The following is a 144,179-nucleotide window of genomic DNA, read 5'->3' as shown; positions in this document are numbered from 1 at the left end:
TCCAGACCTATTTTTTGTGATTAAATGCACATAAACATTTTTATGCTTTGCTCCAGTTCACAATTGTTATTTGTAAAGCAACGCTACAGGAATCATTTGGTTTGCTATAAAACAGTTTAAAAGAAATAGCATGGCTCTTAGTTGTTCCCTCAGCATTTAAGCAGTAGTCCCCAAATAAGATTCACACTAACATCTATCACTAATTTCATGATAATTTCTATCTCCTGGATATAGGCTCAGCTAAATCATCGGTTAAAGCAGCTACCTGCACAGATACAAAACTCTCCCGAACTACAGCACTTTGCACATTGGATTTTGGTCTCTATAGATGGGAAATAAAGACTTGGAAAAGAAATAGAAAAACTGTATATTGCTTCAACTCCCATTATGTTTCTTACAGGCACACTAAGAGAAGCTGAAAAAGATGCAGATGGAAGTGCATTCAGACCTGCGAATTTATATCCGTTTTGTACAATTGGAAACACATTCAGCAACATCGACAGCGCTCAAAATTGCTACACAACTACATCAAAACATCCAGTATGTAATCAAAAACCACACAAAAGTAAATCAGAACCTATGGCCTCTTTCCTTGCTCTTTGTGAAAATGTACACTTCACTGCAAAACTCAACAACCAAATATTATCCATTTTTTCCATCAGGCTTATCCTGCAGCCGCTTGATTAACAGAACAGCTGAAGTCAGCAAGTCCCTCAAGACGATGCTGTTCTACAAACAGAACACTGCAGTGCTCTGCATAAGACAGTTCTGTGGTGGTTTTTAATAAGGAAGGCATATTTTTTGGAATAATAAGATTAAATAAAATGTTGGATTCAGTGGATTCTTTTGCATCAGTTGCATACAGCCATGCAACTGAAGAATGAGGGAAAAGCACATTGGTTTACCTTTCTTCAGCAGTTGCACTAACACCACAAGCAGTTACTGTATGAGCTGGACAATAACGTAGTATTTACAGATGCTGAATATCACCAAAGATTAATTATAATGTATTTTCTAATATTAGAATACAAAGTGTTATTTTCTCTTGTATCCAATGAATTATTTTTCTTGATTGATTTGACACATAACACAAAATCACCTGAAAATTTTATCATCAGTTATTTCCAACTTTATTTTGTTGCTGAATGGAAAGATTTGTCTCTTCTCTTGGAAGGAGAATTAACGCTTGCTGCCCAAATCACTGATTTGCCTTCAGTTACCATCTTGCACCTTCTCAAATGACCCACTCTCAAACTGCAGGAGTTTCCAGCTTGTCCCATTAGCATGTAATAGTTTGAATTCAGCTTCCAGTTGTGCTCAAGACTAAGGAACCAAGACTAAGGATCCTTTTTCTTGTCAGTGAATTACAGGCTTTGATTCAGACAGTATACAACAGGAGTAGGGAAAACCTCTCTGTGAATAAGTATAATCATCTATTTCTCTGCTATCAGAGATAGTAGATGATTATACACTCTTGTATTGAGGCATTACAAAGACTCCAGTGAAGGAGTGTCATCCAGAAAAATGCAGTTGCAATCTTCTGTCACATACTTCTTCAACATCCCCATTCCTAATGAAGAAAATAAGAGCATCTAAAAATCATTTATAAACACTAACAGGATAATAGCTCAAGTGATGCATTAAAGCACAGAAAAAATGGCATCATCTTTTATGATTCAGAGATGCAAACTCTGCAACTGCAGTGTATCCCCGCCCCTTGGCACTTCTTCCTCCAGCTATTTCCACTTCACTAAATACTGTAATTCTCTTTAGTTTCTATTGCTTCAAACTAGGAACAAGTCTGGTCACTTCCATCCATCTAATATGATTTCAGTGGTAACGTGAACTTTCTCTTAAGCTTCGTGGATAACCCAAAGATATGGCCTTTTCTTGCTGTGTATTTTCATCTTGACTCAAGGTATGTCTTTCTTAGTCACCTCAAGATCTGTCTAAGTCACCTCCTGACCAAGAGGAGATAAAAATCATTTCAAGTGACTTAAGAGTTTGTAGCTTATTTCTGATTATTCCAAAGTTTTCTTTTTTTGCCACTATTAAAAAAAAAAAAGAACCTCAAACGGAGCATTGAAATTTGAGGTGTCAAAAAATGTAAGCCAAGATTTCTACTCTGCTTTGAATAGTATCACAGAATATGACCTTTACTGCTCATTATATCACTTTCTTCTACAAACTGTAACAAAATGCCTACTCAAGCATTTCTCCCCAGGGCAGGGAGAAACTACAGATCAAACATCCAGCAAAGGTCTGCAAAATAAGAGGTGCCTAATAAGGGAATCGTGTTCCTGGCAAACATCCACTGGTTTTATCCTTCCCTTCCTATGATCAAAAATAATTAGTTCAATAGGCAAAACCGTAACACATGCAAGGTTTCATTCTGAGATGCATATAATAAAGTAAAATGTATCAGAAAATATATCAAAACTTCTTCCAACACACAGCTTCCACTTACTGTGAATATACCACCAAAATACCTCAATCTTTTTCATGTAGATATTTCATCAGTGAGTCCTGACACTGCGACCTTTGAAGCAGGCAGCAGCATTGCTGCTACGTGCTATTAAACACCCACAGCAAAAGAAGAGAGGGTGAACTCTATGCTTGGTTGTAACTTGAGGGGAATGCAGGAGCATTGCTGCTTTCCAAACATGCCACAGGCAAGCAGTGCTTTCCAGGATAAGAACCTGAAGATACGTGTTGAAGCTGCAGACTGCAGAGTGCTCTTATCTTTGTAAACAAGCTAACACATTTCATTTAGGTGCCAAAATAAAATGCAGAGGTATCTTGACGATATCTTGAGCACCTTGCTTAGCTGGCATGAAAGAGTAGGACTCGCTGACCTCAAAACTGTCCAACTGATTTACATCTGAAAGAAAGCAGAGGATTTTTTTGTTGTATTTACTTCTCATAGGCTTTTCTAAGATGATTCATGAACACAGATGTCTTCAAAAAGTATTTTTCTTACTGAAGTGATGCTCTATCTCAGGAAATATCTACTGTGATACTTGACTATAAGGAGAATTTCAGAAATAGGACATTCATCTTTTATTAACCTCATTAAAATTAAAAAAACATTTTCATCGCTATTTTGGCTCTATATGCTGGCATTTTTATATTTAATAATAATAATAATAATTCCACATTCACCACAATGATTTATAGAAGAATTCATATCAATAAAATGACACCTTGTAAAATCTAGCCAAAGCTGAGGTGGGCAGATGCAGCCTAATGAGTAGCAGTTTCAATTCATCATTAAGCATTCTAGAAGAGTTTCAGTATTTCAATTCATTTTATAGCAATGGGTACTTTCTTCGCTTATGCAACAGAGTTCATTTTTAATGTGTTTTAGTTAAATATATGGCTTAACTAACAAGATGTAAATACAAGTACTACAGAGCACACACACCATGTCAGGACTGTAACTGGTTTTACCGTCCCAGTACAGATGTAAGAATTCAGATATGCAGTTAGATATGTCTTTCTAGAGTTTTAGGATTTAAGCAAGGCAAAGTAGCACACACAACCAACATTCAGTTCAGCACTTTTCCTGTGTATTGAGGAAACAATAACTAACCCTAAAAACCCCATTGTTCCTGGCTACCAAGTGACTTTATTACCCATGATAATACTAACACATGTTCCTCATCAGAGCCTTTAGGAAAAATTTACACATGCTCCCTAGTAACAAAGGTAGCATATGCAAAGTCCTTCAGACACAATAATTATATATTTTTCTTTTCCTCCCTCCGTGCAGTAACAACCCATCCTTTTCTTTTTCCTCCCCTTCCCCTGAAAAATCACTGTTGCAGCATTTGGGAGGCATCACAGTTTTTAAAGTATGAAGCTTTACCATTAGATGGATCTCCAGCTGATCAGGAGCCTGAGAAAAAAAGGAAAAGCTCACTGCAACAATAGTCTCAGCTTTGGTTAAAATATATAAATATATAGTCTTATTCCTTCAGCAAGATTTCAAAACACCCAATACAAATCCATTAAGCAGCAGCCCCAGGTCTATTATGAAAACCATCACCTCCCACTTGCACTCTCTGAGTTGGGAGAAGAGTGCACTTCAGGGTTTTCATCTGGATTTCACAGAATCACAGAATCACAAAATTATCAAGGTTGGAAAAGACCTAGAAGATCATCTAGTCCAACCATTACCAATACTTCCCGGATAAATCATATTCATCAACACAACATCCAGACATTTCTTGAACACTCCCATGGTCGTTGACTCCACCACCTTCCTGGGCAGTGCATTCCAATGCCTTATTTAATGTTTTTTTATTTAACAGTGCCTTATTTGACAGTTAAATCATGCTGGCTGAGTTTTCGTACCTTTATAATGTGAGTGGTAAGTGAACATAAGTCATTCTAATAAAAAAAAAAAGAAAATAGGGCTACTCACTTCTCTATTCACACTCAAACTGGCCTGTATGATATACAGGGAAGGAGCTGGTAATTATCTTGCCAAGGCCTAAACAAAGCAGCAGTCAAAAAAAAGCCACACATTAGCTGGTAAATGACTTCACAGAAACAGCTATTAATCAGTATTTCCTAACTGTTTTGGCAAAAGCAAAAGACAAAGAAAACAAATCTTACCTTTCCACCACCACCAAGTGGACCTTTTGCTGACATCAGTGGATTTAGACAGAATTCAGATATTTCTTATAAAATGTTCTCACTTTGGTATTTGCAACTGTTAAACTAAGTTTATGTGGAGATTTACATCAAGTATAGCAAACATCTCTTACTTTTGAGAAGATGCTACTTTAAGTGTTTCAGAATAAACACATGATGATGAACCATCTAATTGAACAGCAATGTCATTCCTTCCATTCAGACCATTTGGAGTGAAGCAATCTACAAACTTGCTATGGGACAATAAAGTATGTTCTACTCTGCATGAAAATATACTCGTTATTCCTGGTTGTTATACCAACCAAATGTTTTGCTTGTTTGTTTGCTTTTTGTGGTGTATTTTCTTACCTTTATTTGCAACACTGGATGAAGTTGAACAGATTAGATGTTATAAACATGCTCTCTCGCATATTGCAGTAGTGTACCTGCTAGCTGCAGATCCTTAGCTAGCAGCCTTGTTATTTAATGAAGGCTATAGTACCGTGCTCTTAAACTGTGGCAGTTTCAATTAGCTGAGTGGAGTGAGAGCCAGACAAGGAGCAAATATGTGAAAGATATGCTGTGGTTATTAAACTGAACAGACTGTCTGCAAACTCACGTCTTTTCTACAAAGACCTTGAAAGCAGCAAGAAACTCTTTGATGTTCTCCATCATAGGTGCAATTCTGCTTCACTGAACGGCTACAGCTATCTATTGTGATATTATCACACACAGCTCCTTTCAAAGGTCTTTTTATGAAAAAGCATTAAATAATTTAAGCCTTCGTGTCTGCCTTTCTGAGCATATTTTGAGACAGGTCTTCACTTAGGAATTGCCTTGCCCATAAACAGGAGGGGAGTCAACTGTTTGAAAGGGTGGGTGACAGCAGGACAAGGGGAAATGGTTTTAAGTTGAAGATGGGAAAATTTAGGCTGGACGTCAGAGGGAAATTCTTTACCTAGGGAGAGGTGAGGTGCTGGAACAGCCTACACAGAGAGACTATGGGTGCCACATCCTTGGAGGTGTTCAAGGCCAGGTTGGATGAGGCCCTGGGCAGTCTGGTCTGGTATTCAATGTGGAGGTTGTTAGCCCTGCCTGTGAAGGTAGGGTTGGATCCTTGAGGTCCCTTCCAACTCAGGCCATTCTGTGACCTCTACATTATGTCCCTGCCAGGTGCTCTATCAGGGGCCACTGTTAAAATATTTGCTTGTTCTGACTCAAGTTGTCATTAAAGTCAGCTCAGGGTATTCCTCATGTTGGCTACAGCCTGCAACCTGTGCTTTTTACAAGAGCTGTACTTAAATAGAGGGCTAAAACATCCATGTAGTGCATGGAATACTGCCTTCCTCACAATGCTTTAATTCGCCACAGTTACAGCTAATAAATACACTCTTGTTTTAAAATTATAACATAAGATGTTTGAAGTATCTACTTCCTTAGTGGGAAACAAAAGTAAGAACACACTCTGCTTCCCTTTTCCAGAGAGCTCACGCAGTAGTTCTTGTAATCTCTCCTTGAACTGTCAGTTGAATTTCTTCAGCATTGCTGACAAAGAAAAAAGAAAATTCTAGTTTGAAACACATGGAAAGAAGTGAAAAGCCTATAATCACTCTTTTGTAGATATACTTCTGAGAATAGAATAGGCTACCCAGTATAAGAGCAGAAGAGACAAAACACTTTAATTCAGCCATTCTGCTAATAAGTAATACATGTGAAGAACAGGGAAGTCATATGTTTCTCATCTAGAAGAGGAGTGAGCTGTAACTAAGGCAATCAGGCTTTACTTAAAGCTATAAAAGTAGCTCTTTCTACCCTTCAAGGGAAGGGTAGAAAGAGAACCTTCAAGAACCTTCAAGAGAAGCAGTAAGCCATTTAACTAGGATTGCTTTACACAGTTGTTGGCTCTCAGAGGTTTTACTTATAGTCCATAGCAGTAGGTATTATTATTTTAATTATTTCTTCAGCTGTTGGATTACACTGTGTCAGTTTCTTCTCTGTTCCTCAGAAGTTCTAAATTTAGGTGCAAATACCTCATAAATACAATTTTTTTTTGATGCAAGCAAGCCTCAAGGTATATGTAGCTTGCATAGCATGCTGACTGAAAAAGAAAACCAACACTTTTACTTCATTTTTCTGCTGCAGTAAAGAACAGTGATCTGTACTGCAGTGAGCTTGCAGACAGAACCAGCAGGTTTTTCAATAGAGAGGGACAGAGCCAACTGGAACTCCAGACACAGGCTGCATTGCCTCTCAAAATGATGCTTGCTAGCACAGAAACAGTACCACAGTAATGACTGTAGCAAAATACACTATTATTTGCTTGACCAAATATTTCTCACACTGTAAGACTTAAAGCTACCCAGCTTACCTGACATAACAACATAGACAAAACTTGTAGCATGATTTTTAAAGCATGCATTTGTGTTTACAATAAAGACATCCTCAGGGGATGCAGATGGCATAAAGAGAGTTCCTTAATCTTAGATGGATCTACATTAGTATTACAAATTGGCACCGATCAACTGTCTGCTAGCTATAGCAATGGTCTACTTCCTAGGTGATACTCTTAAATGAGGAATGCCATAAGCACTTTGTATCTTGGTTGTGGTAAATTGGCAACAGTTACTATGGTGGACTATTTTCCTCCACTTCAACCCATGCATGGCAGGTAATTATTTGTAGACACCTAAAGAGTTACATAAACTTGCTCAAATATACTGGAGTGAAATAAGCTAGTGATATGCCTAAGTTCAGTGTGGGGTGAGATTTCCCATCCCCAGTCTCTGCATGGGTTTCACAGCTCTAAAACAGGAGAGGCCAAAGAGATGCAGCTTATATCACAACTTCCCTGCACTCAGCTAAGTACTGCTTCTCTTGTGGACAGACAGTCTCCCTCTTTAAGGAGCAATGGGATCTACATTAATTATCTCCACAATGATAGTGTAAGGATAAGGTAGGTTAATTATTATTATTATTTTTAAATTAAAGTATATTCCCACAAATCTGTCTCTTATTCATTCTGGTTAAAGCCTAAAAGCTCAGCTTAACCCAGGTAGAACCTAATGCATGGGAAAGGATAATACACGGGGCAGTTTTGAGTTTGCTTAGAGATACCAAGAAGAGCTTAGGTCTTGAGACATCATTGAAGGTACTAACGATATTAACACTGATACTTTCATAATTCATTATTTACCATAAGGATATATGCATTGATAGGCTAAGCTAGACCTGTGCTCTCTGGGGGAGAAAGGTCACTCACCACTATTGCATATACACCAGAAACACTTCAGTCAGTAGATATACAGGTATCTATTACCAAGCTGGTACAAACAATAACATCTTCACTTGCAGAAAGCAAAGAAGATCTCAGACATATAATGGAGATTCACTAGCATCTATCAGAGGAAAAGTTACTTCTAAGTCAAAACCTTTACATTATTGGGAACAAATTTCATCCTGCTGTAGGTCACAAAGGTTTGTTAAAATAAACTGTTTTCAAGATTTTCGTTTTTGTAGGGAAAATAGTTTTGGCACAAACATGTTTTCTGTTGAAATGAATAGCAAAAACACCTTTAAATTCAGCAATGCCTGAATCTGAGCCAACAGAACTCATAAATATGTTTGCTGATAAACATACAGTTGCTTTAAAATAATCAGATATACTTGGTGACACCATAACTTCAATGAACAATGATATTTTTTCCTTACTTTTTTTCTTTCTCAACCATAAATAGAGTGATATCACCTTGAGTTGAAAAACCACCACTGCAGAGTTTCTGGAATACGATTTCTGATCAAGTGCTGCAACTACTGCTTCAATAACTAAGCCAGACAGAATCAATGCGTGATAAGGTCAGCTCTCAGTCCCATGACATTTAAAAGCCAAGGCTAAGATCCACAAAAGAATTTACGGACCTAAAGTGACATTTTGGTAGTACTCCCAAGGGTCAAAACAAGACACGGTGAGCTTATATCTCTAAAGTACATGAAGGAAATGTTAATGGAGAAAAAGAAGCTCCTCAAAAGTACTTAGGATAGGATGTCAGGAATAGCAACATTGGCACAAAAAGATATCCCACTTACTACAAAGATACAATCTAAGTCTTCTCACCTCACAAACTAGCCTTGGGCCTGTTCTTACCTTTTTGTGCTGGTAGATGGTAGAAAACAGGTATGTTTGGGTGCTGAGCACATCCTCAACCTCAGCAATTTGCTTTGCTGGCATAGGCAGTGGTGGGACTTTGTTTCAAGATAGATACAAGCACAGGCACTTTACCAGCAAGTAATGAAGGTCTGGATCTCACTGTCTTGGGGGTTGCCATGATTACCTAAAACAAATCACTAATTATTGTGAACATTCCAGGAGGGATAGTAAAGCCAAATAGCAGCTAGATTACTGTAAGTATGGATTCAAAGATGTGTGATATTTTCTTATAGACCTATATGCTGAAATTCAGAGTAATACCTTCAGTATCCCACTCCTCATAACACTGCACTTCCATACTCACAATAACTACTTACATTCATCACCCTTTTCTTTTCCCATCCTTCCTTCTTTCTTTGAAATAAATAACATGCTAAAATAACAAAATAAATGAAGAGTTCACAATTGTTCTCTTATTCATAGGCTACAGACTCACAGTAAACTTCATACCAAAATTCATATACCTTGCAGCATAATACAGCAGAGAAATATACTTTCACTGAGTCAAGGCTTATGAATTCCTCATTCAAGAAGAGGTTTGCTCATGCTCAATTGCCTTGAACTGCTGCCTTTTTCCTTTTTTAAGAACATACTCTGCTTTTCAAAAGCAAGCAATGATTCTCGTTATTAAAAATGCCAGGCACATAATCCAGTGATCACTGAGGTCAGATAATGGAAGCTCTATTGATTTCTATAGGATTTATATTTCCATTACTCCATTAAGAATGAATTTAGCAGGGAATCAACACTGTTTATACCATGACTTTTAAGATGGCAGATGAAACTCAGAGAAAAGAGATTAAGTTCTATAAGATTTGATGTCCATTTCTCTGCTAAGCAAAGGATTACTTGTTCTCTCTGTCCGCTTTGTATTACTCAAATAAGACAAAATGAATGAACTCCAACCACAGAGCATCTCTCTTTCTCTGGGGACTTTGCCAAAAACTGGACTGATGCTGGAGATATCATGCCAACTGATTTCTTTAATAAGCAAATTTGTCAGGAAACAGAGAACTGGTATGCTTTAATTTATGGAATGTATGTTTTATCCTATATTAGTAAATAAAGGTATCCTATCAAAACTCAGTTCTTGCCAAATCCATCAGAAATCATCTGCACTCGTCATAGAAATTATCTGACTTACCTGAAACTGGATGTTACCATTAAAATTAAATGATGGTATCATTAAAAGATTGCCTACAATCATAGAATCATAGAATTACTCAGGTTGGAAAAGACCTCAAAAATCATCAGGTCCAACCGCAGCCTAACCATAGTAATCACCTGGCTGATTTAATTTCGATAGAGAAAAAACATTCTTTTTTACAGCTATGGACACAGGTGGCCAGAGACATCTTACTTAATAATAAATAAGAATGGCTGTTATGAAATGCAAACAATAATTCTTACTAATTTTCACATGTGTGAAGTCTTGTCATTGAACAGAGTGAAACAAAACAATTATAAAAACGCTGCAGAGATTCTGGTAAGATCTCTACTCCTTTAAGAAAAATATTACAAATACTGAATTCTCTGTTGCTGTGTCACAGTGCTGCTGTCTTTGACCTGACCTACACAGCTCAAAGAGAGAAGTGGTTTGGTGAAGTGTCCATTGCTGGACGACAAAAGCCGTCGAATAACAAACCTGGGCTGGAAGGGACCTCAATGGTCATACAGTTACAAGCTCCTACTCCCCTGAAAAGAAGCGCAGCATTTTTCTATTAACGAGACATGTTAACTTTTGTCTTATCTCTTATTACAATTAAGTTTTAAAGTTGAGAGGGGAAATAATCTGTTTTTGCCAAATCATCTCAGTTCAGGAGGTTCCGTTTTCTCTGATGTTGATATATAAACAAGAGGGAGAAGGGGGTGGGGGGGAAAGCAGTTCTTTGTATATTTTTACTTGAAGTGTAATGAGTAAATGTAGATTTGCCCCAGAGCATACATTTTCTCTGCAGGAGCTGACTATTAGTCAAACAGCTGGGAATAAATCTGTTTGATGCTTTAAAGACTGTTGGGAGACAGACAGCTATGATGCCACAGAACATTGTTTTTACATTGCTTTCATTTGCTAAAACTGAAAGATTTATTTGCCATGTCAACTTCCAGCATTTCTAACGACAGATAATTGATGTCAAACAGTGAGATTAGCTCCATTTAGAAGTTATTATAATGGAACAGGCCAATCTTTAACTGACCAAAGCATTTTATGGGTGAAAAACATTTAATTTTCTGATGAACTTTTAGGAAAGGCGTCCAAAGAGAACAGCAAGAAATGATACTATGGCATAAAAACAGCAATCATAAATAAGAACTGAAAATGGAATTGAAGCGTAAAAGCTGATACTTTTCTTTGATAGTAGTGCATTGATGAATAATTTGATCAGCTAAGGATCAAGTATTAAGAATATCATGAGCTTTCTCCATGTGCTCCGTAACAGTCCTCCTTTTATAAGCAGCAACTTTACACATTGGTGTAATTGGTTCAAACCAAAAGCACTATATTAAATGCTGTTGAAATAGGATGAATTCCTAGAATACAAAGCCATGTACCAGTTGTTTTATCTCTAGACTGATGAAAGCAAAAACTGCACTGGAGGCATTCAGCAGTCAGTCTCAGGTTGAAATTCACTATGTGGATAGCCAGAAACAAGAAAGTAAGAACATGGTTGTCCAAACCATTATTTCCTCATTACAGCAAAATTCCAAGGTTTTTTATCCCATGCAGAATTGGGAGGAAAAGTCTGTTTTGTTTATTGATTTTAGAATTGTCAATAGAGAGATAGATACAAGTCCGGCTTGATCTGATGAGTGTACCTTTTATATTACAACACATTACTTTTATCTGAACATACATTTTAAATTTGCTATGTGGGCTGATGCCTTCCTCAACAACAATTTCAGCATCTTCATTATCTTATGATGCTTTCATCTGCCTGGAACAAACTATCAAGATCACAAAAAAACAACCAGACTATTCTGATTAGTGTGTGTTTTAAGATACACAGATGATAGGATTCATTGAGTTAGTACTATGGGCCTATTTATCCTATTATCACCATATCTTGCTGTATGTTGTCCTGCTTTAAGGACTAAAACTGGCCTAAATTTAGGTTTTTAATTTGAAAAATTCACAATACAACAGCAGCTTTTATATGCTTAAAAGATCCAATTAGGCTTTTTGTCTTCTTGCTGTCATTCCACCCACAAAAGAGTTAAAGCAAGATTAAAAGGAAGACTCGTACTTGTAAGTACTTGTTCTGGAATTATAGCCAGTATCACTTACAGAGTTTGGCATTGATCTCACTGATCCCTCAGTGCACCCCAAAGATTCAAAACAAGTTCTGATCCTTGACAGTTGAACAAAGGCTGGTGGAGATGCCTGGAGCAGAGGGAGAAAAAGCTTAGTGTATACAAAGCCATCTCTATTTCCTCCTGGATTCCTGAACTCACAGACAGCTTTGCAATGAGTGCTCCAGCCACCTGCAATACCTAGCACGGAGATGTCAGCAGACTGAAAGTTGCACATGGCTCATTTGAGACTTCTACATACTCTTCTGAAGTGGTGCATTCACACTAATATTTCAGCTCTATAGTGCACTTCTGGAGCACCTCTTTTAGTTTCACTTACAAGGAATTCATCTGCTACACAGCCATCTTGAATCACACTCAGGAAGGAACTCAAGTGGAGAATGTACCACAAAATCCATGCACACCATCAGCAGAGCCTCTGATGGACGCAGAACAAAACAAGAGCCATTGTGCAGAATGCAGAGAAATCAAGCTGATTTTAAGAGCTAGGCACCAACTGTCTTGGTCCACAGCTTGTACTTTTCATATCTAATCAACAAAGCCCAAGGAGGGACCATTACTACTTATCTCAAGGGTTTCTGACCCTAGTTTTGGTACTTTAACAGACTCAGTAAAGTTCTAGTGCTTTGGGCTATTCCATCGTCATTTAAGGAACATTCTTGAAAAAGAAAATGAAAATAGCCAAGAAATTAGCTCCAGAAATTAATTTTCACACTGTGGCTTACTGCACTCTTTAGAAATCCTTCACACTTAACTCTCAGCTCCTCCATTCTTATAAGAATCCAATACAAGGCCATAAAAGTCAGTCCAAGATGGGGAAAACCACTTGGACCTTCTTTACTTGAGACCTCTGAGATGTAAGCAAGAAATACATGGCACAAAATCCACAATAGTCAAACTGTCCATCAGCAAACACTGACCACATCTCCCAAGAGTAGCAGCAGCAAGCACTGCCTCTTGAGGGAAGTATCTCTTGGCAGCTTACTCAGGAAACAGATGCTAATTTAACAGTTGATTTCAGTGAACTCGACAACACTTCTGAATGGATTTGTCCACAAATTGTTTTACAGTTGTTTCAGTAACGCTCTCTTCATCGTGAACGTCAGCATTCAGATCAGCCCAAGGCATGAAAACACTCAGGCACTGAGGAGAGAACATTGTAATGGAGGTAGTCAGTATCATTAAAAAATACTTCAGAAAGAAAGCTTTGAGCCAAAAGGGTTCAGGCAACATCTCCTGGGGCACCTGCAGCCCTCCTGCCCTCACTCCTTCAGTGAGCAGGCCAAGCCATGCGAGTCCTTTGAAGAGAACAGTTAGGATAGCAGCCAGCCTGAACCATGTCTCCAATTGTCAAGAATAAGCATCTGTGAAATACACCAATATTAGATTAGCTGCAAGTGCAAGACTGTGAAGAAGAAAAACACCCAAAACTAACCTCTCTGAGAAGGTTAAAGAACAGAATACAAAAAGGTAAAGATAACATATTAGGGTGCAATGTTCAAATCAATCTTTAATTAAAGGCTAATACTCAAAAAATGAGTTCTAAGACTATCATTCTCATGCATGTAGAGATGAAAAGCTTCGTCCTGAGTGTACTCAAAACTTACATGAGAAGAAATAAAGCAGTGAAATTCATCTGAAAGTATTTAACTTACAGCATATTGAGTATATCCCAGGTCTCCCAGCAATGACCACACATGTATTCAAGACTAACAAGATGAGCTATTTTTTATCTTAACCTCCAATCACGTTTGCTCAGTGCTTTCTGCATTTGGACACATGATGTATAAAAGATGCTTACAGGAAGTCTAATGCATGAAGAAATCAGGGCAGAGAAAAATCTCTCAGACTGAAAGAGCTTTGTATGAGGAACAATAAGCTGTGCCCCACATTGTCACCACTAACAATTAGGGTGTTAGAGAGGACATCATGTTTATGAATAAAAATGAGAAGCACTTTGCATGCAGAAGAATTTCCCTTTAGTCTGGACCCTTTTCAAAGATATATGACAGCTATTATTCAGATACCATTCTTACCTTCTAGCTTTTTAATCTCTAACAAGGAAACAACAACCAGACAAACAGTAACACTGGACACTCTTGACAGAAGCATGGGTGAGGGCTGAGATAGGGGCCAGGTACTGTAGGACTGGGCCATGTTTCCACTGCTATTTCATGAGAGGATCTGAACCAAGACTTACAGCCACCCCAAAGTCCCACAGCTGGGAGTGCTGGTATTCAGCTCATCGAGCAGAATCTTTCCTGTGACCCAGAGAAGTCATAGCAAGTGACTTCTTGCAATCCATGACTCCATGGAGAGCACTGTGGATACAAGTCTAGAGTAAGAGCAAATCACTCACCCATAGGGCTCCTACTCCTTTTTTCCTTGCCTGCTTGGCTACGGTGCCACAAAAATAAAACAAATATATTTCACTTTGTGTTTCAATTCTGACTCATCTAAAAGCAAATGTCACAGATTTTCTTCTAGTAGAACAGCTTATGATGGAAACTCTTGTGAAAGCATTTATTACAATAGGACAAGAACAGGACAAGAACAGTCATCCTGATCTATTTTCTTCCCTGAAGGAAGAATATTATCCCTGCAACATTATTCTGGAGGAGGGTTCAAAAACACTGTAAAAAAACAGATAATTCATTTAAAACATGCATCTCTCTAATGTAATTTATATGGAAAACCTTTCTGTTTTCATGTCTGTTAAATGCCATAGGACACAGAAGAAAAGTAACATTTAAGATTACCGAGCACTTAATTTGCAAATTAATCTGCAAATTTACTGGGGGTGCATTCAGTGCTCTCATCCACATCACCAGTAGAGTTACTAAATAGGACTGGCCCTAATAATGAGCCCTGGGGACACCTCTCACGGACCAGTCACCAACTGGAATTAACTCCATCCACCACCACTCTCCGGGACTGGCCCTGCAGCCAATTCTTTTAGAATAAATGTACAAAATATTGCCATGGAAACATCACACTAACAAGATTCAGATTTGATCCATAGTTCACAGAGAAGACAACATTTCTTTTTAATTGCTGCAGCCAGTTGAAGATAACAACTATGGTTTCTGAAGACACACTCAAAAGCATTTAAATGAGATCCAGCACAAAGCAGTTGTTTCCCACTCAGTTATACTTCCCAGGGCATCCCTTTGCCTCCACAAACAGCCCCAGCCTCATGAGTTACCAACACTTACTGGTACCCATGGCTGCCCAGGGCCAGCTACCATTCTCCTCAGTATGGGATTAAAATAATAACAGTCTCCAGGACCAGCATGTACTGGAAGCCATGACAACCATTTCTGGAAATGCCACTGAATAAAGATAACCACCTGCAACAAGATATGTGAGTAACAATATATGCAGGTGACATCTCGGATGCTTACTGAGTCTTCATTATCTCCCTAATCCCAAATGCTGTAGGAGTGGTTTGGTTTGGGGTTTTTTTGTTTGTTTGTTTGTTTTCTTAAGAGACATATTGGAGTTAGATTTATCCTATAGGTCTAGTAAATAATTGTGCTTTTCTGTATAGCTCTGCAAAGTTTGCCCTTACATTGCTAGCTGAGACAATGTTGAGTTTCTTGGCCACTTGGCTCATGTTCAGCTGAGAATCAACCACCACCACCAGATCCATTAACTCCAAATCTCTCCCTGCTAACATGCACTGCTGTGTCAGGTTAATGAGTCTCTTAACACAGAGACTATTCACAGTACAAAGGCAAGCAGGGTGAAAACCGACCTTCAAAAGCAGCATACTCATCCTTTTTTGTTTCAGTTGTCCTTGTTCTCAAGCACAACCTATTCCATGATGCAAACTTTTCATTAGAAGCGGAGATTGTAATTGAATGTTCTTTAAGCAAAAATATATGAAAGGTAATAATGTAGAAACTCCAACAAAAGTAGCCAAAATACTAAGCCACTAAGCCATGCTAATACCATACACCTCTCTCCTCTCTCTTGCCCAGTAACCAATTACCTCAAATGAAGACCTTATCTAACAACAGCAAGAATAGATCCTTATCTTTTAATGGTTTTGTACTGAATTTAAACGAGCAAGGACTTGGATGGAACCTCCTCTTTAAGCTCTACAGGTACTTTTTTGTAGTCAGAAAGTCATTTATGGGTAAATAATGATGGGGAAAAACTAATTGTCACCCTGGAAAAGAACATCAACCTCTAAGTCATTTAGCCAGGGTTCTTGAAGGAACTTGTCTTGCATCTGTCCTTTACCACATGCACAAAGTAACAGAGAATTAAAGAAATACCTTTGCTTTTTCTTCCCCTCTTCCTTTTCACAGACCTTAATAGGACACAGCTTTTTCCCCATTAAAAAATAAAGTTTCTGAGACGCCTAGAGATCAGATAATATAATCCCTACAATCGTCATTACTATTCAAAGCCATGATATCTGTTCATAACACCAACACAGAGCTGCAGTTCCAAAGTGCAGTTAGAGATCTGCGAAATACAACACATTTGTGATCAAATAGCACCGTCTAGTGGACTAAACGAATACAGCGCAGTAAGAGCCAATAAGTAAATCAGTGTCCATAATTCGGACCCTAAGCAGAGAGACCCGAGTTGTTTGTAGCATGTGGAAGCAGCCCTTTACCACATGCACAAAGCAACAGAGAATTAAAGAAATACCTTTGATTATTTTTCTCTCCCTTCCTTTTCACAGACCTCGATAGGACACGTCTGAGACGTTCGTAACACCAGCGCAGAGCTGTAATTCCAAAGTGCAGTTATAGATCAGGGAAATACAGGACATTTGTGAGCAAATAGTACCACCTAGTGGACTAAATGAATATAGCGCAGTAAGAGCCAAACCACATTGACTTGTACCGTTTTTGTCCTACTTGTACCTTCCAAGACCATTCTATTTCATGGGTACCAGGTTATTAGTTTTCACGGGCATGGAGCAGAAGATTATTTTCACTGCCAGTCTGGGGTCTTACCCAATAAGTAAATCAGTGCCCATAATTCGGACCCTAAGCAGAGAGACCCACGTTGTTTGTAGCATGTGGAAACAACACCGGTCTGCTCAGCGCCACTAGATGGCAGCAAAACACCAGGAAACGAAAAGGCCAATTACTTCAGCATGCTTATTCCAGCAAATTCCCAGTCTATCGGTGTGAACTCCATCAGAAATGAGCTGGAAATTAATTATTGCCCCTTTTGGCCTAGTAATATGAAGGAGTAGCACTGCACGGGGTTAAGGACTTGAGATCACAGCGCTGACTGCTCACAGCATCACATTTGGGTTTGGGGAGCCCCTCTGAGATGCTTCCCCCTCAGCTTCAGGTGGAAGCGCTGCTTTGCTTTATGCACCCGAGGAGCAATTGAGGAGGAAAGCAGCGCATGAGACCGAGCCTTATAAAAACTTTTTGTGCATACATTTATTGTAAACAGAAGATCTAGATGTAAACAGAACGTTTGAGGATGCCAACCAGCAGCCTGCACTTGTGGCCAAGAAAGCCGTCTGTATCCTGGGGTGCATTAAAAGGATCGCGGTCAGCAGGCCGAGGAAGGTGATTATCCACCCGCTCTACCCAGCTGGAGCCGCATTTAGAACACTACGCCCAATATTCCACCCCCGACCATCCCCGCCCCCGGCAGCCCGGCCCGCTCGGCCCTGTGACGGGGCGGGGCCGCTGCCTCCCCCTCGGCAGAGCAAAGGCAGCAGCGCAGCAGGGCGGCCATGGGGCTGTGCTTGCCCTGCATGGGGGGAGCCGTCAAGGACGTGGTGGAGACGCCCGACCCGGTGAGTGCAGCCTGGGGGGGCCGCTGGTCGCCCGCTTGCAATGCTTGCAATACAGTGCAGGCCGTACCCGGCGCTCCTCCCCCTCCCCAAGGCCGTTGGGGTGGCCGCTTCCACCCGGGAGGCCGAGCGGGGGGGGGTGAAGCAGGAGGAAAAAACCGGAGCAAGGACGGGGTTTTAATAACGTTTTGACGTCTTTTCCCGTTTTCTTTAGGAAATAAAAAGAAGACAGCTTGCAGAAGCTGCTGAGAAGAGGCAGATGGAGGTAACTGCGCCTGATGCGATGCTGTTGCTTCAGAATACATTTAGGTGACAGCTGTATGGGGAAAGTAGCTGAGGTTTATGCAGCAAACCCGCCATGTGTGGGTAAAAGCAATCCACCTTGTAGGCTTAAATCTCAGAGCTTGGTTTGGGGCTTTTAGTGGTTTTCTGTGTTTGAGAATGGCTGCTTTACATACACTTTTGAGAAGCACACACGCACACAAAAACCCCAAACAGTGTCCTCATGATTGACTTATATTGGAAGGGACCTCAAAGACCAGCCAGTTCCCACCCCTGCCATGGGCTGGATGCCCCCCAGCTCTGGCTGCCCAAGGTCCCATCCCAACCTGTCTCAGAACATCCAGGAATTGGGCATACACTGTTCTCTAGGCAACTATGCCCTTGCTTTACTACCTGAAGAGAAGAATGTGCTCCTAATGTTTAACCTGAACCTCCCCCTTCTCTTCTGGTTCTTACATTGCTGAAATGGTTTCCTTGGAGGAAATTGCAGTGAAGCAACTTTGGTTGCAGATAGCTTTAGAGTTTTGTACTGGCTTTTAGGCTAAGGAAAATGCAAGAAAATGGAAGTATATGCAGTTACTTTCCATAAGAAGAAAAAGATAAACTTCTACCAGAGTCTTCCAGGACCAGGAGTGCTTTTTAAGCCCTGAACTCTGAGTAACAGAGATAAGACAGTTTGCCACCCAATTCAGTTACTCCATATAAGAGGCAAAGTATTTTGTCAGATGTTGTCTCTGCTTAAGATGTTCCTGCACATGTGAGATGCACGGCTCCTGCTGTAGTATCAGAACCTTGAACTGAACTGAAAATCAATATGAAGAATATTTTCTTCGTCACTTTACAGCATTATCTGTGTTTCCCCTGTATCTGGTATTCCTGCCATCTAGTGTAGGGCTTTGCTAGGCCACCACTATGAGGATGCAGAGCAGACAATCAGCAACAGGTTTCTCATGCACTTGCTTCTGCAGGATATGGTGCTGCTGCCTGCAAGATCTCTGAAGGAGAACCTGTCACACAGGCTGTTCTTCCCCACATCTTTATTTAAAAGCTGGATTTCTTAAAGCCTGGGCTTGTATTACTAGCATTGTTGTTTTGTTTTTTTCTATGCACATTAAGTCCCCATCAATTTCTGCCATAGCAATATGGAGCATGCAGCTTTTTCTATCCAATTTTTGAGCATTAGAATAGAAACCATCATTATTTCTACTGTACGTATCCTGTCTTTCATATAACAACTTGACAAGAGGCGGCGAGAGACAGGGGTGATGAAACAGAAGGACTTCTTTTACCTGCATGAGCTGCTTCTTCCTCGTTTGGAACTAGTTTGGTTATAGGAGCATTCACATATTGCTCGGTCATTTCATGCAAACCAGAGTTCATAAAATGCTGTTGCTGAGACTTGCAAATTGTCTTTTATTTAGACAGATAACTTGCTGACTTTATGCAAATGTGTTTTCCTCACAGGCTTCTTCTCGAGGTATTAAGAACATTTCTTCTGTAGAGCAAAAGAAAAAGAAGCAGGAAGAAATAGAAAAAAGAATGGCAGCTTCAGGTCCTGTAGGAGAAGGAGGCCTGAGAGTAAGTTTGAAAATGAAAAAGCGGGTATAGGCAACAAACATACAGTGTTTTTCTATCAAAAACCCAGACTTACCACATTGGTGTATATGAATTTTACTGCTGCTATTACTACAACTTTTGTGAAGTAAACTTTGAAGGCAAACTGGAAATTTAACAGAATTAGAAGCTCTCTGGGGGCAGCAGACACAACCAGTTCTTCAAACCCAGGCTTCATAAGCTGTTATCTCTTCCCCTTTCTGCTATATGTGAAGGGATTCACGTTAATAAAACTCCGGGCATGTAGTTTTGTGCCTACTCTGGGTAAGCACAGTGTCCATCACTTTAAGGATATAGCCTATATAATGCAAGGGAGTTTATTGTCTTTATGCAGCCTTGTGGTGTAGGTATTTTATTCCTTTTCAGACAGACCTGTGGTTCACTTTGTTGTTTTTCTATATAGTGGCAGGTTGGATAAAGAAGTTTGACCTCTGGAGGTGAGATTGATTTTTACTGCCAAGAACTTGCCAGTTTCTGCAGCAGAGTGGAACTTAACTCATCACGTGGCTTTTTGCTGTTTGCATTCGAAGACTCAGCAGTACTTTGCCATTGTAGGAGGGCAGATGTGCAAACGTGTACTAAGAAAACGAACATCTCCAGCCTCTGAACAACTCAGTTTTGGCCAATTTTTGTTCTGTGTGCATGTTTTGCTTCCCTGGCAAGGGAGTGAGAAGGGTTTTCTCACATAGAAGTGACCTTTACCTGTAGTCGGTCTGTGTGTGTGTTACATGGTCAATTGGTACATGTATGCCTGCATATGTCCAACTTAAGCACAGTTCAGGTGCCCTTGTGTATGTATCTCCCTTGGATTTCCTAATTACTTTTGAACCGCTTTGGGATTTAGCACCTTTTTTTTCTAAAGAAATAAAAAAATAAATAGAGCAGATCCTTAGAAAAAAGCTTTTTTGTGACACTACCTAAAAAAAAGAAATATCTTTATAATCCTTTTTTACGCTTATAGCAAGAAAGTTGTTTTATTGTGAGTCTGACAGTTTTTCCTCCTTGCTTTTGTGCATGTAAATTCCTTTAGAGTATGTATTTATATGAACACTGGAACGTAAACACTACATTTGAAATACTGTTGGTGACTTGTTTTGCTTTGAATGCAGAGGGAAGCACAGAAAGAACAAAGTTAAAGACCTGTTCTTGGATGGCTCATTTGCTGAGATTTCTGTGCTATCTGGGTCGGTTTGTTACAGTGCAATCACAATTGCCAAATGCTTGGAGCTCTGTTGCTTTTCTTTTGTATCTAGTGATGTCTGTAATCCCTCTTCCTAATGCAAAACTGCCTTTGATTATTTGGAGCTGCCTAAACTAAGGTATAACCAGATCTCCACATCAGTGACCTCAAGCCACTGCTTTGATAGAAGAACAAAGCTTGTTGCAGCATGATCAACATGAAGAACCTAGCGCCTGCCTTCCATGGAGAGCATCATATCTGCCTCAGTACGTTACTGACCCCATTTTTGACCTAGTTGAGGCTGCAAAGGCTTCTTTTTTCCTTTCCTGAACTAAGTAATGTTACTTCCCCAAATAGTGTCTCACGCTGTCTTAGGAGCACAGTTGTGACTCGGTGAATTCCTGGCTTAGCCTTAGTCATTAAGTTGAGAAAGGAGATCTTTCAATATTAATACAGTAGCACCAGGGCTAAAAGCTTGTGTCCTTAGCAGCTGAATACCTTTAGCTTCCTCTGGTTGTTGGCACTTGTTCACATAACTGTATCAAAAGTAATAATAATAAAATGACTATGATGATAAAGTACGATGAAAATACATCAGAATGTAATCAAATACAAAATGTAGGTTTGAAATGGGAACTTCAATATCTATAGCAGTGGGCATCCTACAGAGATATTGAGGTGGCATTTAGCACTGAGCTTTGTCACGGGGGCTATTTCAAACCAGTACGTTCAAAACAAAAAAGCCATTTTCAAACAGGCTTCTGCACCATATTTAATTGTTTGGGTGACCACTATCTGAACTCAGCCTGGGGAATTATGTGGGTGAATAGAAACTGTTGTTGTTTTCATAAACTTTTTTGGTAACATTAGTCCAGAATGAAAGTAGAACATACTACAGATCAGAAGCTCACAAGTGATAGTTACCTGAAAAACACCATTAAGCATTAACATTAAAAGCTGCTTCTAGAAATAGGTACCTCCCTCTTTCTTATCACCTCATGGTTCACTATGTAAATATTAAATATAGAAGGAATTTGTTCTCGTTTCCCCTAGTCCTAACTTTACTTCAGCTTAGATAATAAATTGCTGAAATCTATTCAGATTAGGTAGGTGGTTGACGCTGTTTGCTTTATAGCAATCTAACTACCTCTTTTGTCTGCCTTCTCAAAGCAGGGCACTAGAAGAACTTGTGGCAGCCAAAGAGCAGTACTCCTACATTGGAATGAAAGGGCTGACTCCCAGAGACAGAACAATTGGTGCAGTCAGAGAGAGCGAAGCCATCTGCTACTGCATATTGTCAAAGTAAACCAATGATGCCAGGGAGAGAAGGTCTGGGGCAGGACTTACTGAGGTTTGGAATGACACAGAAGCTGTGTGTCCCCATGGGTAGGTAGCACCATTGTGAGCCCTTAGAACCAGATGTCTGTGGATTTAGCACAGAAATAATCTCTGGGACGCAGCTCATCAGACACAAGCAGTGCCAGCAGTAGGACTGAGATAGAAGAACCTCTCCAGTACCATACATGTCTTTAGGATCTCACATATCTGCTTAACTTTACCACAGGTTCCAAACATTCCTACAGTCTAAGAAGGAAAGCAATGAAAAAACACAGTTCTTTCTTCCCTGTCAGATACTGTACATCAGCAGGCAGCAATGCAGTAGGAAATGCAAGCCCCAAAGGAACCAAACCATCTGTAACAGATGCTTCTGTAACACCGTGGTATGATAAACAGCTCATCTCCCTGATCTAAAATGAACACATGCAATGAATTCAGCATCGGGCTTCATATGAAGCCTGCTCTGCCTTCCCACACACATGTATTCACACCTCCACCAGCCCTTAAGCTGGATACCGTGGATTTAAAAGCAACAAACCAAGGTGGCAGTGCAAATGAATGTGCGATTGTTGCTAAAATAAGGAAAAAGACAAATGCTATCCCCATTCAACTATGTAGATTAGCCTGCTTGGAAGCAGAACTGCAGGTAGTATGTGAGCATCGAGGTGACATGAGGTATCTCCGGTACTACCCAGTAACAGGTGTTATAATTAGCATTTCCAAAGTATTTCTGCATAGCATCCAGAATTGCAATGCTTATCTGATACTGTACAACAACAGCTTTTAAAAATCCATTTATGCTGATTAACCACCTTGAGCCTTAGCACTGTTTGTTCACAGCTAACAGGTGCTCCCACATTGCTCAGCCCTTGAGAAGAGGCTCTGCTGCAGCTCATAGCAACCTGGTTGTATGTGGCTATCAGTATCCTCAGCATTCACATTCAGCTCAGTTACACAGAGATCAAGCAAGCCAAAAACCACTGTGAAGCACCCATCCTCTCAGTTATCTTTCAGTGCTAGATCAAGATTGCATTTTTTCATTTGATTCCATCATCTGGTTCTTCTACCAAGCAAGTTTTTCGTGGTTTCAACAGGCCATTCCTCAGTCAGAGGATGAGATGGAAGTCGCAGATCCTTCCTGTTGATCCTCTACTATTCAGTTCAGTCTCCTAAAAGTCTAGGCTAGCTACCATAACATCATACATTAGCAAAACAGAAACTGCAGTATTACTCATGACATCTAACAAGAGAAACATGTTTTCTTCCACAAACACTTCCCACAAGAACGCAGTTCTGTCCCCATCACTGTAGCAATCAAGGGCCAGACCTCTTAGAACAAGATTTGGGTATGGTGTTTTAGCTTTGTAAATTGAGTTTCAGGCTCTTAATTCCTCAGAGCAAACTGAGTCACAGTAAATTCCACATCTGCTACATTACCATAAGGTCTAATACAATAAGAAAAAGCCATTTCTATCTCCTGCTACACTTACCTTCTAAATGAGATATTCCCACACCTGTTTGCATAACTGGTTAATTTACTGCAGTTGGTTTTACTGCTGCTCCCACTTCAACTTAGCCTCTGCTCACCACATCCATCCCAGGTGCATCTAATGCAGCAAGCCTCAGTCAGGGCAGGTGGCAATGGGCAATGCTTTCAATAGTCCTGTAATAGTTCCACGATCTCCCATTCTGCCACTGATTAAGTCCAAGTATTAAGAACTGTTCTAAGAGTTTGAGATTACAGAAGATTATTTTGATAGCTAAAGTCCAATGACATACATTAGTTCTTTGTTTTAATTATTATTTAAAATCCTGGTTTGGATTTACCAGGATTGTTTGCTGAAGCTCAATATTGATTGATTTGTTGAAGCTTAATATTGAAATAAATCTAAGTATACTTTTTTGTGTATAACTACAGGCATCTGCTCTTAATCTACCAACATGTAAATGTCTCCATACATTTCAAAGAAAACACAGTAATGTACACTTAATCTTGGATGATGGAAACACAACAATTTATATTTAAAGGAGTAATCATTCCAGAAATAAACATCTGACACTTTCTCATTCTTCTCTCTTCATTTGCAAACAGATCTCTCTGCATATATTAAGAACATTTTACTGTTTCTCTCAGCTCTGCTTCCCTGGTTTCCTTTTTTAACTAATCTTGCTCTCCCATTCCTATAAGGCCTTTATAGAGGAATAACAACTGACACTTTAACAAGTGGCTTCCGGAACACCTCGATCCTTTTCTTTCCTGCAAAGAAAAGACATTTATTTTGCGACAAAATCCAGCTATTTTCTGTGCTATCTTGTGCCATTCTCTGTTCCATTTCTTATGAGCTCAGTGAGCAGTTTTACACAGTAAGCATCCAGTCAGCAGCAGCAGAGCACAGGAGTACAAATACCCAAAAAATGTGTACTTTTAAAATGTTTATTTCATTTGTAATGAAATGAGTTCTGCTCAAATTTATAAGTCGGTGAAATAATCCTATAAAATGATTTTTTGTAGGAAGTTATAAGGCACATAAATTACCGAATATAAACAAAGAGAAGCCAAAGTTACCAACTAAGCCCCAATACGCCTTTAGCTATTTTAGAGGTGTGGGAATGATTTACAAGGATGTGAATCACTCAACTGATGGGGTAATGAATATTTTATATTTGGCGTGACCAGCAGAATTACAAATAAGGGGAAGGAAAAGCACAGATCTTTTGTCCCCCCCCCAACCCCCCTTGGCCATGCATCCTGCTTATGTTAGCCAGCACAATCGTATTGGAGAAGAACGGGCAACCTCTTGGCTTCCTCCTCATTCTATAGGGGGCAGCTTTCTCAGGAACAGGAAGGATCTACAGGCACATCTAGCACTAAGCATTGTCTTTAGCTTTAAAGAGTACAAGGGTAGTGGGTCTTCTTGGGCTTTTTTAAAGTAATCACTTTGGGAAGATGTTTGGCATGCAATGAGTCTCTTTGTACTCCGTTGGTTAAAAAAAGCAACAACCTTGCAACCCATAAAGTCAGTTCCCATCTCAAGAGGCACTACCAAATAATTCCCACCAATACTTCTTCCCACCTGCATAGATAGATTTTTCAACTAGCCTAACAGTCAAGGATTCAATGTCATAATATTTTCATACAAATATCTTGTATTACGTATTTTCTTCCTTTAACAGGATCCACTCCTTTATGTAACTCTACGTATACATTCATGTATTGAAGAATAATAATTTGGCTAAAAATATATACGTCTATTTCTTATAGGACTGTAGTAATGAACCTAGCAGGGGTATCTTGCTATAAAAGATACAGTACTAGAAATAAATAGTTCTACGATTCAGAGATCTTCAAAATGGGTTGCCATTTCCTGTCTGTCTTAAGTTTTCTGAAGTCCTTTAAAAACGTGAACTAAATTTACTACACGTGTGAAAATAAATTTGGACCTACATACATAGAGTCCCAATCGCGCGAGAAGCTTATTTCACTTAATCTCCTTCTTGGTTTTGTAATGGGCAGAAACAACAAGATAGTTGTCTGGATTCATGTCCCTGAGAGTTGGAGACTTGCTCTGGACTGGAGAGGTTTTCCCATCCACTCGTGAGATCTGCAGCATTCGGCATGGGTCATGCTTCAGTAAGTAGCCTGCAAAAGTCTCCCATCCTCCTCCAACACGGACCATCACGTGCTTGTTGTGCAGCATCTGAAATGACATAAGAAATGAATGCAAAAGTCTTTGAGGTGAGCCAGTCAGTGTGATTTTCCTACTGGAAAATCTTCTTTCTCTAAAGTGATAGGCTTACGTTAGTTGTCTGCTTTACAATAAAAGGAAAATAAAGGAAATAGAAGAACATTTGTCACTTAAATTTCAGCTGTGAGAGTTTTGAAGAAACAGTAAGAAAGTGAAACAGTATCTTTAAAGGTTTCCCTGTTTGATATAAACATGTCTCCATGTTTTTCAAGTCATATGACACTCCTGTTCTTCCTGCATTTAACAGGTATGGAACAGGGGTGTTGCTCAGATGTGTTGGTGAAGATAAAATTTTAAAGGTCTAAAAGCTGGCTTTTCTGTACAGGCCTGATGCAAAGAATCATTCAGCCACAGCACAAGAAATTAAGCATCTACCTTGTTAAAACACTACCCTTGGACAACGTGCCCTTAACACATTCCTGAGGATGGCATTTGCATTTATGGCTGTGATGGATGCGTGCATTGTTCTGCATGTCCACAGCTTGCTAGAGGGCTGTCTCTATTTACAGTTATGAGATGTGTGCTGCTCATTAACCTTTCACAATATAGCACAGTTCAGATTGGTACGCACAGCATAAATGGACAAAGCAACAATAAATAAATAAAACCAGTAAATCTCCAATTAAACAAAAATACCCAACAGAAAGCAAAACAAAACATATGAACGCCCTACCTCAGCCTTAACGTATGCTTTTGACATAAATAAAACATTAACTTCAAGCCCTCATTTTCAATTTAAAACAGTGTGATGATGAGCCTACAGCAGTATGAGATTTGTGTCATGTCTTTAGTCATGAAAGAAACAGATGATTTTCACATTAAATTGCTAAGTGCTGTTCAAATGCTGACAAAGCCTCGAGACAATGGTTTACAGGATTTTACTTAGCAGCTATCTCCTCTTTGAATGCTTTACAAACAGTATTTGGAGAAATACACCCTCCCCTCCCCCAGTCTTTTGGAGTAAAAACATTTTAAACACAACTTCAGTTCACTACATCTGATACTGCAGTGGGATTGAGTGAGGTGCTGCTGGATTTCAGCTTCCCCCTGTTATAAGAGAGAGGGATTCACATGCCAAAAGAAGTTCGAATCTGGACTTTTGATTAAGAGTTAGGAATGGAAATTTAGTAGAAGGTATATTTGGTTCAATTTCCCTTAAGGATTGCTGCACAGACAAATAAAACCTGCTGCTGGTATGTTCTTTCCTGACTCTCAGCTTAAAGGTACATCTTCTATCCACATCATCCAGTTTTCCCATTACATGAGAGCACTGAGAAAGAAAAGGATGCTTACCATAATGATGCATTTTTATTCCTTAGTTATCAATGTAAAATTCATGATGTTCATGAATTTTCTCCACTGCTACGCAGCCAATTAAAACAGAAAAAATCCTTCCCATTAAGTCAAATCTAACCCATGTTTGTGGTTGCTGTGAGCTTTCATGATCTGCGTAATGTGTGAGGCAGGGCTGCCACTGAAGCTGTCCTCTATACAATCTAAAACACTGAAATCTTGGAGAGGAAAACATCTAAGAAAACATTATCACATAACAGCATCACAGAGGAAGAAAGCATGGATTGTTTTGCTATGCATTAAGACGATATCAAGAGACTATATCCAAGATATTCTATAGAAGTTGGGTAAAAAAAAAGAAAGCTGTAATTACATAGGACATTGGTTCCAAAGTGAAATATTGTTTAAACTGTTCTGGTTATCTTATAAATGAGTTTAGAGAGCTTTGTGGCTTATTAAAGAAATACCAGGCTGTATGTAAAGATATTAAGCTTGTGTAAATTAGCATAGTTTTACAGAAATGAAAAGGAAAATCCATTCTGCTATACAGGCACTGAAAGTTTGGCCTGATGTTGTTATTCTTCGGATTAGATTACAGTTTTCTTTAAGAATATTTCAGAGAGAAGGGGGGTATTGGAGGAATTGCATGTGATGAACCCCAGCCAAATCCTGCAAAAGCCAATGGAAAGAATCCTGCTGGCTTTAATGGAACCAGGACTGGGTTCTGCAAGCCAAACCCAGCAACCTAAAGCAAATCATGGTCTGGAATCAGTCAGTGTGACTTCAGGCCAGCTTCAGAAATGATGTAGGCTACATACTGTGAGTATATGGACTGTAAGATCCAAAGGCATTTGGCAAAATAACACAACTCATCACACTTGTGGCCTCACAAAGAGAATTTAGCGCTGCTGAGGTAAGAGGTTAATGAGATTGGCAAAGGTAAGAATTGGATGCATTTCTATTTACTGAATACGAGCCACTGAGATGCACTGTCATCTGTAGCTGTAACTCTCACATCTTGTATCTTAGCATTTAGGGGGGCTTTTTTTCCAGAGTTATTCAGAACTACATAATTAAATGGGCTTCTAAGTATATATTCACAATGACCAGAGGCATTGCAAGCCAGAAATAATAAGATACCAGTATTGGTAAGGTTTAGCCACACTGCTTTGTGAGAACCCAGCAAGCTAGAACATCTCATCACCACCACCTAGCAGGCTTTGAGCCCAATAGTAAGCCCCAGAGTCACACTGCACACCTTTACCACACACAAAGATTCCAACATGTTCAGCTGCAAATACTGCTGATGCTGTTTAGGAAGCACTTTACTGCTACTTGTCTGTACCACTGATATTAGTGATCCTCTATCCCCTCTAGGCCAAAAAGTGACTTACTCATCATTAGTCACTATGGTTAATGACATGCAGGCCTGCAGAAGATAGATTAGCATCCCTCAATGGTAAAGTTCAGCAACCTCGTATTTCCATGATCACAAATAGCATCAAACTGCCAGTGTGTCAATTTCCAGTATGTGCCTGTACAGTGAATACAGTCATAGACCATTGCAACATCCATTTTGTATCAGATGCTGCTGCTACTGCTTACCTAGTGATGTGGACAAAAGGGGTCATGGGAGCGATTCCCAAGCGAATGTAGAAGGAAAAGAGCTCCGTGCAGATTATTATTGGCTTTCATTACCTTTTTGTCATTGGACTCATGTGTATGAATGCCAGGGTGAGTCTGACAAAACATAACGCTGCTTTTAGATGCTCAAGACCTCACTTGGGTGCCTGAGTGCACAGCTAAGGAATCTGAGACCTCAACTCTGCCAATCTGGAGAAGTGCAAATTGTGGAGCCAATTCCAGGTATTAATTAATCATCCACATCAAAGTAACCTCAGGACATATCAACGTGCATTTAGGCAGACAAATTTATCTTACAACCCGCATTACCCTATGATCAGATTGTACAAGGAAATAAAGTTCAACTTGAAAGCCTCATTAATTCACATCTATGCTTTTTAAACAGATCAAATGCAAACATTTCTGATGCTGTAATAAATATTTCTGATGGAAAATATACCAGAATAGAGGTGTTCTTCAAAACTCCTAGATCTCCATTTTGGGGTAAAATGGCCTTTTATTGTTATATGGCTAGTGATATTTCTCACTGAGCAAGGAGCTCAGTTTTCACATAGAACCTAATAAAGCTCCCAGCCACTTCAGCAACACCACCACACTTCTCCGTGTTGAGTGACTGACATAAGGGGCCAGGGAACAAAAAAAGTATTGACTTAAATAGGTGATACAAAAATTGCATCAGTGTAGTTCCAGCTGGAATGATTTCCAGTGGCAGCCAATATACTGAATCCTGATAGACTTTCCAGGAGAAGCAGCCACAGAGGCTCGCACCAGGAGAGCTTTCGAAGGCTCCTACTGTAATTTCATTACAGTCAATACAGACCAAGCCTTATAGTAAATGTAGATCAGAAAAGGCTCCTGTCATCCACTGAGTTATTTTTACCAAGTCTGTTTCAGATTGAGCAGAGGAGTTTGTCTGAGCAAATAATAAAACACATGTAAATACTCAATAGGAAACTTAAAGATGTTGTATGAAACAGAATAGACAGATTAAAGTATCTGCATTCTTTTTCCAAAATTTGGCTGTATCATCACTCAGTCCAAACTAACCTGAGAGGACTACCAGCTTCTCTCTCTGAAGACAGGACTTCCATTAGGGAGGCCAGCTACAGGCCAGACAGTCATTGTAGGCTTATCCTTACTTTAGAGTTCACAGTCTATTAAACAGCTTTCTGCAAAACCAAGATGAGTAATAATTTCCATACATTCTCCCAGCCAAGCATTCATATACTAAAGTGTTAAAGACAGAAGAAGGAATGTTCGTGGTATAGTAGATTATGCATATAAGAACACCTACTTTTCACTATATACATGCCAGCATCCTTGACCTGGTGCCCAAGGATGTAATAACCACATATTAAAAAAGAACAAGGATTTAGTGCACAGTGACATATTTTGGTACCATTTTACCACAGTTAATTCTTAACTGCTGCAAGTAAACATAACAGTTTATTAATTAATAGCGATTTATTCTTCAGCAGTGATATGAGCATTAATTACGTCCTCTGTCATAGACACTGTTGTACTTTTAAAGAAGACTTAAAGCCATTTATACTCAAGAAAAATGATTCACATTCCTATTCTCAAAATGATTCTTCCAGCTTCAGCCTCTGCCAGTTTGACCGAGGAAGTGCTAGAAGCCAGAGTCTAATCAATTCTTCTCAGTATTGCATATTAAAGGAGGCAATTACAAGTATTAAATTATTTAATCGCCTTGTTTATGTTTCCTCCTTTGCTCACAGAGTTTTCTGTGATAAATGAAGTTGGCTTGTTCCACCCCCACATGATAATGAAAGCAGAAAAGGGAAAGGTGTTGAAACCTGATGCCACAGCCAGAAGGTTCGCTAACAAAACTTAGAGCATAATGCTTACAACCTGCACAGTACTAAGTACCGATGTTAAAATGATCCATGCACGATATGCAAGTAAACTCCTGGCCTCCTAGCAGATTAACTACCACATGCAGCAAAAGGTCTCAAAGGAAACATAACGAAGTTGAATAAAACCAAGTAAAACCAGTTACGCAATGTTTTCATTAAGTGAATTATCCAGTTCCTACTGAAGGCAATGGGAATTTATATGGCTCTTCAAGATGTAATTCAGGCCATGCTGTTCTGAAATCTAAACCCAGCTCTTTTGCTAAAATAAGCTCCTTTTACACCCGCTCCTTACAAAGCAGCCCTGTTCACCTCTCAGGCATCTGTATGACAAGATATGCAACATTAACTCTTTTACTTCACTAATACACAGTGGTGAGATTTCTCTTCCTTGAGAATCCAAAGTAGATTGCTTTCAGCTAACTCATCCTCAGTTTATTGACAGGCATTTCACTTCTATGGCGATTTATCTTTTTTTCTAGACTGAAGACTGATGTTATTGCCTCAACAGTTCATTTGGCAACTTTCTCCACTGCGAAAAACAAAGAAAACTACCTTCCTATCCATTAAAAAAAAACAAAACACCAAAATAATAATAAAAAAAATAAGCACAAGGAAAGCTGACCTGAAATAGGAACATCTTTACCTCTTAGGACTCCTTTTCATCCCCTGCCTCTCACACTAAGGAGAAACTAAGTGTTGCTCCTTTCTCACTGTTTATGTAGGAGTCAAATCCTTTCTACTAGTGGGGAGATACACGTGGAAAAGTTCAGTTGGCTTCTTATTTACAAGCTGACCTGTAATAAACTGGAGAGTTTATAAAGGCCTGGAATAAGGTAGGAAAACTAATTGAGTGCAGAGATACAGGGTGTTTAGGAAGACGGGATTAATAGGATGTTATGTGACTAAAGCCTTATGCAACCTAAAAGAAATAGCAAAAATGGCTATGACATCCATTTGCAACTGTCCCACAATGGCATGTTTGCACTGGTGCTTAAAGATTGAAACAGACTGATAAACAAATACAATTTTGTATGTATACTGATACAAGTAATGCAAGGATTTGGACATTTGGGATTGTCACTCTTTATTACATTTTATCTTGTCTTTTAGTTTCTGTCTGACAGAACTCCATAGAATTTGGGAACAGCGTTCATTAGATACCATGTGCACATCAGACCTTAGCTGCTGTTCAAAGTAAGTAACCTGCATAGGCCAGAGTTTTGTGCGTGAGAAATGACTCAGATGCAGAACTAAGTAAACACACTTGTTTATTCATTAAGAGACAAGTGCATTTCTGACAGGTGGACAAGGAGGAATATCATGGGTAATTATTTAAATACAGTAGTCATGCTTTGAAGGGCATTTGGAGGTGATGAAACTATAATTCCAAGGCACTGCAGCTGGTTGACTTTGGGGGCAATAAGAATAACATATTTTGTTTCTCCTCCAAATATTCACTTGGACAGCCACAAAGTAGGTCTATCTCCTGTCAACTGTAATGTGGGACACTGAAAAGAAACCTAATTGCTTATAGCCAATGCATCAACTCCAAAGAACTGTTTTATGCAACACCCAGGAGAAGAGCTGATGTGGCAAATGTTAAACATGGAAAGAAGAAACCAAGCAGAGTCTATGAGCTCAGGTGAATAAAGTGTGAACTGGAAAATGCTGCCTCTGGATGGAGATAGAGAAAACCCAATGCACTAAGATCAAATAATGGGGGAACGAAAAACAGTCTTTCCGAAAACAAAACCAAAAAACATTCAAAACCCTCACATTCCAAAAGCATAAACATGAAGCTGCATAAATAAATGAATGACTGATTAGAAACAAGAAATCATCTTTACTATTGCATCTGAATTAAAAAACAAGGAATCAGTGATCTAGGATTTCACCATGCAAATGTGTGTGGGTTTCATGTGAACACGCTTGTGTTATAGCGCTGCAGAAGTACATGAAAATGTTCTTTTAAGCCCTCAAGCACCATCTGTTTTCTAGCTATTCAAGACTCATTCCGTCCCTCCTAATTTCTGAATAACAACCTCCAAAAAGCAAAAAAAAAAAAAAAAAATCAATTTCCTGCAACCTAATAACAAATCCACCTTCTTCTGCTCATACCTCCATGCCTGCCTTTGGAAAATGGAGCGCATATGGTGATGCAAACACGTTACACATCTAGCAGATTGGTTAAAATTATCACATGCATTCCACTGCAGCAAGCTTTACATTACCCTAACTCTGCTTGTAATGTTTGAAGTTTCCAACTGCTCCTAACAGCTATGAATGTATACAAGATTGATGCAGAAGCTGAATGTTTGATTTGATTCCTTCCTTGGGCACCCTTATCGTCAGGATACCATTACAACAGAGCAATAACTTTCCTGTAGTTGCAATCTTTCTAATACTTGTCATGAAAGTGACTATAAGCTTCATATTTTTACCCCCAAACCTCTGCTTTTTTAGTGGACAAAACAGGTATAACTGTCAGAGGACCACTCAGCTCCATAGACAGCAAGCCAAGAGAATGCTTTCAGAAGCATTACGGCAGGAGGAGCATGCACTCAGTACTGAATAACAACCAAGTGGAAGGTGGCTCCCACATGCAGGGAGGAAACAGAAGGAAACATTTGTTTTAAGTCATTTACTTCACTTAGAGCATGAAAATTGGGCATGCTGTAAGAGATTGGAAACTCCTTCTACAGAAAACATATACATTCATAGGATGGCTTGGGTTGTAAGGGACCTCAAGGATCATAAAGTCCAATCCCCCCCTGCCTCCCCATTTAATCCTAGACCAGGCTGCCCAGGGCCCCATCCAACCTGGCCTTGACAGTCTCCAGGGACAGGGAATCCACAATCTCTCTGGGCAGCTGTTCCAGCACCTCATCCTCTCTCTGTGAAGAGCTTCCCCTTGATATCCAACCTAAATCTTCCCTCCTTCCATTTAAAACCATTTCCCCTTGTCCTGCAATTACTTATCCTTGCAAAGAGTTGGCTCCCTTCCTGTTTAAAGCTCCCTTTAGGCACTGGAAAGGCTGCAATGAGGTCACCCTGCAGCCTTCTCCAGGCTGAACAAGCCCAGCTCCCTCAGTCTACCTTCACAGGGGAGATGCTCCAGCCCTCTGATCATCTTTGTGGCCCTCTTCTGGACCCCCTCCAGCAGCTCCTTGTCTTTCTTGTATTGGAGGCCACAGACCTGGGCACAGTACACCAGATGGAGACTCACAAATGCAGAGCAGAGAGGGACAATCACCTCCCTATCCCTGCTGGCCACCCCTCTTCTGATGGAACCCAGGATGCCATTTGCTTTCCAAGGTGCAAAAGCACACTGCTGGCTCATGTTAAGCTTTTCATCCACCAGGGCACCCAGGTTCTATCTCTGCAGGGTTACTCTCCCTCCAGTCTGCATATATGCCTGGGCATATATACTCTAGCTCAAGTGCAAAACCTTGCACTCTGCTGTGTTGAACCACAGTCGATTCACCCAGGCCCAGCTTTCTAGTCTATTGAGGTCCCTCTGTATGGTATCACTTCCTTCCACTGAGTCATTTTGAACTGGAATAAAGCTTTCAGTATCTGTAACTGCATTTTACTTGTCACACAGAGATACCAACAGAGCTCACAAGCACAACTTGCTCAAAGCCAGAAGGTATAACCTGCTTTCTTACCTCAGACAATGAGAGTTTGATCTACATTTCACATAGACCTCAATTTGCTAGAGACAATTTTAAACCAACAGCATCTAGAGACAGTCCACACAGCTTCCCATAACTCTGGTCTCCTAATTTCCTCTATTTGCATGCCTGGATTTTCCTCCAGTTGAAACCATATGGTGTCAAGAAATAATATGCCCATCTTTCACCTCCTATTGAAATCAAGACACTGGCAGTCTCCTTAGGGGTTAAAATCATGATCCATAACTGTAAAATTGTATTTGAGGTTACTTAGTAACGCTGAAAATTAATTTCAATTGAGATAAAAGTATGGCAATGTTCTCAAGTTGACCATTCATATTTCAGTTTAATGTGCTAAGCCTAAACTCATAACATTTTGGAAGAAAAATCCAAACCACAAACCCCAATGTTAAATTGAAATCCCATCAACTGGTGCTCTTAAACATCTCTTCTTGGTGACCTTCCTGAGCTTCTACAGACCTTGCATGCAAGTGGGTCAGGGTGAGCATGGATCAAGGATTCAGTACGACTTACCATTATTCAGGTTTGTATAGCTGACCTTCTCCATGACCTTGAGAAATTAAGGCCACAAACACATGGATTTCTCTCTCACTGCACATTCATTTACTCTGTCTAATCTGGTCATCTAAGATGTTAAGCAGAATCAGCTTTTAGTATGATTTTTAATACAAGGCCTAGCAGTTTTCACAGCAGGTAGCATAGCAGACCTGGTTTTGAGTAAACCCTGCAGCCTCCACCACAGGATAAAGTAACACAATGTTAACAAAAAGGGTTTGTCTGTTAGTTGTTTTTTTTTGTTGTTTTTTTTTTACACTTAAGTCTGATTTTACATCTTACGTTCTTCCCTTTTCCAGTGGAAGAGCTACTTTGCATAGCTGTGAACCCCATGCAATAAATATAACATTACTTTAAACAGAAAATATTGCAGTGTGGCATAGCAAAAAGCCACGCACAAGGTGAAGTCACTTGCATGATAGCATCTTACTCATCCACAATATTTAAAGCCTAGTCAGCAATAGAAAAGTACAGTCATATCAGCTGTCACACAAAGAAAAGGATGATGACTAAGCATGAGATTATGTTCATCTGCTCGCTAGTGAGTCTCCCAAAGGCATCACTCTTACGCATTCCTGAGAAATAAATAAGAAATGAGATGCCTCCAGCCATCACGATGCAATTCAGCTGTTTAGAACAGCAAGCACACGGCACACCCACGCGTTAGGTCTGCAGTTACATAGAAATTCACTAGGAGGCAGACAAACACCATCATCCTTTAACAGCGGGAGAGAAAGAACAGCAAAGGACGTTCAGGACAAATGGAGATCTTACAAAGGACAGTTAGAACCGTTCAATTTGATTCTATAATGAAAACCACGGGAAAATAAAAGTTTCTCTACATCTTAAAGGATGAAAATAAACAGAATGACATTTTATGTTAGTAAACTGTTATCTGCAAAGAACTTGAAAATATTAGATGCTGTAGTGTCTAATGCCAACACTGTAGTGTCTACTGCCAACAATATCTGCTGCTGCCTCTAGAGTGTATCACATCCAATCTGTACTCGATTGAGACGATGTTGCCTTTGATATTTACATAGGAAGTTACTATATCATTTCCTTGTAAAGCAGTGATAACATTCAATAAAGCAATACAAAATAATAGTTACGAAAAACCCACTCTATAGCAAAAGAATGCCTCATTTTCCATTTCTCAATTCCTCATTTCTGGAAAGTCTAAGAATATAAACTCTCAAGTGGAAAAGTTGTATTATTTTATTATTTAAAATAAAAAAATCAATAATAGTTTTATTATTCAGATTATTTAACTGTTCACGGCGTTACCTTCAGGAATGGTAGAGAGCTGATGTGCCTAATGCAGCTCATAGGAGAAAATAATATACAGCAGCTATAATAAAGTTTAACTCCCTCAGATTTAAGTGAGAGAGGTCAAATTTATTGTAAGTTCTAAGACACTCTTATGTGACTTTTAGCAAGCATGTACCTTCCAGTTCTATGCTTCAGGTCGCTAAGCTTTGGGTAACAATATTCTTTTCCCTTTTTTTCTGTGTACTTCACTGCAAGCTATTCAAAGATAGAACATCTAAATGTACAGAGAAAAAACACCTCCATCAGAAAACAGAGTTTCCAATGGCTGCTGTAAACCAGTCAACAGAGAAGAACAAGAGTTGAAACCAAAAGCAGTTTTAAGATTAGTAGATAATATATGCATTATTCCATTTAATGTAATGCTTTCAGGTTAAACTGGCCTGTGTCTGTTGTTGTTCAGCAACGTACATTTGCTCCAAGATGCAGCAGTTCTAGTGCTAAATTCCTAACTAAACTAAGACCCTGCCTCACCATGACAGCTGCTCATAATAAATCTCCCTCCTCAAAACAACAAAACACATCTTGCAATTATGATGTTATTATGATACTCAATGAAAATGAGAAGTCTAAAACTGAGGAAGCCCCAGACACTGGCCTAGCTAGATCATGTGTCAACAAACAGAAACGATTCAAGAAAAGCTGTAATATGCCTACAACCCATTTATTCCTGTGCCAAAGAACTAATGTTCATTTGAAAAGCTTTTAAGAGCAATACAATATGTCACACAGAAATAAAGCCATTTGTCCTTGGTTGCTTAGCAGTCCTAAAATAGAGATGTAAAGAAATTCATGGGGCCATTATTTGAACTAATTCAAAAGGTTACATATAATTTTCTAGTCCTATAATTAAATGCCCTTAACAATACGGTTAGCTAGGGGGAAACTATTCCTTTATACTCCACTTTATGAAAAAGACTCATTAAAATATAGCTACATTGAGGATGTTGCTTTCAAAACCTCTTCTTAATGGCAACAAGTATGAGTAAACACAACTGAGACACACTTATCATGTTTAAGAGTGGGTCGCTTTTCAATTATTTAAGCCATCCTCTGTCTCCGTCTTTCCTCTGCAGGATATTTTTTCCACAACTTTAGGGAAAGATGTTCTCTGCATTAGAAGCAAAAAAAAACCTGAAAGCTTCCAAAGAATGGTACAAGTACAGAAATGCAGAAGGGTGCAAGCCTTCTTTCTATGAGTGCCACTGGCAATCCAGCATTCTAATAGAACAAGGAGAAGAAAAGAGTGATCTGAGTGATCTGTTCTTGCCACGGCCTTCTCTCACTCGTGGGCCAGAACATTCCTCATACAGATGCAATATCATTTTACCACCAGTGCAGCAGGGAAAACTGCATAGCATTTACACTGAAGTGTAAGACTGTGTCAGACTTGCGGAGCAGTTGGCACGCAGCTAAGCTAACTCTTACCATAAAAGCAACTTGCTTCATCTGAGCGAAAATCCAAGGGGCATAATCCATCTCTAGAGATATATAAATAACATCCAATATATTGAGATAGACCCTCTGTTCTGACTGTCTTCCAAAAAGTTATGGATTCTGAAGAGAAAGATTAGTCTCTGATCATAGTATTGCATAGCAGGAGCTGTGATCCCATGTCTTCCTACTCACACACTCTCTCGTGGGAACATTACCACCACCTCCTTCCTCTGATGAGTTGCAGGAGAGAACCACATGGCATTAAGCACCTTATATTGACTAATTATCATAAGGAACTTTACACACAGATAACTCTACTCCACAGTACAGCTGCTTACACTGACCTACCACTGGAAGAGTCGTAACTGTAGATTTTATGGGCAAACTGTCACAAGAAAAAATAATCTTTCAGTTATTAGCATTTATAACTGAAACAAATGGCTTACAATAATGTCATCTGTGAGTCAGTGATACTGAGATAACATTCCTGCAGTCATCACCGACTGATTTTATTGAGATGAGTTGCCAGGACTGTCCGAGACTCCTCAGAAAATGAAGGTACTGGTAGTTCAATTTACAGGTTGGCTACATACAGAGTACCTCACATTCCTTCTGCTTTATGATTTTAAGTTATGCTGGAAATCTCAGTCTCTGTGTTTTTAGATAAAATCCAACAGACAAAAAAAACCACAGACGTCTAAAGATTTGCTTTCCTATTTTATAAACGACAAGTTGAGGGCAACACCAACATTATTAAACTAGTCACAGATGTGCCAAATCACAACGCAGACATGTGGAAACTGCTTCCTACCTCCATCCTCTGTTTTTTAAATCAATGGAGCTGCATGAACAACCAAGAGAATTACATTTGGAAAGTATCTAGAGGCAGATTATTTTATCAGATCTTGTTTGAATTTCAAATGGAGATTATTGTTTTAAATGATCTGTCCTGAAACAGGCTCATTTATCTTTATGGGCTTAATTAAAACACATTCTAGTTCACACTGCAGTAAACTAGGGGAGAACTAGGGTAGTGAAATTATGAAAATGTTTATATTTAGGCTTAATTTCCTTTAAGTAGTACAAAGCATCCTTTCAAAGTTTTCCAAGTGATGTCATTGTGAGTCTTTGGGGTATGATGTTACAATGTTGGAATGAAATTGCATCTGTTCAAATCTATGGAATCAACATTGTAAGTAGAGGCCCAAAGTTATACTACCGTGTAAAAAAAAAACCAACCAAAAAACAGTGAAAACAGTCTTAATGGAATAAGCAACTTGGAATAAAATTCAGATATTACAGACTAGAAATAACTTATCTGAGATTGCAATCATCGGTCTTGAGTATAGACGTGAAGCCAAATTCAATCAAGTGCAGACTCCAGAACAACATCTAAATTCAAAACCACCTTACTTCAAGTGCTTATGGCTTGCATGGAAGTCTCTGGTCAAAGGCGATTTATTTGTACTGATGAGAGTAGCATGAGCACAAGTTAACATATGGCAACATGGCTCAATGACTTTGCTGTGGTCAGCTTTTCTTGCTCAAACTCCTTCATTTCTTTCTAGGACCAGATTAGCACTCACAGTAATGTTGATTCCAAAGCATTTGAACTGAAAATGGGTTTACAGTGCTGTAGAAAAATGAAGGAACTGTGTTTCAACTTAGAAAAGGTACTGACTTCAAACACTGAAGTTGAGTACTTCATTTCACATACAACTACTTTGTCAATTATTACATCCACCCTCGGATCTGCTTAAACCAGCACTCCATCCACAACCTCATGCTATCACTCCAGCAATACTGAACCTAACTGCATGTGCAGAGTACGATGATTTCAGTTCATATAGAACTTTCTAATATTCCAGTCTGTACAATTTTTAATTAATCAGATTGTGTTTCTTAGGCATTCCCACTGAAATTGACTGTTTAGCATGATGTTAAAGCTGAAATCAGTCTCATCTAGTTTGATATATAACATCATTTCTTTAAATGGTTTTGACACAAGACGACATAGTTTACATGGATATGAAATGGGCAAGGGTTGGTAAATCTGGGTGGTAAAAGAAAAAATACCGATGTTCGTCTTCTCTTCTTGCCTGCTTTGACAGCACATCTGAAATTAGCTTTGTAACTAACCCTCACTTTTCCACGGGAAGAAGCCAGGAAAAACTATGGTAATACTATCACTTTGGTCCTGCAGAATTCCAAGTTTATCTTTGGAACGCATGCTAGAACGGTTTACTGTACTGTATTTTTTGTTGTGCTCATGAGTGACTGACCAGGTGCCAAGCCTGACATCCATGTAAGTGCTGACAGTGCGATTGAGGAAAAAAGCTACTTCCCTGGTACAGAAGATAAAGAACTAAGGGGGTCAAGGGAAGAAGTCTACAGATTAACAGCACACTTTTCATGCAGTGCAATAATCTTTGGAATATTTAGTAAGTTTAGTGCTCTGATAACTGTCTTGACAAAGGACTAAATTACCTAAATTTAGTTTTAATAATCAAGTCTAGTTTTGATAGATGCCAGCTGTAACCTGATGGGATGGAGATTTAGTCCCACAGAAATCCCCTGCTGCATATATTCTAGCATGTTGGATCTCTTCACACTCATCAGTTTTATATCTTTCCGCAAATACCAGAAGATCTTTTTAGGTTCTGGCAACCTCTTGGAATAGGAAAATGTCCTAGTTGCCAAAAAGGTACTGATGACTGTAACAGAGTAGCCTGGAGTTTCTAACCTTTTTCTTTTAATATATAAACTTGATTCTGATTTGGAATCAGCTCTCCTAACAGAGGTATTTTTCTCTGTACTAATTTCCCTCTAGCTAGACTGTATTTAACTCCATCATCTTACCATACATGGTTTCAGTTACTCAAGAAACACAAATATATTATTTTTTAAATCTCACTTACTCCTGCTTTACTACAGGAGACAGAATAAGCAAGCATAGAGGAAAAGAAACAGCTCCTTTTTTAAACTACGGTTTCTACACTAGAAACACTTCTTCCTATCAAATAAAACAACTACCTCTAGACAGCCACTTATTCCTCACATGTTGATACTTCCTTTGGATAAGAGTTTTTGCCTTCTGTCAGCATAATAACTTAAATATATTTGTATGATTGCATGTGGACTATTTATTTACTTTGGGTGCTCAGGTGATGCTGTAGTGCAGCCTTAAAAGCCACAGAAACATTCTTTGTTGAAGCGCTTTCTCAAAGAGTGTATCTCATTGCTACATTTGAGTTTGGGGATAAAGAGCACTTCTTATATTCCAGGCTATATTCACAGAACAAGCCAGTATAGAAAGATATGGAATGAAGGCACCATCCATGACAGTTCTTGACCTCTTGAAAACATATTGTAATTCTATGAATGCAACTTGTTAAACATTAAAAGTAAATTAGTGCCTCCTTTCAAATGTGTTAGTAAAAGCCAAAGTCTTCATGTCCAGATTCTTAAATACTTTGCAAATGCATGACAAGTTAGATTCAATCACCAAGACCACAAACTCTGGAATATGGTGCATGCACATAGCATTAAATTCACTTTGTTCACAGTGTCAGCTCTGCATTTCCTAAAGCAAAGATTTCATACTACCGACACCCCTACACAGAATATAAAGCTTCGAGCTTGAAGGTAACTCATCTGGCTTAACCCTCAGGCCACACCAGAGAAAAGAAAGAGTTGCAGAAGCAATATTCAAACCCGGTCAGTATGTTAAAGACCTCTTGCAATGCTTTTCACTAAAAGAAGGCTTAGACTTAGCACAGTTAAGTTCATTCCTGTCCTGTTCCACACAGTCAGTTGCTCCCAACATCCTGGCAGTTAACTCACAAGCTTTCCAGTAACCCGGAGGTTTTCTGAAGCCCTGAGATCCAACTTCATTCCAGGAAGAAAATCTCTTCATGCCACTGCTTTCAAGGCAACTAGGGCTAGATAAAGGCTGAGTAATTAAATCACGGTATCTGATCAAGAACAAACAAAAACCAACTTAACACCATAGTCCACTTCTCTGTTATATTCCTTCACTGTAAAGTGTGTTTTGGAGTTAGGCCAGCGAGACCGTATCTCTAAGCATGTCAGCAATGCTACACCTGAATCTCTAATAGAATAACACAAAAATATCAATATATGCTCAAGTGCTCATTGACTCCTTCAGAAAGAAGTCTTGCTCTCAGACTTGTCTTACAAAAGACTTCAAAGAATATTCTGCAGATATTATAATTGATTTAAAGGAAAAAACCTTACCAAAATGGACTACAGAGAAAAAAGGAGACTAGAGAACAATGTACAGTTTCAATACAAAAATACCATTATATCACCCTTTGGCTTACTTATTTATATACCTTGAGAGGTGGGGAGCAGGGAGAGGGAGAAGGAAACAGAAACAAGGATCTTTGTACCCTTCTGAAAAGCCAAATGACACCTCCTCCCTCTTGCCCATCAGCAAATCACAGGGAAGCAGTTAAGTAACACGATACAAGCTATTAGTACAGCATTGTTATTTCTGAAAAGCCAGCTTCACTAAAACACCAGAACATCATCTCACTTGAATCTGGTGACTTTGGTTAGATGAATTCTGAATGATGCTGTAGTTTTAGACATAGCACACACCAGAACCTTGATAATTAAATACGTTTTTCACTAAAGAGAGCCTTTCAGGCCAGCCAGGGTGCTTCTTATGTTCTTTGTAATAGACCTTTTTTTCACGTACACAGAGAAGAAATCATAATAGTAGCTATGCTTTGATGTTATAGAGGTATAGGAGGGTGCAGCTAACCAGTTTACTTTCAGGTATTGAATTAAATTCCCACGTACTGTTCTTATCTGCCTTCCCTATAGTTTTTGCACATTTGAACAAGGAACAGATCAGAAAAGTCTGATAGAAGAGAGAAAAGTCAACAAGATTGTAACCAGGATGAAAGAGAAATATCCGTGAAATAGATCTCAACTGACTTCAATTAAAAGCAATGCACTATCTTTAAGTGGTCTATTAGCATACTACATGTAAAATAAAACTAGTGGAAGGGCAGCTTTCAGGCCTCAGTGCTGCACCAGAACCATGTGCACAATGCCTCAAAGCATTGCTGCTATAGTGGAAAGCTTCCACAATGTCAGGGATAAGATACAGTATTCAGATGTGTAGAGATCAAGGATGTGGCTTGAGATCATCTCTTTAATACTTTTAATACCAACCAACCTACTGACACAAATAACTTTGCGTTAGACGTGAAGATAAACCTGTTTCTGACAGCAGAAGGAATTTAGTTTGGAGCACTGAGCAATCTACTGCTATAAGTTCTCAAGCTAAGTGCCTAGTGCTGCACCTAGAATGGAAAACTGCTCAAGCACAGCAACAAAGTGAGTAGAGAGAAGCCCTGCAAAAGTGGATTTGAGAGTGTTGTTGTACAGCCGAAAAAATACAAGTATGGTATTGTATTGTTGAAATAATACAAGTATAAGGTACAGTTGGAATAGTACAGATATAGTCAGAATAAATAGCCAGAGGGTAACTATGGAAAAGAGCTCACCAACCCAGAGGCCTTCAAGAAAGGTGCTCACCAATGTTGAGGCTCGACAGAAGAACTCCACACAAAGTAGTGGTCTCCAGGTAGAGATGCTACCTTAGTGGTGGTCAGCCCTTAAATGGGATCCGGGAGAGGTGGAGCTCTACCCCTTCAGCATACAGCTGAATTACCTTCACCTGTGCTCCCACAGCTGACTTGTCACTTGCCTCAGTTGGTTAATCAGAGGTTCAGGCTGTGATCTGCCATTTCCCTTACAGCTGTTCAACACCAGGCTCAGCATGACAACAGCATGCACTAGCAGCCAAGAGGGAAAACTGCATTTTGGGGTGTATTTTCTGTCTGATTGAAAACAAGGCACAACAGTACACCTCAAAGCAGCCTGAATCAAATATTACTGATACACTCATACAGCTTTAAGAATAACCAGTATCTGGTCTTCAGCTTTAATATGTTGTTTCTGTTAGGGATTTTTTTTTCTTCCATTTTTTTTTTGTTTGAATACCCTTCAGATAAATAGTTGAATATGAGTTCTCCACTATTTATTACTCTTTGCCAAAGAAAGCAAAGGTTTGTTGCATTTACTATTCCATTACAACACCAGATTCTTCTTTGATTGCTCTTAATTTCAAAAATTAATGCAAAAAATTAATAGAGCAGAGGACTTGCTCCCAAATTTCCACTGAAATATGCACAATTAAAAACAAAAAACATGTTATTAGTTACAGAGCTTCACGCATTTGCCTTTTTTCAATGAAAACACATGGCAAAACTTATTCTCACATAAATATATGACTCAGTAAAGGACTTCAATACTACAAGAAAGTAATGAAAAAACGCTGATGGACCTATGAAAAAAAATAAAACAGAGTTGAAAAGGAGAAATAATGGCACTGAGTGAGTATTGTAGTAAAATTCCATAACCCATTTCAACTCAAAATTCTACATTCGAAGAAGTGAGACATTTTAGAAGCTTTATCCCCTGGCTTTTGTGGACTATGACTGACTTCAGTGTCTGTCTTTTTTAAGCCACCGATTACCCTGTAGCATCCATTATAATTAACAAACTTTTGATACCATTAAAAGGGCAACAATTAACAATGAAACATTAGAAAGACTATAAAAGACCAAGACTATTAAAAATAACTTCTGTGAACATTTGTTCACTGATGTAAAAAACACAGGAGTGGATTTGGACACAAAAATGCTATTTCAATGCCAAGAAAAAAACAACTCAGAAGAACTTGTGCTCAAATGTTGAGAATGGTCGAGCATTTGCAATTTCAATTGATTTCAACGGGAGCCATGCAAATATGATTTTGATCCCACGTTTGCCATTTGGTGCAGATATCTTGACTATTTCACAGTCTTTTATATCAAGATTAGCAAATAATTCAAGAATATGCTGATCACAGATAAATATCTCATTTTTATCTATTCTGCACCAGAAATCATTTTGACTTATTTGAAACCACGTGGTATCAAGTACTTTGTTTTTTTAGCATTCGAACATAACATATGAAGGTGTAATCTTTGTAAATAGCATCCAATTAAAGAAACGAACAATCACCTCCAATAAAATTGAATTAAAAAATTTCCACAAAAGAAAAAAAATATTGAAAGGGACAATTAATTTTCCAAACATTTTATATAAGAAGTGGATAATATAAAAAGCCATTTAATCCTCTAAGTTGATTAGTGATTCATTCAATCAATAAGAGGCGTTTTATGTTCCTCATTTCTAAAGATCCCTGAAGGTATCAAACCTAGATGGGGTGAATCCAGCTCTCAGACTCTAAAATTAACATTCATTATGAACAAACAAAACTTTGCTTTCTCAGTCTCTCTAGTGGGCAACTCAACTTCTGCTCGAGGGGGGGGTGGAACTAACATTCTGTAGATATAAATCCTTACTGGAAATTCCCACATAATATACACATTCCTTATGAACTTCACCCTAAAGCTAAAAAATACTGCAGTATATAATGAATGCACTTTTACACCCAAATGCTAAAAGTTCAATGAAAATTTCTAATGAACAATACAGAAACTTTGGTTTACTGATGCAACTTAAGCCTCATTTATTTTCATTTCTCTAAATGGTAGCATAAGTTATGCTTACAGCATAAAAATACGATGTATGCAACAGATACTTTAATGATTCAGAGGGGTTTTTTTTGTTGTTGTTTATTTTTAATTAGCATACTAGTTATCTGAAGCTACAGTAGCTACAGGGCTATATTATTTAATTCAGCCCATAAATCTCTGTAGCATATTCCCAAGCAAAATAGATGTGCACTTGACACAACAGAAGGGAGAGATGCTATTCGTAGAGACATGGACAGGCTTGAAAAGTGAGCCCACAAGAAACTGATGAGGTTCACTAGGCCAAGTACAAGGTGTTGCGCTTGGATCGGGGGGAAACTCAGATATATGTATAGACTGGAAGAAAAACCTCTTTGGGAGTTTTCAGGTCTCCAACTTGGGGTTCTGAAGGACAAAAAGCTGGACATAACCCAGCAGCATTTTCTTGCAGCCCAAAATGACAATAGTATCCTGGTCCGCATCAACAGAGGGGGAGCAGCAGGGGGAGAGGTGACACTGTCTCCCTTCTACTCTGTCCCGGTGAGGCCTCATCTGGAGTACTGTGTCCCAGCCTGAGGTCCTCATCATAGGAAGGATGTGAAGCTGTTGAAGCAGGTCTAGAGGAGGGCCACAAAATGGTTGAAGGGTTAGTACACCTCTATTATGAAGAAAGGCTGGGGCAGTTGGACCTGTTCAGTCTAGAGAAGAGAAAACCTCGGGGAAACTTAGTTGCAGCTGTTCAGTACTACAATGGAGCTTAAAATCAGGACAAAGATCAACATTTTACATCATCTGATAGTGACAGAACAAGAGGGAACTGTTTTAAACTAAAAACCGAAATTCAATTGGATATTAGGTTGAAAATTTTTTACTCAGAGGGTGATGAGACACTGGCACACAGTGCACAGAGATGCTGTGGATGCCCCATCCCCGAAGGCATTCAAGTACAGGTTGGACAGAACCTTAGCTGACTTGATTTGGTGGGGAACAATCAGCTCACAGCACCGGTTTGGAAGTGGCCTTTAAGATCCTTTCCAACTCAAGCTGTTCTATGATTCTATGACCCCCAGGCAGTCTAGTTACTAGGTTTGAACTGTGAACATTTACTGCTGCCCCATGTCAGTAAAAATGTATTAACATCTCTTAAACTTAAAATGGACTCTTACAAAAAGGTTAATTAGTGAAGCAGAAGCACAAGAAGAAACTCACTGAAGAAAAGGAAATACTTTCCCTTATTAATGCTTTCGATATAAACTTATGGGTCTGAATCTATTGTTCTTACACTGCAGAATGGAAGAGCATTTATAAAGGGACTTATAGTCTGAGAACTCCTGTTTGAATTAGCAGTCACAGACTATGCTCTCAGATACACAGATGGTGATCCAGTACATCTCATAAAAAAAGCCAGTTGAGTCAGCAGAACAAAACTTGTTCACAACTCCACAAATAGAAAAATAGAACAAATTGCATGAATCCTCTCTTAGTTCTGTGCTCTCAGCATTCTAAGGAAGAAAAGAACATTGAAACAATGAGTTCTGAGAATTTTCCTCTATCATTTCTTACATAATCAGATTGGTAATTACTTTTTATTTTACATGACTTCTTTTTTAGTTATTTTTATAATATTAGCATTTTTGATACCTAATTCTTAAGTAGTATCATTAGAAAGAGATAGGAGAAAAAAGCAGAAACTGATTATGAATTCATTGAGATGGCTAAGGAAGGATGAAGTATGCCAAACTGTACATGAGGGTAAACCATTTGGATAGGAACTGGCCCGTGGTTAAAACAAAAGAAAACAAACTAAAGAATGAAAACATCACCACCCATTCACTGCTAAATCTTAGAATCAAAGCCCAAAGAGCAGATCAGTGACCAACGCTGTCCTTCAATAGTCCCGATGAAAACCTGATTTGCCCATGGTTTTGACATTCTGGATATCAGTAAAAATTATTTGATATGGATAATACTCTAGAAAAAGATAAACTAGTGAGAATATTCTAAGTGAAATGGCCTCAGAGAAGCAGCAAAACTGTTAGAATCTCTGAAAAAAAAGGAGGACAATAAGGTTCATGTAAATGGTGATGAAAAAACCCCAAATCTTCAAAAACTCACCAAGCAAAAACAATACAAATTCCACATTCAGAATGAAAAAGCAGAAAAAGAAGGAATTTTGAGAAACGTATGATCAATCTGCTTTCCATTTTTTCCATATTTCCTGTATTTAGATGCTACACTGTCCCTACCTGGATAGTTTGGAGTGAAGTGTGCTTACATATTTATAGATGAGTACATTTTTCTGACCAGAAATGGAAAATGGGGCAGAACACTGCCGGACTGTATGTAGCCATCAGTGGTGAGATATTTATACATGTTGATAGTGAATCTCAAAGGAGAGGTTTTTTGCAGGTGCAGAGCAAGTAATGGATTTACTGGGATTTAGAGGGAACTGTTACCAAACAAATGTTTTCTTGTTATTATAAGAAAGTGATGTTAATTGAAATTAATGATTAGAAGAACAAAGTCAAAAAGTTGAATAGCAATCAGAGGTCAGGAAAAATGACAGACTTCACAGTCAGGACCCATTATGTCATTTGATCTGACTCCAGCTGCACAAAAAATAATAGTTTTTCACTGTACAGAACTCACTGATTTGAATTTTATTATGGGTGTGAATCTGTTGGGTATATTTTCATGTCAACGACTAAGATGCTTGTGGAAAACATATATCCTTATGCTTATATCATGTATTAAACACAAGATAGCTTGAAATAAATATATCAGCCACTAAAATTTACCATTTGTAAAACTATTTTTTCTAAAGGCTCAATTCACATTTCTTACCATAAAATTCTTTATTCATCTAAATATCTCTTTTTGCTGCATTCAAGGAATAACCAGTTTTAACTCCACATGTCCCTTTTCCAAGATATATCACACAAAAGTTTGTTATTTAAGATTTCATATTTCATTTTTGAAAAGCATTTTTGCTTGAAGTTGACTGTGCTACTTGCAAGCAATGACATTCATCAGTGGGACTGATCTACAGAAGCTGGAAAGAACTTCCCCCCCCCCCCCCAGTTCAACTGGCTTATAATTGGTACCGTCATGCTCTACATGGCTCATATAACATAAGAGGAACTGTCTCTGCAGCACCAGAATAGGGTGCCAAATATCAACAAAATTAGCAGTCAGCTATGCATCTCTAACATGCTTTCTCATAAGGAAACATCAAAAGGATTCCAAAGAAATGCTAATAAATCTATTCATGCACACAATAAAAATATATAGAAGAGTAAAAACTTACTGTGATCAAGTATTCTGAAGCAAGATTCAAGCTAACAAAAACCCAAGACAAATGATTTCTAAAACCTACAAAAAATAAACTTGTTCCCACTGAAGTTCTTGTCAAGTTTCCATTGATATCAATGCTGTAGGAATGATCTCTAACACTGTAGATTCGTGTCTAATGTATATTGTTATTTTTTGGCACGATCCTACTTGGAATGGAATGGAGTAATATGAAAAGGGCGTTTTGTTTGCAAACTTGGAAAGACATCTGAGTTGGATTAGATTGCACAATAAAGAAGCCAGTGAAAGGGAATTTGACACTCACCATTTTGGCAGAACAATTCAGTTTACCAAAACTGAAAGATTAAAAATACTTTGATATTGTTATTTTAAATTAAAACTGAAAGGAAGAAAATAAGCGTTAAATCTCTCCCAGTTTGCCAGGAAGTTTGGTTAATGAAATTACCTTTTTTCAAGTCATTTAAAGCTAGTATCCTAAAATATTGCAGAATTAAAAAGAAATATTGCTGGCTATGAAACAGAAAAGTTATTAATCCTTTATCCCAGCATGTTGCAATCTCAGACTCTTTCTCACAAATCCTGTATTTCTTATTCATTCTCAGCTATGAATTAAATGGGATTTTTCAGTTCCTATTCAGCATACTATAACATGTTCTCAACTTCACATACATGGGGCAAGCTAAATCCTTATCTAAATTTGACTTCAGTGTAAATTAAGTGCAAGTTAATGACTCTGATGTTTGAACTGGGAACAGATGGGAAGGAGTCCTTCCGACTTTTGCTCTTGCAGGTGCTAAATCCTCACTTTATGAGGTCATTTTCACACCTCTTGCAAAATAAGGTTAACAGTTCTCAATAGCAAGATGTATCATTTTATCAAGTTGTTATACAACACAGCACATGTGGACAGTGAAATGGAAAATGTCAGGAAACGTAATACAAATCATGTTCTTTCCACAATATCATAAAAATCAGAGGATTGGAATATATTCATATTGTTGGCATAAAAATACATGTAGCATACACAAAGAGGATACAAATTGAGTTGAGAAAGCTTTTTTTCTTTTTGCTAAATTCAGCCAGATAATGCAAGGAGATATTTACATTAAAGATTGACTTTGTGGTACAGGAGTTAGTATAATTCATATCGAATATTAAATACAACACTTAGTTTGGAAATGAGTTAATCGATTGAAGTAATATGACATTAATGTTTTGCTCCCCCTACTGAAAAAGACACCTTAGTCACAACTTGACAACGCAATGACCATTGTACCTTTAACCTCATTCCTGACTCACCAAATAGTATAAGTCAATGTAATATGGGAGAAAGGCCAACACAGCTGATGTTCTTTCAAACAAAGCTAGAAGTCAATCTCCATTTGTGACCATTTGCTCCTCGGTTGCCACTGATCAAAGACAGAACAAATTCCATGACCTGTAATTGGAAGGATCTACCAGATGCTAATAAATCCACAAGTCAGTTAACCTAACATAGTTTCTTTATTCTCCTACGGTATCAGAGAAATGAGTCAGCACTGGCTAAGAAGAAAAACATATCCAAGGAGGGAGTTAACAGATAAAAATAAAACTTTTACCCTAATAAAGAGAATCTTCTCTCCAACTCTGTACCTTCCTTGTGAAAGGCGCTCTACACAGAATTTAGTGGGGCATTTACAAGGTGGATCTTCAGAAATGTGTTTAACCTGGAAAATCAAAAAACAAAGGAGGTGAAAGGAAGTAAAATGTTGGAGGAGAAAACATTCAAGAGAACATTTATTATAACACAACAACATTAATTTAAGTCTTCGATGCTGGTATTTTTTTTTTAAACTACCTTTTCAATCTCAACATTTTTTAATAGTTCAACAGTTTTAATAGTTTTCTTTATTTTTGAAAAATATTATTTTGCATATCAGCTCCATGAAGGGAAAACGGCAAATTCTTCACTCAAGCCAAATCTCTATTGAATTTCTTGAGAACTTTGCATGAGTTATGAATAAAAACTGAGGATTTGATCCTCTTGCACAGGTATGAAAGACCATAACAGTATTATTAAAATGTGAATTGGATGATGAAAAGGGATTCATAAGTTAAAAAGGGCTGCTCACATTTAGCCTTAGGATCACTATAGGAAGCATAGTAAACTAACAGGCACATTAGATTGCCTAGGTGCATCCTCCAGGAGCTGCACCAAATTTAACCAGACTCAAGGAGCAGACATTCACCTGACTTGAAATGTAAGGCATGTGAAATCAATTTTAAAAAAAAACACATTAGCATTATATGAACACATGTGCTCAACTCCTTAAAAACCAGATCTATTAAATAGATGGAGAATGTTGATGCTTTAAAACTTTCCTGTAATCCCAGATTGCAGTTCTTCCAATGACAAAAAGGATTTTACAGCTGCGAAGAAGTAAAAGAGACAAGTATCACACAGTTAAACAAAATTTGCTACATTTAACTGAAATGTATGAAACCTCTTGAATGTGAGTTCAGCAACCTTCTGTAAATACACACTCAGTATTTCACAGTGAATCAGTTGACCTGTCAAAGAACCACTATAGCTAACAAAAAATGAAGCATGTGATGTATTCTGCTTTCTAAATAGATATAATAAATACAGAAGAATTTTGGCTTACTGATAAAAGGTCCTACCCAATACTCCCACGTGGCACTTGCACTTTAGAAAAGGTGGACAGAGAGAACTATTATGCAGTTACATATCCTCACCAAGGTGTACCAGTATTGCTAACTACCCTTTGATAATCCCCACTGTAGAGCATTAATGCAATCACAAACAATTAAAGGAGCCCCAAGAGTGCTCCGATTTATCTGTGCCAGATGTGACTCCACAATTTTCTACTTCTTGTCAACTGCCCTAGCTTGACTTCAGCCTCTCATGAATTGCTAATTCTTAGGTTGTGAGTTACTTTGTAGGACACTATATTTTATTGTGAAAAATATTTCATTTTCAAATTACACTTAGCAATTGGACTCTACATGTATTTGACACAATAATTGTTTAAATGAGTTGTCCACAATTTGAAGACCAATTATTCTAGTGTTTCTAATGAACAAACGGTGAGTGTTATTAAACCAACTATTTAGACAGTAAGCTACAAAAGGTATCACATGAATAAAGCCAATGACCATAAATCCAGTGTAAGTTGCTGAGGGTGCAAAAAGTACATTCCTGCACCTCTTGGAATGTGGCAGCAAGGCCCCTAAACACAATCCTAGTCCATTTCACAGTAGCTCTCTGAACGCTGACAGTTGATCAAGGATTTCTGACATAATATCCTACAGTAGTTATCACCTCTAGAGACACAATGGATATTCCAAACTGAAAGTGGATAGTGTGAAATATACCTTCGTAATTATATCTACCAGTGTTCATCTGAACAAGTAAAAAGACAAAACAGACAAAGACAAGTTCAAGGTTGTTTTGAACTGTGTAAGCAAAAACAAAAAGCTGTACTAGACACTGGGAATGAAAGCTAACAGATTTATGTTGGTGTAAAGCAGAGGATAATGAGACCTTCGCTGCTGATCCTGCCATTGAGGCTTCCATTACCTTACTATCCCAGAGGACACAGAAGTATTATTGACTGGAATTTGGAAATCAAATAAGGAAGCAGAGCAAAGAATTATATCCTATTTTACTTTGTGTCTGGACTATATGAAAGCACTGCTGCTATTTTATGGTGTGAGTGTCTGGGGCAGTGAGGGTCAGGAATCTAGCTGGAGGAATTTCATTATGTTTCTATCCCTACTGCTTTCTAAATTAAAGGAGGTGGTTGGAGACAACCTTCATACTTTTTCTGTTACTGCAAGATACAGGCACCCCCAGTCTTCTGCACATAATTGTTGTTTCTCAAATCTGTTGAAACATAAGCAAGTGCTTTTGAAAAGTTGAGGAAGAAATACAAAATGTAAAACCAATCTAAATGTAATTATGTGCATGAAATAGGACAAAGTATTTCAATAAAATGAACGAACATTATACCCCATCTGCTTTTCCTAACAAAAAAAAAAGCAGCACATGGATTTTTCAAGAAGTGCTTTGTAACTCCCAGGTGGCACATCTACCTTGTAACACAGCCGTTACTATAGTAACTGCTTCTTTTTATAGAATATATTTGTACAATTCAAGTTTAACCTTTTCGTGGTCTCAAAATGTGTCCTTTTCACGCGATTGCAGTAGTTTCAAATAAACCTCTCTGAAGCTTGCAACTGAGATGTGAATGCTACTGCATAATGCATTGAGTTTAATGAAATTCAAGGCAAGATTCTTTCTAACAGTGAAGAAGAAAAAAAGCTCTTTGTTTTTTTAACCATCTGAGGAACAGGCAGAAGAGCAGCACAGAAGTTATCTCAGCCCAGCTTAAGTGTTAACCATCAGTACAAGGCTTTGGGACCAACTCTCATAGTCCTGACTCAGTCCTTTCTCAGACAAAACACCAAGTGGGAGTTGATGAATAAGCAGTCAACAGAAAAAGACAATAAAGTTATAAGAAGGGAACTTGGCCTTTAACTCCAAGCTAGGCTAAAAAGCAGATCTTCTACACAATGCTACTTTTTTTTTTCCAAGCCTCAGGCATAAATAACCATGGTCAAAAGCAAATCAATGCTATCAGTGTGTAGATCTCTAAAATACAGTGCAATCTTAAACTGAAGCCTCTGTATATTCTGCATTTAAGTGCATACAAGAGCACATCAAAAGGGAACAGATCAGCTGAGAAGCTTTCCCCCACAACTTACAGCATCATCCAACAGTTTCCCTGTGCTCTTCTTCCCAGGAGATTTTGTTGGTGATGGTGAGGGAGATGGAAGGGGGGCTGAAAGCGTTTCCTCTTGTTCGATCTCTTTTTCCAGCTTTATTAATCCAGGAGGCTCCACCCCAAACCTTTTGGAAACATGCAAACAAATTAACAAAGTAATTCATATCCTGAATTGAGGCAGAGAATTTCAATTGTTTATATCATTTAACTGTGCAATAATAGATTGCTATGTACATCAGTAAACAAGCACAAGATATATCAACCTCTGAAGCTATAATTACAGATTAATGCAATTACATGAAATGGTAGCTGTTACTAAAATTTAAAGTAAATATAGTTTGATTATATACATCTGTATATAATATTACAAATATATTACAAATATAGTAATTTTACTAACTTATGGAGTACAATAGGCCTGAAAGTGCTGTAAACTATAAGACTTGAAGTTCTGCACATTAGCATCTTGCATTTCCCATTGTTTTTTTTCCTATAGGTTTTATCTTTTTTGCCTTTTTGTATGTGTTTTTAACACAATTCTGACTGGAAAAGAATTAAGAACAGTTCAGGACTTGTGTATTGCACTGGATTTACAGACCAATAAATTGACACAGAGCCAGTACTTCTCACAACCGACTGGAGCTTTTTCTTAACCTATTTTCACAGCCAAACTTCAGACCTTTGCTTACAGTGGCAAAATACTCGTAGCTCCAACAAAAACAAACACATGCAACTTTGGCATGGAGAATCTCAAGCACAGCTCTTGGAGACTGAGATTCTTTAAAACAAAATCTGCTTTTGAAAGCTTTATGGCGAATGATTAAGTCAACATCTCAGAGCAAGCAGCAGAGCTCAGACAGATATCCGGAGTCCAAAAGCCCATCATTTTCCTAAACACTGATAATTCCCCTTTGCTTTTTTCTTTGCCAGCACTGAACCCAAAACCAAAATAACTGAAAGTTTGCTTTTTTTCTAGAGAAGTGCTTTGTCTTGGAGAAGCCATAATGTCATTTATACTTCTCATAACAAACTGTATAAATGAAATAATATTTTCTTCCATAGTAGGCCAGATGCAGAAGTATGCTGACTTATCTAGGTAAAGATCTGGACACTACAATATTGACCAATAATAAGCACATTATTGAAACTTAATTTAAGTACCACAGTAACATAAAAGCATAGAAGGAAAAGGTATAAAAGCACAGTCTTATTTTCATGATAAGTTTAAATTTAGTCACACTGCTGCCTAGTAAATTAATATAAAAAAAATTAAGAACCAAATCTGTGCTTACATTGGCTTGTAACTGCAGTGCAGTCTGCCTAACAAAAAGTCTGCCAACACTGAAGCAAGTACTTACATGCAATTCATTTACTTCCTGTCTGTCTGCAGATGCCGACAGGCTGTAAATCATTAAATTCCCACTGGGCTCCAGGCCTACACCTGCACGCAGCCTTACTCATCAAATAAAACTCCTCCACTCTCCCAAGCAATATTGCTTCGTTACTTCTGCTGCTTTTAATAATCTCTAATTTTCATCATTGTGACAGGATTTTAAATTTCCCTGTGCTTACGGTGCTCCAGATTTCTTCAACTGCAAGATGAATGACAAATAAACAGTTCCCCCTCCCCCCCACCGACATGCAACCAACCTAGATGGATATTAAATGGATCAACCTGCTAGACAGCCAGAATTGCAAAAACATCTTTTCTAAGAGGAGACCGTCATGCAGTAGAGGTGCAAATTCTGCTCTGGAAGGCATGCTGAGCATTTCCTTTTCTACTTGTTTCTAGCTTGCTTTCTCATAACTACAAATGAAGCAGCATCAGGCTGTAATGTGATCTCTAACAGACGTCTTAGAGCACCACTTCCCCTCTCTTATTTTACTAAGGAAAAACTGAATACAATACCAGAAATCTCTAAATTGCTCAAAAGTAATTGCAAGAGACCTGTGGTAGTTGTTTAGCTCCCTGAAGAGCTACATAACTTCGTTCTTCCTGTAGTGTGTATAGTCAGAATTTCTCTTGCTGCAGTTCTTGAATGCTGCCTTTGTCCAGTCTCTGGTAGAACTTCAGGCCCACCTGCAATGCTGCTGCTCAGACAGGCTGTCCCTAACCTGTACAGGCATTCTACCTCACGTACACTTAATTTTAGTTTCAATAAGTTTCTTTGTCAGCCTGTTTTTTTTCCTTCTGCTTTTTTTTCTCCACTTGTCAAGATACCTTTGGGCAACTCCACAACAGACTTGACTCCCAGTATCCTATCCACCTATGAACATGCTGAGGCATCTTCTGTCACAATATCTAGACTATAAATGAAAACAGTAAGTGATATAAATCCCCGATAAAATGCCACTGAGAGCCAGCAGGGCCTTACAATGCCACTCTCTGAACTAAGCTGATTCCAGCTTATATAATCTCTTTGTCTCACAGGACACAATGCAGGGTGATACTAAAAGTATTATTAACACATAGATAAATTAGCACCTGTCCTCCCTTATCCACAGAGCACCTGTTGAACAAGTTCATGTTGAGCAGGACTAAATTCCACTATGTCTTGCAATGACCCCCCATCCCTTTCCCCGCTGTCTCAGACCCAAACCCATTTTCGAAAAGATCAATGAACTGGACCAATTTATGTGAACTATAGACTTTGAAGAAAAACATTAATCATGCCAGTAGAGCACACTAAGAACTGGCTCCTAGTGAGGTACATGTTTTCTACTTCCAGAACAGAAAAAGAAGAGAAAATCCAAAGTTGCTCTTTTTTTTCACTCTTCTAATCTTCCAGAAAAATATTGAGGCATTTTTTCAAAGACCTCAGTGGCGATTCCCTGGGCTGGATGGGATTCTAGGCAGCCTGGTCTAACACCAGATCTGGAGGTCAGTGGCCCTGACTGTGGGTAGGGGGTTGGAGGCTGGGGTCCCTTCCAACCCAACACATTCTACGATCATACTCAATCGACTCTTCCAAAGAGCAGAACCCAGAAGGCTGTTAAACATAATTTGCTTTATAAAACAAACATGAAAGGACCTCCCCTCCATTTAAAGCAGCACAACAGCAATGTCAGTTGAATATGTTCTTTCCTATACTTCGAGGAAGAAACTATTTTCCTTTCCCACAACAGTTATAGTTCACCACAGCTCAAGCAAAATTGAGATCAAATATTTACTTTTCTGTTTTACTAACCTGATATTTCCCTCCAGCAGTTTTTGCGCCCCTGGTAAGCTTAAGAGATTATAAATATTTTACATTTGTTTTCAAAGAAAAAATATTAGAACAGGGACAAGTATATGGACATACGTTATTTGACCTCAAAGCTACAAATAAGAAGTGAATACAGTAAGAAAATATATATAATATTGTTAATATATTTTATATTGAATACATACAAAATATATAAAGACCTTGGGATAGATAAGTTTAATAAATACAAACATTGTATGGTTCAGGAATTATTTTTCACAACTGAAGAAGGTTGTACGTGAGAAATAGAAGCTTGAGACAACAGAAATCTGATGGGAAATGCTGAATCTTAGTTCCTTTGTATATCTGTTCAGAATTCAGCTCTCATTTCAGAATGAGATCAACCTAACTTCCTTCAACAGAATCCAGCACCACATAAGAACTGACATTCATTCAGAACTCAAGCTGGATACTATCAAATAAGCAGCCATTTCTGATCTACACCACTGAAAAGACGTCTTTCAGAGCTAAGCAATCTATCTCCAGGCTGGGAATCTTGGGAGTGTAACATTTCATCAGGTAAAGCTGAATATGTCAAAATTGACTTTTATCAAACACAAAGAGAACAGTAGGCTCTTGTTCATGACAATTTAAGTTTACATTATGTTGGGCATCACATTTTTGAAAGAATGGAAAACCCCGTTGAACTGGAAATTTGTTCTTATTCTTACCAATACTTTTGATGCACAAATTCCCACTAACAACGCATTTCTGAAGCTTGACCAGCAGATAAATTTAGTTGAGTAGCTTCCCAAGTGAACATTCATAAAATACCTACATGAGAACGCTAGTCCATATAGAAGGAAGGAAGTGGGCCCCACCTTCACACTGACTGTAAACACAAGGAATTTTACAGAAACTAACAAAATCTAAAAAGAAACACAACAATTCACTTCAACAGGCACAGCTTCATTTAATCTTAATGTACGTTTAAAAGTGAGCAGCAGCACAACTGTTCAGATATTTCATAGCAAGTCCTAGACGCTGCACTAGCACATCAGCAAAAATTGGAAAAAATAAAAAACAATCACATTCTCATCCCCATCACTTTGATAGTCTATCAAAAGCCAGAGGCATTTTAACAGCAAAAGTTAATTCTAAAACATAGTGAGGATCCTGCCTGGATGAGGACATCTGACATAGATGAAACACAGACCATTTTTTCAATTCTTGCCTTGATTCTGCTGGTGAGAATCAGAGCTGTGTTTATTGAAATAAATGAGATCAGAGTCAGTGTTGCTTTCATAGGTCAGCTTCAGGACATCTGAAGACTGATTTATTATCAGCAAAGCTAATTAAATCACAATTGTTTATAGAGAACATGACCATTAGAAGAACAAACAGATCAAAGCTTTATTTGGAAAATAATTTTCAACTCCTTCCTCTCCTAGTATAAGGACAAACAACAAATACCTTCCCTAAGGTGAAGACAGACATTTCATTATCCTTGTTACCAACTGCCCAAAAGATATTCTTGAGTGATATCAAGACAAGCATTCTTCTTGAATCTAATGAGCATAAAATTTAGAGATGTGATGATTTAGGTCGTATCTCTGTAAGCACTGCTGTCAAGAATGTAAATGTTTCTACATTCTTTAAATATTTCCACCTACCTTGCTGCAATCCGTCCAAGTTCCAGCAAACAAAGGCACACTTCTCTTGGTTGCTTGTGAAGAACTGGAAAAGCAAAAAAGAAGACAGAAAACAGTTATAAATAAAAGCTTCTTTAAAGACTTTATAATGAACACAACTGAACCATCCACATCTATAACACATGACACATATAAAAGTTGCTTTTCTCAGCCTAGCATTGGAATTGGAGTGAAAAAATATAGGATTAAGGAATGATTCTTCGAGTACAGGCAATTTAGGAAGTTCCTATTTAATTACGCTTTGACTACTCTGAAAAATACCTCTGATAATAAATAATCACAAAATATTTGGCAACCTGCAATCTGTTTAACAACATGTAAGATAGATTAATAATTAGATGGTGCTCCCCCCCAGGCCCCCACCCTTTAAAAATTAAGAAAATTTATATCTTTTAGGTCACTGTTTTTCTTAGCCTACTTATTTCAGAATTAGGACCAAAAATCATTAATGACATATATCACCATAAATATGATCATCAATTTCCTATCCATCTCTTGTTACAGCAAATACAAAATGAGGGTACTTGAGGAATTCAGCTCATCATAAGGAAACCCGATCACACAAAAAACTTGCTTTTATAGATAAAAGTTTTTAAAGCCTGGATTTTCACATCACATGTTTTAAAGCTGCTATAACTCAGCATAAACTTCGTATTCTGAAATATCATAGATAAACAGAATTTTCTTGGACTATCATCTTAATAAAATTCAGATAGTCGGTGCTTTGCAGAACAGTCTACTAAAATATATAAGCAAAAAAAACCAACCAACAACATATGAAGTAAGGCCTTTAACTGTATATTATCAGCTTCTCCAGAACCCAGAAAGAGAGACTAAGTATGGAATAATAAAAATAATATAAAATAGAGGAGTATATTATCATCATCTCTTTGGAAATACCTACTGCAGAATAACCCTTGTATTGTAATAACTCAAAGACTTACACATTACACACATAATGGAAAAAATAAGTCGAGCGACTAAATGGGTTTCTTTTCACTGAGTAGAGGCTGAAGCATCTACTGTGTGAACATTTTAGTTTTCTAATAATGCACCTAACTAAAATGAAAGAAGAGAAAACTGAAAAAGATAGCCCCATGTTTTGTTAAAAACTGTGGAAGTCATTGTTTTGTCCTATACTGTATGTATGAAAAGCAAATAGAATCCAGAGTTAAGTATCTCTAAACAGCCACTGCCTACACACACAAACTTCTGCAACTTGAATTTCTCACTCCGCTGACTTGAATAAAACTGTGTTAAGTTACGTGAATTGAAGGCTCACCCTTAAGTCTTTCACTAGTGTAGCAATTAAAGATGTAGGCATTCTTTCCCTCTAGTTTCACTCAAATATATTTCCTGAACTAAAACTAAAGAGCATGAAAACTAGAATGGCATTATACTAGGAAAACTATTTTTCATGCTTCAGTCGTCTGTGAGGAAGAATATAAAAGACACAGACTCGAACATACAGCTACTCTCAATATTTTCCCTTGAATCTTCCCTAATAATCAGTACTTTTTGGAGCGCCATATTCATGACTCTAGAAATATATACTTTTGCTCTAAAAGAGTGCCAAAACAGATAGAATGACCCCAAAATTAAACTTGATTTGAAGAAGCGAGGCATCCCTGAAATTGCCACTACAGTAAACCAGTTTTGGAATAGCCAAGGGGAGTTCAACACTTCTGAACTGCAGTTCACATATATATGCATCTGAATAGCTTTTGGAAAGGAGGAAGAAAAAAGAGCCTTGAGTGATATTGCTTCCAAAAGGATTCATGGACTGAAATGGAAGAAGATTTGAAAAAGAAAGGAAACGTTTTTACGTTGATATTCCAAGCTCTCCCACTCAATCAAAATCCAAAGTTCCTCCCAAGTTCCTAAGCAAATCAATATAGTCTAGACACAGTTCATGCATTTCACATTGAAAAAAAAAACCCAACGAAGTGAAACAGTGAAATCATTGTTAGAGGATGGAAATCTGTGCAGGCAATAATCAAGCATAAAAACAAACATCTGACCATGTGGTAAGAACAGGGTGATAGTGCTTCTAACAAGGAAACGTTAGCATTCCTGAGGACTATACCAGCATATGAATTTGGGTACTTGAGAGAAAAACAAACATTACTTTGTATACTGCAACACCCACTGGAAATAATTTAGATTCTCCAAACAAATTTTTTGCTATTTTCCAAAAGCCCAGCCAGACAAAAGGCTACCATCTTCCTAGTGAATAGAGTGCAAGTCACAGGGACACAACACTGCATTTCTATACCTATCTGGGTTCCAACAAGTAAGCAGATAAGACCTCAGCCTACAGGAGCAAGAAGAACTTCTAAGCATCCGGATTCCCAAGTACTTAACTTGAGTATCAATACTTTGTGTCCAGAGCCATTCCACATTACTTGGAATTATATCTGTATGAGTCCTCATAACTAAGTCTTAAACTGTAGTACTGTTCACTGATAACCGTACACATATGTAATTGTGCACATATAAATTAACTAATACCATCTGAGGACAAGTCAATTCATTCTGAAGCAGTAGGTTATAAGCTCAGGTTGAAACAACACCTGTGCCGATGAGATTCTGTTCTGTCCTGTGGTGGAAGCAGTTCCCATTTTCTTTACTGCTTCAATCTGCATCTATACTGTCTCAGCTTTTTAACAAGACCAGCTATTCAATTCCAGATATACTGTGTGGCAAACAACCCTTTGCAATGCAACACTTCTTTTATTGAGATTGTAGCAATTCATAGGCAGTTAGACATCGTAAGCATTGAAAGCCAAAAAATGGCTTTTAGAAATCATCTTCATCTGTGCATAAGCACATAAACAAATTGCTACACATCATCTAAAGTTTATAGCATGTTTTATTTCCATGATGGTGCTCACTGTAAAGCGAGCAAGAAAAAGGAAGATCTCTCTAACATTGCTATGAGCTAAGTATTATCATTTCCATCCTATATATAGAATTAAAGTACAGGCTTTAGATACAAAAAGCATGTCAGTCTGGGTGCTACTTAAAGATACGTATGGCCGTATCTCCATGGTACTCTTGCATTTCCTAATGAAACACTTGTATGAAAGCAAAGTCATTGTAATGGGATCACTAGTTGCAAAGTCTGATACAGATCCTCCTGCTGCATACAGGAGCCACGTGACAGAGTCAGTCATTTCTCCAGTGCCATTTATTAACAACATCATGATGCTATCCTTCAGCATCTTGTGTCATTCTTCAAATACCTCTCAATTTTAGTAATAAAAGAGAAGAAAATAACATATCGCTAAGAAACTGCTCCACTTCATGAACTCCACCATATCAATATATGGTTATACCAAGATCTATCTTAAAGATAAAACCACTCTCCTAGGGAAAAAAAAACAGGGAAAAGCTGATAGGCATAAGAGATTAAAAAAAAAAGTCCAATTAATGCAGTAAAGCCAGCCTCAATAATAACTGAAATACTTCACTTTCCATTACCATATCTTTTTATGCCGTTCTCTGTATTTTTATTTTCATCTGCTATATACGAAGAAAATATTTCTGGAGAATCACCTGCCAGTCCTCACCTATCAAACATGGAAGTAATTCATCTGATTAGATGACCGTAAGCAAATAGCCATTGTGAACAGAAAGCATGCAGATCTACTGCAAAAAAAGAAAAGGAAAAAGAATGAAAACAGCTGCCCTGCCAGAGAATTTCACCATTTGCTTGAAGAAAGTAAATGTGGAGGTTTCAAAATAACGTATACACGTCCAACATATTTTATGTGGATCCTTTGCCAGTTACAGGCTCTTTTGCTTTCCACTTAATTGGTTTCAAATACTTATCTGTTGTTCTCATTGCATGTGTCTTTTCCAGCTACTTCCAGAAACTTTTTTTCAGCAATACTTTCTTTTCAGCTCAAAGCAAGTTTTTTACCCCTGCTTCTCTATGGCTCTGTCTTCTTTCTTCACGCTGCCTCCATCTTGCTGCTACCCATTTATCTTCTTACAGGCTCTTCCCTTGTTCTCCTTCCTTCTGCTTCATTGTTTCCCTGCCTCTTGCTCCTTGCATTTCTGCATCTTGCACTGCTCCAGGAAAAGTCCAGAGAGCAGAGAAACAGTGGTTGTCACACCCAGGGCTATGCAGAAACAAGACATCACTGCTGAGCACATTCTGAAAACTCTTAGTTTAAGTAAGAAATTAGATGTGATATATATAATATATATCACATGTAATATACATATATAATATATATTTATTAAATTAAAAGACAGCAGAACACTTGTGATACAGAAAGAAGCTTCTTAACACTGCCTGATCAGTTTCAAGACTTGGCTTGTAGCAGGTTTGTTGTTGTTGTTGCTTTTAAAGCACAATTTTTTCATCTCAAAAAACTGAATAAAAGATGAGTATGATTCCTGCTTCTGATGTGAAGAGATGGATGTTTAATATTTATGATGATATACTTTCAATTACCATAATTCATATGTGTCTAGGGAGGGCTTTTCAGAAGGTAGTTCCTTCCCATTGTCTTTCACTTTCTTACTTTCTTCCTCAAAGATCCTTCAGCAGTCTTGCTCTTTTTTCCCTGTGGTCTTACTTTACTCTTTGACAACCTTTATCTTTTCAGTTGATCTCAAACGTATCTTCTCTACTGCATCAAAAGCAGTTATAATATGACATACTTAAATCAAGGCAGAGCATTCTCCCCACTCTCCATTTCAGCACTATCAGCTACAGAACCCTCAAAACAAAGTTTCAAACAGTAACTCTATGGATAGTACAGACTTCGTCCCTAGAGATCATCTAAACACTAATAATTTACTTGAATTAGAATGTTAATCCAATGGTAATAACATCCAGGATGCTTCTATAGTCCTCAAAACACAACATCAAAAGATTGTATAAGTTGTTTAGTGAAATGCTGTGAAAGGTGGGACAAAGCCTTATTTTGATGCAACTATGTAAAATGTAATAGCGTGTAACTGAAAGAACAGTCAACACAAAAATTTGAGTAAAAATTTACAAAAATAAATAAATAAAGCAAGCCATTTGCCACTAGAAATAATGACTTCAATCAATCCACATTTAATTGTTTTGTATAGTTTTGTTGTTTCTATTTTTAAAGCCAAAAAAGTAATATTCGACTGGAGTTCAGAAGTGCTTATGTTTAAGTTCACTATTTCCTTTAAAGTATGCACTTTTATTCAAGGAACTCATCAGTTGAACTGTAATCAAGAAATTGCATCAAAAAAAGCTCACATCACGCATTGTGTGCACACACAGTATCAAAACACGAGTGCAAAACGTTACTACAATATCCAACAACTTCCAGAATGAATGACACACTAGCATGCTGGCAACAATCAGTGGCAAACCCTTTTCTTGCTGAGTAGACACTTGATCATAGAAGAGATGCAGCACATTCACTGGTTCCAAGTCCTACAATCATCCAACAACACCGTTACCAAAGATGAGTTCGTAACTTCAGCTTTAAGTTCAGTTAACTGAGGCAATCATAGAAAATCTTACCATTCTCACTGTTTTCTTCAGCAATTATGCTCTTCAGGTTTGAGCGCCACAATTACAAATATCTTCATCAAGAATGCTTTCATAAATTGTATTATCATAGCTGTATGGATCTACTGCCCTAAAACCTACAAAGGTGGAATTTACCAAATAGACACATTATGTGGAAACAGGAGAGTTACAGAGGGTACTACATTTCTTAGGCAGCAAGGAGTTTCATGTCCTAGTTTTGGGATAAATATACCTCTGGTATAACTGAGAATCCCATTCAAAGACTGCATCTCGAGATTTGACCAGATGCTAGTAGTTTTACTTCAGATAATAATTTTTCATACTAACAAAGCTACTTCTTTAAATATGCTAACTATAAAAATACTGATTATAAAAAACCCTCTTGAAATTGGTCAGTGGATGCAGGAAGGAGTAAGAGTCTCCCCCCTACCTTGCAATATTCAATATATCTCTACATACAGCATTGTTAAACACATTAAAGATGTAAACGCTTTTTGTGGCTTATCCATCAGGCAAACTATCCACCCTTTCTTTGTGGAGGCATTGACTCTTCAGATTTTTCTTCCACATCTCTCCACAAAGTGCAAAGTGTAAAACACATATAGATTGCTGATTCAGCTCTAATTTTATTACTGTGCTTCCAATATGCTGGGTTTCTTTTAAACTATGTTAAAGCATCATAACTGCCAGCAAAAGATAGTACATCATATTACTGACTCATGACATAGCAAGAAAAACAGTAATATTATAAGAGCAGGTTACATTTTAAATCTAGCATTTTAACCAGTGCTTAAGCTTAATGAAATTATTAAGTAAGTCTACAGACAACAGACTAGAACACAGGGACACAAGCAAGTCTACTCACCTTACTGCCTGGATTAGCCCTAGAATGTAACCATTTACAGGAAGACAGACTCAAGGAACACTCAAAATTCCTATTGACAGCTATTACCTGCAAGCTTTTACCAGTTACAGGCTGCATAGTGTTTGTTTCACAATATTCCACTCCATATGAAGGAAAACCTTCATATGACTTCAATGCAAGTGCTTAAATTGTGAATGCATCCATGTGTTGTTACTCTCACTTGATGTCAAAGACATCAGATCTCACCAGGATGAGAACAATTCTGGGCAATTAGAAGTAATCAATATTTTCTTGGCTAATACACGTAAATTTTTACTAATTTCGGAATGGACTTGGAATCTCTAAAAAATTTTGTAATGTCAAAATCTATTATTCAAGTGTTTCAGTGCAATCAATATTCAACTTTATTCTAAAACTGTAAGAGTGGGAATTTGCTGAGAAAAGGCCAAGAAAAGTTTTGTGTGATACAATGACATGAAAATATCACTACAGGCAGATAAACGAAGTATTTACATCCCATAAGGCTGGTAAAATAGAGTAAAAAAGGAGAATGAAAACCAAATCAAGTACAAACCATTAATACAGGTTAGAAAAAGTTTCTCAAAACTATCTGCATTATCACATCAGTTTTAAGCATCACTACTGTTTATTAGCCATAGAGGACAGAAAAAAGTTGATCTTTGTAACCACAGTTTCAGAATTCTCAATCCTAAAAAGAATAGCAGACATTATGAGGCAGTGTGAACTCCTTCATGCCATTTGCATATGTTCCAACACCATGAGCTGAATCTTTTATATTACGTACCTATACTGAATTTATATCACCCGTGCAGGACAAAAGTGATTTGTGGGAGAAAGCAGAACATAAAGTCTTTCAATTAGTAACTGTTATAATTCATCTCTATTTCTATTGTAGTAATGAAAATATTACTCAATCCAAATTAACTTTTCCACATCTAACCTCCAACGGAGGGAAAACACCAACTTCTATTTTTGTCTTGTTTGGAAACAGCATGGTCACTATCACCCTGTCAATTTAAGAAAAATAGGTCAAGCCATTATCAAGTTCTAATTCCATTTACAGCACCGTAAATTGTTTCAACATGTACTTTCCATGTACAGTAACACAGAGCAGCAAAAGAACTTGTCACTGAGAAAAATCATTCAGTAATCAAGCCAACCTATTAGATCCACATCTGGTCTGTGCACTGTGTATTTGGACACACTGCTCTCCCCTTTTCTGAAAGCTCAAGTAATCTTTAGCACTAGCTTTCCAGGTGTATTTGCTCTGAGTATGTGTAAAATTAACTTATGCAGGGAACTGCATTATTTAATGAATAAGCTATGCTGATTTAATCTCCAAATAACATCTGATTTCCTATCAATGCACAAGAAACTCACTGTAAATACGCTCTCAATTATGCCATTAGCCTGATATTAGAATCATGTAAAGCCACTGATTCTGCCACATAAATACCAAGACTAAATTTGTCTAGGTGTTAAATTAACTAGAGGTGGTTTTACAGATTTTAAGCCACTGGACATCTGTGTTTCCTTTCTTCTTGAGTTTGTAACACCAGGTAGCATTTAACATCTGCATCAGTGTGAAACTTTTTAAGTATGACTGCTTGTTTGCCATGTGATTTACCATGGGCAAGAAAAATTTCATCTTGGGGATTTAATTAACAACACAGAGACAACACATAATATGCTCAATTATTTTGTCGTTTTTTCCATACCAATTTCTTCTCTCACACACATTTTCTCTGCATAATATATAAGTTAAAAAAAACACTCAAGCACTTGCATGATAAAAGAACAGACAAAGGGAGAAGTTTCAGAAACAGTTGTGCTAGAAGACAGAGACTATAAAAGAAAGATAATGGATCAATTGCAACATAGATAAGTAACTTGGTTGTGTGGTCAAAGGTCTTTCGAGAAACAAAACAATCCTCTTGATAAAGCAAAACGTGTTCATTTAACTTCTGCAGAATCTGAGGATTTTTAATCATTACAACTACTTCACAATTTGGTCTGAGTTCAGATAATAAACACTCATTCGATTCTGTTCGTTTCATAATGCACCTGAAACTAAATCTTGAAGAAACAGTTCTAAACTTCCTAAACAATCATTCCTAAGAATGATTTCCTAAACAGTTCAATTCTTCTGATGGAGCTCCCTGAAGCACTAGTGCTAGCTAACTTCTGTCCTGAGCTGCATGCCATCAGAATCAGCTGAGAAGAAGGTCAGCATGGGACACAGAACAAAACACTATTTTCTTGCCTCCTGAGCAACGCACCAAGAATCTGCTCTAACAGCTAAAAATCTGTAACAAGAACTGAGAATACACATGTATCCTACTCTCCTAGAACAGGAAAGGACTTATGTATCTCTGAACAAAGGAATAACATTCCCTGATTGGAAAAGTGGGTGTGTATGCAAGAAAACATGGAAAGATTTGTGGTTTACTTAAGGTCCGCTTAAAACTGAATTAAACGCATCTTGACTTGATGGATACTTCATTTGGTAAGATTTGGAGTCAGAATGTATCAGAAAAGCCATTCTCTCTTTTAAAGTAAAATACAAGCAATGAGCGCTTTACTAACTACTATATAAATACATACATACCCAAACCCTCCGATTCAAACAGGCAGGTATCATCCACCCCTACATCTCTGCACCAGGACAAGAAATTTGCTGTGTTGTCTCGTGCAAAAAAAGACCCTGAAGGTGCATTGGCTTTGCAAGGAATCCTCCGTACTGGCAAGGTCTGAAAAAAAACAGAAGAATTTTATTAGATAACAGGTATTGATTTCATAATACTTAATTAATATGCTACCAACACATTTCCTTGTACTTTTAAAGAATTCTAAGTAAATGGGAAGTGAACTCCATAACACAAAGCTGTCAAATGCAGAGATATTTCAAAAATGCTTTGACTGGACATGTGATCCACAGTTTAGAACTGAATTGCTAATAGCAATCCTATTATATTTTTTCTTAACAAATATTAGCAACAAGAATGTTGGTATTTAATGTTTGGACCAGTTCACTGAATTAAAAACAAAAAAAAACAAAAAAAAACCCCAAAAAAAACAAGAGCATAATGTTATAAAGAAAGATTTGAATAATTTTCTCAGTGTTCCTAAAACTAAGGCAAACTTGATCCAGCTTGAGATCTCCCACATTAGAAGAGCTTTTACAATCTTCCTCTAGCTTGATAATGGTATAAAATTTTCAGTCTCAAGGACAAAAGACCATAAAATATAAAAGAAATGGTACCAACTCCCAACTCTATACACAGCCCCATTTATACAACACCAAAACGTAGTCTATTTGCTACAAGATCAAGGTCTAGTACAGTCTCTCACTGCACCAGTTATCTTGATAGCTCAGATACCTGAGGAGTTACTATTACCATAACACATAATTCTTGAGCAAGAGTAATCATCACAGCAAACTCATTACTTGCTTTGGTACCTTTACTGAGACATACACCAGGAATTCAGCATCTAGTTCTCATATAAGACTTATCCAAAAAACAGTCATCTCTCATTTCAGAACAACGACTGACATATTATCACTGTGGAACTTCAGACATTTTAAATCATAGAGGAATTCAGCTCCATGCTGATTTTCACATGCTGCTTTTCCATTATGACTGATTTATGAAAAATCTCTGTTTTGGGGTCAGTAGTTAATTACAATTGAGTGAAGAAAGTAGGAAACTGAAGATGTGTGTCTGTTAGTTCCTGGATCTACATGCAAATTTTCGTGTTAAAAAGTTCCAGAATAATTCCTGGAAATACAGGAAAAGAAGAGGAGCACAGGAGTAGGCTTCCCTTTATAAGATCTGCTGCTATTTTACCCATAACAGTACTTATAGACTTAGTCCTTAGAAAGAATAGAGAAACTGTGTTAGAGATACACCAGCAGCATAATTGCAGGATACATACACACCACTGATCTGTTAAAACTGATCAGTTTTATGTGATAGTTTTTAAAAAAACAACATAATATCCAACAAGGAAACTCTTTAATACAACAAAACTCTTTTAATACAACACCTACATTCGGACCACTGAATCTGTGTTGTGATATGCGAACACTGAACTGTCTGAGTAAACAGGTTAGTGTACAGATATCAGACTATACCCGTTGAATCCATGTGCTGTGGAATTTTTGAATGGCTACATCCAATTTAAAACTTGCATCCTGGATAACCGCATAAGAGATTAAAAGCACTAGGACAGGAATAAAATGATAGAAGCTATTTCCAGTGTTCCTGGCACCTGCAGACTTGTGTATTAGGTACTTCAAGAGAGCATGGAAAGAAGATGAAGCCACATAGAGTTTTCCTTTCAAAAGGTACCTGCGTTGTCAAATATTGATGCTTCCCAGCTCAACCCCTCAGTTTCCATTGCTGGATTTTCCACAATGCATTGAGAGTTACTTGATGCTCTTCTTTGTAGAAAACTAGCTAGTCTTCTCCAAGGCAAAAACTGCTCATGAAGTCCAGGAACAGCTCAGACAGATGCAACGGGTGAAATCATAGCAGGTTTCTTTCCTTCCACTCAATTCTCTGTTTTCTGTTTCTTTATTTACTTTATCCTACCACATCTCCCAAGAAACAATCCTTATTCTTTCTGGTCATGTTACAGGTGCTCTAGAAGTCTGTGGTAAAACCTTCATATTAATTCAGGAAACCTGAACTAGGAGGAAGGGCAAAAAACACAAAAGCAAGCAACTATTAAGCTAAGGGGCTGGTGGGTGCCAGCTAGCAATCAAAGGAGATTTCCTCCCACTGTAGGCACAGGCAACCTGCCTTACTCAGACCAGAGCATACGGGGTCAGAAAGCAGTGCTGGCCTGGGACTGCTCTCTGGGGATGCCCTCAGTAGCACAAGAACAGCAAGGGCCAAGGAGATGGCCAAGATGATGCTGCCATTCTTACTGGGGGCTGTTGGGAAAGCTTTGTAATGCCTGTCAGGAAGGCATCCCCTGGGTCACTGTTTCTCTCCGTTATTAACAACATTGGAAGAAATTTGGTTCTAAATAATATACAACTGCAGATATAGGTTGGTCACAATGACTGCATACTAAACGTATTTCTATAACAGCTCTTCAGAATAGATGGCTTATGCATCAGTCATCTACGCACTTATAGTCAGTAAATAAACTATGTAAAACTTAATTTACATAAATAAGACATCTATACTTTAGCAAGACAGACCTTTAAGCCCATCAACAAACCTAACATCGCTGTGAAGTTTAGACATCCATGGACCTAATAACAGTTCCTATACAATTAAAAGAATTCAAAGCCTTTTAAAATATAATGTTTTTACAGTTAAAGCTACAGACAGCTTTAACTGTAAGAGAAGAGAATCTAGACACACATTTATCATACTTAACAAAACCACGATATTCTCTACTTGCAGAGTAACAGACAGTCTTCTAGTAAACTCAAAAGTGGAAAACACTCAAAAGTAAAAACAAGACACGCACTGGCTGCAGAAGGGGAAAACCTTACATCATTGAAGAGAAAAAAAATCATCACCTTGTAGTCATTATATGGAACAATAATAACAAAGACCAATATCCCCAGCACCGCATAGCCTCACTAACATACAGCATTCTGTATGCCATCCCATTTCCAACAATGCTAGAAGCGGAAGAGAACAGCAAAACGTCCCTTCTATTCAGCAAGGGCACGACCAAGTTGGTCACAGAAATCACAGGGAAATACTGGTATTTTCTTATCACCTAATAAATCCCCCTACCACCTTTTAAGTACAAGCCTAGTTGTTTTTTTCTTTTTAATAATTCCAAAACTATCACCATAATTTTTCAACTCATGAAAGCTCTTATTTATGAAAGCTTTCATACATGAGTATTCTTTACTGATTTGTACAAATGGCCTGAATATCTTGCAAGTGCTTTCTAACAGATCATTCTGAAGTAATTATATTTCCATATGGCACAACTGACTTTTGTTGACATAGTATAGTATAACCACAGTTGCTTTGAAACAGCAGTGGCTGCAATTGCTCCGATCAAATATCATGAAAACAGTTCCCCAGTTACCCTCCTTCTACCATCTTGTCTTGTTGATGTGCATGCATGTGGTTTAATGCAGGATGTGAAAGTGTGAGTGAAACATATGACGCAATCCTGGAAAAATGCTGTCAGGTTCTCTACTAAACCCAAAAGGGACTCTTTTACACCAATGCACTGAAATTACACAGAAAAAGGTATTTTTCAATCGTAGTTCCAAAAAAAAAAAACAAGGAAAAGCACATCTTTAAAAGCAGATTTGAGTAACATTTTTAAAATTCCTAACCATATCACAACCTCTCTGAATAAGGGATTGCACAGCTTTTCTGAACTGCCTCTCTCACTTGGGTTTTCACAAGGAACAAGATTAGCAGTTTTGTTATGGAAGAGGTCTAGATAGCCACTCATAGGAAAAAATAACTTTTATCATCTAATGACCAACAATAAGCAAAACAAGTTTGGAGACTGTTGAGAGTGCAGTATCTGAATGTATCAGCGTGTAGGGGGTACCAATTTACTATTATTACACAAGTATTAGTTAACAGTGAAAATTAACTACATAAGTGAGATATAACATGTATCTGTCGCATAACTTCCTATAAATTTGCCTTTAACTTCAACAGTAGCTACTGACATACTCTTCTACTTCTTAAATTCTGCTGCCATTTTTCACCTGTTAGTCTTATAGAAGTCCTCCTCCCCATGTATTTGCTCTTAGACTATGAAATACAAAAACAGAAGTCCAGCCATTACCTTCTCTGTGAATTATTTTTGTACTTGTCCTTTATTAATTTGTTCAATGTAAATCAACCAAAGCTCACTGCTAGACAAACTTAATATTTGAATGACTGCTGTTCACTTCATAGCAGAGTGAGGATATGCCTACCCAAACACATTAACTCAATTGCTGTAGAATCATAGAAACCTCAGAGTTGGAAGGAACCTTTAAAAGTCCCTCCTGTTATTCTTAGTTCTTCAGAAACTCAAACTTGAAAGACATCAGACTCCATTTATAATTCACAGAAGAGGTATCCCATTTTCTAACTCTAGCAAAGGAATTTTACCTTACACTGCACTGCAGATTTAGTGAAAAGCAAAGTTCACAGGCAAGCATGAACAATGAATAAATTAAACTAATTCCTGCAACAAAAAACAATTACTCATTGATAAGGTGGACCTCAAGTGCCCCTTTTCCCCCTCCCTACTCTATTTACTAAGGCATAGAACTTACTCAGTTAAAACAATGTACTAAATAAACAAAATGGATACAGATAATTCTGACTATGAAAATACATACTTGGAGTTAGAAAATACAACCTCTCCCATCAAAAAAACCCAAAACTTAAAGAAAAAAAAAGAATACAATCCCCTCCAGTTCTTCTGAAGATACAATAAAAATTAATGCAGGGAAATTTAAAACAGAAACTCAACATAGAAATTTTGAAGTGATCAATAGAAATTGTGAAATCTTTTTCAACGTGGAAACAGAAATAGCTTCCAGACATATGAAATGTGATGCTGCATTTGCAACAAAGGCAGCACCTCTAAGCAGCTAATGTCATAATTGGTTAAACATCAAGTGTCTTTCCGTGATAGGTAGCCTTTGCATCATCATCCTAAGTGCTGCAGTAAGATGCCGTTTGAATGGAGTAGCAGGTTGAATTCCCAGTTCAAGATCATATGGTAACCAGATTTTTACCCTATGCAATCACTGCAGAGATCATCGAAAGCCAAAAACGACTCATTATCATCTTCCTAGATTTTAATGAAGTAATAGAGATATCTCTGGAAGGCCCAACAGATTTATGGCATGAAAACAGAAATAGATCACATAATTGTGGTTTCATATAAAGTTAAAGAGTACAATGTTAAAATAAATACAGACTTAAGGATGCAGTCTTAGCCATGGTATCAGTTGAATATAGTCTCTCATTCCTTCCAAGCAGCACTAGTTATAACTACTTGTAATGATATTATGTGATGAAATGTACAGCGATAGTAGTGGGGTGGCACAACCCTAGGCTATACCAAATAAGACCAAGACTAAACACAGCAGCTGTGTATACAAAAACAAAAGAAGAAAAACTGCTTACCTTCAATACACCTCCAGCAGGCAGGAATCTACAACAAAACATCCTTGCCTGCACTGCCAGACATTAAACAAGTTGTGGGAAGTGGCAGATCCTGGCTCCAGCCCTCCTGGTCATTCAGCTGCATCTTAGCTCCCCTGGTTTGGCTCTGCCTTCCCACCAGTTGATCAATCAAGCCATAATTTACCACTTCTGCTACACTACTTAAGACAGAAGAGTGTATGTGTAGAGTAAGCTTAATTTAACAATAATATGCATTTAAAAGCTAAGACTTTGTTTACAGCTTTCTTCCAAGGGCTCTGTTCAGGACAGAGCTTACTGGTCATTCAGCAGCAGATAAAAACCATGGTTATCAGCTCAAGAAGATGGGGGTGTACAGTGGAAATAATACCAATATAGTGTTGCATGGTTGAAATAATACAAGTATATTCTACAGATAGAATAATACAAATACAATTGGAAATAGATAGCCAGAGGATATCTAAGGAAAAGGACTCACCAACTCTGAAGCCTTCAGCCAAGAAAGGATGCTCACTGGTGCCAAGGCTCACCAAAGAACCCCACAAAGGAACCATCTCCAAAAAGAGATGCTACCTTAGTGGTGGTCAGCCCTTAAATGGGATCTGGAGGAGGTGGAGTCAAGCTCCACCCCTTACAGGAGCACAGCTTATTTACCTTCACCTGTGCTCCCACAGCTGACCCAACTCTTGTCTCAGCTGGTTAATCAGAGGTTCAGGCTGTGATCAACCATTTCCCTTACATTGGGTTTAATAAATAATTGTGAAAAACTACTCTAACTTAAAATCATCCTCAACTGCACACCTTTAATTTTAGTTATATAATTTGAATCTAGTGACAAAGTCGCATTTCTTGATCATCTTTCAAATACATTTTAGAAGTAGTTCACAAACTGCAAGAATCTATTGAAAACATTGCTTGCATTAATCTATGTTCCAAAAATTCCAGTGTGCCACAGGTGCTTTTAAAAGCCACAAAATAAATTCTGAAGAGAAAGATTACTAACTAAATAAACGAAAAGTTCATTAGAATTCTGTAAATAAAAAGGAGTATAATTAAGACATATCATGGCAAAGCCTTACAGCTAGGAGTTCGTTCTCATTCAATAAGTGTTCTGAGTAGTATCCTTACACCTTTGGTTTTCGGAATTTATGTTTAGATTGGGATTTTTTTAATTCCCCAGCCAACCTGGCCTTAAACACCTCCAGAAACGGAGAATCCATAATGTCTCTGGGTAACCTGAGACCCCCTCACTTTCTCAGTAAAATATTTCTGCTGACATCTAATCTAACTCTCCTTTCCTTAGTTTAAAACCATTCCCCTTGTCTTATTACCAACTACGCATGCAAAAAGTTTATTTCCCTCGTGTTTATCAACTCCCTTTAAATAAATACTGGAAGGCCACAGCCAGGCTCCCTGTCTTCATAAGAAAGGTGTTCCAGCCCTTGGATCATCTTTGTGGCACTCCTCTGAACTCACTACAAAAGCTTCACATCTTCCCTGCATCGGGGTGCCTGGACTTGGATGCAGTACTCCAGATAAAGCCTTGCAAGGTGGAACGATACAAAGATGGTAACGGATATTCAAATGGTTATTTACAAGGAAAGACTCACCGGTATGGATGCCTTCACTGGGAAATGCTGAACAGGCTGCAGTCTCCAAGAAATGCCGCCTTAGTGGTGGTCAGCCCTTAAATGAGGTCTAGAGGAGGTGGAGTCAAGCTCCACTCCTTCCAGGAGCACAGCTAAATTACTCTCACCTGTGCTCCCACAGCTGGCCCAACACTTGCCTCAGCTGATTAATCAGAGGTTCAGGCTGTGATTACCAATTTCCCATACACACCTCAAAAGGGCAGAATAGAGGGGGACAATCACCTCCCACAACCAACTGGTCACCCCTCTTCTGATGGAACCTAAAATACCACTGGCCTTAGGTGCCACAAGCGCACACTGCTGGCTCACGTTAAGTTTGCACTTTGATTTGTTGAACCTCATTGCTTTCTCAAAGGCCCACCTTTCAAGTTTATCAAGGTTCCTCTGGATGGCATCCCTTCCTTCTGCTTTATCAATCACAACACTCAGCTTGGTGTCATCAGCAAACTTGCTGAGGATGCACTCAATCCCATCATCTATGTCACTGATAAAGATGTTAAAGAGTACTGGACTCAAAACAGACCCCCTGGGGGACACTGCTCATTACCAGTCTCCACCAGGACATAGATCCATTGACAACAACCCTCTGGCTGTGACCTTCCAATCAACTCCTTATCCACTAAATAGTCCACCCTTCAAATCCATATCTCTCCAATGCAGAGATAAGGATGTGGTTGGAGATTATGTCAGAGACCTTGCAGAAATCCAGGTAGATGACATCAGCTGCCTTCCCCTTTGTCCACCAACGCTGTTACTCCATTGCAGAAGGTCACCAGATTGGTCTGGCAGGACCTTCCCTTGGTGAAGTCATGCTGGCTGTCTCAGATCACCTGTTTGTTCCTCACATACTTTAACATGCCTTTCAGGAAGATCAATATTCTTGAAAGGGAGAAGATTCTTTCAAACATGAGAAATATCATATTTTGGCAAAACCAACTTATTTTAGTCTCAGAAACTTCAAAACCAATTTTTCCTCTCAATCACTCCAGAAGAATCCAAGGTAAGGCAACGACTGTGCTTACGCAATTTCAGTATGAATAAAACAAGTCTATCAAAATAAGGTATAGGCCCCAACATTTCATATCAGAAGATGTTTCCATGCATTCACAAGGAACATTCAAGCAACCAACACATTCCTTTGATCTGCAGAATTATAGAGGATAAATTTAAGTTGGCAGCCTGAATAACAAACATAGGCAGTCATTCAAATTCATAGATGTAATTGTTATCATTCTGAGTATACTGCCATGGTACAGTCATGCACATTAGTCTTCTTTTTCTTACAGCGCTTCTCCCGATGATCAATCTCACACTTTACTATCTTTTGAAGCGCGAGGTGGGGATGGAGCCTGTGGATGGTTCCCAGCCCTTTCTAATGATTAGTTCCAAATGGTGCTTTAGCTAACATGAGCCAAGCATCAAGGAAGACTGTGATAAAGATCTACACTGTCTAAAGGAAGACATATTTTTTTTTCCCCTCAGATGCTTTATGCGTTCATTTCTCCTATTTCCAGATGTGTAACAAAGATGTAATTTTTACATAGATGCTGAAAACATTCAGAAAGAACTTCACACGTAGTTCACGGCAGGTAAGTCTGACTCTCCAAAGTCCTTGTATCTTTGCCTTTTTGATAAAGACTGATGTTCTACAAGTTCTCCAATTAGAAACCACAAGGAAACTGATAGAGTCCGGGGAATTCTACACCAGCATAAAATTTAAAAGCATCCATGATTTGAAAAACATGTTGGAATGTTAATCTGCACAGCCAGATTTCCAAGCCAGACTTAAGTCAGTCTCTAAAAAGCTTTACTTTATCCTTAAAGCAGTTGAGGCCAATTTACCTACACAAGCCTCAGTGGGAATATGTTTGTTTAAATGAATGAATTAGATGTAATTATGATACTTATACATTGGTTTATACCCTTAAAAATGACTAAAGTTTTCTCCTCCTGCATTGCAGTGGTCATGTGTGGCAGTATATTTGCTATTATAATTTTAGAAATTTTGGCTCATTTTTAAAGTTGAAGACTCACTGTTGGTAAAAGGATCAAACTATGCAGCTCTCATTCATTGCTTCCTTCAAGGTACTAAGCTTGACCTAATGCACAGTTAAGCTAAAGCTGGTTGATCTAATTTAGATTTTTCTCAGCAATGAAAAAATATATGCTAATGTGCACTCAACTTTCCAATGTTACATTTCTGTTCCAGACAATTCTATAATATAATTTCTAAATAGAAATAATCATAACTACTTATTGGAAAAATATATCTATCTGCAACATGCTGGCTGGAACAATGGTAAAATCCTTTTCAAACAAAAATCAAGTTCCAACTGATGTTTTCAGAAGAATCTGTTTGTGTATTTCATTTCAAGATTGTATTAGTAAGGTATCTCTATTAGTTAGATAAAAAACAACAGAACCTTGAGATGATTCCTGTTTAAGTGATGCTGTTAGTAATCAAAGTTCAGTTCTCTTTTTAATTGAATTAGCATATTTTCCAAAGCAGGAGCTTTGGGCTATTAGCTGTTTATAGACACATTGCTTTTTCATGACATTTACCTTGAGACGCAAACTTTTAATATTTCTGCAAGATAAAGAAGGAGTGGAGGGTGAGATATGCAAGAGAATCCTAACTCAGATTTACTTTAAAGAGCAAGGTCACTTCCCATGGAAATTAAATGACCACTTCTGCTACAATAAAATGATGGAAGAGACCACACTTTCCAAGTGATATATAGCATCAGTAGGAATGATGATCTTCAAGAAGCATCATGTTTCTGTGCTTTTCCCAATACTGTGTAGCACTGCCCTCAACATTCTGCATAAAGCATCAAGTTACTAAACTCTTATCATTTAGAAGGTGCCAAGGAGACAGCCACAGAACATCCTCAACTAGTTCAAAAATCTCCCATTATCTCTTTAGAATCCTATACTATCATGCAAGTCTCCTGTAGGCAGAAACACATAAGTGGTAAGAGTGTCTTGCTGAGGCATATAGGGTTTTGTTCACATAACCATTTGCAGGCCAGTCTTACAGTATCTGCAAAAAACCTGGTAGCAATCCAGTTGTGTGTGTGAGCAGGAACTCAGCAAGCTATTGACATGTCTGAGAAAGGTACAAGGAATTCGCTAGCAAATGGCTTTCCAGTGTTGTGGAAATAATTCCTTCCAGATGGATTAGGACTTGCATATCTTTTCACAAGATTGCTCTTCTCCCCCTGCATCCACACTAGGATGTCACTATAAAGATTGATATGCAAAAAGGTAGTGCTGTGCTATATTTTTTTTTATCCTCCTGAGAAACTGAGGGCCATATCTCTACTGTGCGTGATTAGAAATTGGCTCGGCAGGCTTTAGCTGCAAAACAAATAGCTTCTCCAGAAAGCACAAGAGTGCAGACAAGCAAATTGCTGCCACAGACCACAGAAAATCTGTTCATAGCCTAACCATATTTTGGCTTGAGAGTCAGATTTGCAGCTCACAGAGATCACCTGAACACAACCATGGGCAGACCAGACCTGCTTAGGCAACGCAGTGTTTTGCTCTGCCATGTAGCATACACATAGATGGATAAGGGGTAGCTGAGTTTTCCTCTGGACAGACAGGCTTAAGGCACCAAGCTTACAAAATACTATTTTTGATGGAAATCCATATACAGCACACAGATAACTGGCCATCCAGGGTCTAAGAGTAGCATGAGACAAACGATTCAAAGAAAGACTTCTAAAAAAAGAGAGATAGAAGAGACCACCCAAAGATAAAACTTAGTGATAGTATTTTCTAATTGAACTAGAATTACACACCTTTACTCATGGAAAACTTATTCCCTTTCCTAATTTAAAGAATATTGATGCAATCCTGCTGTACCTACAGACATTCCCATTGTGAGTGCACATACCTGATTCTGTTTTTAAGTCTGTTCACTCTTTTAAGGACACCTTGTTGCAGTAAGTTCAGAAAACAATACTGTATTTCAGAACGATCTAAGAAAAGGCAACTATAAATTTACTGATTTTCATTGCAGACCACCTCAATCATTCAACGAGGGGATGTTTTTATTAAGGCAGAACCTTTTCTTCTTGAGGAGAAATAAACATAGATATTTGTTTTGTTTTTCATTGCATTTAAACTGATTAAATGTGCACCCAGTTTTTGATAATTCCAGTAGAGAAACTCAAATAGATTAAATATTCATTTTTTAACCTGTAACAACTAGCTCAATATTTATTACCACTTTGTCAAAAACTATTCAAAAATACAGTGGTCCTTTCCTTTAGCTGGAACTTAAGCCAATAGTCCTTGAACTACACCCTGCATGATCTGTCCCATCCACTAGCCAAGACATTCGGCTCAAGGAATTATAAAATACATTCCTAGTTCTCTACTTAGTTTGATATTTGACCAATTTAGGTGGAAAATATACTGACAAAACAAATTATACATGTGGCAAAAGTCCTACAAACAAAAGTAACGTAACCTTCTAACAATTGTATAAGTCTCTCTCCTGTCCTTGACTTAAACAACCTTTTTAGATTACTTATAGATGGGGGTTGCAGTGACATATTGATTTGTCATTTAACTTACATGATTCATCGACATGAAAATAAATTAGAATCAAATCTTCTAAACTGAAGATTTGATAATCTCACCAATGCATTCCTCAGAGACACAAAGGTATTTGTTGTATCGCATCAACCTCCAGAATTCTGATTATTTTTCCATTCACATAATCACCTTCATTCAAAGGAACAATTGAAAAAGAGAACAAGAATAAACACATCTTTAGTTCCTGTAAACAGTTAGAGAAATACTAGTATGGGACTGTTGGTATGGGAAATGAGCTAAATCCTAAAGTGTTAGTCCACATTCTCCTCCATAGGAATACTACATTTACTCATTTACTACATTGTTCATGGTCTTATGTAAAGCAGACGTAAAGCCCATTCAAATAAAATGTAGTTTTAGGTACATGTGTGCATGAGAACAAAATTTAGTGTTTTATACACAACAGCTTTTTTTCCCCCCGCATACATTCAGTTCAATCTCATTAAACCAGGATAATCATAGCTTCCATTGGAAGAATATGGTTACATCCATACATGAATTAAGTATTCAAAGACTCAAACATTTTAACCTGTTTTTCCTCTGTAGGTGTACTTCTTTCATAGAGGAAAATCAAATCTAGAACAAGGTTTCTGGAAAATGAGGCTGAATTTTAGATGTAGATTCATTATTCATAAGTATTTTTAGGAGAGATTTAAGCTGAAATGTACCTGATTAACCTCTGAGAACTCAGAGAAAAGGAATGATTCAACTTCAAAGTCTTCTCATTCACTTGCCATGAAAACATCATCTCACGCAGAGTATTCATAAATATATATAAATATATGACTTCAAGGCTGGTGGGCAGACTGTTATACATTGCCTATTAAAACGGTGATAACTATTAACACAATTTCTCTGTGTTTATTTTAAAGTCGTAATTAACGGGCTTACTAAAATAAGCCTAAGCAAATGGGGGCTCTGTGCATACTGCACATGCCTTGATGCTTTAAATTTGTTTGTACAGCTGTGAGATTCTCAAATTAACTATCTGTCAGGAAAAGTGAAATACTGCCAGGACAGCTTGGAGATGAAATCCAAGCCTATGGGAGAAAATTACAAAATGGCATCCTGTGACATGAATCACTTTTATGGAATAACTCCTGCTGTAATAAGTCTGTAGTTTCTAGACAGCAGATCATTAGCAGCAGCCCAGGTAGTTTCAGGAACTTACTACAAATGTTCAGCATTTATTAAAATGAATATCAGTCATCTCCTTGCCGTTTCAGACATGTACATGAATTGGTTTACTTATGACAGTAAAAACTCCAAATATTTCTCTAAACACATATGGAATAGTCACATTAGTCTAATGCTGCGCTCCCTAATTAACATTTCTATTTTCATTCAAAATTCAAAGTTTCACCTGCCTAAAGCAAGAGATCAAAAACAACGCCAACATTGTCCAAACCCTCAGGTTTTGAAGCATGCTAGACTAGAAGACTGTCTTTTGGAGACCGCAAACAAATCTAGCACTCAACATCCTTTGTAATCAACTACTGTTAAGTTTTTCATGTTTAGAAACTGAAATGCTTTAAATCATGTACTATTGTATGATTAACTAATCTAACGCCACAGGTTAGATATGTAGTCTCACGACAGATGTATTCAGGATATCTGTTCTGACACCCGACAGTATTTATAATGGCATTAAGCTTAGGTGGGCAATGAGAATAAGGCGTAAATGGCATCAGAAGCTGCCAAACTCTAGTGCGTATTATTCCTCTGGGTAACAGATAGGAAGTACTCTCTGATCTGAGTGATATTTTTAGCTGTAAAGATTCGGTCCTAAAGTGGGGAGATTATGTTTCTGTATATAGAGCTACAAGTACAATTTATTTTAATTTATTTGAAGTTTGAACCTTGTGAAAAGATAGATACCTTGTTGCACAGCCAGCAAGGCATTCATCCCCATGAAGTTATAAGCCACTGAAACACCCTACTGGGTGACCAAGGAACTAACTAGCATAGACCAACCATAAGTGGGTATCCAGGGAAGACTAAGACAACAGCATGCATAACATTTCTCAGCGCATACTCAGGCATTAATCACATTACACAAGGGGACAGCAGATAGGGTTTCAGTGCATTCATTACCTTGTTTAGTGCTTTCCTGAATCCAGGTTAACTTTAAGACTGCATAGCCGCTTCATATAGAACCCCCTATTTTTTGTTTGGCTCCTTAACTTAAATTAGATATCACAGTTCCATATAGAGAACATCTGCCACACCACCATGATTTTGAAGGTTCCATCACATGCACTGCTGATTCTTCCTGCACTAAGAATCCTAACCTGTTTGGTCATTCTACATAAAAGGCTACTCTACTGATCTTCATTGTCTTCCTCTGACTCTACTTTTTGCACTGTGCATCTCTTAATTGGCTTTCCAGTTTCTTAAAGCTATATTCCCAAAGTCATATTACCAGCAGCTTCCTTACTCTTTTGATATTATCTCAAGCATCCAAAGGCATCTCCACACCACACAAACAGGAAGAGTTTATATCAATACCAGCACGTTCCTTCCAGATTTAGTAGACCTGAATTTTGGGAGACACAGCCTTTTTCATTTATGCTTTCTTAATTTATTTCTAAGGCAGAAAGACAGATGCTGACCTAGGGGGTTCCCTAAAGACACAGAATTCAGTTCTCTCTCATGAGAGAAGAAGTCATCAAGTTTCATTAAGAAAGAAATGCAAGACTGACAATGAATAAAAACTTATTGCCAAGAAGTTCAATCAGAGGCAATAGGATTTAACCTCTGGATTCTGTAAAGTACTGCAATATAGACTCCAGAAATAATTGCAAACAACTAACAAGTCAGTGTATGCACTATTAGTTTTCACTTGACTTCTTACATGTATTGCCATCACTGCTGAACTAACCAGACAGCTTCAAAGACCTGAAAAAGCAAATTCATGAACAGCAGCATATATCAAACTGGAATTGAATATATATATATATAAAATCAAAATAGAATGGAATATATCATCTTCCTCTAAGACAAAACTAAACCCAATTATATGGAGCTTTGCCAACTAGGAAGTAGCCCATATATAAGGAAAGCAGACAAAATCTCTAGATTGGTGAGGGATTTAATAGGAAGATTCCCCCCCACCCCCCTAGTATATATATCTACAGCCTTATCCTGTCTCCTCAATCAGTTGCACCTCAGTGCTGCCTGCAAATTGATTCTTCTGGCAGCCACTCATTTACTATTAGTCTGCATTGATCTAAAAATCTCAAATAAATAAATAAAATCTATGGATAAAAATCTTTGTATATATTTTGGCAGAGACTGGTACCTACAGAACTCCCACCTACCAGTGAAGTCTTTTGCTGCAAAGCACCTTGTTGAAAGACTAATATTTCTGTTTTCCTGTTCAGGGTAATGTCAAATGGCTCCAAAGTTCCACATATATTATTAACAGAGTGCATAATAATAATAACAATTCCGAGGAGGATTTTGGAATTCTTACTATGCTAAATTTCATACAGTATAATCTCCTTATATATTTCCTTGGCACCACAAGTCAGATTTTCCAATTTGCAGACGATCCATATTGCTTGAGATTGCTACACAGGGATTTACAGTCTGAAAGGATAAATAGTTCCCTAATAGCCTACAATGACACAAATGCTATTAAAAATTCAAAGAAATGGCAGAGTAATAAGTATGAAATAATATATTTTGGTAAAACTGCAGCAGAGTAGAATGTTTTCCCATTTAATTGCACTGCCTGTTTTAACAGCTTGACAAACAACAACAACCAAAAAATGCCAACACATTTTAGTGATTCCAATATATAGGATTACAAAAGTTCAATTGGCTCCTAATGCAACTTCAGTTCAAAAAAAGCAGGGGGGGGATCAGCTATCTGAAGTAAGAAAGGCCGTATGGTCAGACGAGGAAGTTAATGTAAGAACAAAGATCTGGTTCTTTCCAGAAGCAGAACAACTCCGAAACTTATGGGTAATCACTGAAGCTTTTAGTAGCTTTTATTAATAACACTACCTTTCTACAAATAAGTACAAATAATCACTACCAAGCGATACCTTTTTCTGCCTAGTTAGTTCCTAAGTTCAACCCAACATAACACGTATTTTTTTCCTCAGCTTGGAAGTTACCAAGACACTAACGGGCCACCTCTTAGGTGAAGACAGCCTGGACCACATTATAGGGAGGAATTCAGAAGTCAGCCAGTACTTCCACTAGCTAAATTTGGTTACCAGTTCAAATACAGAATATGAGTTCCATCTGTCTTTTCCTCCATTACAGAAGTAGCATTGCCTCTCTCTTTGATTTACTTCTTGTCTTTTTTCCTCCCAGTTATCTATCCCATCCTTTCTCTTTCTGGCAGTAAAATAAGCAGAAGACAGAAAGACAAAAAAAAAACAGTGCTCCCCTAAACAAACACAAAAGCCTGCAGTAAGTTAAAAACGAAGCCTGCTTTAGAACAAACAATTTCTCCTGCAACAATTATGAGAAAAACAACTTAAAGAAGCTGCACTTGACAATGCTGTCAGTTCTCAGAACTGCTGATACAATTTATGCTGTGTCCTGATTTCTGCTATAGACATGTTGTGAGAACATCAAGAACAGATGGTGCATTTTTTTTTGTTGTTTCCTGCTCTTAGGTTTTTGGTTTTTTTTTCCCCTATTTTTAACTTATTGAGTATCTACCTTTTATTAACCTTCCTTGAAAAGGAAGATTAACCTGAATTCAACCAGATCAAACAGAGAAATAAAAACAGGTTCAGAGCAACTGAATTGATGTAATTGTCAATAATCTCACCTAACCTGTCCCAAAGAGATGCTCACTGCACTCTTTAATTTCTCCCAGTAAGACTGACCTATGGCTGCGATCAAGTGAGAGCTTAATGCTCTTAATCTTTGCTAAGCTCTTCCATATCTTCTGAAGGTTTACGTTTTCCACAATATGTCTGCAACTCTGAATCCCTTCCAGTACACCACAGGATCTTTAAACTCTGGACACCTAACTGCAGAATTGTGTTACTGGACTCTTTGGAGCTGTTTGAAGAGGAAATGGCACCTCCCACTGCTCCTTAATATTCCTCCTTGCAAATACATACAAGGACTGTATTTTCCCTATTAGCTACCATATCCCACTGATAGATCTTGTTTGATATCTTGTGTTCCACAGGTAACAAGTTGTTTTTGAGTATCTTCCTTGTATTATTACTTCATAATTATTGAAGAAACACTCATTTCTCCCAGTTATACATTATCTTTTTCTCTACATGAAGAATTACCGCCATGTTCATTGAAAGAGGCACCATAAACGAAAACTTTTAATTGCAAAATATGACATGTTAGAATAGTTAACAACACTTACTTTGCCAGGTTTGTTTGCCTCAAAGCTGTTTTCTTTAAATTTCTCCTGCAGGGTCTCAGCTAACCGACAAAGCAAGGCACCATTATCCAATCTCTCCATAAAGGTTTCTGCTGTTATTTCTCTACCTGAACAGCAAGCAGAAAGTTAGCATGGCAAACAGTGTGCAGCGGTATAGATGGCACTTGTTTTAAGAAAAAACAAACAAACAAACAGACTAACAAACAAAAAACACTAACAAACAAATGGGCACATTCTAAATGCACTGAAATCAAAAGAAATTTGGACAACAATTCAAAGCATACTTGAATTGAACAACTAGCATTTCTAATCTCACTACTACATCTCCAGTACACATACAGCGAATTTTAAGGTAACATGCTTTCCTTGGGAAGGTTTGTGCTACTTGAAAAATAATTCTAGCCTTTAAGAACTCCTATCTCTTTTTTTTTTTTTTTTTAGGAAATTCCAGTGCTTTCAGCAAACACACAGTGTAGTAGGCAGGTGATTTATACTAGCATACGTGGGTAGTGATAGCATAAATATTGCTAACACTTTCAATGCAGTTTATTTTGTAGCAAACCATACAATGAAGGAAAGGGAAGTGTTCAGTCAGAGACTTGGTTCTGCAAGAGAGTGACTGCAGTACAAAATGTTTCATGCTATATTTCATCACTCCACCCCAGCTTGAGCAGAGCAGGTAGCCAATGGTATCACCACAATCCCAGCGGTCCCATGATATTCAAACTATGTGAGAAAGGCCAGATGAGAGGGGAATCTTTTGCCACCACAAACTGATATCTCAGAATTACGCCATCATTTCCAAATCATTGTATTTATAATTCTTTAAAGCTTTTCACAATAATACTGGAAAACTTGCTTTCACTTTGGACTCAACTGTAGCAAGCCACTGGATTGTTCAGCGTTCTTCTACCATTAAAGCATCAAGAACTCAATAATGCTCTTACTATTAAAATATATATATTTAATGATACTTGCAGACATCATTTGGGAAATGGAGTGCACCAAGCAATTCCTTTTACATAAGCTGTTACACAGCATTCAGAAGCCAATATTGTTAGTAAGAGTAGCTCCTCATTCCAATCTCATCTACTCCTGCTAATCAAAGCTGACTTCTTGTAACAACAGGTAGAAACCTGCTTAATGCTGGTTCATTTTCTTCGCCACAAATCTATAACCAACAACCATCCTCCCAACTAAACCACTTTTATATATATTTAAGTTAGTATAGGAAAATGTGACTTCCATGAGGCATCTGTTTAGATCTGGTTCACAGCACTTCTGCCTAAGAAAAAAACTAGGAAAATCACAAAAAAAGGTTAAATGAATTAAATCTTTTCTATGCCTTTTAATAGAGAAGAGAGGGGCAAACAGTCAAAAATAAAAATGAAAGAGATAATTAAAGATTTCTATTATACTCCTGCAATATATTATGAGTATACTGTCACCTAGTAATCAGTATCACAACACAAAATAGTGTAGCACTGTAGAGTCATATATCTAAAAAAGCTAACAGAAAAATTATTTGTGTAGGCTTTTACCTAAAACTTGTTAGATACTCCACCATTCTTTAGGCAAAATAAAGTGCCAGTCATTTCAGTTTGGACAGTTACAAACCAAAGATTAAGATCCATGTGGCAAATCAGTTTCATATACAACCTTTCCTTTCTTTCCCCCTCCCTTTAATTCTCTCTGCCACACAACCCACTCTATGATTCCCCTATACCTAAATTACTTCTCCAGGCAGAAGAGCAGTAGCAGCTCTACAGACACTCAACACAATGGTAGTTTATATGCAACTGTCATTACTTTAGCTGTGCCTCCAATTCAGCTGAAGTCAGGTCTGAAACTGACAGCCCACAGATTAGAATCATTCTGGCATATTTTTTCCCTAGTTTGCTTTTATAGCAAAGGTTTAGAAGCCATTAGAAATCTAAAACTGGAAAACTACTGAGTCATAGGAAAAGCTTTATTTTTGTTTAATAATAAGACTTTTCAATAAGCTCATTTTTTACTAAACTATGCTTCGGACATTTTCAAACCATAGAAGGTTTTATTTTGTTTTAAGATGCACTTTTGCACAAGGGAAACAAAACTCATGTCACAGACATCCACTCTGTCCTATGTCTTATAGATTTTTAGGTTTATTATTCTACCAGTCAAAAAAAAAAAAAAAAAAAGCCTATTTAAAACTATCTTCTCATTTAATACACATGGAAAGAAATCTTCTGTCTTCTGCTGAGATTTAACAATACATTCACACTATTTTTAATACTGAACTGCATTAGCAGTTTGGTCACTGCATATTGTATGCTAAGCTAAGAGTATTGTAGTTCTGTTCCCTTTTACAAAAGCTGAAAGAATTAGTTTTGAATTGAACATCTGTATCCAATGAAAAATATATTAGGTGTCAGCTTTCAATTCACTGTATTTTATGGCTCCAAGAGGTGGCATTTCTTTGCTAAAACAGACACTGACATATTTAACAGTTGAAATGTATTGATTCAAATGAGAGCAGTGTTCATAGCCTGAGGGAAAAACAGGCTCTGTGTATTTGTAAGGAAAAAACATTAAGCTCCATTAAAAATGGATAACTCCCCCTATAATTACAAGAAAGCAGTCACAATGTTTTTATAGAATGGTAATAACATTAAATACAATAAAAAAAAAACAACACACAGGAGTATGAAGGCCTTCTCAAAACTTGCAATTATTACTTACCCCTTCTTATGCTGCACAGGCCAAATGCCCCTTAAAAAAGACAAACCCTTTTACCAGAAGGGTAAGAAGCCCATACCTAGCTTGTGCATCCAAGTGGTTGAGAATGTGGGCCTCCAGACAACCAGAACCTTTAGTAAAGTGGAGAGGGACTCAAACCTTAAAGCTAGTACCCAAGTCTAGTTGTTCCTCTACTATACCAGTTTGTTCTTTTGCACTAACTTCAGTAACTATAATGCAGAAACAGCCTCAAAACTAGCTGATGAACTACTTTATAGAAGCATATAATTGTTTGATTTGGAAGGAAGCTTTAAAGGTCATCTAGAACAACTCTCCTGAGATGAACAGGGACACCCACAACACAATCAGGTGCTCAGAACCCAGTCCAGTCTGATCTTGCATGTCTCTAGGGCTTCCATCCCCTCACTGGGCAAACTTGTTCCAGTGCTTCACTACCCTTACTGTAATATATATATATATTTACATATATATTTACATATATATATATATACACACATATATATTTACATAAGTGCATGTGTGTGTGTGTATATATATATAAGTATATAATATATATATATGTATATATATATATATATATATTATATATATATAAGTATCAAATCTAAATTTCCACTCTTTTAGTTTGAAACCAAAAGATTAAATGTTTCAATGGTAACATCAAACTAATAGTTTAAAAACAGAAATCTTTTACTCAGATGAAACTCTGGAATATATCAGTGGAAGGATGAGCTTCTACAGTACTGAGCCAGCAATGGAAGTATTCCTTTTGACCATCAACTCCTTTGGCATTTAAACCCAAGGTAACAAAACACAAATACAAATAGGGGAGAAAAGAGGCAACAATTTTATGTAAATTAAAAAAGTGGATCTTTTTGGACAAAAAGGTTGCTGTGTATCATTGAAAAGCAAAGATCAAGAGGAGTAACGTTGATAGAATTGACATTATTATTTAAATGAAATGTACAAACAATCTCAAATACATGCTGATACTAAAGAAAATTATCAAGCCTCTCAGCTGAAAAAGAAGCAGCTCTAGAAATACTCATGGGTACTTATTTACCTGTATTTTCCACTGGCTTTAGCTGAACACATTGCTGTTGAAAATAAAAGGATGGTTACAAGATCTTCTTAGAGAGATGCCTGAACTGAAGCAGGTTTTGCCTTAATGAGGAGTTTAAGAAACACGGTTTTTCTGCCTGAGACGTTCTACCTTTCTTCCTCCAAATTTTACACCTCTTTCAACATCATTTTCCAAGCCAACCTGTAACTGAATGCCTCCTACAGTCCTCTTAAATTCTCTCCTTTTCTCCAAGTCTACTCCACTTTTGCATCTGAACAAGCAATTTGCATACACCTCATGCAATGTGCAACTTTTACTTGTCCTCATCCTCAACATTTTGCAGCCTCCAGCCCCTTACCAATGAGTTTCTGAATTTCTGCTATGAAGAGATCACAGCATTTATATCATGGAGCCCAGTTATGTTGCCATAGTCAACAAACATATTACAGATCTACTCTATGTGGTCCTAGGTGCTAAACAAAGCTGGATGAAATAAGTTTTGGTATTGTGATCATCTGAATCTGGTAAGTGCGCTCAAGAACAAGAAAAAAGATAAAATGAGACAGTATCAGAAGACACAGAAGATGGCAAATGTTATTTGCTGTCAAACAGCCATTTTGCCTCTGCTAGAATATTAGTGTGGCCAAACATTTCTAATCCTTACACGAAATTTGCTCAAGATGGAACGTGTACCTGGAAGAGGATCCTACTATAAATACATATGTTATCTAACCAGTTTAGAAAGCATTAGCAGCAGAAGTGTTGCTGAGTGCTTCATTGGTTCCATACACAGTAAAAAGATTTAGGAGATGACCTTGATTTGCAAGGCAATTGATCGAAATATCTCCTTAACTTTTTCACAATAGTGTTCTCTCAGCCAGCAGGGAGAAGTGAGGCTGAGAGCTGCAACATTCACTGCTTCACTCCTCTCGCCTGCTGCAATGCTGAGATGCCTCACTATGAAAATATGATGCTCTGCAGCATCATACGAGCCACTTCCCTCTGCAACATCTGCAGCATTCCTTAATGCAAAGTACGTTTTCTCTATGGAGAGGAGGAAAAAATAAAACAAAAAAGAACAGAAGAGGGAAAAAAGCACAGAATCATAGAATTGCTCAGGTTGGAAAAAGCCTGAAATATCATTGAGTCCAACTGCAACCTAACCATGCTACCCTAACTCTAACAATCCTGTGCTAAATCATGTCATTGAGCATCGCATGCAACTGTTTGGATATCCTCTTTGGATAACGTGAAATAAGAGTACAAGCAGGTATTTACAACAAGGTAACAGCATGCTATAAATTCATACCAATTTTATCCCACAGCCACATGCTTGTGTGTCCCTCCTCCCGTGAAAGTTAACCCCAATTATAAAGTAATTAAACCAAATTTGAACTCTGAGTGAATATAGAAAGTATGTTAATACATCCGTTCAGTTACACTTCATTTATTTTGACTGAATTTTAACTTAATTCATTTGAATAACAATGTATACACAGGAATTTGAAGCACTTTAACAAATCACTGTAACTTCAGCTCTTCACAACAAGCTGAGAAAATAAGAACTTGCATGTGAGAAGGTGTTGGGGAATGCATTATGCAAATGACCTGTGCATGTTGCTTAATTAAAAGAAGGCCGTGCCCATTTACTTACACAGTGAAGAGTTTGGTGTCCATATGAAAAATCAGATCTTTAATTACAGTTGGCATTTCGGAACCTCCTGCTGGTCGCTACTTTCTTACTAAAAAAGTGACCTCATTCCTAAACTCGTCACTGGAAGAACTCTGTTAGGAGCTGCAAACAAGCTTCTGTTTGTTTTAGTGGGCCTCACTAGAACTTCACTGTTTAAAAGTCTTTAAGCAATATATTCAGTCGTTAACAAAATGGGCTGCTTCTGATTCAAAAAGCAGCCTTTTGGATTGCCTCCTTGTGGCAATTATCACAAAAAGGCAGGGTTTCTGGATTTTCACCTGGCTTTGCTTGGACAATACTTTGAATTTGTTAATTTAAGGTGTCAGTTTCACAACTATAAGTTCAGAACTATTCCAATAATAATATTTGTACTGCCTATCTGAAGATACTGTAGTGTAAGGGCATTCTACTTACACACTGTTTTTCTATGTTCATCATAGCTTAATATTACTTTGCTTTATCTTCAGCAAAAGAAATATAATATTTTAGAACATGAAAAGAAAAGGCACCCTATCATTGTATGATATCAACGACTAAATTCAACTGCAACAATAGCCAAGAAAAAACACTGCCTACTTTCTGACCAAAGCAGATTTCCATAAGAAAAATAATCCCAATTTTAAAAATGCTCTTCCAACTTTGCCTCCAAAAACATCAAGTGAATGTCACCTTGTCTAAAACAGTTTCTCCTCATTGATTAAAAAGAACACCTGCTGATGCGTTTCTCTTCAGATGAGGAGTTTACAAGTTTTATATCACTTAAATCACATATTTCTTGGTAGAATTGCCATCAGCAATTGGTTTCTGCTTCATGCATCAGGAGATACAACCGCAACCAGAAAATCTCCAGGTCCCAGCTGCAACTTCTGGGTCAGATCCCTCAACACGCAAGGTTCTGCAAGTCTTCACATGCATTGCATTGAACAACAATTATCCACAACTAGACTGCTTGGTCAGTGGAAAACTATCTAATGGGTTCATTTATTCAAGGAATTTAATGCACCCAGAGTCTGTGGAAGGTCTCCCAATCAAAAATAGGATGTACCTGATGGCAGGAAGTAGCAACATCCAGCTTAATTATACTAGCACATAAAACCCATTTGAAAGTCAATTTAAATGGCAATTTGGGGAAAAATAAATGTGAGGACAGTACATGTTTAATTACATTACTTCCAGAACTGTCTAGACTAACTATTCATGAGTATTTCTAACTCGTTAGAAGTTGTTCTAGGTGGGATTAGCTGGTTAATCCTAACTATTTTTGAAGCACAACATAGCCTGAAGATTTTCATTCTGGTAGAATTCTCATACTGTCCAGCAATTCTATTTCTCATATCTTACCCAGTAAGTTTGTGAGCCACAGGGCCAAATCCTCTTTCATCGGCAATAAGTTGGCCTCATGTCTGCTGGCAAGCCACTGACTGTATTGGTGCATATCAGAGAGGCCAGGCCCACGTGCTTTTGGGCTCAGAGCAGTGCACATTGCTTATCCACTGGTTGTACCTGTTTTAGTACTTCTTGAAAAAGAAAAAAAGAAACAAACACGTAAATCAACATAGCAAATAAAATTTACAGATCCACTTTTTAACATGGCTATAGACAACAGCTTTAACTATGACTGTGAGAAATCATACATCAGACAAAGAAATGTGGGTGTAATACATGAACGCAGCATCTACGACTGAGGTTTTATTAATGGTTCAATTTAAGTGATTAAATCACGTAGATCAATTTCCACTTCATTTCTACTCACCCAGCTACATGTTATCAACCCATAACCAAGTATTGCACAAAGAACGATTAAAATCCAAAAGAAAACAAGGATTTCACAGAAAACCAGCCAACTCAGAACAGTGCCTGATCCAATATCCATTCAAAATAAATTGAAAGTTTCAGCCATCTTTGGATCAGGCCCAAGAAAAACATGTGAACAACTAAGTTACGCTACTGCACAGACTTGCTAACAAATAGCAAACATAGTTACCAAGTAGAATCCCTGTAATCTGCACCTTTAGAATAATTAAAGCAAAATTCAAGATGTATATGAAGAATAACATACTTTCTTCAGAAAGCAGGACAATAGCCCAGGCTGATTACCCACCACATTTCCTACTTCCATCTTTTATACAAATATCCTCTGCTTCGGTGGCAATGTGTGGAAACATAGGTTTCAGGTAAGGCAATACGTCATGTGTTAAATATTAGTTAAGTGTTCAACTCCTGGTGCAGCCAGAGACGTTAGGCCCACTGGACCTATATTCGCATTCCTGAAGGGATAATTCTCCCCTCTGTGGCACAAGTGTGCTAAAGAAAGAGGTTATGTTTTACTGAAAAGAAAATCAGACCTGAACTCTATTGCTTATAGCAGTGAGCTGGGTTACTTTATTGTACTTAACCACAGTTAGTATGGATCAGTTGGAAAAATAGGTGAAGTGGGGCGGGTGACTTCAGCTTACAAATCACTGCAAACACTGTTTCTTTCTTTCAGTCAGGTAAGAGTCATTAAGAAAGACAAGACAGACAGAAAGACAGACAGAAAGACAGACAGACAGACAGAAGCCATTTGTTATACTATTCCACTGAAACCTGGAACTAAAAGTGTAAATAAGTAAATCCTTTGCCAAGAAGAAAAATGCACACTGAATACAAAAAGCAATTGCCATAAAACTGTTCTGCAAACTACATTTCCAAATACATGAAAAAGCTAGTTGGGATATGCAATGTTTACCTTAAAATTGTACAGCATTTTCTAAACCACAGCATGGCTAAATAAACTCATTTTTCCTCAAAAATATCTACTTATATTATGTTGAGAGCACCAAACTCCTTACCCCAAATCCTGAAATGGCAGTTGCCTTTGGAGTAGGCAAACACAGCTTTCACTGTGAATATCTCGCTCACTGAAATCAGTTTTTTTCAGTCAATAAAATCAGTAGATATCCTCAAGTATCAAAGTTCCTTTGGAAGCATTTGAATTTTAGATCTTCACTCTGGATAATCAGAAACACAATCAAAATAGATAACTAATTGCACCTTATCATCAAAGATTACACAGGAACAAAACAGGTAAAAATTCCACGCTTGCTTTACAGAAAAATGAGAATAAAAATCCTTATGGTAACTTTTTTGCGTGTGATTTCTGGAGCAGGATTGTCTTAAAAAGAAATATCTAGAAAATGGACCTCTTCACTGAAAGCATTTTCAAGTTTCATACAGGCTTTGAGGTTGGAGTAGATGATCCCTGGAGATTCCTTCCAGCCTGAATTATTGTGCTATTTTACATTTCAGGGATGCACACAAACATTTCACCATGAGACCCTAAGGGGATGTCTGCTTCCACAGCAGGTTCTCACAAAGTGCACATCCTGAGCTGGGGTCTGTTAACAGGTATTCCAGGGAGACAACATTCTGTTCAGGAAAGGTACAGCAGCCTCTCTGTCTCTAACAGCTTATATGTGGAATTTAGAGTTAATGTATAACCACCAACATGATAACATGCTGACAGCCAGTTACTATATAGGCTGTTGCCAGCAGCAAGGCAGGAGTAATCCTATGGTCTGAAAACTGCCTTTTTTTGCCGTTGTTTGTTTCAAGGCTTCCGGAAGAGGTACAGGGAAACAATCTGGGTTTCCCTTGTCAGTCTGTGAAACAAGCACTGCAGTAAGTCTACACTTCAAACCAATCTCTGTGATCAGAGAATTGAGGGATTTGAGACATTACTTCAGTTCGGCTCTAAAATGAATAGCTATCTTTAAATATGCATCATAATGACCTACATCTTGTTTCACCAAACAGCAGCCAGGCCATATGAAGTTCAAGAAATCTCTGAGTCTCACTGCAGAAAGAAAAGTGGGAGGAACAAGAGCTCCAACCGATGACTGAAGGGTGCAGGGGTGCTGGAGTTCAGCAGTTCCTTGGCTAGTAAGAGCTGAAATCCTGGCTGGGACACTGATTCCCAGAGTAGGAAAGGAAGGAAAGAAGGGAAAGACAAATAAAATGAGGTGAGAAAAACAGCTGTAAATTGAGAATGACTGTCAGCTCTGCTCTGGGATTGGAATAGCAGTCTGCTTGAAACAGTAGTCCTGAATTAACAATAATTACTGAAATAGTGTAGGCTACTTTGTGGAGCTGGCATACAAAGCAAGGACAGAAGAATGAGAAAGTTAGTATTGATTATGACTCTTCACTAAGAACCCCAATGAATCACAGGTGAACTAACACACAGTCCAACTTGATCTCTTTGCAAGCTTATTTCTGACACCATGTTGTCTTCTTTCTCCTTTATCCCCCTACTTCCCTGAGAATGAGCCTTAAGCTTGGTAAAACTCTTTGTTATTAAAATCAGTAAGACAAAAGTCAGCCTTTAAGAAACGAAGCATAACTTGCTTCCTGTCACAAATTCCATTGGAGATAGCATGTTAGCGATCAAATTACATAAGCACTTCAGAAACTGTCAGACTCCTAAATATCCTTTATGCAAACACTGGCTGATAGTGAACTCCTAAGTGTGGCTTAAGCCACCACAATATTTCAGTGAAGTACCTACTCATCAGCTTGGGGAAGGAATAAAAGCTCTGCAGAGATCTTACAGTAGCCTTCAAGGGGGCTTACAAGAAAGATGGGGGAGAGTAACAAGAGGACAAGGAGTCGTGGCTTTAAACTAACCCCTGTTCCTAGAGGAGTTCAAGACCAGGCTGGATGGGGCTTTGGGCAGCCTGACCACTAGCAAGGTGCTCCTGCTCATAGCAAAGGGGTTGCAACTGCATGATCTTCAAGGTCCCTTCCAACCCAAACTAGTTTATTTGTCTATACCATCATCTCACCTCCTTCCATCATCTTAGTATGTTTACTTCTTGGTGACCTGCAGAGAATTTTACTGATAATTCAGCACTGAGCAATTTGTTAAGAGAAAACAACTATCCTGCCACAGAGAGAGACAGTAGTGTTCAAGAGTACACCGACACAGCTAAGGAGGCAGCCCTCATTGGCTCCAACAACCATTTCATCCTTTCCTCCTGGCAGACACGAGGTATGAACAAAGCAGCCAGAAAAATACTGTTTTTCCTAAACTCGCTACTTTCTAATAGTACTGTCAACTTATTACATATGTAGCTCTTTAAAATTAGCCAACACAAACAACAAATATCTCATATTTTAGAAAGCTACGCTCTTCTAGAAGCTGCTGGACTGACATGAGGTATGCATAAGTAGCTTTAAAGCTTCCCTCTATATGTTTTTCTCCTCAACAAGCTATTTCTTTTCCCTAGTATTCTGAAGACAGACCAGGAGAGGTCTTTAGCTACTCCTCATTGTTTTGTTACAGGTTATATCTTGCTCCTCCCTCCACCCCACCCCCACACTTCTGTCAATAAGAGGAAGACATCTCAAATTCTCAGACTTATTGTCTAGCTGAAGAATTCCATGTGGGATAGTTTACAGTACACACAAAGACTTGTAACAGATTCAATACACTCAAAGATTATATTTCTCTCTGCTTACTTCTATCAAACAGAGAAGTTCTTATTTTGTTTTACAGTGGCACATTTAGTTTTGTGTTTATTGTAGCTCACTGCTTGTATTTTGCCAGCAATGTAACTTACACTGTCTGCTGTTATTGATGATCAGGTCAAAGCAATGACAATCAAACAAGTAATCTTCTGTTATTCCACGGGCTTTTGGAGGGAACAACAAAAGGATTCAACAATGACACACTCTGTACTTAAAACACAGGAATCAAAGATCCCTTGATCTGTAAAGTAAGGCTGGCTGTACAATTAAGTGCTCACAGTTGCATGCATTTGGATTCAATTGCATTTCCTATTCCAACAGCCTTCCCTTCCTTGTAAGATTTTGGTAACACTATACTTCTACAAAGCCAGAGCACTATTACAGAACTGTAGGGCTGGAAGGGACCTCTAGAGATCATTGAGTCCTGCAAAGCAGGATCCCTACAGCAAGCTGCACAGATAGGAGCCCAGGCAGGTCTTGAATATGTCCAGGGAAGGAGAATCCACATTAACATGATGGAAACATTAATTTTACTCTATATAATACAAGTTTGTACTTGTATTTGTATGAACACATAAATATATGCACACACACACAAAACACACGTGCTCCATCCTGTGAATTAACCAGGCAATTCAGCAACATTTTACTCCAAACTATCAATCCAGCATATTCATATAGTGGCTCATACTGAGTACTTGCTGACCATGCAGTGCTCTATTACACAAGTGTCACTGTTGCTTCAACCTTGCACCTAATCATGATATCTGCCCTCAAATCTCAATAAACAAAAGGAGGATCGAACCATTCCTTTTCACTTGCATCATCATACAATAATTCCAGCTCAGGGACAAAGTCTTGCTAAGTTATTTTCTCTTTATGATTTGTTTTAAGAATTAGCATAGAATTTAAATAACTCGTGAAACAAGCTTTTTTCTTCCAATTTAGAAGATGACACAACTGTTCATGAAATGGAAAAATTGCAAAGCAAACACAGTACTGTGTTTATAAATCAATCAAATCATCTCTGATGCCAGTGTCCTGTATGACATTCCCTTGACACCATACCAGCATGAGAGACACATTGGCTGTGTAGCAGAGACCTGCTTTTGCCCACGTGGGTGCTGCTGCTTATCAGCAAGGTAACTGACTGGCTCCTATCAGTTGGCTACCAAAGCAGAGATATCTAGGGCTGAAAAATCTGCACGTATGCCAATTCAGTGTCCTACTTGCTCCACAAAGCTTAAACAGAAGATGGTAGAGCTCTGCCTTGGAGCTTGGGTTCAGAGACTAATTCAAAAATCTGCACTTAAGTTTCAAGCTTGTGAAATGAGGTTTTCCCTAATATGACAGGGGGGACTGTGTTAGATACCCAGTTGTGGAATTAAAAATAAGCAGACAACTGTGCAATAGCTTTATTGGCACTGGTAGAAAGAGCAGACAGCAACTTAGACAAGAGCAGCAATAGTTTTCTCTGAAGCAACAGTAACTTGAACACTAGACTGCACATTGGCTTTGACAGAGGGGTATCGGCTATAACTGCAGACAATCTCCTGCTGTCTTAGAGAGAAGGTAATGCTATTGGAAAGCAGCCATGCTGGAAAGAGAGGAGACAGAGGATCAAAAGCCAGAACAGAGCTCATGAGTATCTGGCAAGGCTTTCTGCTGGATCTCCCTGCTAGCTCTAATCACCTCAAGCAGATGGAAAAGAACAGAAATTTGAAACTTTACTGAAGTTTAAGTGGACTGCGTGAAGCATTCGCTTACTGTAAGCTGGGTGCAAAAAGAGCTTAAAATAAGACCTAATGTTCAAAAATAAATCTGTAGCAACAAAGCACACATCTGTGTGACCAGAAATGAGGCTGTCCACAAAGTGGGACTCGCACTTGCAGTAGGCACTTTCACATACACAAGTGCTACTTCTATACACTTAGTGAGTCTAAGCATCAACAGATTTACTGTTGAAAACTGATTCTAGTTTTCATACCTTGTTGTTGACATATTATTTTAGATTTGGAGAGAATAAGTAAAGTTTGCAGACTGAAAACTGCTCTTGGTTTTCTCCATACCCTCAATTACATACATATGCATGGACAGACACACAAAGAGGCAAAAATAACGTACAGGAATGTCTTCCTTTGAGAGCCACGTATATAACTAACAACTTCTGTAATCAATTTTTGTAATGTCAGAACACTTCCCAGTGGCAAGATCTGCCAGACAGTGGAATAACTTCCCTAGGTGGAATCATGAAAGCTCATTTACTTGAGGTACATAAAGAGACTAAAAGCAGCAGCAGGAAGACAACCAGAAACTTGCTACTCACTGGTAGATTTCACTCAACCAATCTTAATCACCTGTATCTCAGTTTACTACAGACCAAAAGTCACCTTCCTTTCAGGTTCCATATAGGTAAAAGCAAACTCAATCACTCTTAAAGCTATGATTCTGCCTCTGCATCACAAAGCTTCTATTGGAAAGCTATTGAACGACAGATCATTCTTGTCTGCATTAACTTAAATATGTATATTTATAATCTTACTTTCTTACCACCGTAAACAAGAAGATAAAACATAAGCTCACAGATGCAGCAAGTGTATTTCTGAAGGGAAGTTCAATTTTTCTAGTTATTTTATTATCCTTATAAACTAGACCACAACCAATTTAGCCCAAGGTTCCTGGAGCTTTCCCAGCACAACTTGGAGCACACTGTACATGTTGGGAGGGGCACTGGAGGGGAACCACCATCTGAAACTCATTAATCAATTAGAATTTTTAAGGGTTTACATCAAAATGTGATCTACGCTGATAAAGTAAACTTTAATCACAAGAAGCCTTTGTCCTTTACGTTATGAATATGCTTGCTACAGCATGTGCAGTGCTCAGAGCAGAGGATACAGAACCTGGCAAAAACAGCATGCTGATACTTTAAACCTGTAAGGCCCTTGGTCTGAGGCCAGACCAGAATGAAGTTAACCACACAAAAATCTGAGCTAATCATTGAAAGCCTGGATATTTCTAGGACTGTGCCTAGTAGGAATAACTCTATTGCCTCGCTAACGTCTTCTCTTCCAAAAGGAAAGCAATGAGTCTTTCTCGCATAGACCAAAACAAAGCCTTAGAAATACTCTATATGTATTCTAAGCCATTAAAAGTTAGTAGAAAAGAAGTTTCTATTTCCACAAACCGGAGAGGGAAGTATACACACACCTGTCACATCACATCTGACAAGGAGAAGGAACATGTCTCTTGCTGCAAGCACACTAGGCAGGCAGTGTTACAAGTTGACTAGTTGACATCAGCTTTGTGTTGAATTACATTTCTGTTCTGAAATCAGCAAGAAGTCTTAATAAAGAGATTTCAAGCAGAGCCAAGAAGGTACTTCAGATTTTAAGTGAAATAAGATCGTGGGCCAAAAGGAAAATGAAGTGATTAAATGTAGTAGCCTGAAGTTAGTATGGACTGCAAGTGTGGGGCCATAACTGACCCTTCTCACTTCTCCTTTCTCTGGGTTCAGGGTGGCTGTGGTTCCACCAGGTACCACAGTATAATGCTGATCAGATACTCTCTTGAACTACACAACGTGAATTTAGGAAGGTCATCTAATTTCTTTTTAAAACACAAAGTACATCACAAAAACCACCATAAAACCATGATGTTTTGCACTGCACCTACTTTGCAGCAAAGAAACCATTTGAAACTTAAAATACACGGAAACTGAAGAGGACTTGGTCAGTTTTAATTTCAAAGTACTGCCAGAATAGTGCTAGAGCTGCAGTAAGGTCCCTACCAAGCAGCCCTGCTGGCGCTCTGAAGGGCAAAGCTGATGCACACCTCTACAACAGCGAGCCGAGAAAAGGGAGACGCAAAGAAGGGAGGATGCTGAGACAGATGTTTAGAAATAAACTCTTCCCTAAGCCAAAGCCAGCCCTTCCCGAAAGCTAAATCCGGAGCCTGGGGAAGTAAGCGAGCACCTGGGCGGCCGCTGATGCCGTGCGAGCCGCCCCCGCCCCACACTTGCCTTTCCCACGCGCGCCGCGATCTCTCCGGCCTCGTCCTCCTGCCCCTGCCTTACCCAGGGCTCCGCCGACCGGCCCCGCAGCCGTGCCGGGAGGAACAGGAGAGGTGCCCGGGTGATTGCCCCGCTCCGCCCTGCGCTCACCCTCCGCCGAGCCCGGCTGCGCTATCCTCGGGGCCTCTCCCCGATACGCCAGAGCTAATAGCTTTGCCATAAGTGTCGCCAGCGCGGCTCCCGGCTCTGCCCCTCGGGGGCAGGACCAAGAGCGGTCGTCGCGGCCCCTCCATGGGATGCCCGGGGGCGGCCCACCAGCGAGATCCAGCCTAGCCGGCTGTCCTCGGCCAAGCCCCCTCCGCCAGCCCTCCCGCACCCCACGCACGCTCTCACGCCGCTTTCAACCTCTGGACGCACAGAGAGGACACCCCCCCCCACCCCCCCCCAACACAAAAAAAAGAAAAAAAGAAAAAAGAGATTAAAAAAAAAAAAGGGAGAGAAAGAACGAAGGAAAGCAAGCAAAACCCGCTGCCCTAATTCGCGGGAACGGAAACAAAAGCAGCAGCAGCACCGTGCTGCTAAACGCAACTCACCTTCCCGCTGCCGGCCCCTTTTTCTTTCAACTTGAAGGCAGCCGGCGGAACGCCCTCAATTTAAAGGAGCCTGGGCCGCGGGCTCCTCCGTGGGGTCGGCAACAAGCCCCGACGAGGGGCGCAGGGCCCCCCCTCTGCCTGCCCGCACTCACTCAACTCAGAGCCGCTCTCCGCTGAGCCGCTACGCCTCCGACAAGAGCAGTCCGGCAGCAGCAGCCGCTCCTCATGCTTCTGGCCGCTGCTCTCTTTGGAAAAGACTTTTCTTTTTCCCTTCAGCCTCTTCCCCCTCACAACCCCATTTCCTATATTTCAGCAGCCCGCGTAGACTGAACGGAAGTTCAGCGCTTGCTTTTCTTTTTTTTTTTTTTTTTTTTCCAGGACTGCAAACGCAGTTGACACTGATTTACCCTTGAAATGCTGTGATATTGGGTTACAGTTCTTGGCAGCAAGTTAGTGCTTAGGTCCATTTCTCTTTCATTATTGCTGCTCTCTTTCCAAGACTGGAGAAGAGAAAGGAAAAAACCATATCTAAGCTAGAAGTCCCATTTTCTTTAATTCAAATAGTTGTTGCTGGGACTTTGGGGTGCTTAAGGACATCTGTCTGATCATCACTTCTTGAGCCTTCATTTTTCCCCCTCTCACTATAGGAATACAGTTTCAACTTCACATCTTGGGATGTGCTTCATTCCACGTGTCTCCACAACCATTTCATGCCACCTTGCAGTCTACTTTCAATAAATTCCACGTGCTACTCCAGAATTAATCATTCTTATGTTACTTTTAGAAGTGATGGATAGAGATTTTACTTGCTCTTGGATGGCTGGGCTTCCTTTGCCAAGCTGAACCCCAGCTAACTCCTAGAACACCTTCAGTTCAGTCATAATTTCCTTCTCACTCTATTTCATTTTCATGACATTTCAGCATTACGCTCAATGTCAGAGATTACCTTCCCCAAACGTTGTTTATTCATTTATTCCCTAGGCAGGGAAGCCCCTTGTGGGAATTCAGTAGTGGGAAACAGATGCTCAGACTTATGCTTATCTCAAAGCATGGATGTAGATTAGCTTGTTGAGTTACCTAATGACATCATGCTATCACTTGCCATCAGATTGCTCCAGTTGAACAGCACACTTATTTTCTCTTGCAATCTATATTCAATTAATTAAATTCTTCTAGCCAAAGCACATTATACATAATTATACTGAAAGAGTTGTCTTAACCTGATTGCTGAAAAGCCCATCGAACTGACCCCTATTTTTTATATACATCCATTCCTTCCTACCCTGATCTGCTGGGAAAACTGGATTTCCACACTTAATGCTGGGTTATTTCTCAGTAATTACACCATAAGGAAATTCCTGCTGAGCTGCAGTTGTTCATTTCTGGCCAACCAGAATGCCTGCATCTTTTGCTATTTATTTTATTCTTATGCTCACATTGTGCTGTTCTGATGGACTATTAATTGCAGAGATGAGTGCTGCTTAAGTGAGAGCCTTTCATTTCATATAAAGCTTCAGCTTATCACAGCTGAGTATCAGCACCTAGTCTTGTGCTGTGTGTTGACATTTGGATGGCCCTGAGCAGGATGGTTTGCTTCAGTCAGTCCAAATTCTTCATCAAGAAAATACATAAAAATGGAGAAGAAAGCCTTCACATTTACCAAAATATCTTGGGGAAGATGAGGAAAACAGGGTACAAAAGTCGAGCAGATTCCTGTCTTCACTTAATTATCTTTCAGAGGTTTTATCCAACCTCAAGACCAACTCTATTATGCCATAATCTGGATACCTTTTATTCTGCAGCTTTGTACAAAGCATGGAAAACATTTCATTAAGAAGCAATTACTTCTCCAGTAGAAGATTTAAGTTTCAGACATTCTCTTGAAGTTACAAGGCTCCTCCCAAGCAATTCTACAAAGGAGGTGAGCTGAGGCATTTCCAGACCTTGTGCACTAAATCTTGAACATGCATTTGCCTGTGTAGCAATGAAAACAGCTGAAAGGGCAGCTCTAAGACTCCAAAGCCAGAGTTGGTTGTCAACTGCCTGATCTGTTAGCTTGTACTGAAGACTCTAATATTAGCTGATAGTAAAAGAGCATACACCCACAGATGCACAGTTTGAATCATTTTCTACTTCTTAGATCAAATCTTATGCAAGCAAGACTGAGTGCAATGCAGTTCCAAATACACATGTGAAATGTACATTATATAAATGTTACGGGTGCTTCAGTAGCGACACCGCACTTATGAGGGCACTGAGATTCACACTTTAAGCAGGACTACAACATTGCTGTTTTACACTTTAATATTAGAAGCTGGTCTTCAAAATTTCACCCAACACCCCACAACACAAATACATACATTTTCTATATGAAAATCACATCAACTGCACACTTGCTAACTTTAGGGTTTTTTTCTTTTAGAGGACTTCCCTTGTGAAAGGCTAACATATTCTTCACTGTTTTTCTAGATGAAAAACTTCCACTCCTGCCACATTCAGCTTTCAGTATGCACACATTCTGATAACGTTTCTGACATGGCATCTTCTTAACAGACATGAGGCTGACTGAGAGTAGAAACCAACATATAAAATGTTTCTAAGTTGCTGAGAAGCAGCAAATCCTATCCCAAGTCTGACAAACTTTCTGTTTTCAGACAACAAATCAGGGTTCCAAAACACTAAAAGTTCTGCTTTAATTCAGTTGTGCATCTTTACAAATGGATGTCTTAGTTTCAGCTGGGATGGAATTGTTACCTTCAGAGTGACTGGTTGGATGCTATGCCTGTCTGTAGGGGAACAACAATGTTGATAACATACCAGTGTTTATATTTGCTACTAAACAGTGCTGTACAAAGACAAGGCCATTTGCAGCAAAGGGCCCAAGGAGGTGGGAGGGAACAGGATTAGGACAGCTGACTTAAGCTAGCCAAAGGAGGGATGTACCCTACCATATGACATCAAATGGAAGGAGCTTTGAAGGGGATTGGAATTGATCTCTCTTCTGCTGGTCAGGGGACTAGCTCAGTATCTACTTGGTGGTGTTGAACAGTTGCTTATGCTTGTTATCTACATTCATATATATATGAATGAATATATATCTATGTGAATATATATACACACACAGTTGTATCATAGAATTGCTCAGGTTGGAAAAGACCTTCAAGATCAAGTCCAACCACAACCTAACCATACTATCCTAACTCTAACAATCCTCCACTAAATCTTGTTCCTGCGTACCCCACGCAAACAGTCTTTATACATATCCAGAGATGTGTATACAACATCAACCACCTCCCTGGAGAGCCTATTTCAGTGCTTATTAGCCCTTTCTGTAAAATTTTTCTTGATAGCCAACCTAAACTTCCCCTGGTGCAACTTGAGGCCATTTCCCCTTGTCCTGTCAACTGCCACCAGCAAGATAAGACCAAGTCCAAGTCCTTTCAGACGTTTGAAGAGAACAGTAAGGTTTCTCCTCAGCCTCCTCTTCCCCATACTAAACAGTCAATATTCTATCAATTGCTCCCCATAGAGAGAGTGCTCCCAAAATTTGCATTTTGCATAGTCACTATCTAAATAGTGTCAAGGAAAAAGTCCATGTTGCTCAGTACCCAGCTACTGGCTGCAAATAAACACCAACCTCTGTTCCTGTTCCATACATATTAAGAACCAGAATTTTCTATTTGGTTTCTACATGTGATGGATGTCATTACAGTAAGGTTGGAGAGAAGACAGAGAATGTACCTACTAAGAACACAAGAGCAGCAATGAGTAAAAGAGGATCTGCCAACAGCTATCAAAGTAGCATTTTATTCTACCACCAGAATCATCCTGGAATTATTTTGTCAGCTTCACTCACAGTAGATACTTCAGAATACACAAACTAATCTTCATGTGAATCAACCGATAGACACTGCGTTTGGAAGGCATTTTAGCAACAAAAAGCAAACAGGCCAGATGCACAAGAGAAAGCTTTTTGTTCATAATGAATTTTCCAAAACAGAAGATCATTATTTAAGAATTCAAAACATTTTTACAACAGAAAAGTGTGTCCTAATGTACTAATTACATTTGACAACCTACTCCTTCTTGGTTGGACAAAATCCTGCCTTCCCTTGTTTTTTTCTCTGCCTTTCAGGACCTGTTTTCTCCTGACACATACAATGATTTCCTCTTAAAATCATTAATATTCTTCTCTCCAACATTCCTTCCCAGTAACTTACCCCTTATGTTTATCATGTGAGCATGTGAAATTATTTTAGTCAGTGGAGCAACGTCTATAGTCTAATTCAAGATTTTGTTTCTTAATGAAAATCTCATCAAGCAGCTGTCTAGAGCCACCCTTCAAGTTTGGTTCATCTTTTATCACTCTGCTCTGTTTGTGAAGTTTATTGGGAATAATCTTGGCTCTGATACTTGCTATCAAAGAAAACAAGGAATGCCTGTGACCTTAGATAAACTATTGGACTTCTACATGCATTAAATTTATAAGATCAGTGTTTTATGTGTGCATATACATATATATAAGTATATATCAACATATAAGATAAAATACTTTTCACGGCAGTTTTAAGAGATTCTTAAACATTTTGATGTCATAGATTGAGAATTCAACAGAAATGAAAATATTGCTTGTTTAAAGGTATTACCTCTTTCACAAGCTTTCTTCTTGCTGTGAAGTAGTTGCTCAATTCCAGAGTCGGTTTTGTGCCATTCTTCATGCAAGGACATGCTGTGGAATGACAATTTCCTTTAGAAGAATCCTCACAGATCCCAGAACTGCTATCTGAAATGTTGTAAGGACATACCTAATACAAAAGACTAGCACTTACACTTTCTGTATGTTTGTTTCAGACAACAATATACTTATGCATTTCTGGAAATTAGATGTTTAGGAGGTTACTATTTTGCACAGGTGTTACTCTTGCACCTGCAAACCACAGATAATCCTTTTCTAGTTTATCTTCCTCTCCATTAGAAATGGCCCTTTATTCCTTGATGTTAGCCATACCAATGTGAAAACAAGCATGTTTCGTTCAACAGTATTCTTGTTCAACTAAGAAAGCAAAGCAACATTGCCAAGTGCTCTCTTTTGATTTTCTTTTAGGGAGGAGCCTGACATATCTGTTTATGTGATAGCCTTTGCCTTGCATATGTTTTCCTAATTGGAGCTGGCTGAAGCTTCTCTGCTTTCTTGCTGCCTGTCATAGTCTGAATTACAAACAACAGTGAGACCGGTTACCCATCTCCCTTCATTAATGACATATGTTGCTGAAACACACTGAGAGAATTTCAGAAAGATCAAATTTCAGACCAACCTTGAAAACAGATGCCACAAACCAATAATGAAGCAAGAAGGCTGTAGATAGAAAGCTAGTGTTTTACCTCATCAACATTACAGACGTGTCTGCAAAGAATACCAGGGTTACAAAACATTGTGTGTTTCTATACTTTAGCATGTTATTTCCTCTTAATCTGTCCCAAGTAGAAAAAAAGTACACAAAATATCAAATATAGAAATAATTCAAGAAACATGGAAAACACTCATGGGAAATAACATAGGTGTTGTAAGTAAAAAAAGTTAGGGGAAAAAGAAGACAAAAAAACCCCAAAAAACAGATTTAGGTATGTGATAGCATCAGGTATGAGACTGCTACAGTATCCCCATACAGATTTGCTGTCAAATATTCCATAACCATCAGTTACACATGTGAAATTGTGATCCATAGAAAAATAAGAAAACAGTACACAAAACTATGGGCTGATTTGCCAAAATATAAACAGTGATCCACACTGTAGCACACATCAAGTCTTCCTGGATGTAGATAAAAGTCACAGCTTCATTGGGGTAGCTTCCCATAATAAAAATTAGGTAATGAACATTATAGGATGGTCTAAATAGAGTAAATAATTGTTTATCCTATCAAATGAATAAAGTAGGAATGCACTCCTTCATTAAATACCATAAGAGACAGAAGGGAAGTGCTAGTAAGTCTGCAAGACTAACACAGCTGTGAAAGCTGATCAAGTACAAAGGATGACCGGTCTACATCGCATCAACTGAGGAAAAGGGAGTCTGGAATCTCTCTTGAAAGAGTACTGAAAAGACACTGAATCCAACAAAGAGTCCCACCTTCGTAAAGTTTGTATGAACTCTCCTAAGAGTTAATTAATTGGATTTATTTATTTATTTATTTATTTGTTTTTGAATATGACAGTTATTTGTATAATGACCAGAAATAGCTGACTGGGTAGCTGACTGGCAGGATGTTAAGAACTTGGGCAACTCATCCTTTAGGGGTAAGTTTAAGGGGAAATCCACCATGAAATCCAGCCAAACAAGCTTATGTTGGTTACCACTACAACTGAAGAAATGTTCAGATCAGAACTCAAGTCACTGTTTTCAATTTGCTAATTAAACCAACATGTAAAACTAACGAAACTGAAGCAACATTTGTATAACTTCTTCAGTGCTTTCTAGCAGACTGGTCAATTCAAGTAATCAGAGATAGTGATGCATTAGCCAGAGGAACAAGGTAGGCAGACAAACCATATTTACCTGCACATTGCATATCCACAGGCCAATTTATTTAAAACAAATGCAACGTGCACAACTTGAGCTCTGCTCATTTAGTATGAAGCCCTGTACTTTCTGATGTAAACTACTGTTAAAACTGAAAAAGAAAAGGACTTGGAAACTAGGAAGAAAAATGTGCTCTTATAAACAGTTAATTTCCATCAGGGAAACAAACAACAAAACAATATAACATAACCAAAAGGAAAAACATCTGCCCTGAAACTACTTTCTGAAGAATCACTGCATCCTTGGAGGCCATCTCTACATTTTTAATTCATCTTCTTTCTCAGTTCTTCCCACACCAGCCAGAGGAAGTAAGATTTTCAATCAGGCCATCTATCACAGCCTTGTCAACAGGATACGGACAAGTTCCTTCCTTCTCTTCCAAACCCTTTGAATAGGTTAATCCTGCAGAAAATTGTAAGCTCTTAAAATACTGCTTACCTGCCCAAGAAAATAGAAGCAAATTTAACTTTGAAGCTACAGAACTACTTGGATTATTCCCATGAAAACATACTGGGCATTTCCTTCTAGAGAATCATTTCTATACTAGGGTTTGTCACATCTCTCCAGTAGGATCAGAGTATTTAATTGTTACAGCCAGATTATAAACCATTAATATTGCTACCTAAAGCTTCAATCATACTAACTACTTAGCAGATAGGATGCTTTCATTAAACAAATGAGGATCCCTAAGAGGGAATTGAGATCTTCCTGTTTACACACAAACCTTACAGAGATTTAAAGATCCCTATGAGATAGGTTTCCTTGCTACTGCATCATTGTTTTCCAAAGCAACTGATAAGTATCAATGTATCACAAAAAGTACAAATAAGATTTAATTGTGTTATTTTTCTCTGTGCTCAGAGTAAAACTCCAACAGACCTTTTAGAGAATATTGAAGTACTTTCAGATACATTTCTCTCACAGAAAGGGAAGCTACTGAAGTATCAAGAAAAAGGAGAAAAATGTGCAGCAGTAGGTTCAACTGAGAATAGTGTTTGCACTCAAACTAATTGAATTAATGTGAATTTGGTTATTTCTAGATTTAATATTGCAATTGCTACAGTTTTCTTATCAGAAAAACTGAGATCTTTAATAAAGCAATTTCTATCTCTGTCTTAATTCTGTGAATTGACTTTGCCTATCACTTATCACACAGCACATTAGCTTTTTTTCTGATGGCTTTTAAGCTTAAGCAAATACTATTTGTGTCACAATTTAACCACATTTTCCTTGTTGTTTTTCCCATTGAGATTCTGTCCTACAGAGAGAACTCATCAATTTCACACTGCTAACTTTGTCTTATTCAGAAAGCTAGCTGCTGTATTTCAGAATCAGCTAAAAAGTAGTATATTCTAATTAATATATTAACTGCATTGTGATGCTTTGTGGATACCTAACCCGTTACTGTGGTTCACTACAGGACCAGGAGCCAAGTCATAACCAAAAGAATGTGGAAATAATATAAGATGTAAAAATCATCACTGCTCTGGAGAACTGTAACATGAGATGAAAACTGTTTTCTTGGCATTCCTACTAATTGAATACCATCATTTTCTGTAAAATGCGGCAAAAACTTCCTCTTAATAGGACAATATTAAGTTAAAAACACTGGAACTAGGAACAAAGATTTAATCTGTGTTTATTTGAACTGCCCTTTCTGCAGAAAAGATCAGTGTCAGGACAGCATAACAGTTTAGGTAGGGGTTTCTGTGACCTGAGAAGTTTATCATCAGTAACATCCAGACAAACCCAGCCAGAGGCATTTCACACAGACAGGTACACAACTTATTAGCAAGCAGCCCTCAATAGCAACTGTTTTACTCTATAACTTGAACCTACAAGCAGCTGCACTGGTTCTAAATTTCCTTTCAGATTATGCTTTACAAACAGGTAACAGAAGCCAATATTTCATTCTGTTTCTGTAGATAATCAACCAAGACCATGTTCTTAAATAGTAAGACAATTCCCTTCAAAATTTCACTTTAGTGCCTGATCCAGGTATTTTTTATTTGGTCATGGTATATTATTCTTAACCTACTGGGATACAGAACAGTAAAATCCTTGAATCATTAATGTAATTAACACATACCATCCCAACCTAAAATGTCCACCTTAGTAATGATTCTCACCATCCCACTCTTTCACATTTGCTTAGCAGAGAAGAGGATGTTAATATGGAAAGTTGAATTCCTTTGTAAATATTAACCAATGAGCTTCTTAGCAAAGCCTGAAAAAAAACCTCTATGTATATATTCTGTGGTTTCCATTTCCTTGGCTTTATTGTTTTTAGGTAAATTCTCTCAGGACATTTCAGGTTATATGTCTGGAAACTGCAGCCATGCAGCAGAGGAAAGGTTGAGAGAATAATGAGAAATGTGCTGGAAAAATTCACATAAAAGCTTCGGAGACATGAAAATGGAAACAACAGATATTTAAAAGCTTTACTGCTTAGGAGAAATGCCTACCCAGCATGTGCATATGTGCGTTAATTTGTCTACCTCCACATACACAGACCAATACAGCTTCTTTGTGGTTCTGTAGAGTATCTTAAGTATAGTAAGTGTGTCTCTCTGGTTATTTAAGATGTTATTAGGATACCAGTGTAATGAAAGGGAGAAAAAAATGCAGGTAACTTATGTTACCAAGACCTAGGCATATAAAGAAATTTCTCTATACATAAGCGTCTTACACTGAGTTTTATATGTATTTCTAAGTAAAGAATAAGACCAATTCCAACAAGAAATCGTGTTTATAAGAACTCCCTATACTCTTGTGAATGACAACAATTTAACAGTCATGGAAACATGCAGAATATATAGGTAGGAAAGAATTTTTCAGCCCCAGATCTTAAGTGCACAGGCTTTTGTTCCATTTAAGAGATTTCATTGAGATACTATAGCTAGTGGTAGTAATACTAGACTTGCTTAGTCTTCAAATGCTTGACTTCATGCAAGTACCACAGCACAATATATCCAAACTACAAACCTTTAGCTACAGTAGACAGTGATTTATGTCTCAGGCTTTAGAGAACTGTTATTTTTAGTGGATTCCAAAAAGAAGCCCTCTGAAATAGATAGCTCCTTAAGATACTTCTTAGTAAGTACACTATAAGAGATGGGGATTGTAGGGGGCAAGGAATCACAAAATGACCCAGGTTGGAAGGGACCTCAAGGATCATGAGGCTCCAACCCCCCTGCCTGGCAGGGCCACCAAACTTCCACATTTACTAGATCAGGAAGGATAGGGAGATGGGTCCAAATACAGAGTAGTAGCAACAGTCTGAGGTGGAAAGTTAATTCACTAAATATTATATTGGAATGCCAAATAAAATAATATAATATAATTAGAACTGGGGCTATTAAATCAAATAAAATGAGAGAGTGTTTGATACCGAAGGCCTTATTCTGAATTAAGGCCAAATGGCTGGGGAGCACACCCATGCACTGCCAGGCAGCGAGAGAGAGTCCTGAGAATTGCAGGCCATATCTTCCCCTCTGAACTCAGAGTCCTCTGGTGTACATAGTTCCTCTTGTAAGATGCAGATATCCAGAAAATTGTCAGTCCACTGAAGTGGAATCTTAACTCTTTAATTTCCCAAGCTTTACATAATGAGTACCAACAGCAAAAAACATAAAACCATGACATCCCAACCCTTATTCTACATCACTATATCGTGCCTAGTAGGTATATTTACACAAACAAGCAATAATTATAATGCATTACACACACTTATCTATAAAATTATATACATGGGCTGACTGCATTCCCCCCACATCAAATTCCCTTGTAGTACATATTGAACAGCCCCATCTTTCTGCATCACCCACTAAGTGAACACAAGTCCCTGAGCAAAAACAGTTCCACAGAGACATTTGCCCTTCACAGAGGCTTGAAAGAACCAAATCACTTTATCTAATGTATTTTCAATGCACTGCAGGGACCTTATCTGCTTATACAGTAAGTACAGAGCTGGATCATGTAGGACCACCTCAATTGAAGGCTCCTCTGGTGTTGACCAGCCAGATGGCTTTTCCCAGTGCTTAAATGTTTCGTCACAGTTTTTAACAACCCACTGTATTGTTCAGTTTCACCAAAAGCTGGTGCATGAGATTGGATACAATAAATCCACTCAGCACCATGATCTTTGGCCCAAGTACATATATGAGAGTTTTTTGAAATAAGATCCATTATCTGACTTCACACTTTCTAGAGTAGCATATGACCACAGGTTTTGTTCCTCAAGACCCAATATGGTGGATCAGGCAACAACACAGGGTACTTACAAATATTTCAAATCACCCAGTGGCTGCCCCTACCACAGTAAGCAAATAATGCTTACCATTACAAGTTCATAAAAAAGTGACATAATCAACCTTCAACGCCTCCTCATATTTATACTTTTGCTATCACTCTTGCTCCCCAGAGAGGTTTCATGTCTTTGGTTTGTTTAATCATAGTGCATGTTTCATACTAATGAACAACCTGTGCAATTGTATTTATCATTAAGCTCTCTCTAATTTCTCAAGGCCACTTATATGCAGCATCCCTCTCTTAATAAAACAAGGTCTCAGAAATAACTTGAGCTAAAAACAGTTGACATAACACAAGGATAACATGTAATTAGAAAAATACAAATACGGTAGAAAACAGATACGCAAGAGACTACTCAAAAAACAAACAAACAAACAAACCCACCAGTTCAGAGGCCTGCAGTCAACATAACAGCTTAAAACAAGAACTCCACAAAGAGATACTACCTTGCTGGTGCTCAGCCCTTAAATGGGATCTGGGAGAGGTGGAGTCAAGCTCCACCCCTTCTGGGGGTGGAGCCACTTCACAACTTACTCATTGTTTACCTCACATAGTTAATAACAAGTTTTTAGTGGTTATGTTTAATCACAGGTGGAAGTAATTCAGTTGTGCTCCTGGAAGGGGTGGAGCTTGACTCCACCTCTCCCAGATCCTATTTAAGGGCCAACCACCACTAGGGTAGCATCTCCTTCTGGTGGTTGCTTCTGTGTGGGGTTTTTGTGGTCAGCATGTATCTTGGATGAACGTCTCAGCATTGGTGAGTCTTTTCTTTGATACCCTTTGGCTGTCTACTTATTCTGTAATTGCAGCATTGTATTTGTATTGTTTTCAGCTATGCGGTCTTACATACTCTGTTTAGTAAGGCTTATTTTTTGAGCATCTAATTATTTTTCTCTATTCTGTTATTTGAGGAAACTCAGTTTAGCACCATACAGAGCTTTAGAAGTTATTTCTGAAAGGCTGCTGAGCAATGTTTTTGAGTAGCAACCAGTTTAAAATAAATTGATAGGTAGTAACTGTTGGTTGTTAGTGTTTTTGTGCTAGAGGAGAATAGTTCACTTGTGTGAAAGAGGCCAGATTTTCCCAATTTGGTTGATATATATTGTACCAGCATCAACATATCAAAAGGCTCTAGTTTTCTGGTGGAGTTTTTTAGAATGTACTTTAACCAGACTCTCAAAAATAACATAAGATTTGTAGTAGAAAGGTGTCTTCTTCCTTAGTGAACAGAGAACTAATTAATAGTTTTAGATGCTTTTGTAGTGTAATAATTGAAGTACAATAGTCATAACTGTCTCAGTGCTGTCTTTTTTGTTGCTGTTGGTGATATAATATGGAGGATTTTGCTAGATATTCAGAATGTATTGTGTTTACCAACTGTACCTACTCATGAGTGGAGACTGAATGCAACTACAATACCAGAAAGTATGTAAACACATATTTTTTGCACACCATTTATTACAGTACTACTGGAAAGTGAAATTATGGGCTGAGCCAGTAATTGAGCACCTGGTAGGAAGGCAGGGCCAACCCAGGGGAGCTCAGGTGCATGCAGAGCAGCTGAATACCCAGAAGGGGCTGGAGCCATGATCCACCTGTTCCCAGACATTGTTAAAGTCTTGGTGATGGAGGCAAAGGAATTTTGTTGGTGTTTCTTGCATATTTGAGGCCTTTCAAAAGTAAAAAGCATCTTCCCTTTATTTCTGCGTTTATGGCTGTTACTTTTCAGTAAATATTTACTTAATGTAGCCTAGGACCTTGCTGCTCTGTTGTCATTATAGTGTTTTCCATTGTGTTATGTATAGATCTGGTAAACTCTATTGTTTTAATATAAAACAATAAAGCTGGTATTTAGAGTTTTCATTATAATTTGAGATGGAACAGAGTGCTGAAATGTCAGGTTTTTCATAAAACAAATCTGTTTTTTAAGGTAGCTCTATGGAAACCCATTAGAACACACAGGCTATCTCTTTTCAGACACAAGTATATTCTAGATATTAGTGTTTTTTTCCTAGTCTGAAAAGATATTCATAATTTCTTTTTGTTAGTTTCCTAATGCTGCAAATGTGATTTTTTTGTTCTCTTTCAATTGGGATATAAAAATACATTCATGGGATATAAACCTAATAAAGGAGAAAAACAAACAAAAAATAGATGATCTGAAGGGCCTGTCTGTTTGGCCACTCTCTAAGAGACATTTCTTATGTCTAATTTAAACCTCCTCTGGCACCACTTAATTTCTGGATATACAGGTGAGAGTTCACTCTCCCTGAGGGTCTTTCAGAAAGAAGGTTTTGGAACCACCAGCCTGGGTAGCTCTAGTGAGGGTCTGAGTAGGGCAGGCTATTAGATAAGTTATTCTTACTAAGTACTAAGGCTTATAAAATATAACAGCACTTTTGCCCAGTAAAAAGAGCATTACATCTCATTTACCCTCTGAGATGACAGCATTAGAGCTTGAATCCTCCTTTTGGTACCAAACAAGCTGTTTGTGCTAATGATGGCCCCACACAGATATGCCTGGTCTGGACTATCAGCAGCACCTGGTGCTGGTGGGAACGAGGCTGCAGGGAAAGAAGCTTCTAGAAGACTTGGGAGAGGAGCATGAGGGAGGTGTATCTTGGCTGCTGGTGCAGCAGGTAGGCTGTGTTCTGTTGGTTTTAACACCTTGTGCATGTTGGAAAGTGGGTTGTGTGTTTGCAGTGAGCAAGGGGAAATGGTTACAGCATGGTGGTTGCTGGGAGGTGTTTGTGATGGAAACATCTAGAAGCTTTTTGTGCGTGAGGATAGGATTGCTTTGCCATTCCCTCTGCAGTGCCATCCTGGTGCTTTAGGTCGTCCATCTGCTTTCTAAGCAGGTAATGGGATGGGGAGCTGTTAGTTGTCAGCGTGTGGTGAGGGCTGAGCAGGAGCTGGAGCTCTGTAGAGCACAAACCCCAATGGTAGATGTATATGTATGTAATATATATAATAGATAGTGTATGTTTGGTGGCCCTGCTAGGCAGGGGGGTTGGAAATACATGATCCTTGAGGTCCCTTCCAACCTGGGTCATTCTGTGATTCTGTGGTAGAGCTATGGCTGCCCTTTGTGCATAAGGTCACCTGGAGATGGGGAATACACCATAGTGGGATGTGTTGTGCTTGTGAAGGGTTGTTTCAGCAAGTAACACTTCAGAATCAAAGGCGTTGAGGTATTTTATTATGATATTTAAGTTTTCGTTCCCTCCCGCCCTTTGTTGGAAGGATTTGGCGTTTAACGGTTCCCCTTTAACGCAGAATCAATCTGCGATGGATTGATGTCCAGCTCAGTCAATAGGATTACAAGTCTCTTCCCCTGGTGGCTCGGACTGGTTCTCGTTCCAAGCGTGAGGCGGGGCTTGCGCTCAAACCGGCGGCGCCATGGAGGCCGTGTTGGGGCAGGTGGCGGAGCTGCCGGCGTTGCTCGCCGTGTCCCGCTCCAACCTGGTGCGGGACTGGGACCCCCCGACCTTGGACAGGGCTCTGGAGTGGACTCGCTACTTCCAGCACCTCCACGACCGCTTCCGAGGCCGGCCCCGGCTCCGGGACGCCTTGGGGCGGCGGTTGCGGCGGGGTCAGACGGGCAGCCCGCTTTCCTTCCGCCACTTGGGCGGCTGCTCGGAGCTGCTGGGCCTGGCTCTGCTGGAGAATCGCTCTTTGCCGCCCGCCGCCTGCAGCCGCCTCCTCCAGCGCCTTCTGCAGGGGGAGGCTGACCCCGAGCCGGTCCGCCTGGCGCTGTGTGCCCGTAGGAAGGCCGCCTCCTGCCTTCTGGAGGGCTTATCGCCGTCCTCGTGTCCGCGAGTGCGCACGGAAGCGGAGCTGCTGTTGTGCCGGCTGAGGGAGGACGGGCTGGAGGCTGGGGAGACCCTCAGCTGGCTTGGCCCTGTCCTGGAGCAGCTCCCCCAGCCCCGGGCTTTTGCTGTGGTGACGGAGGCCCTGTTACGGCAGGAGGGTGGAGCAGAAGCTGGAAGCGTTGCCGACCCCCTGCTTTCTTGGCTCATGGACGATATTCACCGGTTTTCTGCCTGTTGTCTGCTCCTCCCGGGCTCTGTTCTCGCCATGCTGGCCGATCGCTATGCCCAATTATGCAGGCGTTATTTGGATGTGTTAGCTGAGTGGGGAAGTCACTTTCTGTATGACCCGCTGCAAGGGCGGTGGGTTAAAAGTAGTCCTGAGGAAGCTAAATTAAGTTGGGAGGAGCTTAGGGAGCGTTTTGGCTGCCTCTGTCAGGGATCTGTGCAACTCAGGGAGCAAACCCAAGCTGCTCTGAAGCTCCTGAAGGCCCGAGATGGAGACTTTGAAGTCTGTGGCCTAAGTGTGTGGACTGACTTGCTGCTGGAAGTGGAGAAAGACTTGAGGAAGAAGCAGAGCCCAAAAGTGTGAACACCAAAGCAACACAAAAATCTTATGAAATCCAGCAAATCTGACTTTTGCTTTGTTTATTTGATAGACAAGACAACTGTACCTTGCTTTGGGTTGAAAACTAAGCACTGCTAGGGCTACTGATCTCAGTGTTTCTGATTGCACTTGAACTCTTGGGAAGGCCTGTTACTTCCTTGCATCTGTACTGTTGATTCTCTTGGTGACTGGCAAGAAAAGTCTTCCTTTACAATGCCTATTGCTCAGCTAATAAAATGAAGAGTGTGGTGTTTTTCTCTAATGTATTGTTCTTAAAAATAAGCTTTCTTACTGGCTATGAATTAGAGCTATGTTATGGTCCCGGTAGTTCTGTTGTTTTTGTTGTTCAAAGGGAATGGTGGAGATTCAAACCTGGAAATCCCAAAGGCAGGGTTCATTTAGTAGCCATTACCTTCATTGTACAGTCAGTTATGTTGGCTTTTTCTGATCTTGTCTGCAAATTAGCCTCTGGGCCTCAAGTAAAGGCAAGCAAGAGAAAAACTTGCAAGCTTTATTAGTTACTGTATTATATACTAATATGCCAATATTAAACATGTTAAATTTAAATGTTTATTAAAACAGCATTAAAATGAAGGATACTCTTTTTCTTCTTTTTCTTGACTTGTTACATTAAATGCTTTTATTTTCATTTTGTGAAACAAAAGTGAGTGGTATAACAAACCTTTTAAATGGAGTCTAAGTATTATCTTTTGTGGAGTCCATTTCTGTGGACAAAACTCAAATGGGTAAGGAAAGTACTGGACTGCAATGACTTAAAAAAAGAACTGTACTGCAGAATTAATGAGATCTTGTCTACTTAGCTCTGTAAGGTTGAGTTAGCAATGTAAGCAGTGTACTAAGATGCAATACACAGTGAAGGTGGGAAATGTAAATAGGATAATAAGTTCATTTTAACCTTGTGTGTAGAGGATCTATCAAAGAGTGTAGCATGTATTCAGATAAGTTTGAGATGAGTGGGGAAAGAACTCTTCTTGTGTTGCTGAAATTCCTGTAGGGGAAGGGTTAGAAGGTGATTTGATTCTGATTATAGGCTTAACTATATGTATTTGTGAGCTGATTGACACTAAGTAACATTGTGTTACATTGTAAGAATGTACAACTGTGGCAAAATTCAAGGAGGAGTGGCCTTGTGACTTTGAAAAATGAACTAAGAATACAAGGAGATCAGTGTTTACTTGGAAGGGGAAGTAGTGCCTGTTCTAAACTATATGGACATAAAGACATGGGGTATAAGTTGTTCTTAGACCTCAGTCTATAAAGCAAAATTGTTACTCAAGGGTAACGTTGTTAGGAGGGTACATTGCTCTCGTATCAAAAGTATAACTTTTGGATTCCTTGCTACAACGTGTCAGAGAGGCGATGAAGTGGTAGAGATCTGCAGATGAATTTATTCTAACAGCTGCAGCTGTGGCAGTTATTGTTTTGCTGTCTTAAATGGGATTGTTCTGGTGCTTGTGATGGTGCTTAGTATTGTAAGACAGCACTGTGGTAGGGGACCTCAGGGCTGAGTCAGTATTTCTGTGGTAATGAAAGGAATATGAACATTGTCTACAAGCATTTAAATTGCTCAGAGTATAAAGTATGAAGTTTGAACTTGTTGTCTAGCCACAGGTCCCCGTGTTATGTAGTTTTGGCATTTCATATGGAAACTCTGCACTTGAGCATTACTCCTAATGCTTTTAACAGGCATGGGATTTTCTGTCTGTTAAAATAGTTCTTGCTATCAGAGAATTCCTAGTGAGTGATATACCCAAAGATACTAGTCTGTCATTCCCTTCTGCCCTGATATACGTCAAGTATGAAAAGAAAATGTTGTGGTAATATCACAAGTGTTATAGTAACAAAACAAGACTTACAAGTGTTGCTGCTCTATAGAGATGAATAGGAAAAGTAGGGTAATGAACTCCTAGTATTCCCTTTCTTACTACAGGAAAATTGCTCTTTAACTACTTGTTCCCAGGTACATAGGCCTTTATGACTGAAGGGCATCTTGTTTTTGCTGGTTGAGATATATTTCGTAGCATCCTTGAGATGTTGGCTGGAAGTTGAGACTTTGAATGACTTTTAGCTATTTCAGGGATGATTCCAATGCTGATAGAGAGTTTGTGCTGTTTCAACTCTTGCTCTTTGTTAAACCTGTCTCTTATAAAAAGCAGTTTGTAAAGTCAGGTGTCTTCCTTATGAGTAATTTAGCATTGCAGCACCTCTTAATAAGTGAACCTAATATATTAGCTAGAATAGCAGTAATGGGTACTTGGTGATATCACTGTGAAAGCAATTATGGAGGGGGAGGGAAGAGATTTAAGCAAACAACTGGCAGCATCACTTTGTGCTTTTATTGACCATTTTAGTTAATTTTAAGTTTTGTCCTTATACGAAATTTGATGTAAAGCAAAAAGTAGTCAGCTTCAGTGAGGCTGAAGCACCTGGATATAGCAATTTCACTGGTATGTTCCAATGTGTCCCAAATACACTGTAAAGAGGTGCCAGATCCATGATTACTGACTTCCAAAATCCATATGGCGCTTACTCTGGTAAAGCACTCAGCCTTTGCCTTCCCTGATGAGCACTGTGGGTCAGTGGTTTAACAGGAAGGAGTACTACAGTAGTGAAAGAGGGGAGAAAAAACAGTGTGTGCAGTCAAGCAGTATTTAAATGAGGTTTGCTCTCACAGAGCTGAGAGCAAAAGAACAATATCCTGTCTGCCTTGGGATGAAATAGACTTGAATCATCACAGGTAGAGTCAGGAATAATAGGTTTTTATCAGTTAGTTAATAAAAATGTTTGCTCTTGGTATTGTATCCTTCTCAAGAGAAATTAAATGATATTTTGCCAAAACACAACGTTTTCTATTAGTCTGTGCCTGTGCTGAGTTAGAAATTAAGGGGTGGTTGACAACTGGGAGACAATTGCCTATTTGTTCTCCCTTACCTACCATCTTACTGCAAACCTTTATGTAGCAATGAGCTACAACAGAAGTAAACATATCTGAGTGTTTTCTTCTATTGCTGTTGAGTGCACCCACATAAATTTGAAGCTATTACTGTTGTCATTCATGTACTTGCACAATTTCAATTCCTTGTGTGCCATTACTGTAGAGTTACTGAGATCATTTTCCAGGTTTGCTTGTATCCCCATGGTTTTTAGTTGCCAGCTCCCTTCTTTCTTAGCTAGGCATCTGTTTCCATGCGTCCTTTGAGTGACTGGTGTTTGGTGTATGGAATCCTCTCAGCTACCACAGAGGGGGGCAGCAGAGCCTCTCTGTCTGCACAGATGGGCTGGGACTCCCAATCCCAAAAGAGAAACTAAGTTTGTGGGCCACGTGTAAAGGCAGTAGATAAACAGGGAGCAAATCCCTGCTCCTACAGTGCCCAGCAGGAGTTTGCAGTTGAAAAACCCTCTGCAATTCTATTTTGTCTTTGCAATTCTTATTTTGCCAGCTTTAATTTAATGTAGGATCAGGTAATAATATGAATTATATCCCTCGGCTGTCTCTATTCACAGACCTGTTTTATTAATAATATTAGGTATTCAGCTCTTAAATTCCTTTTCTCTTACATGATAAATTCCTTTAGCATTATGTGATCAATTTACTGTAACCCTTAACTAGGATATTTTACCAGAAACGATAGGAGTATGTGTTGAACAGTGAAATATAGCGATCAAATTCTGAGTTTAGTCTTGAAATGTACCTTCCTATTATAATATATCTCTCCTGGGAAGCAAGTCCAGGCTGAATACTCAGACATGTGCTATACGTAGCATATGGCCAGCGAAGAGGCTAATCCCAGCATCTGATCAAGTGTTATTTCAGCTTTTTGGCAATTGATGTGAGCCAAAGGTTCTATCTGAATGCTTTTCTAAGGCTGGTTTTCCAAGAATGAGATGGTATGAACTGCTTTTACCTGCACGTTTGTATCACAGTTCTTCTTTCTGGTGTGTTGGATTTAATGACTATCTGGACAGGAAAGTATAATTAAGGTCTTGAGTTCATTTACACAGTGCTTCTCTCAACTCCTTATGTAGTCTCAACCTCTGTAGATATGTTGAGAAGTTGGAAGCGATAAGCAAGAAAATGGCATGATTTAATCTGTCTGGGTGTCTTTAGGGTCATTCTAGAGCAACATGAACACTTATTTCATCCAATTAGTAGTGCCATGCTTGATGTGGCTGAGAATACGGTTGGCCTTCCTGGTTGTTTGGGCCCCCAGATCTCTTTCAGCGGGGCTACTCTAGCATCTCATTTCCTAGTCTCTATGGATTCCCAGATGCAGAATCTGGCACTTGTTAAGCTTTGTGTGGTTGATGATTGCCCAGCCTTCTGATTTGCCTTGATCTCTCTATAAGACCCCTCCACCAGTAAGCAGTAAGTTAAAGCTTGAAATGCTTGCATTCAGTTTTCTGTTATGGCAATATTATCAACCTATTAGAATGCTTTATCTGTGCTTTTTCTGCCTTTCTGTGCTCAGTAGGAAAGTGCAGTCCTATGGTTTGTGTTTGGAGGAAAAAGTAGGTGTTAAAATAGATGAGAGATACAAAAAAAGGAACAACTCATTACACTTGTTATGGATGGATTGTTACACCTCATGCTCATCTTGACACAGTGCATGTGGCTCATAATGACTAGGGCTGCAGTTCTGATACTTTTGAAGGGCTGCTTATAACTATTGGTGTTGACCCACTGAAACTGAGAAAGTGAGTTTTGTCTTAATGCAGCTTAGTGCAGTTTTGCTTTCCATGCAACTGGACTCCTGCTGCTGACTGGAACTGTGTGCAAGACCTAGCTCAATTTTTTGTAATAAATGTAACAGACATAACAACCAGCAAAGCAGAAAGTCGTTCTGCCCTTGGGAATGCCTGCACAGATAAGGATGTAGGGCAAGAGTTATGTGTTGCTATATCTGAAATGTGAAAAAATAATTGCTTTCCTTAGGTAAAAGAGAAAAGCTTCATAAGCTGTAATGCTGGTAACACTGAATTCTTATCTTCATACTTTTCATCTTGGTCAAGTTTTCTGAATCTTTTTTTGTCCCATGACTTTCTGTATATGATGTGTTTTGTAGCTCTTCAATTTAGGAAGGGGTAAAATGGCACAAATCATTCTTGTCTGTATTCCTAGTAATGTCAAAAACACATTTTGGTGACTCTGCCAGTTGAAAACTGTGGCTGAAAGTGTGAAATGAATTGCAGAAGACCAACGAGGAACAATTTACAGGAGGTGCATTGTGCAAACATGCACACAAACACACTGGTTCTGCTATCCATTGGACATGTGGTTGGTTTTTGAGTTAGTACAGTAACTTAAGCCAAGAGTGAGCATGCACTATCCACTAATTACTGCAGGAAAACACTGGACCCTGTGCACTGCACTGACAAATTGCTCCCAGTGGTCTCTAAGCTATTTCACTGTTGTCATTACAGCCTCTAGCAAAGGCAGGATATTTGAAGAGTATGGTCTCTGCAACTTATTAAAGATATATCCCTATTTATAGACCAGTTCCACAAATAGAAAATTCCAACAGAAGAATTTTTGCTGTAGAAATTTTGGAATACGGGGCTTTTCAAGGCAGTTGTTTCGTTTATGGGCCAGGTATCTAGGAAAAAGAAAAAGCAGTTAATGCCACCTTGCTCATTAACCTTTCAGTTCCTTCTAGGGCACTCTAAGTGCAAGTAAGTGATGCTCTGGTGAAATGGGCATCTATTGTGTGTGGCTACTGTATTAGAGTAAAGGCTCCAAACACTTGCATGTGTTTCTGTTCTACTGTAGTTGTACTGATGATTTGAGCTCTCCAGGCTCTTGGAATCCCATCATCTTTTGCTGTGAGCGTTATTCAGTCCTTTATACCTTTGCAGAGGAAACACAAAATAGCAGTGCTATCTGATGTAACAGCAATATCATGGCTATTACTAGTTCAGTGTGTGAGGAAATTAAAAATGGTGTAGAAGTGAAAGATCACAGAATCAGAATCACAGAGTGGATCAGGTTTGAAGGGACCTCAAGGATCATGAAGCTCCAACCCCCCTGCCTGGCAGGGCCACCGAACTTCCACTTTTACTAGATAGATCAGGTTTCCTAGGGCCCCATCCAACCTGGCCTTGAACACCTCCAGGGACTGGGTGTCCATAACCTCCCTGGGCAGCCTGTTCCAGGATCTCACCACTCTCCTAGTAAAGAACTTCCCCCTGACATCCAACCTAAATCTTTCCTCTTTCAACTTAAAACCATCTCCCCTTGTTCTGCTATTATCAGGCCTTTCAAAGAGTTTACTCCCCTCCTGATTATAGGTTCCCTTCAGGTACTGAAAGGCTGCAATGAGGTCACCTCGCAGCCTCCTTTTCTCCAGGCTGAACAAGCCCAGCTCCCTTAGCCTGTCTTCATAGGTTAGGTGCTCCAGCCCCCTGGTCATCTTCATGGCCCTTCTCTGGACCCTTTCCTATAGCTCTCTGTTTTTCTTGTACTGAGGGCTCCATACCTGGACCACAGTACTTCAGATGGAGCCTCACAAGAGCAGAGTAGAGAGGGGCAATTACCTCCTTGTCCCTGCTGGCCACCACTCTCCTGATGGAGCCCAGTTTGCATTATAATTTAGATGTTATGTGTATTTTATTTGTCTATCACAGTTTGAGTAGGAGTGGCTCAAGTCACCAAATAGTTACTTGATTTCTATGTGGAGTGGGTCCAGAAACTGTATTGTATGAAATTAGCCCAAGAAAGGAGTTAGCTGAATCTGATATTGTTTTGAAATACACATGTGCTTGCAGAAGAGGTACTTCTAAAGCATTCTGTATCTAAAGGCTAATTAGAACTAGTGTGAGCTGTGGGGACTAGGCCTATACTTTCATCTTTCATTTCCAGTTAGATAACAGACAAAAATGCTTTAAAGGTGAAAGATTTTTTTGCTGTCTTTTAGTTACATGAAAACAATCCAAATGCTGGATGAAGGTTTTCCACCTTCAGTCTTCCTGAAGGCACATCCAAATAAGTCTAAAATACAAAGGTTCTTCAAATGCAGGGTTTTTCATCTTCTTGGCAACTGTGACATGCAGCCCTGATGGCTGATGAATCCACGTCACTTCAAAAACCTTAGGAACAGTAGAGTTTTGCTCTTTCTACTGCATATCACAACTTCAGTGCTTGGTGAATGCTGCACATGTACTTGAGGTATAAAGTTCAACTTCTGCTCAGGATCTGAAAGGAACTTTTTTTTCCCTGCAAGATTAGAAGAGCCCTTTGGTTTTCATTCTTCTCTGTGCTTCACTTCATGACATGTTCTGTAGGGTGAACTGTCACTTCAGAGGCTGGGAGTGCTGATCCTTTCTCTCTACTTTCTGCATCTGCTTTGTGCAATCATGTGGCTTATTCAGAACTGAAGTGGCTTGGTCCCACTGAAACAATTGGGCTGAAGGGGGGGGTCTCCATGAAATGTAATGGCAAAAATAGAGCTATTGCATTTATAGTTTGAGGATTAAAAACTATTTATGTAACATCCATCTGGTATGTTGCAAATCTCATAGTAAAATTCAGTTCTAAACCAAAGGTTAGCAGTGCAGGTCTGTGGAGCTAGTAAGGGAGAAGGACAAATACAGAGGGATCAGATGGCTTGTTCAGAGGTGCCGTGGCAAGTTGGTGGCAGCTGCCTGCTCTGTGGCTGTTTATATTCTGTTTTCTCATCACAAATCTGCCCGTATGTAATTATGAAAGCCGACTGCTCTGAAGGTTTCACTGCAGTTCTAAGGCAACCTTTATGCAAAAGCAAATAGCCATTTTTTGTGACCTACGAAATCATTTGTTATGTGGGCTGTTGTAAACTTCACGGAGGCCAATTTATTATTTCTCTGGTATTTCAATGATAAAAAGTAATAGACTTCATATGTAGCAAATGGAAAATAGTAGCTTTTTCACCACGGTGAGATGCTGAAATCTAAATGAATGATGAAGCCTTTAGAATTAGTGGCACGTTACTCCAGTGAACTGAGAGAGTGACCTGCCCTGCAGGAGCAGGGGAAAGCAATAATGTTTGTGTCCCATCTGTCAGGAAGGTGTAGGAGACATTTCTTGTTACATAATGGCTGTCCCATTCCTTGAAATATTGAGGGGATTAGAAAATACCTTGCATAATTTATATACACCATCCCTATTCCAGAACCATACATTATGGTTCCCACAAACAGATTGCATTGACCATCTGAACCATGTGTATGGTTTATGCAGGTAACATAATACTTTCAAATTATTTTTTCTGTGAGCCAATAAAATTAGTATGGGAGTGCTTATGCAATAGCCTCCCAACAGCTAAACTAACAAATGGCTTTAAAATATCTCTCTCCTAATTTTTCACGGGGCAGTCATTGAATTTCACTTTTGTCCCTCTTAGCTTTACTAATGAAACACAGCATTAGAAACCAACTCAATTACTAGCAAAAACGCCAGTGCTCTCAGGCTTATATGGAATTCTATTCTTTTATGTCCTATCCTAGGAACTTGCACTTAAGAATTTAAGGGCTGAGTTTTCAATGGATCTACTTTAGTTTTGCTGCAGAGCTATGCAAGCTACAGCTGCCCAGCATCAGGCTCAAAAACAAGAAAAGATGATCATTTTTGGATATATTTCCTGTGGTGGCACATTATTATTACATCATATTTTTCTTTATATTGGCAGCCTGTTTTTTTTCCATATACCTTCACTGCTTCACTTCCAGAATAATTACTGGGTCATTTTGTTTTGTCAGTGCTTTATTCCTTTCTTTTGGTTTTCTTTGGTTTGCTTTCTTTGTTTGAGAGTCTTGCTGGCCCAAAATCACTGCCACTATTTGACTTCTCGAAAGCATGTTACCAAGAGCTATAAATCTCGGTGAGGCTCTGTGGAAGAGGACAAGAGGGCTGATTGTTTCTGCAGTGCTGGGGTTGTCTGTGTCTGTCCCTGGGGAGTCACAGGCCGGGTTGTGCTGGTGGGGAGGCTGCGTGTGTAGCCTGGTTCCTCTCCTGCTCCTAAGGTTCCTACCGGCTGGGGTAGGAAATAAGTGCAGCTGTTACTTCTGGTGACATTAGTATTCCATGCTTTCTTCAAGTGTGCTCTTTTGTGTGTATTTCTATTTCTAACCAATTGGTTAAAAAATGGCTAGGCATCTTTGCTTAGTTGAAATGTATTGGAGAGAGACGGAGTTGCCTTAATTCTGTCATGCTGCAAATGTACCCAGAGATACTTGAATTAGTGATATAGTCATTTCAGATGTGATGAGCTGAAAGGCTAACTAAACAGATTTCAAACAAAATCATTGGAAGGAGTATGTTACTGGTTTCAGTTCAGTTGAGTCCTTTTCTAAATAGTGCTTATTAATTTAGAAAACCATTTATCTTCCATTTAGAATGAATTCTTCTTAGTGTATGAGATGACTTGTTTAGTACAAGAGATAATAAATAGAAGATATCCTAATCTGGCAAAGATTTACCTTTATTTCCCATGCTTTGAGCAATGGAACTGCTTGGGACCCCATGCATCCACCTGCTGATACTCTCAGAACTGATACATTAATATAGTTCTGGTTTGTGTTATAATTTAGATTATAAAATTTAATTCCTGATCAGATTTACAATCATGGAATTTCTGAGGTTGGAAAAGACCTTCAAGATCATCGGGTCCATAACATTTTGTATTATAATGACTGAAATTCTGCTAGTCACAAATTGATGAAAGCAAAGGCTTCCTGCCTGTGTGGTAATCACAGCCTGAACCTCTGATTAACCAGCTGAGGCAAGTTTTGGGTCAGCTGTGGGAGCACAGGTGAGGGTAATTCAGGTGGAGCCTGACTCCACCTCCTCTAGACCTCATTTATGGGCTGACCACCACTGAAGTAGCATCTCTTTGAGATAGCTCCTTGGTGGAGATTGCCTCAGTGTTTTCCAGCAGACTGAAGGCCTCTTTTGGGTGAGTCTTTCCTTTAAATAACCTTTTGGATACTTATCACCACCTTTCTTGTACCATCTTTGCATTATTGTCACTGTACATCACTGTACGCTGCTTTTATTACTGTAAATCTGTTGTAGAGCTCAATAGCTCTCGGTGTCTGCTCATGAATGTCCAGCTGATTAAGCTTTCCCTCACACCTATGTGCACAATTCTTAAGTAGCTAGAATTGGAAACTTTTTTGATGCTGTAGAATCAGTTTTTCTGTATGCTTCTACAACAGCCATTGGTCTTCAGGAGAGATATCTGACAAAAATGTTAAAATCAGTTCTGCATAAACATGGGGGGGGAAAAAGTGGTTTCATTATTTTACATCACGTATCTACAAGATATCAAACCAGTGCTGTATTTGATGACTCATGCTACTTGATTACCTGAAGTACATGAGCATTAACTTACCTTAGTTGTTCAGTCTTTTTTCCACCCCAATAGCATCAAAAGGCTGTGCTACAGAATAGGACTGCCCAGGTGGTTATCTGAACCTGATTGCATTGCAGGTTTGGTTGTTCTATTTTCCCCCCATGTTCTGTGGTGTTACTGTACTTTTTCTGCCACAACAGACGAGGAGGTCTCCAGGTCAGAGCATCTCAATGAAACCAGTTTTATCTGGAGCCAAGTTGCATTCCTGCCTCAAATTCTGTTCTAAATGTTCTAAAATACCTTGATTGAAGTAACTAAGCTTTCTGGATTCAGAGGCATGAGCACAGAAGGGCTATCGGGCTATCCCATCTAGTTAATTTTACAGTCCCACTAACACAAGTGTTTGTTATCAGGTATGGCAAGTGTAATGTGTTGATGAGAACACCTGTGAGTAGATTCAGGGCATTTCAGAACCAAGCTTTACTGCCAGGTGCCTGGTGCTGTTTGTATGTTGGGGGATCTTTGTGTGGCAAGTGGCTTTTCCTTTCTAAGCATGGGAACAAAGGCAGTTGAATCTGCTGGGCATTGTGAGCTCAAGAATCCAAGGGATGTGAAGGGCTGAGCCAAATGAGAGAAGATACCATGGCCAACAAGTTCAGTTTACATCTTCCTTTAATAATAGTTTTTTTTTTTGTCTTTAATATAAAAGGAGCTGGTGACTAGCTGTAATGAGATGAACAGGATAACACTTTTAAGAATGCTGATTTCTTTCTACCTTGTAAAGCTGAAATTAATATTTTGCTAAAGATACAGATTATATTCACACTTCATTCTCATTTAAAAACATGTTACAATTAAAGCAAAATTTTGTGGCAGCTTAGTATTAAATAGTTCTGAAGAGGCTAGTTTATTTATTTAACAAATGCATGGGTTTTGTTGCGTGCTTTCAGCTTTTCACACTTAAATTACTTAGATTATCTCACATATTTGAATACATCCTCCTTTAATATTTGAACTGAGCTTTCTTCTGTTTTTTGTTGGCTTTAGTCACTATAGTCAATATTTGTTTTTTCTTTTCTTCCCAGAGTGGACTTCTATCTATTATTAAGAATAAGGCAGCATTTAAATCAGTCTCCAAATGTTTTCACTTTCTTGCTATTCAGCTCTTTACATAGAAAACAGTAAATGGCACAGTATTTGTTGAGCATACGTTCATGCAAATGTGATTTGAAATGGCCAGCACAGCTTCACCAGGGGCAGATTGCACTTGACTAATCTGATGGCCTCTGATGGAGTAAAGGCACTGGTGGACAAAAGAAGGGCAACTAATGTCATCTGTCTCAACTGTTCAAGGCCATTGACACGGTCTTGTACCACATCTTTATCTCTAATTTGGAAAAATATGTATTTGAAAGCTGTACTTAATGGATTAAAAAGAATGGTTGGATTGTTGTGGTCAATGGCTTTATGTGCAGGTGAAGACTGCTCACAAATGGTGTGTGTCACTAGGCTTGGGACTAGTGTTCTTCAGTATCTTTATCAGTTACTTAGGCAGAAGTATCTAATCTACTCAGCAGGTTTGCTGATGACATCAAGGTGAGTGGTGCAGTTACTGCAATAGAAGAGAGGGACACCAACCAGGGGGACATGGATAGGCTCAGTAGGTTGGCACATGAGAAGCTAATGAAGTTTAACAAGTCCAAGCGTGAGTTGTTGTACTTGGGTCAGTGCAACCCCAGCTATGTGCACAGACTGAGGAGTCATTGAGAGGACTGCTGAGAAGGACTTGAGGGTTCTGCTGGACATAAGCCAGCAGTGTGTTCTTGCAGCCTGAAAGCTCAGTGGTATCCTGGACTGCATCAGCTCAGAGGTGGCAGCAGGGAGAGGGAGGTGATAGTCCCTGCTCTGATGTGCTCTTGTGAGGCCCCAGCTGAAGTGCTGTATCCAGGCCTGGGGCCCCCCAGCACAAGAAATATGCAGAGCTGTGGGAGTGGGTCTAGAGGAGGGGTTGCAGAGATGATCAAAGGGATTGAGCACTTCTTTTATGGAAAGTGGTTGAGGGAGTTGGGCTTGTTTAGTTTGGAGAAGAAAAGGCTCTGGGGAGACCTTTCTGTGGCTTTCCATTACTTGAGATGGGGTTGTAATTGGAAGGGAGACCAGCAGTTTGCATGGTCTGAGAGTGACAGGGCAAAGGGGAATGGCTTTAAACTTAAGAGGGGAGGTTTAAATTAGATGTTTGTGAGCAATTGTTTATTCAAAGGATAGCAAGGCACTGGTATATGCTGCCCATAGAGGTTGTGGATGCCCGGTCCCTGGAGAGGTGTTCAAGGCCAGGTGGGATGGAGCTTTGGGCAGCCTGAGCTGATAGGGGGCAACCCTGACCTTGGCAGGGGGGTCTGGAATTGGATGGTCTCTGAGGACTCTTCCAACCCAAGCCATTCTGTGATTCAAATACACTTACTGTGCTCAAAGTATGTGTAACACTGAATAAAAATCTTCATTGCTTTTCATAAACTTCTGTATTCACAGTCAGTACACTGTAAGAGACAATTTTCTGCATTTATAGCTAGGAATATGGGCAATTCATCAGGATATGCTTCATTCAAGGGAAAATAAAAAATATGGGGTGAAGTTATTGGGTTAAGCTGGACAGAGCATGACAGCGAAGTTTATATTCTGACCTTTAGGAGGGCCATGTTTACATAGCATAAGTGAGTGTCTGTCACCTATCAGCTCAGCCTGAGCACCAGGCTAGTGGTAGTGGTGCCTGTCTCCTGAGAGGCTAAATGCAGCTTCAGGTAAAGGTGCTGGGGGGGTGGGGAGGGGTTGTAGGGTCAGACCTGTTGGCTCACTCATCAGACCCTGAGGAAGCTGTGTATGGTGGGTATGAAAGCAGGAAAATAAATTAGGGCTTGTACCAGAGTAATTTTAGTCCCCTACACCAACATACCTACAACTAAGGAGTTTTAATGTGGAAATTTACTAGGTGGCTCATGATATGGTTATTACCAGCCACCATAGAAATCTTCAGGGCATTTAATTATTATTTTAGTATCCGTCATTTCAGTGACAAATAAAAATTGAGCTCTGTTAAATGTCATTCTGTTTCCTTGGGGTCTTCACTGAGACCAGTAATTTGTCTTTTTTTTCCCCCCCTTCTGTAAACCCCATGATGAATTCAGATGTTCAAGTTCATTAATTAAAATGTTTCTCTCTCTGCTTATTTTAACATGACACACAGCTTTGATTACCTTTTGCCTGAATGTGTTTTGGAAGATTAATTGAACTATACTACAGCTTTTGTAAGGATATTCTCTAACATGATTTCAGTGGCAAAGTCTTGTTGCTAAAATATCATTCTATTGTATTAGATTCTATTAACAAAAAATGGGGGTGAAAAAAAAGCCTTTGCATTAGGTAGGCTCTCTGTAACATAACAAGAGGGTGGAGGCAGGAAAAAAGCCTGCAGTTTGCATGCTTTCTTGTCAGTAGTGATGGATGAAGAGGGATGGAGCTGGGCAGTAGTAGGGTGCACTGTGGAAGAGATTTAGTAACAGTGGGGAGCACTGCTCTGTTTTAAATCCTCCTGCTTTGCTGGCAGCAGCTCTCTGGAGGTCTGCTCTCATGAGCATACAGACATGGGTTATTTTAGGTGTGCTTCTTATTCAAGTAATGTTTTCCCTTATTTTGCAGTATGTCAGTTGATACTTCCTGTCCATATGTACATGCAGATAGGGAAGTATATAGAATTCTAATATTAATAATCCAAAGTGTTCTATGCTTGAAACAAAATATTTTAAAATTTGCAATATGTTCAACTACTAGCAGAGCAAATTTAACAATGTAATAGTTGGAAATAAACTTGCCAAATCATTACGAGCAAAGAATTTTTTAATATCTGAATTGCAGCTCACAATGACTCTTGCAATTGCTGGGTAAGCATCCAGGACAACCTGCAGGCTGGAAGTGCTGGAGCAGCTGGTCCTGCAGTAGCTGGAGCTGAGCAAGATGCAGTGCCAACAGCATGCTCTGCTCCTGGGTCAAGTAAACTGCTCTGCAGTCCTGGAAGAGTGTAGCTTTGCACTGTTGAGGAAACCAGTGTGTCTGGTGGTGATCTTCAGCAATTGCCTCTGCACTCTTTCATAATTTTATGGCTTTGTTTTTCAAGCCAATTCCCGAGCAAAGTGAGAACTGGTTCAGAGTGGCTGATTCCTCTTACTCACACCAGTGGAATCCTCTGCATTTTTGAGCCATCTGTCTGTGCTTTTCAGGTTCTGGGTGATCTCTAACTGCACATTTAGTTGGTGTTCTATACTTGAATTCCTCTCAAATCACAGCATTCTATTCTTGTGGATTTTACCAATTGAATTGCGGGACTCAAGATTGTTTCATCCCTGCAATAGAGAAATAAAGCATTTCCTCAATGCAGATCCCAACTCTTAGCTTCCTAATGCTGCTAACAGGATGTGAGGCTTTGTTTTTCCTTTCCACTTTGCCTTTGTATCCGGTTGCTGTAATGTAACAAGCCTTTTTGGTGTTTGTGGTATGTTTTGTGTTCTGTTTATGGGCAGCCTTGATGAGAAGGCTTTGGAAATAGGCAGATGTTGTAAATGCATTTGAGATCAGAATGTTGGAGTGCTTCAGAAGGGCCTGTCCTGCTGGGAGGCAAACCAGTGTGAAATGATTGGAGAGCTTCCAAGCTAATATGGAGTAGAGATGTGTCCATAAGAATGTTATAAACAAAGACCTAATGAGCACTGTACTATATACGCTATCAATATTGATAATAGAACACACATTGTTACGAGGTGTGCTGTGCAGATGTTGCTTACTTCAGTGCAGATGAACTAAGTTCTGCAGGATCTTCAGCTCTACAAAGCCCCACTGAGGGCAAACCATAGATTACAGCTACAGGAAGCAGCCATCACCTGCTGTAAATCAGCTCCTGCTGTGATAAACCTGGCTAGGCTACAAAAAATGATAGCTTATTGTCTAACCTAGTGAAGGGTTAGAAGTTTTTTGCTTTTCTTTATATCATGCCAATTTTTTGTGTAATTTTGTCTGATTTAATTTGTGAATGGTGAACTCATCTGCCGTGTTCTCCACACATGGAAGTAAGGAACGGAACTGGTTTGTTGCTTACTGGGCAGGCACTGTAGTGTGCAAAGGAAGCCTTAGGTTTTGTATTAAACATCTTCTGTTTGCAAGAATAACACTGGTGATAGGAGCAAATCTAGGATCAAATCTTACTGTATATACAGTATAATAAGGAAATATTTTAAGGCCCTAAGCTGGCATCATTAGAAGGGCCAGACAGAAGAACCTTTTTTGTTATGTATTCATTACAGTACGAAAGGTCCTACTGAGAATGAAGGGATTGCCTTCACCTCAACAGCTCTTCTTAGTAGTTATAGTTGTACTTTGAAATGTCATGTCACCTGCTGCAGAAAGAAGTTGGGTATCAAGCTGCTGTGATTCTAAAGAATGACAAGTATAGAAAGCAGCTGCTTCTTCACTGCCCTTGTCACTTCCTACTGTGAGGTAAACAAGCTCACCCTCATTAAGGGAAAAGAGAAGCCATTTGTTGTTATAGAGCGTGGTGTAAGCAATTACTGTGGAGTGCACTTTAGCACTAGATGCTAGTAGCTTATTTAGGATTCCTATTCTATGATGCCACTTTAAGTCAGGATGGGGATTTTTGGCTCCATAGTTGTGTCAGTGTAAGTAAAGTTATTTAAAGTCTTGCTACAGCCACATTTTTTTTCCCTTTAGGTTTTCTATCCTATTTTTCTTCTGATTTAAGTTGGGTTTTTAAGAAGAACATTTAAGTATTATAGAGCTATTTCAGCCAACTTCTGTGGTTTCTCTTTGAATAAATATGTTAAGCAGCAGAAGTGTCATTGGGGTTCTTAAGTGTTTGGATATCCCTGTACAGATTTTTCCATGCACGAGTGGTTGTTTTTTTGTTGTTTTTTTTTTTTTTTACAAAGATGAATCATCTCTCATCTTCCAGAAATCTAATATTGCACTGGTTCCTTTTGCAGCCAAGGGTTAAGGTGCTGTTTGGCATTGCTCTGGATAGGCTGCACTTTACAAATACCTCTTCCTGGTTGCCCAGCTGCATTGCAAAGAACTTGAGATTCCCAGCTGTACTGTATTGTGCAATCATCTTAAGGTTAAGCTCAGTGGCATGCAACTGAGTGAATACACAGTTAGGAATACTTTATTCTCAAGGAAAATATGCAGCTATCATCAGAACCTGTTATTTGTTGGAGTAAACTGTTAGGGAAGCAGGACCTGCTGATGGTTTTTTACCATTGGCAGTGATTTTTGTCCTTTGATCTGGTGATCTGTGATCTTTGCAACCACCTTGTACAAGCACTTGGCTTTGTATAAGCATGTATGTAAAATGCATTTTTGTTGTTTTAAAGGGAACAGTTAAGGAACTTGAAAATGATAGCTGTGATCTAAGTTTTACAGTTATAGTTCTCTGTTAGTGTTTGCTGAAGTGTTTAGGTTTAGTTGCATGTTGTAGAGTATGCCAGCATACGTGTTTTTACTGGACGGTCCAAGGACCCTTTGGGGGCGCCCGAGCTGGGAAATAAAGAATCTTGTTTCTACAGCATCTGTTTCTGGTGAGAGCACAGCGAAACTGCTTTGAGCATGGATACCTGGAAAGCAGAGATGTTTTATTTGTATGGATGATGTCAACAGTGATTGTGTATTACCAATCTGAGTTGACTGCTGAAATGTTTCTGTATCTGAGAATATTTAGCATCCTCATCTTCTGCAGATTTAAGTCTTCTTACAGCTTAGTGCTTAGTTCAGATATTGAATTACAGTGCATGCTTTTAGTACATCTGTAACATAAAATATGGTGTGTTATTTTTGATCTGCATTGTCTACATGACTTGCTTTTGTTAATTTTAATGATCAACTCCTTCGGGCAGAAGAGCCGTTCTAAAGTTTCACAGTATTGAGAGCAGTGATAGAGATTAACTATGTGGAACTGTGATGAACTGCATCCTCTCTGGCACGCAGTCAAGTGCATTCAGTCTATGGTTTAGCAGTTCATGAACCAGCTTTTGTTTTGACTGATGATGTATTCCTTCTTTTCAGACATCTGGGAGACTTGAAATATCTGTTAGCAAACTACACTTCCCCATCTCTCTCAAGGAGTATTCTTTCATGCAGTGTTCATCTCCAGCTTTAACACTAGTTCATAACTCTTGATATCAATAATATGCTGATCCATACAATTACAAAAAATGAATTATGGACAATATAGGTATGGAAACCTATCAGATAGTCAGCTTTCTGACCTGGATAGAATTTGATTTAGTTCATACTGAATTGATTTTGTTTTCCTTAGGAAACATGATAGTCTGACATCCCTTTTGACTAACAACATCCAGCCTTTTTGTGAAAGAGTCATTGCTCACTTCTGGCTTCATCACCATATGGTATCTATTGCCTAAAGACAGCACAAGGAAGCAAGTCCTCATTTAGTTTGCTATTCACTCTGAAAACCAAGTTTTGAAAATGAAAGCTGAAAAATCTTAAGCATTCAGATTAAAAACATCGTATTAAAAACCTATTGACTTCAGTTGATTTACTTTGTTTACACTTACATTTGTTTAGCACTTAATGCTTTTATTAATGCATACATCTATTTCATGAATTGGCTCATTTATAGATGTATTTGTCAGTAAATGCAGCTGATTAATTACATTTCAGAGACTGAAGTAAACATGAAAGAATGATTCATGCTTGCAATGTAGTCATCCTTTGGTCTTTTACATATGAGAAGTATTTATGCTGTAAATAATCAACATTTTACTACTCTTGGCACAGGTACTTGGAAAATACATTCGGTGTTCTGATTTTCTTTCTTGCTTCCCATGATATTTTCTGTATAAACATTCTGCCAAATGTAAAGAAAATTCCACTCACCACTTGCTTGATCCTCTGCCCCTGGCAGGATTTGTTCCACACCTGTACATTTTTTGTTCATGCTGTGCCCTCATGGTTTCGGGTCGATTTATTAACTGTAACTGTTCAGGGACATTTCATACAAGCACCTCTTTCTTTGTCTGAAGCTTTGGTTTCCAGTAGCTGTGTGAGGATTCGCAGTAAAAAGGGCCTTTGCTGCAGTCCCGACTGGCTGAACAAAGATTTATATCAGCCCACATAGCAGCCTGTTTCTACCAGTGCTGAAATGACATTATTATAACTGTCTGACATACAGATGAGTGTGTTTTGCGCTGTTTTGCAGGGTTCATGTGAGACTGTAGGCCAGTTAATGCTTGTTGGTTCCTTGGTTTCTTTAGCTAGGAAATAGGAACATTGCTTTCCTTGTTTCTTAGAGGTCTATGAAACCAAACTAATTTCTCTGAGAAATTCATAGTCCTTAAATATTACAAAAATGGTATCAATTAATGAAAGAGTCCTGTTGGGTGCAGTACTGAGGTAAACAGTTTGTCTATCTCTTTAAGTCCAGTAATACACAAAAATAGTAATACACAGAAATTCTCTAAACATTTCTTCTTATGGTTGTATTTATTTCTATGATTTCTCACTTCAAAATCTGTGGAGCTTAAGAGCTTATCTTCATTCTGACTATACCAGTTTATCTTGTGTGCTGATGGCTAAACTAAATGTGTAGTTGAGTCTTTTCCACCGGGAGAATTCACAAGTGGCCAAAACTGAATGTTTTAATGTTTTTCAAGGGAAATAATAGAAAGATTAGTCCAAGAGTAGAACTATAAGATAGCTGAATTGAGGAAAACTGGTTATACTTAATCTCATTCTTGAACCTTAATATAAGGAAAGCCTGCAGTTAAAATTTCAGTCCAAGATTCTAAATCTTTTCTTTCTTCATACAGTGCATAATCAAACATGATGGATTTAAGTGTTTGGACTTGATCTGATCCTAGCTCTGTGTTTTTCATCCTTAGCCTCGTAGCCAGATACAATGGTAAAGAGGCCATTTGCATGGAATTTATCTAAGATATGCGTCAAGTGGATTGCTGAGCACTTTGCTAGATACCTCATGTTGAGTGAGCAGACTAACTTTTCATGTGTACTTCTATATTGTAGGGTGTGAATAGCAGATCTTATGACATACCTTTTTATCATTATGAATTATGCAGTGTATGACCATGCTACTGCTATTCTTTTTGGAAGGAAATGCAGAAATCCAAAAATTGCATCACTGTACAAAGATATTCAGCTTGAATTCCTATTCCAGAACATATCTCAATATTGTGTTCTTCAGTGGGAATCTTTAGAGCCTTCAAAATAGCTGGGAGGAGGTGGAGCACCTTCATAGGAACCTCTATAGAACAATCTTTTTCCATTGCTGTAGAGCTATTTTTGCAATTAAAGTGACTACAAGTTTTTATCTGAGTGAAACCACAAGAAACTCAAACCCAAAAGTAACAGAGTAAAATAATTTGAGGAATCCTTCTAATTAAGAAAGTGGGGTAAAAATATTACCATGTAGTGTGAAAGCTTTGTTAGCTTCTGAACTTCAGTACATCAAAATGGAGGTATCAGAGTAGTAGGGTAAACTTATTGGCAATAATGCATTGGGGGGGGGGGTGTAAATAATTGCAGTGCCTTTACTATTAGAAAGTTGTTCTCAGTGCCTGGGGTGTGGAAAAACTGATAACATGCCAAACTAATCCTGGTAGTGTCCTGATTAGCTTTTAGAGGCAGGATCATGCTCCTGTTATCCTTTCCTTCTGTTGGAAGGGAGGGCAAACAGACCACACACAAATGTATTCCCCTGTGGAACAAGTCTCTATGCAAACAGTTAAGTGCTAGTAGAGTCTGTGTCATGCTGCCTCTTGCTGGCTAAGTTGTTTCATCAACTTTTACGGTAGATGCAAACCTGGCCCATCTTTCAACCCATTCTTTCTCTAAAAACTACTGTTCATTGGCACACTTGTTTTATGTTATTGCCAGCACTGCTAGATACAAGAATTCCTACTTATTTTTTTCTTGTGGGTATGTGCTCTTTCTTAAGACTTCTGAATATGAATGGTAATTAATTACAACTGCATTTTAGAGGTTTGAATGCTTATAATGCTGGAGGCAAATAGCTTGTGTTTAGTTACAAAGTGGTCAGTGATAAGTTTCATTGCTGTCGCTGCTTGTTCTCACATTGCACAGCTAATGGAAGAATATTCTTATTCCATGCCCTGTGAAGTCTGTTCTATCTCAAGTCAGGCAAAGAAGGATTGATTTGGTTGTAGATCGTCAGTTTTAAGTTATCTGTCAAGAAGATGCAGCAGTATCTTAATGTGATTTAGCCATTAACACATTAGTTGGCATAGTGAGTATTAGGAAATTTAAACATAAATGCTCATTTGGAAAAAAGTGCTGCTTATAACTAAGCCTTCTTTTAAAAGATGACCTTTTCTGTCTTTAAAGCTATCTTCAAATAGCTCTTCAGGAAATGATCCTGTGCAGCGCAATATGCGTAAGTAATTAAAAAGCAAATTAGTAGTGAAAGAGTTTCTAGTCTGTTTTGTATCAGAGTCTTCCACTGTGATTTTGGTAGCAGATGGAAAAAAAGCTTGATCAATAATATATTGAATTGGAAAAACTGTTGCAACACGCTTTGCATTTATGCTTCAATGAATTGGACTATGTTGGTTTTTGGTGCCTTTGTCTAATGATATTTTAAATCATTAGGCTTTTAGTCTTGCTAAAAAGTAAAATTCTTATTGCTCTCTCTGAATTAGTATGGCTTATTTTGTGTAGTGGAATGCAACTATTTTGAGTTTTGGAAGCAACTGGTAGCTTGCAGGCTTTTGCTTTTTGGTGGAGTGGATGGAAAAGGTTGTTTGTGTTTCCTATTAGCTTACACGGCAATGGTTAAATGAAACACTGAGATCAGCGAGCTCTGAGTGAAAGTAGCCTTGGTGTCCTTGTGTCCTTACAAAAGGAAGCAGAGGGAGCTGGGAGCTCATAGTTATTATAGCAGGAACACTCTGGATTGCTGAAATGAAAATGAAACAGCTGAGCTGAGATGAAATCCATAAAGCAAGGGGGAAATACCTGAAATCTACTAAATAAATGTTCTTTCTTAACAAAGCCTTTGAAAAACAAATATATATCTACTGGCAAAATAGAGGCCGGAATCTGGGGCTCAAAGTCATGACTAAATGACTGATCAGGTTCTGAGTGACACTGCAACCTGTACTGGGGAATGTTCGTACAGATGATTTTTGAGAATTCCCTCTTCCACCTATGGAGAATGATTAATAACTCACAATCTGCCTAAAATGCACAGCATGAAAAGGTTCTTAGGCAATATAATGATTTCAAGTGCTTGGATTGAAAAAAATCCCCAAATAACTGAAGAGTTGCCACAAAAATAGTAAAATTAAAGCAATCCAGAAAGTAGTGCTGCGTCTTTAACCTGTATTAGAGAAAGCTTGCAAGCTAGAAGAGAAACTTCTCAAGCTTTGGAGCAAGCTCTGTCTGTCCTGATCTGAGTACTGGCAGAAGTCATCATGGCCTCACTGCTATTCTCATCTGGCCTTTCTGATTGCAGCATGGATGCCAGCCTGCCAGTTGGCAGTCTCTGTTGTGCAGTATTACAGTTGCTATGTGTCTGGAGCTCTGGGTGCTGTACTCCAGGTGTTAAGTGCCAGGTGGACCAGCTGGAGGCAGCTCAGTGCCAGGTGAATCCTAAGGTAGAAAGATGGAGATGCATTTTGGCCTATTGATGCTATCAGTGCTTTCTGGTGAAGTCCCCAGTGACTGGAAAAAGGGAAATGTTACTCCCATTCTTAAGAAAGGGAACTACAAGGAGGGAGGACCACTAAGATAATCACAGAGCTGTAGCTCACACCTCCCCTGTGAAGAAAGGCTGAGAGAACTGGGCTTGTTTAGCTTAGGGAAGATGACAAGGCTCTGGGGAGACCTTGTGGTGGCCTTGCAATTACTGGAGAGAGTATAAACAGGAGGGGGAATGGCTGTTTATGAGGGTGGATAGAGATAGGACAAGGGGCAATGGTTTTATCTGAGGTGGGGGGGGATTAGGTTAGGTATTAGGAGGAAGTATTTCACACAGAGGGTGATGAAGCACTGGAACAGGTTACCCAAGGAGGCTGTGGATGCCCCATCCCTAGAGGCATTCAAGGCCAGGCTGGATGTGGTTCTGGGCAGCCTGGTGTTGTGCTTGTCAACCCTGCACATAGCAGGAGGGTGGAACCTAGTTGATCTTGGTGGTCCTTTTCAGCCCAGGCCATTCTATGGTTCTATGATCAAAAGAGCAAACAAACAGGCCAGAATGAAGTCCATAGCCTGGCCTGCAACTGAATTAATCTACCCATCTGTCATATGAGTATTCCTCCAAGGTGCCGTGAAGCCTTCGTGTCTGGAATACTTTCATGTTGAGGGCTTTTGTGCTTGCAATTATTTTCAGGTCTTCTGACTGAAAATTGCTGTGTCGGCAAAAGCACTGCCAGTTGTTAGCTGAGGCCATTGAGCACGTGGCATTTGGATTACTTGTAGGAACCTTTGCTTTTTCACTGAATTCTGGTGCTTTTACAGATGCTATTCCCTAAAACAGAAAAGAGATTTTCAGGTTTTTAAACTAGACAATTGCTATTCATAGGAGCAACTTTTCAGCCAATAAGTGCTGTGGAAGCCTGGACTGGAAGGTCACTACTGCAATAGCTGATGAGGGTCTGTTTTTTTTAATGGAAAGTAAGTATTATGTGGCTTTGCTGCATAATGTGTTTTGCTGGGAGGTGAAGCTGTGCAAGCAGCTCCAGCGAGCTTTCTCTGGAGGCCTATTCTCTTGGTTTTTGTCAAGTAAAGGCTTCAGCATTAAATGGCTTTAAGCTTGTCAAAGAAAGGTTATTAAAAATGTTCCTGCTTTTCAGTCTCCATACTCAACAGGCACAAAAACGCAATACTATAGGGAATTTTTTCTTCTGTTTAGTCATGTCATTTGGCATTTTGCCTATGGCTAAAAATGAGATACCATCTGTTTTAGGCTCACTAATGATTCTTCATTGTGACTCCAGCCAGTTCACTATTTTATTATTACCACTTAGGAAATAAACTTGCCTTCTGCTAATTGCACTCTCACTACTACATCTTCGAAGGGTTTTAAATCACAGTGGTTCCTTGAGATGGATATATGAAATCCTAGTTGCAGGATTTCTGTGTTTGGGCTCTGGGTGATGCTGTGCCTTAGGGCCTCTCCAGTCTGCCCTGATAGTTTTCTGCTCTGACCTGCAGATAGGCAAATCAAGTGCAATGGAGTCCTGCATAGCAGGACATTGCTGCTGTGCTGGGAACAGGTGTAGGAGGAACAGTCACAGGTTGGTTGGCTACATTTGCAGTTATTGGCACAGGAGTAGCTGTGAGTGCTCTTGCTGGCTATCCTTTGGTTATACATAACACGAGGCTTCCCCAGAGCTGCATAATGCCTGCAGTAGCACCTGACTCCAGAGCTCTCTATAACCGTGCAGCATCTCCAAGAGCCATTCCTCCACTCACTGCTGTTTTCTGAGGATTTCTGTGATCACTTGTTGACTGACACAAGTGTTGCTCATGCTGTGGGAATTCCTTGGACCTGACTCACGGGCAGGGAGAGTTTGTTTTGCTCTGCTGAAGGCAGCAGCTGGCAGAGTGTCTTAATGACACTGTGTGACTTTGGCTGTCAGAGAAAAACCTGGTCTTGTTCATAGTTTGCAGCCTCTCTTTGAGCTCCTCCTAGGGACTGGGGGAAACCACAACAATTTTGAGAGTTGTATGGTTTCCTGACCATGGAGAGTCATAGGTATATGGCATAAAGCAGTACTAGCGTAAACCAGTGAAGCTTTCTTTTCTGGATGACTCATTTCTATGGCAATCCACGCACACAGCACATCTTATCTTGTAAGGCTGTGTAGCTGCCTGAAAAAGGATCATTTTGTACAGCCCTCAAACTCAATTCAGCAGCAGAACATGGGATTGGAGACTTCAGACAGATCTTCCATCCAAGGGTTTTTGTGTATCACCAGTTATTTTAGGAGCTGAATTTCTGCTGAAAACAACGAGCAAGGATTTTTGCTCATTGAACTGGGATGTGAGCACATGCATGAATATATACAATTAACTGGAATGCTTCTCTCATTGCCAAACCTGATTTTTGTGACGTTCCTACCTCAGCTGCTTCAGATTGTATGAGGTTAAAAATTCACTTGTTGGCCTTTTTAGAGTGAAGGAATATCTCAAGTTATGTTATAGTTACTGAGCAGTGCAGAAAGGTATTAAAGACAGTCCTCTGTGACTCTTTTGGAGCTATCTGCTTGCATATTAAAGAAACCTTAGGTTTCTGCAAGCACACCTCAAAATATAGCTGTTATGGCTTTGAAATAGCTAAGATATTTCAATTTGGAAATTGGCTGTAGCGTGTGTATGTATATTACTTCCAGAATACATTGTCATCCTGACACTATAACATTGATGGTAACCACTTCATGATGTTGTGGTAAAATATGAATAAACCACTTTGGATGCATTAGGAATTGTTGTAAATTCTTTAAGTTTACAGATCTTCTAATTACACTGTATTTTCAATTAGTTTATAGTAACAAAGTACACTAATTGGTGTGGTATCATTTAAAGAGTAATTGTTGTTTATTGAGGGAACTGTCACTAGTTTGCAAATATACACCTGTAAAACTTGGGAACTGCAAGCCACCCATGTCTGCATTTGTTAGGGTTATGATTAGAGGCCTTGAGTTTAGAAGCTTAAGTTTTAGAATTATCATAATATGGTATGGCTTGGGTTTCAGAGAGCTTCTGATGACATCTCACACTATCTTTGCTTTGTAATGTTATTCTGAACAAGTCCAAGTACACTTCTCATCCAGATTGTGAAGCATAAATGAGCTATTATGTTATTGCTTTGTTACTGTGCAAAAGGGTGTAGCATAATTCATAGCTTAGGAAAGAAATTGTTTTACTAAAGCGAATGCAAGCAAGGTAAAGTACATTCAGTGACCAAAAACCAAATTTTTTTCTTATGCTTATCTTCTGGTTTTGTTTTCTTTGAATACTGAGGAAGAGTTTAATAATGTGGCTATTCACTAGCATGGGAAATCTTAAGAGAGTATTACAGGATGTGGGATATGTGGCTTTAGAGTTTAAAAAGTAAGGAACTTGTTTTAGGAACATGATCGTGTCATAGAAAATAAATGTCACTTCTGTGATCTGCAGACATAATTTCAGCATGTAGGTAATTACTGGACATCTAAAACATACTTTGGACAATGAATTCATCATTAAGGATTCCTACTGAGAATTGTTTTATAAGAATCTACTAATAGTTTCCCATAAGGCTCATTTGTTAAAATGGAGAACTTAACTTCCTTTGCAAGTAATTCATTAGAGAACAAAATCTGTGTTTCCATTAGTGGAAATATTTAACCGTTGAATTAAGTAGTCACAAACATTTTCAATGATAATGATAGATGTACTGTATTGCTGAACTGTGTTCAAGAGGAGGAGCCAATGATCTGAGAAAATGGACTGTGGAAAACCCAAGTAGTAAAGTATAACGACGTACAGACAGAAATTAAAGATGTGATAGCATGAAATGCCAACAGTGAACACAACATAAACTGATCTGTGGGATTTGTAATGAGTAAAAATCAGAAAGTTAAGATAAAAATACTAATTTGGAAGTTGGAACACCAAAATAGAGAAAGGGAGTTTGGGGGGAAGGAAGCAGATTGAAAGGACAGAAGATAGGTGTGTTCAGAATATCCCCCTTGGGTTTTATATTTTTAACTCTTATATTTTAATAAAAACAAAATGTTTTTTTGAGGAGCATGTATGCTTAAGAGACAAGGCTTTCACAGTTTGCCACCTTCTCCATTACACTGGAAGCTGTGCTGTAGGGAAATGGCAGCGTGATGGGTGATGGTGCCATAACCTGTGGTTAGGAAACTGGAAAAGCAGCAAAATAAACCTCTGCTGTCAAATCTGTTTTGTCTGGAGATATGAAATCTCAGCACAACTCTGGGGAAGGTTCTGTAAGGTCACATGGGACTTTCTCATGCCTCTGTGGTTATCAGAGCCTCTTGTAAACCTCAGAGGAGACTCCTAGTGTCTAAATTCAATCTAAAACCAGGCTTGCTAACAACATAAGGCTGTGTGGACCAAAAGCTCTGAACTGCCAAATGACAGATTGCATTGTCTCATGAAGTTTAGATTTAGATGAAATTTCCTGAAAAGTGAATAGTCCAATGACACTGACCAGTGTATTTTAACTTAAATAAAACATGATGCTGTTTGGCTGAGCTAGAAATAAACCCTTCTGTTTTTCTTATCACTGCTTCTCACAAGCCATGCAGCCATATTTTGCTATTATTACCTGGCCTATTTTATCCAATCAATATCGGTCTCAACTATGTGCATGGCTTTGTGTGATTGATTGTTCTTTTCTCTGGGAAATGTAAGTTTATAAGCAGACCTTGCATTGCTTTCTGTAGCACTAGTCATATACTTCTCATTTTAAAAGTATTCTGAATTGCCCCAGGATGAAAGAAATATGGAGATATGAGAAGGGAGAAAAAAGGAGGTAGTAACTCTATTACAAACATTGAGCTCCAGCTACCCCAGAGCTTGAGGGTTTGATTTTTGCATGCTGATGTATTTTCTCTATTAAATATATTATCTTATCCTCTGTTAGTTTCTAGATTCTGCATTCCATACCATGCTTATAGTGAGATATAAGCATATTTGTGTCTTTGTAGTTCAGTGACTTGACCTAGATCTTAACGTATTTTTAATAGATTTATATTTTTTCTAGTTAAAATTACTCCAGATTTACCAAGAAAACAGTTATTGTCTGTCCCTCCTGATTTTTATTCTTTGTTCTGAGGGGTTCTGAGATAAGCACAGACAGGAAATATCTGAGCAGCTCAGTTCATCTGATCTTTCACTTGCTCCTTTCCTGCTGGCCTCCTTCCACAGCCCTGCTCCTCTCACAGGAATAGAAGGATGCTCCCCTGTCACCTGTCTAGCAGGATTACTTTATCCTGTGCCAGATCTTTTCTATTGCCAGCACCTGCAATGGAAAATAATCCAGGTTATCCATTTGTGACTTAGAATCCAAAAGGAAAACACTTCACGAATGAAAAAGTTATCAAGAAAGACAGCACTGAAGTGTTGTGAAATGGAAAATAATGTACTCTGGAGGGTTTTGAGGAGTGAGATGAAGCAGCGGCTACTAAACCAGTGTTACTTTGCTAACACGGTCTTACATCTCTGTTGAACTGTTGCAGTTTACAGTTTATCTCTGGCACTGTTCAATCACCAAGCAAAGAATACTTCCTTTACATAACTGATGTACTAGCCTACTCTGGCATCTCTTACAGAGTAGCATCCTGTGGGCATTCCCTGTCCTGAAATGATGTTAAAAGACATTATGGCAATGGGGCAGCAGAATTTGGGCTGATTGCTTTCTTCCACCTATCCCCTGAAAAAGGGCTGATTGTGTTTAAGTCATTTGCAGTGGCTACTGTCCTGTACCCTTCTTGGTACAATCTGTGAGCCGCTTACTTGTCAATATCTTAAGGATTAAAGCATGTCCTTCATAAGCAAGACTTACTTCTGTGTCTTTTAGTTGCCAAGTCATGAGGGTATGAATGCTTGCAGAGCCTGTGATGCAGCTTTGGAAACTCTAAAGGCGATGGATTTCTAGGCTTATTAGTTACTCATTCCGTTACTCATTCTCTGTGCTTAGAGCACTGGCTGCTTGTCTTATGCCACTATGGGCATAACACCAGCAACTGACTTTCTCCTACTCTCTCACCAGTCTGGATAGCTACCAACCTGTAGGCAACATCCAGATGGCACCGAGATATACTGCAGAACTGGAACATTAAGAAAGCTCTGCAGGCCTTTCTTCCTGTTCCCTAGTAACAAGCTACGTGGATACCAGGAGACAACGTATTAGTATAGAAAGTAATGCAACTCTTACTGTTGAAGACTGTTCCTTTTTTTTTTTCTGTTTATCCAACAAAACACAATGCTTTGCATGGTCAGGAATTGTGCGAATAATTATCAGTTTGTATTTGAAGGCTTTAAGTTACTTGTTACCATGGTAGGATCACTGTTGCTGTAATTCTTACATGGTCTGAAGCTAGAGGCTTCTGTAGATCAATA

The 144,179-nt window shown here is 38.7% G+C and overlaps 3 protein-coding genes and 1 long non-coding RNA gene across 12 annotated transcripts in view; 3 read left to right on the top strand and 1 right to left on the bottom strand.

The window, feature by feature from the left end:
* Positions 1 to 4,174, top strand: part of LOC107314307 — an 11,514-nt gene extending 7,340 nt beyond the window's left edge. The window contains exons 2-3 of the long non-coding RNA XR_001555327.2: positions 401 to 540; positions 663 to 4,174. This is a non-coding gene — a long non-coding RNA (uncharacterized LOC107314307). The remainder of the gene's footprint in view (positions 1 to 400; positions 541 to 662) is intronic.
* Positions 4,175 to 17,611: 13,437 nt separating this feature from the next.
* SVIP (small VCP interacting protein) lies at positions 17,612 to 21,601 on the top strand. The gene is made up of 4 exons (XM_015863425.2): positions 17,612 to 17,936; positions 18,148 to 18,198; positions 19,680 to 19,793; positions 20,233 to 21,601. Exons 1-4 carry the CDS (start codon positions 17,874 to 17,876, stop codon positions 20,245 to 20,247), a joined length of 243 nt encoding a protein of 80 aa, XP_015718911.1. The 5' UTR covers positions 17,612 to 17,873; the 3' UTR covers positions 20,248 to 21,601.
* Positions 21,602 to 24,340: 2,739 nt separating this feature from the next.
* GAS2 (growth arrest specific 2) lies at positions 24,341 to 111,632 on the bottom strand. 9 transcript variants are annotated; one of them, XM_015863416.2, is made up of 9 exons: positions 100,338 to 100,664; positions 93,056 to 93,214; positions 91,566 to 91,741; positions 84,712 to 84,836; positions 67,563 to 67,704; positions 58,500 to 58,563; positions 53,622 to 53,766; positions 50,453 to 50,560; positions 24,341 to 26,045 (listed from the first exon to the last, which is right to left on the bottom strand). In XM_015863416.2, the coding sequence occupies exons 3-9, from the start codon at positions 91,705 to 91,707 to the stop codon at positions 25,827 to 25,829; spliced, it is 945 nt and encodes a 314-aa protein (XP_015718902.1). In that variant the 5' UTR covers positions 91,708 to 91,741; positions 93,056 to 93,214; positions 100,338 to 100,664; the 3' UTR covers positions 24,341 to 25,826. The 9 variants fall into 9 exon arrangements, with proteins under 9 accessions (XP_015718902.1, XP_015718901.1, XP_015718905.1 ...); XM_015863415.2 differs by lacking the exon at positions 100,338 to 100,664 and adding an exon at positions 99,808 to 99,998; XM_015863419.2 differs by lacking the exons at positions 93,056 to 93,214; positions 100,338 to 100,664 and adding an exon at positions 111,613 to 111,632.
* A 293-nt stretch (positions 111,633 to 111,925) lies between these two features.
* On the top strand, positions 111,926 to 116,238 carry FANCF (FA complementation group F). The gene is given in 4 exon segments (XM_015863435.1): positions 111,926 to 111,985; positions 113,743 to 113,867; positions 114,505 to 114,625; positions 114,627 to 116,238. Coding segments are annotated over 2 exon segments (1,104 nt in total). The 5' UTR covers positions 111,926 to 111,985; positions 113,743 to 113,867; positions 114,505 to 114,524; the 3' UTR covers positions 115,630 to 116,238.
* Positions 116,239 to 144,179: the final 27,941 nt, after the last annotated feature.

Source organism: Coturnix japonica, chromosome 5, assembly GCF_001577835.2.
Source record: "Coturnix japonica isolate 7356 chromosome 5, Coturnix japonica 2.1, whole genome shotgun sequence".
Classification (NCBI taxonomy): domain Eukaryota; kingdom Metazoa; phylum Chordata; class Aves; order Galliformes; family Phasianidae; genus Coturnix; species Coturnix japonica.
This window is presented reverse-complemented; position numbering and strand designations above follow the sequence as displayed.

Coding starts and splice junctions, on each gene's coding strand:
- GAS2 (XM_015863419.2), bottom strand. CDS start 91,707: ATGTGCACTGCTCTGAGCCCAAAAGCACGTGGGCCTGGCCTCTCTGAT. Junction 53,767..58,499: donor CTTGGACGGATTGCAGCAAG/GTAGGTGGAAAT, acceptor TGTTTCCAAAAG/GTTTGGGGTGGAGCCTCCTG. Junction 50,561..53,621: donor GGAAACTGTTGGATGATGCT/GTAAGTTGTGGG, acceptor TTGATTTTCCAG/GTTAAACACATTTCTGAAGA.
- SVIP (XM_015863425.2), top strand. CDS start 17,874: ATGGGGCTGTGCTTGCCCTGCATGGGGGGAGCCGTCAAGGACGTGGTG. Junction 17,937..18,147: donor TGGTGGAGACGCCCGACCCG/GTGAGTGCAGCC, acceptor CGTTTTCTTTAG/GAAATAAAAAGAAGACAGCT. Junction 18,199..19,679: donor CTGAGAAGAGGCAGATGGAG/GTAACTGCGCCT, acceptor TTTTCCTCACAG/GCTTCTTCTCGAGGTATTAA.